The following is a 121,896-nucleotide window of genomic DNA, read 5'->3' as shown; positions in this document are numbered from 1 at the left end:
TACAAGAAGGTATGTGTGCCATCAAATACAAGAATGACAGAGGTTTATCAAAGCTAATTAATTCCTGCAGCTGTCATAGTCATCTTTTTAAAGCTCTAGCAGAAGCCTTGATCGAGTGAGGAATGTGACTATCATACAAAGACTGCAGCACATTTCCTACCTTTTGGGCACCAACAAATGTTCAGAGAAATGCTTCTGCTTTGGCCATCCATAAAAGCAAGGTGTAATCCCAGACTCTAAACCTGATTTTAGTGCAGGATATTTTATTGTGCCTAGGGTAAGGGCACTAAGTCTAAATGAAGTACCTATTTTCCACATGCAGATGAGATTTTAAACAAGGGTTGAATCTTGGTTGCATATCCTTTCATGTTTTGGTTCAAGAGCATCTCTATAGTCCTTGGATTTAAAGTAACTATTCATCAACTTTCATTTCTTTATAATTTCCTAATTAATAAAGGAATTCATTAGAATTTTGTGCAGAAATACTTCCTTATTTTCACTGTAAAGATAATACTTAAATTATACATTTCTGATGTAATTAGACTGCAATCTTCCTGGGTCTTGTGGCACTACTTCCTCTGACAGACGGTGTACAATACCTAAAATGCATTGTGGGTTTGTAATAGATAAAGAGAGCTGTAAACTTGCATTTTACTTTTGGATAGGTTTATTTAACCATTTGTAAATTACACTAAGTAAACAGTAAACTAATGCTTTTATTTCTATGCACATGCAGTTGTTGTCAGGATACATACAGTGTTGTCAAGTCTACAGTGCAGTAACTAAGAATGTTAAGCTAACTATACTGAAACCTTTTGTAAATAGAATGTCTGAGCATTTGTTGATTGCACTGTGAGGTTTCTTTGGCATACATAATTATAAGTAGTGCTTGTTTTTTTCATTAAGTTAAGATGCAGAGTTGCAAGTTGCACCCAACAGAATTCTCAAAAGGAAGTATCCATTTAAAAGACGACAGCAAGAACAGGCAGCCTCTTCAGTGATTTTTTTATGAAAAATGTAGTTTAAAAGCAAGGAAGGCAGAACCTTACCATGTGTAGATACTATGAAAATCAAAACATGTAAACGGAACATGACCTTTCTTTACACCAGTCATGACCCCCTGAACCTTGGCTAACCTTGGTTAAATTCTTACTTCTTATCTATTTTCCAGTTTAAAATACTAGTGAACAAATAACGTGAAGGGAGCCTTGCTGAATTTGGTCCACAGCCTGAGGCAAAACCTCATTGCTATTTAAAACAAAAGATGAAAACTCTTCTTTAAATTGGCTTCACGATCTTCATTGACAAATAGTTCTGTAGGAAGAAAAAAAACAATAGAGACAAAAAGATGTATATGAAATACTGAAGTGTAGTTTTGTAAAAGATATGTAGGATATTAAAATATTAAGATATTAATGGATCAAAATTTATTCAGAGTGTGGTAATTTCATTTAAAATACAATAAAAATGGATATTTCAGACCAAAGTAGACCGAGATCTAGACTCCAGGCTATTTTTAACTGAACTATTTTTAACTGTGAAAGTTATTAACACTTCTAAAGCACTCATTTGCTTGACCTTTACTTACTAGGTTAGTTTTAATGTACATTCTAATAGGTTCTAACTTAAAACCAGTTGAAACTGTGTTACTTAAAAAACCAATGCATCTATAAGGTTATGTTATATATAAATCCTTATCTCCCTGCTAGAACAGAGTGGACGGAATCCCCTGCCTAAGTAAGGAGTGTGTCCTGTTGACTCATACATAAGCTAGCCTTATGCTACAGCTGAAGAATAGTAACATTTATAAATTCTTACCGGCAATGAATAGAGGAGTACAGCTACAAATAAGAATATAATTAGCAAGATGATAAGGCCTATGAAGAGCCACTTAAACCTGCGCCACACAATAAATTTCATTGTCTTGCATGGATTTGGAAACCACAGGAAGGAAGTATCTGGTCGGCTGCATTTTGAGAGAAACAAATATTAATCATACTATTAAAAACAGGGAATACTAAGTGTGAGAATATAACACATTAAAGCACTCTGGTTCTGGAGTTGAAGAAAAGATAGATGTGTAGCGTAAGACAGTGGAATTTCAGTAAATGTGTGCCGTTATACTGAAACCACCTTGCATTTTATCCTAACACATGCAAAAGGAAACAAGGCTGTCTCCTATAAACAAAATTTTGCTAAGGATAGCTGATGTCTAATATATAATTTATTGCATGTAGATTTTTTGAAGAATGTCATGGTAGCTAGGTACTGTATTTGTCAAGCTAGTGAGAGAAAAATATCTTACTTTGGTAGATCTAATTTGGGGTTCATGTTGGGTTCATCTCTTCCTTTACCAGCTGGCCTTTCCTCAGCTTCTTTTTCATTGACAATTTCCAATGTCATTTCAACTTTACCCTTCAGAAAAAGTAGGCATGTTTAACATATGGCATAAGACAAACATCTTACTTGAACAAAGGAAAAGTACTTGTTTGGTACCTATACAGCAGAGTTTTGGATGAACTCCTTACATATATATTTCAATTTCTATCTCAAAATACACTTGTTTCTGCACTAGGACAGTATCACAACTCTGTATCATAGAACCACAAACAAAAAATCACAGCACACAAAATAGTTCTGCTAATTCATTTGCAGTTCTACTTTAAACTATGTATTGTTTTTTCTAATTTAGCAAAACCTATGCATAGTAAGAAAAACAGAATTGTTTTTGTACCAAAAACAACCCATGGCCTGCATCTTTTCCCTAAGCATCTCATTTTTTATACTGTTGCAGAAGATAATGTTTCTGATTATTTTTATTATGAAATTAAATAAATGAGGAAAAAATAAAGTTTAAAGGTAAAAGCATTAGAAAGAAGCAGCAACAGATACGCTTGATAAGGCCTGATATTCTAACTAGTGGTAAATAATTACTTATACTATACATATATTTTAAGTACAAGGTTTAACTGCGTACTTGAATATCTTTAGTTATTTGAGTTCGAATATACTAGTGGTGAGTGAATAACTATTTCCAGATAGATCCTTGGCAATTAAAAAGAAAGCTAGGTTATAAAGCTTTGGGTTTTCTGTTTGCCCTCATCATCAAGAAGCTGGTCTGGCTTTTCCAATATTTAAATTATGTTGCCTGTGTATGAAAACGCTTTCCATTCAAACTCTTTTCTTTAAACACATACAGGATGTGTCATTGTTTCTTTTAAGCCATAATGTGATAAATTCATTCACAAAATAACTCTATTGGCTGCTTTGCTGAGGTAGCATGACTCAACCTAGCTGTAGTCCTACACGTTAAAAAGAGATAAAAACAAAACAAAGAAACTTAAGTACTAAACTCATTTAAAAATACTTAAACATTGCTGATGGAGCAAATTTCTTGAACTTGAGTCTAGAATGATCTTTTTATTCCTTCTCTGTCTTTCTGTTGAAAGCTAACAGCTAAACAGGTGACTTAATTTAAAAAGCAAAGTGAGCACATTTTAGGTACTGTATAAAGAAGTAATAATCATACCGCTAAAATACGGGAACCATCCTTTTCTACGTAACACGGCCACCACCCCTTCATGGATTTCTGCTCAAAGAGAGAGGCAGTCTTGTAAGCCTTCTGAGAATGATCTGTTTTGTAGTCTGGAATCATGTCTATATTGCACTTCTCTGGAACTTTTGCGGGAATGATTGTTTTATGTAAATCTAGCTCGACAAAACCTAGGAGAAAAAACATACACTGCATAACACAGCCATTCAAACGGAACAGTGGTTCAGGGTGAACCTCACTTATTTCTAAATACGTTATACAGGAAGGACCTTACCAAACATGTTACATTGCTGTCTGCCCAAGTGTGTTGTGAAGCAGAGAAGTGGGCTTAAGCACAGCCTGATGCCTCCCACCTTGTTGGTGTTGAAAGCACCGGTGTTGATAAAATTGACTTAACCAGCTCTTCCCTCTTTTTTTTAAGCAAGATCACTTTTGTTTTTTTTAATGGATCCCCCCCAACCCAAAGAGAAAATAACCAAATAAGGCAATATAATGGCTATGTGATTTTTGATAGTTAAACATATGATTTTGCTAACTTAAATGATGGTTATAAATCAGTGACTTGTTTTTAGCTCTTGAGGGCTACATGGTCTGCATGTAACCTAAAGACCTTTGAGCTTTCTTAACACAGGGCAGAGAGCAATCCTCCACAGAGCTCTGAAGTGCTCCACAGAGTACTTGAAAATTACAGAGAAATATTTCTGTGAAAAGTCATTTTTTGTTCTGTGTAAGCTAGGATATTTAATCTCAAAAGTCTGTATCATGCTAAAGCAGGAGTCAGTTTCAGAGCAGAACTGTCAGTGTGTCAGTGTTTGGAGATGCATCTCCTTACAAAGACAAGTAACTATGAAGGACTTTTGTTTTCCTCCGTGAGTTATGCAGTTAAATGATGATACTGTCCAAGAGAAAATATCACCCAGTAAGTAGGCAGTCTCAATCAAATCCCCACTGTTGTTGCTTTTCATTGAATGTGCTGAAGGCCTGCCGCTGAGATACTGAAAGAATCTGAATTAATAAAGGTACAAAGTAGATTGCTTAACCTAATTACAGCCTTATGTAAATACTCTTACTTAGAACAGAAATATTCTTATTTTAACTAATCTTACTTTAGAGGCAAAGTAAGTTTTCATACACATTATCTTCCCATTCACATTTTGTAGTAGAGCTTATATGAATGGAAAAGTAGCACGGTTTACCTGCGAGTAGGCTTTTACTCATTTATACATGAGCATAAGTGACATTGTACAATGTGTGAGAATAGAAATGTACCTGCATGCTCAGTGGCCCACTTTGAAAATGTAGTTCTTATGCAATAATTTTAAACTGCTCATTTTTATCTCTTGGTTTGAGATGGCAATAATTCCTTTTTTAGAAGCCTTACCCAGATAGTCATCCAATGAGAACTTGTCATTATCCCATATCTGAATGATCAGTTTGGGTGGGATTCTGAATTCTGTCTTGTCAAGACTCCAAAAATGCTCCTAGGAGTCAAAAAACAAAACCAAAACAGCTTCTAAGAATTACATATGAAAATTCAAGGCTGTGACCTGCTCCTACTTGTGAATCCTAAGGGAGGGGGGATGAGTAAGGGGTGGGATCGAGAGAATTAAGGATTTTATCTTGCCCTTGCTAACAGGAACCTGTTGTTGCCAAGGTGTTGTTCCTTGTTCAAAGGCAAAATTGAAACTGTACAAAATAGCAGTTTGAGGGATGTATGTAGAATTGAGCCAAACTGCCTCTTCCAATATGTACATACAATAGAAAGAACTATCAGACTGATTACAACCTGAACTCTAAGTACTGAAATCTTTAGAAATACCTACCTTTTTAGAAACTGTGCAGAGTTGCTCTGCTGGAAGATAGTCAAAAGGAAAAACAAATCTCCAGTTAAAGTTTCCTTCACCATCCAAAGATCGGTAGTGAACATCTGTTTTCTGCTTGTTTTCTTCATTACCGGGCATCCATCTGAAAGTAACAGGCACATGTGTCTGGTGTTTGCAGTGGAACTACACTGGCATTTGTTCGTGCCACAACCATGTCATTAAATGGTTGCAAACAAGCCATAAGTACTGTGTCACAGAGGGCTGGGGAGTCTTCTACAGATTTTCTCAGTTTGGTTCCAATGTGGCATTTAAGTTTAAGAGCAATGCTCTGCAAACTTGGCTTGGCAGCTTTACAATCCAGTTGATCTGAGTAAAGCCAGCACGCTATTTCTGTATCCTGTTCCCCAGCACTGTCAGTTCTGGAGTCAGCTTGGCTGACATCAACAAATCATCTTTGGTACCCATGGGCTAGACATTCCCAGGACATTCTGAACCTCGTTCATTTGCAAATGTTACACGATAGGGTGCTCCTACCCCTTCACATAGATGTCGCTCATTTCTTCCCCGGTGATACTCTTTTCATCCAGAAGGACATCTTTGGTGTTCCAGACAATTACCCGCAAGATATACCTAGGAAGGAAGATATTTGGGGAAAGACAATTGAATTGCCTTTGTCAGGGCAGCCAGATGGTATGCAGCATACATACATATACATATATATATATATATATATACTCACTTCTTAGCTTTTCGGGGAGTGATGTTGAAGGGAGGGCCTGGAGGTCCTAAGCTTTTGGGGAAAACATCAACCCACATCTGGAGCTTTCCCTGTATCAGTGGAGAAGTTGGATGAGGGGTTGTTTGTTGCATACATGTTTGTCATGGCAATTCCACGGTACTGCCTATTTCCATCCCTAGTACTGACTTCTAGCCACAGAGCAAAGCTCACTCCTGTTACTAAACCCAAGGTCACATCTTCTACAGACTTCAGATAGGAGCAAACGCAGTTCTTCCTGTTCTGCTAGAGATGTAACTCCTAGTGATTCAGGGCAAGTTAGGTGCCTAAATAGTTCTTACTCTCTAGGTCCAAGTTTTTGTTCTCTCAGAGGTTATAGCACAAGTATCATAAATGTGGCTGGTACTTTCCAGAAAGTGGCCTACCCCAAGTAGCTGATCAGTCCCCTTAACTATGTGAGATTATTCTTCTGAGTGAGGCAACCGCTGCTGATTTTTCCACCCTATTTTTCAACTGCAAGCCTATTTCTTTATTCTTGCAGATGACTTCTCTGCTTGATACAGGACACTTTTTTTTTTTTTTTTAAACAACCACCAATAAACCAGAACAAAAGAAAGCCACAGGTTAATCAAAAATTCTGGAAAACAAATGCTAATATTTATTCCTCTCCAACAGACAGATACAGTATAAGCCAGCCTCTTCAAACTAGCATCTCTGAACCTTGTAGAGAGAACTGACAACTTTGTTTTCATTTTTTGAAAGTAGCTACAAAACTCTTCAGGCAGGCTCCCTCCTTTATTATTGGCATGCTATTAAATACTTATTCCAGTTTTTTTCAGTAATAAAGTAATCAGTCATTCCCAATTCCCACTCTGTCGGTGTCCAAGATCATAATTTGTGGCTCATAGCATTATGTTGTGTTTCTAATCTAACCTGCTTTAGTTTCTCAGCCAGAAAGCTACATCACTATCTCAGTGATACCACCTTACCGACTTGTGTATTTATAGCAACATAGTATGAATCTAGGAATGTTCTATTTCTGCATCTGAGAAACCCAAAGTAAAACCAGTTTTTAGTACCTGTGAGATGTTGGGCTGGAAGGTACTGTACAAGGTCCTTGTCTCCACATGTTCAGGTACCAAGCCCTGGGTTCTGAGGATATGAAGAGCTAACCGCTCTTCACCTGGACCCAGATGCTGATGCAATACTTTGTTAGCTTCTGAAATAAAAAGAATGGAATAGAATGGGCTCACGACCCAGAATTTGCACTTGAAACTTTTTTTTCTTAATTTAAAATCACATATATAAGATTAAGCACCAAGGAGTCAGATTTTTTCTCTTTTTCCATAAATAATTGAGAAGTTTTATATTTACATCAGTGTTAATTTAAGTAAAGAAGCTCACCGATTTCCTCCAAACTATAGTCTCGTCCTCCGTAGTTAATTCTTCTACCGTTTTCAGAGAGGACCGGAGGAGCATAGCCTTTAAACCTGGCTATATTTTGCAACAACTGTGTTGGTTTTAGTTGATCACGCCAGGTATTAACACCTGAGCTTTAGGAAAGAAACAAAAACACATCCTAAAATTCTTTAAAATTTAGGGCATTTCCAAGTTATGTAAAATGTATTAGTTTTATATCAATTCATAGTGGGCAGCACTGCCTGGCTAGATTGACCACTTGATTTTGAGATAATGGTTTGAGACAGTGGTTTAATTCCATACTAGCACAATTAACATTCAAGACATAGTACTTTTTTCTTTATATACTAAAATATCTTATGCTAACAGATGCTTTCATATTTATTCCCATGAGTAGGTCAGAAAATTTTGTTAAGCGCATGTTCTCTGTACAGAAACAACACATATTACTGTATGAAGAGAAGATTAAAATGTTTGAAGTGATGTTTTCTTAGAGTCAAAGCTCTTCTGAAGACTTTGCAGCTTTACTTGGAATTCAGATGATTCAGTGAGCACAACAACCAACCACAGCATTGTTTTTAACCAAATAATTAAGATGAAGAAAGTCCAGGTTTGTTATGGTGACTGGAGGCTACATCTTAGAGATACAACTTTCAGTAGACAAAATGTGACTTACATGCAATACTGTTGTGGGATGCCACAGTGAGATCCATACCGAGAAAGGAATCTGTTCTCAAGATCAATGATGGTTTCACCTACTTTTTCATCACGAGTCAGCGTGTCATAGTCATAGACTGAAATTTTCAGATCCTTTTCTTGAGGTAAGAAGCAGCTGAGTTCATACATTCTAAATATAAACATGTCCAGTTAACACTATTGCTCAAAGTTTATTTTTGAGAAATGACCTTTACAAGATATTAAAGAGGCATTTGCAATACTGATAAAACTAGAAGTAGTTACACAACACTTTACTTTGTATTTGCACCCATTAATAAATCCGTTTGTGCTCCTGTGGATATTACATCCTTGCCTTCTGCAGAATGTATTACTTTGATGTTTTCTATGCAGCAGCTTGAATTGGGACTGAGCTAGTGGGGCTCTGTCAGACACTCTATAAAAAGCATGACTGTTTAATCGACTTTCAGATTTTTTACCACAATACAAACATGTTTGGAGCCTTAAAAAAAAAGTGTTTAGCTTCTGCAACTAGAAGGGATTATCCTATCATCTAGTTTTTCTATACAAAACTGACTGTAGAATTTTTTCAAATTAATTCTCTGAATTTACTTTCAAAATATTCAGCCTCATCGTTTCCAGTGCTGCTGAATGCATTACCCTTGGGGAAAAGTATTCCACTGGTTAATTATTCTCAGTATATTTTTTTGGTTTATTTCCATTCTGACTTTCTAACTTTGACTTCCAGGGTTGTTACTGAAAAAAAAGGTTGGAATTTGGAAGTTACTTTTCACATGTAATCAAAATACCATAATTATCTTTCTCTTTACATATGCTAAACAATTGAACTCCTGGAACACCTCATTATAAAGCATGCGTTCCAAACCCTTCCTAATCCTTATGGCCTCTCTGTGTCAACTTTCTAATTTATCAAATCCTCCAATTCTGGACAATTTCATTGTGAAGTATAAAGAAGATGTAACTTTTACATTTCTAATTAGTATTTTTCTGTTTATGTACTTCAAAGATAGCATTAGCGTTTGAAGCCAGTACCAACATACTGGGAATTCATCTCCAGGTGATTATTCATCATGACAGTCAAGCAGTTTGCAGTTTTACAACTTTTTCATATTCTTCAAGCATGTTTCATTGTTCCTGTACACATAACATACACGACTTTAAGTTGTACATAGTTTACTTTTATCCAATTTGTGCACATGATACACAAAGTCTACAGACTAGCCAAACATTTAAGCTGTCCAATGATTTCAAAGAGAGAGTATGGTAAAACACCATGGGAAGTGCCTTAGGCAATTTCTGTCCCAATAAATTGTTACTATACAACTGTGAATACAGTACTGGATATTTAAAATAATGGTTTATCTTATTTGATGACATTACTGGATAATTATGTGAAAGCATTCTAAAATACAGTAAATCAAAAATACAAAAAAATTGTTACCTGCCAAAAATTGGATTGAGCGTATTGGGCACATAATTATCTCTGTCTTCAATTACTTTTTTATTTAGTGTTATTTTTATATAAGGATCACACTATTTAGAAATAAAAAGAAAAAATTTGGTTAGGACTTAGTTATTATTATGTTAACTTTCTTCTTTAAAATATATTACAGCAGAGTTAGCTCACAAACATAAAAACACAGAGTCTCACCAGCCCATTATTATCCTGAGGCTGAAGTTGCAAAGCTCGAACAATATAAATTCGCACAATACATTCCTGAGGCCCACTGTCTGGTAGCTCACGGAACTGGCGAGGAGGAGCTGGAATAGTAGGATCATCAGGTAATGCATAGATTTTAAAGGACCCCTAAAAATAATATACATTAGAAACTCCGTCAAGATAAATTTAGAAAAGTCACTCTAATACGATTTGTTTTTCTTATTTACCGTATGCACATGTAGTCCATTTTTACATAGCTGTAGCAAAATTATGGCCTAATCCACAGCCCTTTAAAAGTCTTTTCTTCAACTTTAGTGAGCTTTGGATAACATCTACCACAAAGGTAAAGTCAGATCCTTATCTGATTTAAATCAATATAGCTTATTTCATTTCAACAGAATTACTCACTTTGCTCCAGCTGAGAATCCATAACATACTTCATATTCATTTTTCTATTCAACACATCATTTTATGTGAGTTTTTTTAAATATACAATGTTAACATTATTTTCCTCTTTAAAGGCCATAGACAGAGTCTCAGAAATAGTACAAAATGCCTTTCTCAGGGTAATTCTATAAATGCACTGTGCTGAGCATGTCTGCAGTGAAATCTTGGCCCTGTTCAGCAGGGTATCAGGAAAGCTTACAATAGTAGAAATGATGAAATTTCTTCTAAATTAATGCGTGTATCACATTTAGAGTAAGCAATTTGCAGTGGTGTCCTTTCCTTGAACAAAAAGGGGCCTGAACCTAAGCATTTAAGAGCACTTGTTAACCATATTAAAGCAGGCATTCCTGCTTAACTTTGTAAGCTTAAATGCTTGCATGCAGACTTGCTTACTGATAACTACTTACAAAGAAATGACTATATCCAACATTTGGCTGTTTCCCATTATTGAAATTTACCTTAAATTCCCCTACCACTGATGGATCATCATTGTCCTCAGATTTGCCTCTGTACAGCTTAAATGTATCACAGAAGTCTGTTAAGCCATTAAACTCGGGTACCTTTTCCAATTCACAGTCGTACACCTTTAAAAAAAAAGGGGGTGTGGGGGGGGACACCACAACATTTAGAAATTACCATACATATGAGCTCCATCAGTGTGGTATTTCAATAGTGTATGCTTGATGATATATCTCAAGGAACCAAAGCATTTGGGACTTTTTATTTTTGCATCTAAGTGGAACGGAAGATTCGTTTATGTCTTGTTAAAAACAGAATAAATAGCACTTCCCAACCTTATCTTTACTGTCTTCAGTAGGAATATTAGATGAGAATTGAAAGTGGTCTAGCTTCAGCTTTTAACCAGTAGTCAATGAAAGTTACTGCTCTCTGTGTTCTTACTTTTTCAGAGCGTATGTTTTTCAGTTCTGGGATCTGCCTGGCACCCAAACCAGTCAAGAGTAAAATTCTGTTTGACCAAAGGTTATGCTGAGCATTTAATACATCTCTTAAATCAGTGTGGTTAAGCAGAGAAGCAGCAAAGACTTCTGGAAACCTTCATTTCACCACATGAATTAATAATAGAGCTTTATATGGAATCATGTACAGTTAGATTTTGAAAAGAGCATTAAAAAAAAAAAAGGGTGCAGCTCTGATCAGGTTTTAGGCCTGTAAACTTTGACAAATGTTCCTTTGTTTTATTCTGAGCAATACCTTTAAAGTGTCATATCCTTTTTTAATATACTGTCCGCATTTTTCAGGTTCTCCTACGGAAGCATAAAATTTGCTCCACCAATCAACAATTTCTTCCTCCTTAAAAACAAACAACGTTTTTTATTAGGAGATAAGAATGACTCATATATCGTCCATTCCAGCTTCTCCTATATCATGCTGTACAGTAGAAACAGTAATTAAGCACACTAAAACTTACTATCCATCAAGGAATATTAAAGTTGCTCAGAGAGAAAGAAAATTAGAGTGTAAATTGTAAGTCTGAAGAGATGCAGTTTCTCTTACCCAGGTTTAGATGTCTTGTCTATAATCCAGCTGTGTCTATATTCAACAGATAGCCATCTCCAGAGATCAATTAATTACTGGTATCCAGATAGCTATCTCAAAGGACTGATTTCTGGAGGCGTATATATACACATCTGTCCTGAGGTACTCCAGCATAGCCTATGCACTGAATTTTTAGATGGCTAAAGTCAGAGGAAGCGATTCCATTCAAAGTATCTCATTAAACATAGAGAATTTAGGGTACTAGTTCAGGCCTCCTGTCTATCCAGTCTAGTATTATGCCATTAGCAGCAGTTGCTACTTAGCCAGAGCAGTCAATGTTTTGGCTGCTGAGGAGAAACATCATCATACTTAGAATTCATTACAGAAATTCCATTAGTATGAATAGTAACTATAGTGAGCATGCTGAAAAAATTTTTCCTGTGGGATAAATCAGCTAGTCTGTTTTCAGCTGAGATTCTCATTTATTTCAGTAGTGTTGCAATGTAACAACACTGGGACAGATCTGTAACTGCTCTAAACATATACTGTTCTCTGAAAGCCAGCAGAGATCATCTGCACACTGACAGAATCTTGTCCACTGATGTCAGTAGGTCTACCTTAATGCTGATCAAATGCAGTCAGAAAGAGCAGTGAAGTCTTTAATTCTGAAAAATAATACTTAAATGATCTAAGAATCTACACATTCCACTAAGTGTGCATTCCTGTTTTTACGTATTTTTTTATTTTAAGACCAAATACTCACTTCTTTCAACAGATTATTATTTTCTTTATTTATCCACAGGAATTACATAATTATTTCCCCCTGGAAACATACTCCAATTTGTAATACTGTTCATTCACTGTGTAAGTTTGAAAAAAAATCTTAACCAATATTTGGATTTATAAAGATTCTTAAAGTATTACACAGATCATTAAATGTGAGGTTTTTTTGAATATTGGGGGGGTGTTGTTTCAGTTCTGCATAATTTTCCTGTATTTCCTATTGTACAAATTGCTGGTAGATTTTATAACAAACATTTTCAGAAATTACTATTCTCCTCTCCATCCTTTAAAATGTCAGTATTAAAAAAGCAGTATTAATATTCTGATTTGCAATTGTAGGTCTCATTTACAAGAAAGCAAGGTAATGATTGTCAAAAGTAGGATACATTACCTTTTCTGTAAGCTGCTCACAAGAATCAATTCATAAAAAAGAGGAAGACAGAAACAAAGGTTAGGTAGGATTCATAACATTTTATACAATTAAAAAAGGTTTTTAATAAAACTTTGTATGTAAATTAAGTTATTAACACCAGTAATTATAAATACTTTTGAAGACTATTCAGACCACACGTGTTTCTTTTCTTTTTTTTTCTCTTTCAGTACCACCTAGATATTAAACTGGACCACGCAGGTAACAAAGTTTTATGGGACTGTAAGACATTAGAGCCCTGTGCTTTATTCTTTTTTATTCACGTAACAAAGCAAAAAAGAGAGAAACTTGGTTTTCATCTTTAATCACTTCAGTGTTTTAACTTTGGATTCTATTTACTGGTTTCCACACTACCAACTGTGGTTGCAAAGAGCACAGGATCTGACTGATCTATTTCAAATAAAAATGTGTTTACGAGTACTTATAAAACAATTGAATCTATTCCAGAGATTCTTTTCCAAACAAATTTCACACACACAAATTGAACTATTTTTTGCACCTTATGAATATTTACTTCTTTATTAAAAAAAAAATTCCTAATGCTCAACAGCCTTTTCCTTTCTGCTATCATTCTGCAGTTGTTTAAAGGCTGTGAAATTTCAGGAGTCTGAAAAAATTGGAAAAAAATTTAAAGTACAGGAACAAGTATTACGTGTCTACAAATTTATTAGTGTAAGTGCAGTAACAATCTGCACAGTCCAAAATGCTTCACTTGTTAAATCACAGATACCGTAATTATGACCAGATATTCCATTATGAGCAAGCATTATGCATCCCATTTGGAAGCAGTGATTAGCGAGAGTGATTTGTGCTAGTGTTTATGTATTATCCATGTGGTTTAATTTAAAGGCATAATCTTCAAATTTTTGTGCAAAGCAAAAGAAATACGAAAGACAGTTTACAAGTACAAACCAAATGCATCAATAGATCAGGACATCACTCTGGTACATCATACTTATGCTATTCTCCTTTCTATACTGCAAGTAATTATCTTCTTAGGGTGTTCAGGTCTACTGTATTTTAGTAATCTTGTCTAACTTCAAATTAGAAATACAGCATAATTTTTTTTCAGATTTGCACAAGAGTTTGTCAGGTTTTCCAAAGGCAATTTGAGTGATTTATTCTCAGAAACCATGTCATTATCGATTTGCAAAACTTACGAGCAGGTAAGTTCAATACTTTGCCCTATTTGAATTTGACTTCCCTTAAACATTGGTTTATAATGTTGACAACATGAAAGGCAGCCTACATTCGTATACAATAATCATTTTAACTTGCAATGAGTTTGCACAAAAATTCCCAAAGCAAATAACAAGTCTGCCATATTTGGAAACTGTCGTTACTAAAACCAGTAAAAGCAGGATGTGCTCACAGAATGGCAAAACACAGAAAAAAATGCCATATGATAAACTGGAGATTTTGGAGTGAAATATCACATGGCAAAGACCATGTAACCATTGTTGTACATTTTCCTAGTTATCCAGTGACTGAACTGTAGATTGTTTCAAGATACTAAGATTGAACTGCTAATTTTTTGAACAACTTGAAATTATGGAAAAAATGTAAGAGAGATAGTGGATTCCTAGCAAAGTTAGTTTTTGCTTTATTTACTATACATTTATTTTATTCTCCAGAAAGCAGGCCTGTTAACAAACTTTAAATACTAATAGCGAGGTTAAATTGGTCCTGTTGATTTTGGTGCTTCTGGTATGTAGATTCCAAATAAGCTGATACAAAAGAAGATTTTAATAGTTTATTGTGCAGAAGTAGTAGGATTTTTAAGAAGAACTGCAAGGATACCTTGATAACTGTAACTAATCCTATTAGACTTCTTACGAGCATCATCTCCTCCAAAATCTCTCTATGGAATAATTGCCAAGAGAAGTATAGCCTGACAACCACATCACGTAAACACCACCCTGCATCCCCCACGTGCCCCTGCTGTGGTCATCTCCATGCATTAGCTCCGTACGTACATACATACATGCACTGTTGTTGGAGAAGCCATTTTGCTGAGTGCTGTTGACATACTGCTTAAACACTGGAAATTGGAATGTAATTGATGAAATTTTGGTATTTTGTGTCTTTACAGTGTTGTTGCCATATCACTTATGCTTCCCACAGTTGCACTTACTTCAATTTAAATTGTTCTGAATACTTTTTCCTCTCTCATATGGATGTTATCACTGTATATAGTGTTACAGTACATTTGGCTTAAACTCTAAAATCATGCTTCACCTGATGCAGTATTTAAAAACTTCTCTATTATAATTGAAATCAGCTTCAATCAATCAATTTGCTAGGGGATTCAAAGTGCCTTTTTTTTTAATTATTTTTTTGGTTCAGAATTTCTAAAGAAAATATTAATTCTCTGTGCCAGCTAGAAAGCATTTATATTAATCAGAACAGGAAGCCTAATTCAGATAAACATTAGAAAAGTCATTTCTGCTGTTCCAAATCAAATGTCAAGGACAATTTACATGTATGAAGAAAGAAAACATATGAAAATGTTCTGTGAGGTACTCAAATGATTGAGTCTGAATATCATGACATTAAGATATTGAAGAAGAAATAAAAGAACAAGAATGCAATCAATAACATATTAAAATAGCAGCGAGTCCCTAGATTGGGGACTTCAGAGTTTAATTTCAGTGGTGGTATTTACTCTGGGATCTCTACAGCAGTAACATTAAGAAGTCCACACTGCTAAAAAGTAGAAGACAAATGTATTTGTGAACAAATACATATATTTAATAATACCACTAGGTTTAAATTTTTTAAATCAAAATTATGGATTAAAAGCCTGCAAAATTACTATATTGAAGGATATATTCTTAATGCTTTCTTTAAAATAACAAGCCATCAGAAATTTTTGAAAATGCTTTATAGGTAAGGGGAGCATTGTACAACCCTAAAAACTTTGCACATTTTTCCTTCAAAATATACTGGCTGAAATTTGTCTTAACTCAGGTTTAAGTTAAAGTAAAATTCTGCAAATTGAATTATTTGTACCTGTAAGATAAGACTGCACTGTGGTGGTGCTAAAAGACTCAGAGCAATAGTTTAAAGAGATTCACAAGGCACAACAGAATAGGTTAGAAAAGATATGTTAGTGCAAAAAAATTGTTTCAGTGGTACCAGTTTTGGATGACTATATGGTAAGAGAAGCAAAGCCATGACTGTGATAAAATGAACAGCTGAAGGTCTTTGATACCATGGGTTTGATTCTGTACCAAAGCACATCCCTACCTTTATTTAGAACTGCTCAGTCTTTGTGAGATCAGGCTGCTCTAAACATCATCAGTGGATGACTGGGTAATAATGTTCTATCACACACTTTCCGTAGCTATTGAATAAATATATTCCCTATTAAGCTACCATGTAAATTGTACCATGCACAAAAAGCTACAGCTCAGTGTTTACTATATGAGAAAATAGGGTAAAATAATTAACATATTTCCTTTGCTTCCCTGATGCAAAATAACTGTTCCAGCTGGCTTTCCAGAAGGCTGCATGTATTCCTGCCAATTTTACTGTCTAGAAAGTTTCTCAGAAATCCCAGATCCAAAGAAATAAGTATCAAATTTCAAAGATTACCTGAGCTGCTAGCAGGGGTTGTCTGTCTTCTATTTCAATTACAGTATCCCGGTGGGGTGCAGCAGACAGAAGACTAACTGTAAGCCAAAAATTTTATTAAGGCAATATGCTATAAGAAGAACACCTTACTGAGCTTTTTCATCATCAGATTTGAAATCCAAAGGGTAACAGAAGATGTAAAATAATTCACTGGCTCTATGTTTGACATTTTAATGCAAGCAATTAGTTGCCACATTTTGCTAAAAAATGCAGTTACATATACAATAACTATTTGTGCTGTATACACAAATGTTTTTCAAATGTATAGAATTAAAAAAAATTCGGAAAAAATACAGAGGAAGACATCAGCTTTGCATTCAGAGCATTTTTGCTGGAATACTTTCTCTTTACCTTAGTACTAAGAGCAATGGTAATCTGCAGGCAGTTAAGTTCCAGGTTCCCACTAAAGAGGAGCTTCAGAGTACCAGTACACTCTGTCTGACAGCATACTTTGCCTTGCCCTCTCTCCTCTTATACCCTACAGATTATTGCAGTACTTTATTAATACTTACATTTTTTTCTTTCAGATCATATTATCTCTAAGTATACAACCCTAGATGGCTACTCATCAGTACAGTATGCAGATTAAACACCAAGGATAGCTTTTTTCTAGCATCTCATAGGAAAGTAGAAACTGTTTTCATTTTTGCAGCCATCTACCTTTCAGCTGTGGTGCAATGTCTTCTTTAGTAGTGTAGGGGTCACAGCGAAAGCTCTCTAGTAAATCAATAGTACACTGTCCCACGATGGGTTTCCGTCCAAATGGTCTGTGGTCTATTACTTTAATAACAAGAGATGGACTGTATAACTCCTCTTTTGGCAAAAGCTAAAAATGAAAGGTTAGAGTTTTCGTTTATAATGCAAACAGAAGGAAAACCAAGAAGAATAATCAATTTTTTCTCCCCAAATTAGAGCTTTTACTTTATTTGTTTAATATTGAACTACTATGTTCTGTGGCTGTATATTCAATGAAAATTTCTAACCTCATATTATAATGATTCAATAGAAATCAATAAGAAAACTTTTAGTTGCCTCAAATCTTGAATCTTCTTGAATCTTGTACAGCTCCCATCCTTGCAGTATGAAAAGAGCCACACAGATTTACAGGTGAATCAATACCTTCTCAAATAAAGAGAATATATCCTGGACTGGAGCATATAAGACTCTATTTTTTCAGCATGTGTGCAGACATGTTTACATGACCTTTATTACAATTTTCAAGCTCAGTAAATGGCTTACGTTAAGTGAAAAAAGGATATGCAAGTTTTTCTGTTCTATTTTATGTAACAAATCCTTGACCTTTAAAAGCATGGGATAACTAATGCTGCTACAGATAGCTCATATATAGTTTTTTTTTAGCAAAGTACCACTTTCATGAAGAGAACAGAAGATGGAAAATTTGGTGTCTTTTTGAGGTTTTTGATCACCACAGATTCCACCATTTCACCCCCACATTCCACAATAAGACTTGGAGACATAACAGGTGCCAGTTGGTAGTTTTTCATGTTCCGCAATCCCCAAGCCAGAATCTGTAAAATAAATTTTAAAATATATTTTTTATTGAGGCAAATACATGAAGTTATTGTCTGGAGGATGAAATGACTGTACTTTTATTCATTAAGTTTATTCTTAAACTACCTCAACAGCAGTGAGTTGAACTATTGGTCTGATTCCTTGAGGTACCATGTAAAGCTTCGGTGCTCTTTGTGATGGGAGAATTGGAAGGTTCGAGCCACCCTGTTAAGACAAACACATACGTACTAGTTTCCCTCCTCTTCCTTAAACAAAATAGCTTGCAAGTATTAAGACCTATGCAGTATAATTCTTCACATTATTACTCACTGTGGAGGACTATAAAAATGTATATACCTTGTCCCTCAAAATAAGTTCTGCAGCAAAAAGAATGTCTCCACTAGCTTTGCCATTATTTATTACAGGATACCAGAGTAGTTTTGGTGTGATGTCCTCTTCTGGGATTAACTTGACCATGGGGGAGCAAACACTTCTTCCAAGAAATTCATCTTTACCCTGCACAAATTGGCCAATCAAAAAAAGTAATCATAGCGATTAATTTGTTACTCTCAAGAAAAAAAAGAAGCAATCAGGGTATAAAACTTTCACATACCACTTGGTCACTGTCAAAAAGTTCAATTACAACATTAGGTGGGTTTTGGGCTACTGTCTGTGGGTCCCCATAGATCTCAATTTCATTAAATATAAGAGTTTGGTCCCACGTAGGATTTAGAGTTGAATGAATGATCTCAGTTGTTTTGCTTTGATGGAGGAAAGAAACATGAGCATACGGATCTGAAATATCATACAAAGATTAAAAGCATATAGTTACAAACAAACAAAACCCCATCAAGCCACAAGATACACAAACCCAATTTCTGTCAAATTATAGTACATTATTTTTCTTCTTTTCACTCATTACCAGCTCTATAAGCTATTCTACAAAAATAAAAGTCCACACATAAGCATCATTTATATTTAACAGAGCAAATTCCATTTGATTACTAAATAGTTTCCTTTACATAAATCTTGATTAACAGAGCTATATGTGAAAACGATTAGATCATCTCACAAAGCGGAAAGTCAGCCTGAAAACTGACCTGGAACACTGGCTATACTAATCTCTTAAACACTGTCCATACAAGATTTTCTTTTTGTGCCTCCATTGATATACAAATCTACAGGCTCATAAATAACGCAAACAGATCACTGTAGTTCTGATTAGCTACTACACAATAAATTCTCCCAGGCTGCATTGCTCAGATCAAGCTTTGGTGTCAAACATGCTTATTTATAGCAACTTCTTTTTTTTGTGAAACAGCTGAATGATTAAAGTGGTGTAGGCCCACTGTTTGGCAGGTCTTTAAATCATCAGGAGCTCTGTAGAAGGTATGTGATGATGGACATTAACATTTCCTGTACAAATTGCTATTGCTAAGCACCAGGAGCTATTTTAAAGGTTATCTTTAGGCCAGTTTCAATAGCCTCTGGCAAGGTACCTGATCCAAGTTTTACAAAATTTGGCTAACTCTTCAAACTAGACTTGGAGGAAGATAAATTTAAGATGGGCTGGTTTACATGTGACTGCATTTGAGGTACCTATCCTGAATTTTGCACATAAAAATTAAGGGCATTTATTGTTTGTCTTGTTCTTAAATGCTACATACTGAAATGAGACCATAGTAGTGACACATAGGCAGCTATACAAAAAATTCAGAAAAGAGCACTAAGTTATCTGTAGATCTGTATCTTCTGTAACAAATCAAGGTATACACTACACTTGATCATTCGTTAAGAAAGGGGAGAAAAAGAAAGATATGACGAGGGCTGGTGTGGAAAGAAAATTCTAATGAAAATAAATTCCAAGCTCCCCTCTTCATCTTTATCCTTGGCTGAATTTATTTAAAGGAAGTGTAAAGTCATGTTCTTACAGAAACCAATTTCAATTTGGTCTGATGTCCCAGTGGAATTTTCATTTTAACTAGCAAAAATTAAATACTTGTCAACCTGAATATTGAATTAGTCCAACTACAAAGATGCCAAATGGATTCAACATTGGTGGAATACCTGAGTGAAGAATAAAAGGCCAGCAACCACCCTTGTACAAAAAAAATCTATGCTTATTAGTAAGGCACAGTGCAGTTTTCTACAAGTTCATCTTAGTGCTAAATTAATATAAAATAGTAAACCCAGACAGGAAGTTGTTGATAGAACAGCAATTCAGCTTTCTTCATCCTTGCTTTTGTGCAAGTTTCCTGCAGGAAGGTTTAGGAACTCTAAGCTTTTGTTAGAAGGAGAAGCTAAGGCACGGAGAAGAGATTAGTCATGGGAATTTCTGGCCTTGATTGAATTCCCCTTTCCTCACTGAGAATTCAGCTGGCAGCAGCAGGTGTTGCACATTCAGACCACTTCTTTTGGGCAACTTCTGGGACAGTACTAACCAAATCTGGATCATATGTGATGAAGCTGCAACTGCCTTCCTGACATAGTTTCAGTAACTGGGAGCTACATGCAGACTTGACAGTCTATAGCTAAATCAACTTATTAATTCATTGCAGAAGTGCATTTCTGCACCATTAGTAGGATTTTTCCGTACCTGAAAAACTGTCCTTGTCTAAAGCCATCAGATTTCTTGCCTGGTAGACATAACAGCGAAGGTGGTAACTATATACTCCTGTATTAAATAAATAAAAAGAGTTCAAATGCATTGGCCATATACAGGCATCTTTTCTCTAATGAAGCTATTTTCAGTTTATAAAAGTGCCTTAAACTGTTTCTCAACTAAAGCACCAGCACTGCAGAAACATTTCTGCATTTCTTCACTAGTAACACAGGTACTAGTACCAACAAGTTAGCAACTCTGCACATTTGTTGCAACACAACTTAAAACAGGAATGAAAAAACACAGATACTACTTTTTTTTTTTCAAGTGTGTGACCATTTAAGAATCCTTCTATTCAAAAATTCTTGTTTGAAACAGTGCAATAATTAGCTCATACCAAAGCTCAAAGAGGAACAAGAACTAGGCGTTCCTGTGCTTTATTTAAGTATCCATTATAGCACTTCCATGGATCTAGGAGTTTCACATTTTAGCTATTAGCTCTAGAAAATTATTCCAATTGCATCCCTGTCTCTTTGGCTGAAAGATTAAAAAAATCATTGCAGGCAAGGTGGAACAGGTTAAAAGGAAGATGTGAGAGAGGCCCCAACCCAGGGCAGTGTGTGGTTAAGTTAATACAACTTTACTTTGAAAGATGTCAGCTCCAACCCTTTCAAACCTGGAAAAAAATCTGTGCCACTCGCATCAGCCATGAGCTGAAAACTGAACTATGGCAGTAAAAGGGACCAGTCTTGCTGCTATTACGGTCATTATTTGAAAGAAACAGCAAAATCTTCTTCAGCTCCTGAAAGATGGGATTTAGGCATCTCTTTCCAGAAGGGAGCTCAAGTTCTGTCGATTCCAAATAAAGACATGTGCCACTCTGAGACACTCAAAAACTAAAGAGTTTGCATCTTAGGAGTGGGATGGGATTGGCCTCTGTTCCTATTAAGTAACATTGGTGGCTCCCACTTCAGTGTCCTTGCTTTTGTGAATCCTATTCTGGTGATTCCAAGGCATTTTATGCCAATCTGAGCAGGCACTGTTACAGTTTTGCTCACTCTGCCCACTCAACTACATGCTCTTACTGCATCCTCTGGGTCAGGACGGGCATTCATCTGAGCCTACAGAGAGCTGGTTAAGTGAGCTAAACCAGCAGAAGATTAACTGCATGTACATCTTTTCTGCTGGTTTAGTTCCCTGCATAGGCTTGTTATGGAGAGACCACCAGGCTAAAAATTGATCATTTAGAGAGCCTAAAATTCCTGTGTTGCAATAGTTGATGTTAGAATTCCTGTCCCCTACAGGTTTTTAAAAATGTTTGACTGACACTGAACAAATAGAGATTACTTGATCCATACATAGTTATCTATTTTTTCCTCATTTTTATATTAAAATTTAGGTTAATATGAACTGTATATTGACATATCAAAATGATTAATTGTATTCTAATAGCCTAAATATGGTCCAAACATAGGATCACACAGTAATTGTAACAGGAGGTATATAAACCTAGATGTAAAACAAAGAATTGCAATTCTGTTTGGGACCAGAGAGGGACAGCCTCAACTTTTAAGAAAATAATTGTTAAGAACCTACTGTCAAAGTAGCAGGAAACAAGTGGTGTATTGGCACCGAACACCCTTGTAGCAGACTCCTTCGTTTTGTCTGTACTTTTCCCCTCTCCATCATCAATACTAGTGTCTGCTCCCTAAAGTTACATATAGAAAAAAAAAGAAGTCACTGCATGTGACGCAGAAGAAATCTGATACAAATGGGAGTTTATACTGGTTTCAGTCACTCTTCTGGGTCAAGGAGAAATTTACTTTCCTGAATTCACATACTTTAAAAGATGTTTACTCATGTGCAAAAGTCATTCCTTGTCATTGAAGCTGTACAAAAATCAGATCTAGTCATTTCAGCTTATTTGGGAGAATGTCTTATTTCTGAAGATATACTGGCTACCTATCAGTTCTTACTGAAGGAGAGGTTACAGGTTGACATTTGGTGCAAAAAAAGATAAACAAACTAAGGAAAAAAGCAAGCTCTCCTTAATGCTGCACAACGAAACTGAGAGTAAGTAGCTTAGGAAAGCAGAGTAGCCTTCTCACAGCAATCTCTGTCTTACATTATTCTCTCCAATTTGTATCTTGGTAAATAGAGCTTAAATACTTAAGCTCTGTTACCTGAAAACTTGAGGAATAATTACATTCTGATCATCTACTTCTGACTTATGTCATTCTAGCTTCTCAGATGCTTTGCTATTCTTTCCTGTGTTTGGTTGTTTATACATGCAAGTATTAATCAAGGGCAGCTGTTTCAGTGCCCATTGTTTCTAGTGCTACTGTTAATACATCTGAATTATATGCATGAAAAGCTTGAGCTGTCTTTTCAGTTTATTCACAGAAGACTCATGTAGTACTTCAGCCTTTTGCTTTAAATCTCACATAATAATAAAAATAACATGAAGACTCAAGCAATGAAAGTGTTATGCAAGAGTCTGAATAGATACTTTAATAGTCCCTTTCAGGCTTTAAATGATTTAAACAATAAAAACTATACTAGTTCCTCAGTTACATATCAGCCTAACCATTTAGGGACTAAAACAGCTTATTTACTTGACATAAATTAAAAGACTGAAATTTTTAATGACTTGATACTCTGCACCTTACCAAAGCACCTTCAAGTTTAAAGATAGCTGCTGCACCATGTGTCTCTGAGGGAGCCATTTTTCGTCTCCACCGTCTTCGACGGAAAGTATCAGAACTGCGTTGTTTCCAGTGAAATTTCCAGCCAATCAAGGAAGCATATTCCCATCCTTCTTGATCTTCATATGATGACATTCCCTGGCAAACATAAAACCAGGTTATCCACAGTATTGTACAAATGTCATGAAAAAAATCTGCAATTGCTCTGGCAAGGCATAATAATCCCCTCAAAAACAGATGCTGGAAATGTCAATTTACAACAAGACAAAAGGAATATAATCAAAATACAGTTATTTAAAAGTGGGGGGTTTTGGTATTAGATTTCTTTATTCAGGAAATTCATAATATCATGTGGATTAAAAAAAAAAACCTTAAACTCCTACAATGTGTAAGAAATACAATCTGTGACTGTATCTCTCTTCTACTTACCCTTCCTGTTGTTACTGTTTGAGTTGGATCCCTCTTACGCTTTCGCACCAGTCTTCGTCGTCGATGTGTATGATACATTTTCTCTGCAGCAACCCAAGACTTTGGTTTAGTGTCTGGAGGAAGAGTAATTCCATATTCCCATCCTAAAACAGAATCGATTAGTTAGCGTACTTTCAAGAACCCATGTAAGATATAAATAAGAAAAGCACAGGAAATAGTTACTTTAACTGCAAGGGATGAAGCTTTAGTCACAGAACACTATTTAGTATTGTGAACCCTAAATGCCCAATAGCCATGGAATAATTTTCTCAAACTGATAGTGTTTTATGATGAAATTATACATGACAGCAAAAATTTCAACATTATAACATATACATTTTAAGTTATTTTCTTTGCATTCTTCTTCCCCCCCCCCCCCCCAAATTTTAGGTATATTGTTATCACGTTTTCATACTTTATCAGAAGGATAACTCCTTACTTTAAGTAGGAGCGGAATGTCCTGTGTATTCCTGCAACTCCAGCACCTTGTCTTTTAAAGAGGACTAAGTATTTGAACTCAGATCATAAAATCAAAAGAACTGGTAAAACTGTTACTGTATTTTGGTTCTACATGTTAGAAAGCAGTTGCCAGGTATCTAGGGCTCAGACTTTTATTTAGACCGATTTCTTATTAAAATGTTACTGCAGACTCCTACCAGAGGTTCCACTTAAGACTGATATCAGTATTCTGTGGCATTAATAAAATCTCCTTTTTCCTACTTAGCCAGTTATTTCACTTATATTTTAAAGGCAATAACTGAGAGTTTTCAGCTGCTTTAGAGTGCATGCAAATTCATGATAGTTTTGCAGAATCCTGGGATTCACAGATACTCTTCTTCTACAGCCTTCCCCTTTGCTTTTATTATTCATTAGTATTTGAACCATCAAATACACGTCCCATAAATACTTTGCTAATTGGCTGCTTTTTCCAATTCCTTTATACCAATTACAGTCTTAAAAGGCTGTTTATATCAGAATCTCATAAACTTGTCAAGGTTTTAAATTAGGATAAGTAACAAGCATATAAAAGTCAAAACAACTCCAGGTCAGAAAATCCTAAGCACATACAGGGCCACCATTTTCCTGATCAGGCTAGTAGTACCTCTAATCTGGAAAACCCTGTCAGTGGCAGATGCTTCACAGACTTAGAAGTCTTCTTCATCTCAGTATTGCCTAATAAGCAGCTACGCAGTGTTAAGGTTACCATCCTGACCAGTCTTGCATGGCTGTTCTCCCCCACAAATTTAATATGATTACTCTGCTTTCAACAGTATACGGACTCCTCACGGACATGAGTGGTGTGCGACCAACACATATAGGTTCCTGAATTCCTTTGGTCCCCAGACCTCCTGATTCACCTCTTAGCACTGCTCAGTGCCTCCTCCCCTGGCTAGGGGCTCCTTGTTAAATTCCTGGATAGATCCGAGCCTGGCCTTGCCACAGACAGGTACAGTTACAGAGGCCTGATGTCTAACCTCAGCTTCTGACTTGCCTAAAAAACCCAACTACAGCTTCTAATGCACAGCTGACAGGTCTGATTCTAACCATTGGACTGTACTACTACTTGACTTCAGAAAAATGTTTTGGAAACTTCTTTCAAACAAGGAAGGGTTCTATTTCCAAGTACACTGTTTATTTATACAATATTTCCCAACTGGAAATGCTCTTGTTAGTAGCTTATTTACATGAGCCATTTTATTTTTTTTTAATTTGTTGAAGCATTTGGCTCAAAGATGTTGTCCTCTGCTGCAGTCAAGGCCAACATACATCATTTTAGATTATGTGATTGTCTCTGTAGTAGGCACTTCAAATGCATTTATTACATGTACTGTGCAAAATACTGGTCCCTTTTGATCTGAGGAAGGCAAAATGAGAATTGGTGGAACAATGAGTAAAATGGGAATAGAAACAAATGCAGACAGTGAACATTTACTCAGTGTCATTTTATCTGATTCCCTGAGCAACTGCTACCTAAATGTTTCCTAGATGTTCCCCCACAGGGCAACCACGATCATGCTCAGGACACAGCGACAGTCTTGGAAGGCATCCTTCTTCTGTTCAGACTATGAGAGATTGTCCTAAAATAATCAGGACATAAACAATAAATCTTACCATGCTCATCCACTGCTCTATTTAAATCAGATTTCCAAGCATCATCTTCCCACATCCATCCAAGAGGACACGTAAACTCACGTGGAGGTGGAGCTTTTTCTCCATTCTTTTACGTGGGGAAAAAAGGACAGGTCTGTGCATTAACAGATGAAACACATTGTGCAGCAAATCCCAGAGCTCCTTCTCTTAAATCTTTTTTTTTCTCCCCAGTGAAAAATATTAATAATAGTCTCACCACGTCTGTGTAACTCTCTTCAGCTGCTTTCCATTCCCCTCCAGGATAACGACTCTCATTTTCATACACTTCATCAGTAAACTCAGTGTGACCAGCATCGGCTTCAGTCAACAAACTGCAAAGAAAATACAATACTAAACTAAAAGTATTCTAGTAAGCTACAGAGAATATAGAAGCAGTGTTCAGAGTGTGCACACGTGCTGAAGTCTGTACTGTACTGTGGAGTTCCATTTACCCACAGAATACAGCACAGACCTCATCTGTATGAGACATATTTTCCTAGAATGTCTTACAAATGGCAACAAGTCCAATAGTAGTAGCAATAGGAGAAACATTACTGATAAGAATAGTAATTAGCAGGACTGTTTTCACTGCTGGTCTGCTTTGAACACTTTCTCACAGAAAAAGAAAACACATCATATATTCAAATGTAAGAAAAAAAACAGACTGCGCACGACAGAGCTATATGCAGCTCTAATTTTTATATGTCCAGGTATGCACTGAAATTTGGCAACATTGTTAATTTTGTCCCATTTCTGCTATTGACAAGGCAAGTAATAATTTGGCTAATATTTTTCTAACTTGCAAGTAAAATAAATACGATAACAAATTAATTCAGACAAAATAAATTTCACTAGCCTTAATTTCCAGTTTTGATTAACAGAATTTCAGAAAGTACTAAAATATGTTCTAAAATGCCATCTGCTGGTCAAATAAAGCCATGCAGATTATTTTCCGTTAAAACAGGTATGAGTTATAAACATATTCATGCACTTTAACAGCATGTTCTTTCCGTTTTCTGAGAAAATGTCACCATGTATGTCACTGTTTCTCTTCCAATCAGACTATTCATTGAAATGATATGAAAATAAATCCATCCATTCATACTTGCAAATTGACAGATTTTAAAATAGATCATGTAGCATTTTCCTGCACAGCATTTCTATAGCAACAGTCCTGTATTTTTCTTACCATCAGAACATGGGAATTAAAAACATAGACTGTTGGCCTCAGTGAATTCAGTGGAGCTAAGGGTTTTGTCACTGGCGCAAGCCAATGACAGCTGAAAACATACCATTCTGTGAACGTGCACAGTTATTTGGTTACAAAATCTGCATTGGTTCAGACTGAATCTGGAAAATGTTTGCACCTTGTACTTCTAAGCAAGTGAAATCCCAGTAATTTCAGTTCTGAATTCAGACTGTCATTTCTCATTACATTTTCTTCAGCAATAAATCCAAACTGTTCTCTCTCTCCTACCCAACTGCTGCCAGACCAGCTCCCTTGTTTACGCCCATTTGCTCTAAGCCACATTTCTGAAATCTCACGTGCATGTGCACCCCGCCCTCTGCCCCCCCCCCCCCTCAAATTCTGGTTTTCATTTCTTAAACAAATCATTTAGCTGACCTGGTGTAAAGCATGGCACCACAAAGAGCTGAACTGGTACAACTGGGGAGCTGAAACCTCTGACAGAGCAAGACTGAAGCCAGCTGGAGCTGGGGGAGGACTGGGACCTCCTGAACTGCATCTGCCAGGGAAGAGGGAGTCACAGGGAACCACAGCCTTGGGCTCTGAAAACAACCCCCGCCTGAAGTCACCCTGAGAAATAACCTGTGACAGTTGTTTAATGAGGGCCACAGACCTTCTCAACATGTAGAGCAATGAACATAAAAAATAATCCACTGTACCCAAACAACCACGCAAACACTGTAATAGTGTTGATATGATATGAACTGCAGATTTGTACTGGACCTCAGGGATAAGCTTCTATCTGAGGAAGATCTACCTAAGGCTCTTGTCTGAAACCATCACAGCAGAATATGAGACTCTCACACAAGTGATGCTCAAAGTAGCTTTCTAAGAAAGGAAAAATAATACTATTGCTATTTTAGAGATGAGGCACTGAGTCACAGTGAATATAAGCATTATGCCTATCACCACATGGGCAGTTTTAAAACATAACCTGCTTCCTAGAAAATGGATGCATTCCTTCTATCTATGTTGCAATTTTACCTTTTATAGAAAGTTATATTGGAGTTATTAAGTAGCTTGAACTACTGATTGACTTTTGCTGTCCTGTAAAAGTTCACTTTAAAATATTTGTCTTAGCCAAGAAAACAAAGAGAGGAGCTTTCCCTCTACATTCTGAGATTGGATTCATTTATTCTACTTCCATAGAAATAAAAAAAATCCAACCTTCTTTCAGGATCAACCGTCCATTCTCCTTCCCACTCCCAACCCTTTGGAGGCAGAAAGTACTCTCTTTTCAGTTTGATTTTTCCTGTGACGTCAGAAAACTTGTGGCGGCCGACAAGTCCTGAGGTGCCCCACTTCCCAAAAAGAAGAGCCTGATTTTCATACTGTTTGAGAAGGAAGAATAAAACAGTGCTTTAGACCAATTAAAAGCTTGTAGGGGGAAAAATAAGATTTATGTAATTGTTACATTTGAAATACTCTACTATATATTTCCTTTCTCTAAGCTTAAATGTCTTACCATACTCCCTTCCCTTCCCATGTTACTCCACAATGTCATTGTTCCTCAGCTGCTTTCTTTCATCTCCTATGCTGTCTGGTAAACAATGACTCCACTGCTACTCTGCACCGTCTCCTCAGTTTAATGCCTCCCTACTTCTACAGTCAAATTTCCTCCTGATTAAAGCTCTGGTAAATAAAAATCCATTAAACTATTGTAAACAAGAGTTTCTTCTGTTCCCTAAACGCATGATCTTCTTATTCTTGTCTATCTCAAATTGCCTTTTTACAATCTTTTCTTCTGTAGCATGTAAAACGGAACTATAGGCTTAACCTGGAAGCTACCAGGGGCACAATTCTGATGTCAGCCCAGTTTATATCAGTATTATTTCCCCTTATGCTAAGGGGATTATCCCTAGTTTATGATGGTCTTAACTTTTCTTCTCTGTTCTATTCCTTATTCCTATCGAGTTGGACTGTTGTATAAAGAGGGAAAACATGAGATATTCCATAGTCTCTTAAACTGTATACTTAAGAAAAAATGGCTTTGAACATCCGTTGACTATTTTAAATGATTTAAAAATCATTTAAAATAGTCAACGGATGTTCAAAGCACTACTGAATATTTAACCACAGGTGCAATGGCGACACAAGCCCCTGTAAAAATGTCTTGGGTCATTAGCTGTTACACTGATACTGGATTATATGTGCCATTATTATGTGTGCGTTATATGTGCATTTGGTGATGGGGGCATGTAAAAGGTGCCTGCAGTTTTTCATTATCATGAGAATAAAAGGACTCTTGGGATTAGACTAAATCTCTGTTTTAGCATGCTTTTGGACTATTTCAAGTATTTTTAATCAATTTTTGTTAACCCTTATCATATGTTATCGTATAGCTTTTTGTCAGCGGAATCTACTGGTTCTGACCAGTTTTTCTGTGGCAGTTAAGTTTCGGTAAATTTTTCTACTCCTATAAAAGAGCCATTATTAAACAAAACTAGTTGTACCCATGTATCATTGTAGACGAGTGAAGAAGCAATTAAAATAAAACAGTTCTTCACATGCCAAAACATAATGGTCCCAATCTTAATTACAGCAATAAAAATCTAAAGTAAATGCCTTGAAATCACTGGAGTTATCCAGATTTTTACTTGACTAACCAGTTCAGAACCTGGTCTGCCGATGTCCATCTGGTAGGCACAATGGACTTGATCATTAATTGCCTTGAATGTGGTCTACTTGTTTCAACATAGAGTACAGTAAGCACTACCCTACCTTCTGCCAGGCACGCAAAAAATTTCAGAACAGCTCCAATTTCAGTCAATTCCTAAAATGCACATCCAAGCTTAAGGTAAGGAAGTAATAACGGACATACCATTTCTGCAAAAACACTGAATGTTCCCTCTGCAAAGCTATTGAACTTCTTTTCAACTGCACTCAGCCCAAGCCAAATGTTAATTCGCAACTCCACAGGCATTTTGCTATCTCTCGTCTTGTCCTGTGGGTACTGGAACATACAAACAACAGGAATATACAAACAAAAAAGTATTTTGTTATGTTATACACGTATTGTAGCTTCTGGTAAAATACATATAATAACATAGAGATAAGGGAAATAATACATGGCTTATTTATATATTCTTGCATTTTCTCAAAAGCCAGTAACAGCATAGTTCAGGAAGGAAACATTCTTTAAATGGTACCTGCCTGGAACATGTGAAAAACACACACAGTAACAATAGCATTATCCCTCTTCCTGTATATCCTCTCCCAAGTTTTATCCAGTAATGGGTTTGCAACTATGACAAAAACTTAAAATTTCAGTATTGATGTTACTGTATCTTGTCAGGAGAGTCTGAAAATGCATATGTTAGTCAGAATGTGTCACTAAACTAAGAAGCAATGCCTGATAATATATGCCCAATAAAAGGGCCTGCATAAAAATGTTAAGATAACAGCTTATCTGCACGGAGTCATTAATCTTTGTAAGTACTATTATATTGACAAACTGGGTAAATGCTATGTTCTACACTCTGATTGCCTTTTTCTGGTTACCACTTAAAAAAACAATATAAACTTAACTGGAGAAAGGCACTCTCATTCAAGAGTAAAACTCAATGCAGAGAGACATACTAGGGAACTCCTGCATGTAGATGCACCCTGTATTACATGCAGAAAAACATCTAAAACTTTGAATAGGTTTCTGGAACTTCTCTGAATTATTCTAATTCTTCCCTCTTAAAGTTTCCATTCACATCTATCCCCAAAACAGCAATGCCAATAACATTATAAGAGCCAAATTGCAATTCTGAGCTCTTTCAAAAAAGCCTGAAGGTTAGGGATGCTCATTCTAACTCTTACTTATAATGAGACTTACATTATAATTTCTGTGATATTTTGGAGTAACTAGTGCAGTTGGCTTTTATTCTATTCTGAGTTTTGACACCCTGTTCAGACTTTGCTTGCATGCCACATGCTCACGTCAGAAGGCATCTCAGTTTAGGGAGTTACAGTTGCATGATGATATTATTACAGTACCTTTAAAAAGATTGTTTGGGTTTTTCCACAGTATTTACCAGATGATTCAGGGCTTGTGGTGGAATACAGCACTTGGTGTGCAGGAACACGAGCATAAGCCAGCCTCTTCTCCCCTCGGATCATCCATATGATCACATCAGGCATGCTGTTTTGTGGCTGTGGATTTTTAGTGAGACAAAAAAGTTAAAACCAGTAATTAACAGAATGTTAATCTAATCTAATGCTTAGAAAACAGAAACATTAATCAGGAACATTAAAGGACTTATCACTTAGGATTAATAATAAAAATGAATTTTTGATAAATGGAGGAAAATGTTTTACTTTGCAAGTAATACAATATATAGTTCTGAAACAAAAATTACAGATACCATTACACTTGTTGGAAAGTTTTGTAAGTCTTATAAAAAGATCTGGTTCCTACATCTTTGGCAAATTTTCTAGAAATGTTTTGAATCTCATTTCATTTACAGTGACTGTAGTGACTGCACATTATGGGTAAATAATCATAAGGCTTTTAGCAGAAGATAGAAACAGCCTACTAGCTTTTTGTGGATCTGTGCAAGCTGCAAGTCTTCCAACTGAACTGCCATTTTTTTAATCTGTAATTTTTCAAAACAAGAGTAACAAAGGAAAGATAAAAACTTCTACAATGTTGTGAAAACTAACTGCAAGAAAGACTAACCCAGATGAAAAATTAAGACATTGCTGAAAATTAAAAACAAAAACAAAAAAAACCCAGAAAATTATATACATCTAACTCTGTTACAAGTTGATTTCTATGGCTGATTGGGCACAGAAGTACTAGATACATCCTGCATTCCCTGCACCAGGAAGGTGACTTGTAGTTCTGGAAAAAAATAAAGGACAAAATACTGCTGTTCGAACAGATTACAGTACATTCTATGAACCGCAGAGTAATTATCTCCCAATCTAAACTCTCTTTAAAGTCAGCTACAAAATAAAACACTGTATTGATATAAATCCTAAGCATATTTACAGAGAGGAACATGCTTACTTTCACAGCATGTAAAATTACTAAAAAGAGTGGTATTGCTTGATCAGCAGTGGACAGTACACCAATTTGCTAGGCAGGTATTTCTAAACCAGCTGATTCATTGGCATTGAGTAGTACAAACCTCGTCACTCAGTTGCAGTAATTTATCCAACCAATCCTCGATTTCAGTCAGAGTAGCTTTCACATCAGTAGCTTCATTTCTCATCCTTGTTGCTGCTTCACCAATCTGTTTGAGAGACTTGAGGCGCAGTTTTTCTATCTGAGTGTCAAGGACTGTAATATTAGATTTGCCTTCTATGAGGGGAAATGGTTTACTGAAAAGAAAGTATTTACTATGGTTAGAAAACTAAGTGGATATTATTTAGCCACATACTAAATGCTGACACACATACAATGGCAACAGATTAAGTGCTATTATTTGTTGTGATCTAAATCCACCAGAATAGTGCTATAGCATCTATTCCTACATAGATTTCCAACAAAGTGGTTACAATAAGCAAGGGCAAGGCTATGCTTATATAAGAAGCACCAGTATAAAATTGCTTGAGGTGTATGCTAGAATGTAATTGCTACTAACCAAACCAAGCAAAATCCATTTTCCTGTATTCAGATTAGAAAGCTATTGTCTCAGAACGTACACTTCCAGAAGATGAAACTTCTGCTTTCAGGCCAATGTTATGTTCCTTTCTTTCACTGCAAACTAGCTTGTCAGAAACTCACCATACAGAACACAGCTTGTATCTATGACGAGAGCTATCCAACCCTCTGGCATCAAAACATGGAAAAACTCTTAAAGAAATCTGTGACTCACCAGAACTTGGCAAGTCACCAGAGGGCAGAGTAACTATTCAGCAGAACCAAGAAATACAGAAAAGCATTGCAGTAGAGTCCAGGGAAAAATGTGGATTTTTGAGTTGTTAGGGGTTTAAGGAAAAGACAGCTTTTTGGAGACCACTGGCTGTATTCCTTTAACAGAGTTTATTAAGAGGTCCTTAATAAGTTATTGGAAAAAAAATTCAAACATTTTCCAGAGACACTGCCAAGTTCGAAAACCCTGACTCTTCTCTCATTTTTTTCTTTTTCTTTTTAAATCACAAGCCATGTACTTCTGGCAGTTCTGATTTTGCAAAACCTTAATACTCACTGTTGACCATACTCAGTTCTACTAATCTGAATGTAACTGCTGCCCTGGGTACAAGTATTTAGACTTGATTCAAATGTAACAGATCAGAACTTCCAGAAAGTTGTCACATTTTATGTTTAAATGGAGCACTTAAGCCTCTCTTAAACTTCTAGCCATTTAAAATTTTATATAGCAAGGAAAATCATTCAGTGAATTCAATGCAGGGAATTATGTTTTTGACACAGGTGTCATGAGTTTCCTGAAAAGGCCATAGAGAGCATTGTATCCTACAGGACATATTCATACATGTGGTGTAAAATGTCTAGAACAACAGGAAGCTAATCTGGTTGATATATCTAAGTGCTACTGCTCCATAATTGTTAAGTGATAAAATACTTAATAAAATAATGGAACGAATGAAAAAACAGCACAGATGTGTGTCAGAGGATGGCCTGATATAACTGATAGAAAGCCTAAAGTTCCTACACTATATAGATGGTTCCATGTGACAACAATTTGCCCTTCACATTTTCGTGTCCTAACATATGATAGTTCGTTCGTTCTTTTTTTCTTTCTGCTGTGTTCCTGACAGTAACAGATACTTAAGTTACCAGTTTATATTTTGGCATAAGCTTTCTATCATTTAATTTTTTGCTAGTATATACTGATCTGCATTGTGTTCACTTTCCTATTAGCTCTACAACTTGATGAAGTTGTTCTCTCCTTTTATGTTTTGTTATTTCTTCTAATGGATAATAACAGTTTTCTCTTGTTTTTCTCTTACCCTTCCCTTTTCCTGTGTTGTTTCATCATCCACTTCTTTAATGTTTTTCAAGCTTTCAAGCTTCTCCTCCCACCTCAATCTCTCCTTCTGTTACAGCCTCTTTCTTGTCCAGTTCCTTCCTCCCTATTCAGAATTTATTCTCCTTCAGTATCTTGAGTGCTGACTCCTACCGCCTTCTCTGAACACTCCCCTGCATACAGACATGCAGACTAAAGGGTCACTAAAACAAATGTCATCTTTATGGCCCTAGCTCTAAACAGCTTACTGAGGAATTACAGAGAAGCTAAGATGGCGGAAAAGCAGGAGAGATCCAAAAAACTTGAAATTTTCAGAACAGTTCTGTCCCAGATTTTCTCAAAAGAGATGCTGTGTTATTGCTGTCAGTGACTAAAATAAAGCTGAATTATAAAGCCAGACAGATGACTTCATGGTAATTTCCATGCTGTCCTATTGCTTTCAGAGACTTGGAACTCCACTTCTCAGGTCTGCTCATACGGGTAGTCAGTTTTATGGTTCTTAGAATTTGTTTTCTGGCTTAGTTAAGGCAACAGAGAAGATCCTGAGCAGGTCTAGAATGATAAGGTAAGAGATAAAAAAGGCATTTTTACCTTATGTCTTCTGTAAGTTCATCAATCAGCTTCAACCACATCTCGGCTAATCGGTTTTCAGAAATTTTGGCCTGCATTCCTGATTTTAAGGTGGCTATGTTGTATTGCTGAGGAATTTAAAATAAAAGGATTTGTACTTCTAAACTTTCGCTGTGGCATTATGGTCAGTACAAATTTCAAGATTCTACTTAATCTTATTTGTATGTATACATATGTTTATATATACAAAAACCAAATCAACAAAGACTCGGATGTTCATACTTCACTCCTATTTAACTGGGCTCCTCCTAGATTCCGTCTCGCTGTGTTCAGTAATACAATAATTGCACATAACTTCCAAATCAGATACAGTGCTACGAACTTAACAAGCCCCTAGCCAACACGGAGGACTCTTCCTGTGGGAATTCCCTGCAGATTCAAGTATGAACGTGTTGGGCCTTGCCAGAATACACATCTATGATTAGCAGTGCCATTCCTCACACTGATCTGTGTTTATTTTGAATAGAACCAAAGCAAGCATCAGAATCCAGTTCCATTATTTGCTCAAAATGTCACTTTCCATTACACCTCTAAATTAAAAAAAAAAAAGATAACAAGCAAAAGAAGGCTCTAGACAACTTACCAGTCTTTCAGTCATGTTTAGGATTATGTTCACAGGGTCTAGTCTATGACTTATATCCTCCCAAAAGGAAGTCAGTGTTACAACTGGCTTTGTGTTCGCCCACGGCAAGTAGTAATAACAATTACCTGGTGTGAGACATTCCTTATATTAGAGCTAGAATTCACGGCAGGCATACATACTCTATACTGCACAAGTAGGTATATTTACTTCATTTATGTACAACAATTCATGAAGAAGACACAGCTAGCCCAAACTTATCAAAGGATTTGTATTTTTCAGGCACGGTGTCTCTTGGATGGCAAGCTTTTACCTCAAATTGCTTCAAAATCCAATAGCTTTTTTTTTTTAAAAAAAAAATTATGTGTTAACATTTTCATTATTCTCTCGAATAATTTATCGATGTAGATAACACATTAACATAAGCATTTCTGTGAAATAAAATGTTCCAGAGTAAAACCAGATTATTTCATTTAATATACAGAAAAAAAGAGAACTTGAAGTTTGTGTGTGCATAATCAACAGGCTCGATGAATTCTGTGAAAATTGCTTTAATAACCTCGGTAGCCTTTAGAGCATGACTTACATAAATATAACACCGCATCAACAGCTGACAAGAGCCACGTTATTTTCTGTTACATTTCCAGTAATTTTCAGTGGTGTTATGCCTGTCATTCTAAAACAAATATCCTGCACTTCCAAAAGAGAATATTACATGATTTTAGCCCCATAGCAGCAGCATCCTTACCATCAAATACAGCACGACTGTACTGAGTTGTTGAGGCCAAAGGCTTACAGGTGGTATCAAACTTGTTGCCATAGTTACCAATGCTAACTTCAAACTGGATGGGCTCACCAGTGTCTTGCAGCATGGTAGCAGAATGAAACACAGCAGCCAGGCTGAACTTCCGTCTGCGCTGGTATTTCTACAACAAGAACCTTTTCAGTTTATTTAAATACTTGTAACACAGTATCCATAATTTTAGAAAACAGCAGTAATTTCTCAATGGAAATAATAATTTTAATATTTTTACTAATTTCTTTGAGATGCAAGCAAAAAAATATGAGGAATATATATATATTCATGTGTATAATAAATTACTGTATTTGATAATATGAAAGTATCTGTAATATTTCATGCTACCAGGGTATGACATTTTTGCAGCCTCACCACCAATAACTAGATCTTTTAACTGTAAGATTCAACTCAATTATTTCGATTTAGTAAGTCAGGTCATTCTCCAAAAACAACCAAACCAAGCACATCTCCATTACTGACAGTGACAGTAAAGCAGGGATTTACCTCCACAACCAGCACGTCATCACTAGGAATCACCTCTAACTTCTTATTAACAGGCTTGCCTTCAAGTACTGTAGACAGTTCAACCAGAATTCTCCCTCTATAAGCAACTCCTTCTCCCTGAAAAAACAAATCACACATTCAGTCCAATTTAGTATCTTTTGAAGAAAGTAACATACTCTTTCTTTGGCTGCACATGCTTCTGACTCCACTGAAGTCTTCTCAAAACTTCTGTGGAAGCGTGTATCAACATATTTCACCATATTTTGAAATATATTTATGAAGCATATTTCAACAACTGAAAAACAGTGATCGGCGTTAATACTAGAATTCAAAAAATTATATATACTTAAGAAAAAAGGGAAATAGGCAGTCCAAATGCATGCAAAGATGCAAATAGAGAAAGTCACCAAAATATTTCTGCTCATTCAAAAATGCATTTAAAAAGCAAACAGATAAAAGAAAATGTTGTCATGTTTTCTTATTAGTCGTAAGCTATTATTCAAAAAACAGTACCAAAAGCAGTTTAGTATGAAACAAATAAATAGGAAAAATGAATTAATTTGATTAAATTAATTGATTAAAAATAATTGGGTTCACTCTTTTTATTAAAAATAATGAAAAGAGGACACTGACCTTTCCAAGGTTTAATTCATCATATGGGTCTGGGAATCCGGTGTATTCTCTTGGACTTCCATAAAAGTTTAGGTAACATGGCCCAAACGTTGGTAAAAAACCTACTTCCGTTTCCCCTGTGTTTGCTAACAGGAAAACATTCCCATCAGAACCTCATCAATTATCATTCAGAGCCAAAAAAACAAGGAACATTACTAATAGCTAATATCTAACATTTATTCTACTGGGTTTACATGTAAAGTAAGAACACCTTATTCTCTGGGTATGCCACATGAATGAATAAGTAATTATACCAGTGACTATATTTGTTTCTAATCTTCTTCTTCACTGTAAAATACTTACTAGATACTACTTCATGCAGTAAAAAAACCCACAGAATAAACAGAACTTCTACCCCCATCCAAATATCAGACACAACATTTACATGCACTTAAATGCACAGGCTAGTGTTATTCTAGCTAAACAGCTACAATAAAGATGCACACAGTAGCTGGAAAAGCTAGTGTTCAGCCTTGTTAAGCCTGCTGCTTCTAATTTTTAGGTTTTTTTCCTGCAGTTATACTTCGGGATAAAACATGAAGACTACTGCAGACTCTAACTGTAACTGCTACAGTGCGTTGGCAGTTTCTAACAAACTCCTTTTTCAGTAAGCTAAAATTCATGCAAGATTGGAAGTCTGCAAGCTTGGCTAATTCTCAGTTAATTCTGATGAAAATATGATACTATTTTTACTCCACAACTAAAAACTTACAATTTGCCAATGTCTTAACTAGTCCAGCTAAAAAAATTAATAAGAAAGACTTATATTTTTGTCTGTTTTTATATCTGAGCTAGGAAATTGCCTGCCAAACCTACATTTTAGGATATCTAAGAACTTCAAAAGATATTTCCATTTTTGAATGATGTTCTATTTTAAGTACAAACATGCATATATAGAATCCTTAGTTATAGTATTATTTTCTTTTGCTTTTGTATACATGCCTTGCAAGTTTATTAGACTAAATGAGATTCTAATGAAAATGACTAAAAAGAAACAGCTCTTTTAGAGCTAATTAAAATCTAGGCTTAAGGGCAAGTTACTTGTACTTTTAGTAACAATCATACATGCTCTAAAATGATGCCAAGGCTATTGTTTTATAAGCATTATGAGTAGTGCAAAGGGAATCAGAACAAGGTAAGCAACACAAGAAGAAAAAAGGTGGCATAACTGTGAGCCAACAGAAAAGATTCTGAATTCTTTTTCTTGCTGTACCCTAGCTTTCGCCTTTGATCAAATGATCCTGGTGTAAGAGAGATCAGAATCAGGTTCTGTACCTTGCACTCACTGAGGACAATCTGCAGCACAAAGAAGGATGCCTTTACCACAGAAAAGGATGGTTGAGATAGGAAAGTGAAAATACATGGGCAAACCTCGTACGATTTTACCACAGTGACTACCGAGTGATACATATAGATAATAAAAATGAATGTTTTATCTTGATGTAATTTCCTGTCAACACAAATAAAATTGTTTCATATCTGCAAAATATAAAATAAAGATTTGTAGTTCTCTGTCTTAGGCTTTGATCCTTTCTTATCAATTTTTTCTTAAAAATCTGAATTGGAACCAGATCAAAATTTGAATCAAAAGGGATTCAGACTGTTGTTGGGATACCATACACATTTTTTTTTAAATTCTAACACTGAACTGCTCTTATTACATCTAAATACAGACTAGATTTAAGGTACAGATCTGTGTTGAATTAGTATGTTCACTACTTGCTGACAGAAATTAATCAAAAGTGTAAATGTTAAAAAAAAAAATCCTCCCAAAGCTATCATTGAAAGAAGACTGTTCATATTTAAATTGCTTACATTTAAATTTCCATTGTTAGTACTTGAAAAAACACATTGCTATGTATTCAGCAACCACATATTGCTGAAAGTGATTCTGAAAAATTATTTCAGCCTTTAACTTAGTATTACTTTACTAAGAAAGTAAGATAGTAAAAAAGTATTTGGGTGGATGAATAGGTTACCTTTCAACTGCACTCCAATCATATTTATTTCTCACTACATAAATGTTCACCATAAAAATTGTCAAAAACAGATTTCAATCCTGATAGTTTTTTAAAAAGCCACCTCTCCAGGTTTTAACAGAATCAGATTTCATTTTTCAGAATTTATTTATACAGCTAGTTAAGCATAAGCAAAACAGCCACTAATTATGTTAGGCGATTATTTACTTCTACAGAGCTCTGCAGCAGCACACACAGTTGTGATCTCATAGCTAAGTTAAAAATCGCAAGCCACTGTTAGAGCGCTTAACAGCTGAAGCAACTGCATGCTCAATGCTAAGACACAGCCTGAAGCACCAAACAGAAATATTTTCAAAGCAGTTCCAGTGCCAAAACTGTTTTATACAGTCAGTCATGTTTAATACTCCTTAATCATAATGGTACAGTTTTTCAAGCATTTTTTTTAAGGTTTTAAGATAATGGGTTTTCTTAGATAATTTTTCTGTTTGGGCAATGGAAAGCAAAATCAGTAACAAATCAAGATGTAAACCTTCATATGATGAAGCCCCAGCTCCCGAAGATGAAAATTCTATATTATGAAAAGAGAAGACGTTACATGACAAGAAAAAATAGCATTTTAAAAACAAATACATCAAAGAGCAATTTGCTTTAAAAATAAAGTTGAAGGCTTGAGAATATATGAAGTTCACGTGGTCCGGAATTTTGCTTTGTTATTAAAATAGGCCAGTATTACTCTTGTATAAATTCTGAAGAAAAAAAAGCCTAAGGCTGACATAAAAGACACTGTTTTGATGCTGCTGTTACAACTTCTTTGTTGTACATCTCCCTCCAAAATAAAATTTCATTTTTAAAATTAACTATTTTAAAATCTTAAAAACATTTAAGAAAACCACTACACTTCAGAGCGCAGTAAAGTATCTTCATTTACTGAAGGCCAATTAGACTGGTTCAGTTTCCCAATCCTTTAGAAGCTACGACAGGCTTCAAAGCCTGGCATTGACCTCAAGGGAAGGAGATTTGTGATCATAAATAGAAATGGCTATTCCAATGTCAGTATTTCAGTAGTGATAGAAACCTGGTAAGATTATCTCAGTTACTACGAGCCTGAGTTTGAACTATAAATCTTTTTCAGTAACCCTTGCTTTTGCCTCTGGTTGTGTGGGGCTTATATGAGAGGAATGCTCGCCAAAAGTCTTAGTTTCAAGGAATGGTACTTCTAAGAGGACTGGGTTATAAGCTTGAAGTATATGTTGCTTGACTGAGAATATAGTTTGACTGAAAATACAGTTTGAAAATACAGTTTGACTGAAAATCCCACCTGATAACTTACGTACTTGCTCAAGTCATTGCAGGACTGAAGCCAATGTAATTTTGTTCTTAAACTCCTGACATAGCTACCAACTTACAGACAAACTGATCTGTTCTCAGACAACAGTATGTATCATACAGATTTCATAAACACAAAAATAAACAGAAAAATACTTAGAATTCTTATCACGGAAATAGTTTTGAGCCAGTTTCCCTCAAGCTAATGTAGAGAATCAAATGTTAAGCACGCTTAACTAGGAACTGGTATGATTCTTTATGGACAACTGATATGCCATACAATGTTCATAAAAAGATAAAACATGATTTTTCTGGCAAAGCAGCACAGGATCTATGGCACAGAGCTGGTTCAATCATATGAGATATCCTGCTATAAAAAGAAGATGAGATTATAGATGTAGATCACAAACAAATTATCAATAAAACCATTCGCAATATAATATTATAACATAATTATAAGTAGCTGGAAATTAATCTTTATTTTGTATTGCCAGTAATGCTGGAAGAAAAATGCTTTTTATGATATTGTAAAGAAGAGTTTTATTACAAAGATACTTTCTGATAGGGACAATATGTTAGGAAGTTGATATCCTACCTAACTAAATTTGTTTACTTGCAGTTAGAATCGGTTCAGCTCTTCAGTTTTTCCTTAAAAAGATAATTCATTGAAATGATCAAAATAAGTGTTACTGGGTAGTAATTTGGAGCACTCATGCAATGACAAGCAGTGCCCATTCCTTGTAAGCTACTGATCAAAGCAGCAATTGATCCAAGCTTCCCCAGCATCTGAAAGCTGTTTAGTTGTATAGAGGAAATGCCATTTTTTCATAAGCATATTTAGAGAGTATATATGGGAAATGCTGTAGTTCTACTACACAGTTCCTGCCAGCTAACTGCTCAGGAACATTCACCTGCTTTTAGGTTCTCTCTCCAGAGAAAGAACAGACACATTCATAAGGTGGCAAAACAAGTCTTGTCTACTAGTGCTCAAAGAGGTAGTGATTCTGGAACAGTGACCACCAAATTGTTCTAAATTGATGCGTCTTACTAAGAATCTTAATAAATTCACGTATCTTACTCATGATACACTGCAGTATCACATAGTTCTCTGAATTTAGGAAAGAAGTGACTTACAAATTTAACTGATTAACTTTTTAAATACATAACAGAACATTATTTTTAATTAGTTACTGCTAATTCAGTGATAATGTAATTTAAATGTTAATGTTTTAATAATGTGGGACTTCTCAAAGTACCTTATGTTTTCTGTGAGTATCACTTTGAAAACACTGGAAATGATCTTTTTGCCACAGAATTGAGGAAGTATAGCAAAAAATACTTTTTTTAGAACACTGATCCTTGCTATTCCTCATAACACAGCAGAAAACACTAAGTTATATACTGCTGAATCAATTACCTTCAACTTCTCCTCCAGAAGAAGCAATTTTGGAGAGACTTAAGTATGTTGTTCCTACTACATCATTTTTTGTAAGACGATCCCTACAAAAGAAGAAAGATTGCTTTTAAAACAGAATGCTGGCCATCCTACACAGAAACAAGATGCAAATGGCTACCAGTACGCCAAGAAAGTCTGTATTTTCACGTTTTATATCACCTGGAATGTTTTACAATTGCTAACATAGAAGATGATGTCTAGTTACAAAAGTGAAAACTAGTGAAAAACACATGCAAAAGACTGGCAGAATTTCAGTCTTCAACCTAGAAGCTCTGCTGAAGAGCGTCAGATGCATCTCTCAGGAGGAGATGTAGTCAGGGATGTGCAATACAGAACCCTGTGATACATTCTGCCTTCTCCCCAGTACTATGCCTAATAAGAATAATCAGGCCTACAGAACCTGTAGCATGCTAATATTTGAACCATATAAAACAGAATTTTAAATGGACTTCTGTACTGAATAGTTTCCAACATTACATTAATTTAGGAGACACTGCTGGTAAGAGCAAGACAAATATTTGTAGAAGTCGTCATTCAAGTTTTATTTGAAAATACAGTGGAATTCAAATATATTCTTAAATATTAATGAATTAGTGGGCACAAAACTAAGAAAGCAAATTGACAAATACAAGTATTAGGAACATTATTCTACACTGCCACCTGAATAGCTTTAGTGCTCAATGCTAACTGCACAAAATTAACAATACTCCCATGTTACACTAATCAGGCCTCTTGTAAAGAAACCATACCTACTGAAGGGAGATACTTAAACACTTGCTTAAATACTCTCACAGATCAAGACTAAAAATACCTGTGACTTTTGCAGAACCAGACTTTACTCCACTTAATATAATTTTATCTTCTCTAAGTGCTTTGATCAAAAGATATAACTCACCAATCAACAACTGCTAGCTTTATTTTCTCACACATCGAGGGAAACTGGATAAAAGCAATGAAAATAAAATGACCGATTACTTATTTTGCTTCCGTACTGTTAATGTCCTGAGTTCCAAAAGGATAGAGCCCCCCCCCCCCCCCAGAAATGAGAAAAAATCTGACCTTGATTTGAAGATAAATAATTTGATTCCACTCTGGATTAGCATTTTTCTCAATTATATTTGTGCAAACCTGCAAAAAAATGAAACCCATTACATAGCACATCCAAGATCAAACACACAAAAAAAGCAGGTACTAGATACTAGTTTAGGATAAGTTACATTTTGTTCAATCAAATGATATATCGCTGAAGGCAGTAGCTAATGATGAATTTTGAGATTTTTATGCTTCAGTGAACCATTAAATCAGTAATACTGCTAAACTGATTTGCACATGCTACAATAATGACTGGAGGCAAAATGGAGGCAAATGGAGGCAAAAGAAAATTCTGAGACAGTGTTTAAACCTGAGACTGGAATTACCTTACAGGGAAAAAAACTTGTTATTTCCACTAGCTACAAATAAGGACTTTTCATACTAGCAGTAATTGATCTCTTGTATCATAGCAGAGAACAAGACAAAGGAATGACTTCATTCCAGGTTACTGTATGCAGATTTTAGCGTGGATGAAGGATGTCCTCTACGGGAGAGTCTGTATTCTTTGTTTATAATGTGCACTGAAGAGCCCCTATGCTTACAAGCAGCAGTGACCTGACTATATAACATAATAAAGGGACTGATATTTTTCTTATTTAAAAAAAAAATGGCCAGCTATGCATGTAGGATGTGCAGCTGGACTTCTGCTCATATTTGGCATTATTCTGAAGAATGTATTAGTCATAAAATGTACAAACGCTGTTAATCTGTCCAGAAAGATCTGTACTACCAGTTACATAAAGCGATCAGGAACAACCAGTAGGTAAGCAATCTGGCACGCACCATTTCCTAGCCTTTAGTCATAGATTGCTTTTATTAGTCACTAGCCCAAGCTTTACACCCATTCTACTGTACATTATACTTTATCCTCATCTTATTAAATGAGCTTTAGGGCTAATACTTCTATATTTCCATAACTTCAGCAAGCTTAAAAATGAATGTTGGCATATGAATTCTGTTCTTGGGCATATGATCAGAATGCAAAGGTTCAGATATTCACTAAATTACCTTTTTTCCAGCAAAAGAAACTTCCACAAATGGATCTACCAGGTTTTTCTTGTCTGCTTCTCCTCCAAATATTTCCTTCACAGTCTGTGCAAAAGCATCATCCACTGGAGAGAAGTTACAAAGCAGATATTAATGGTTATGCCTTTTCCCCCCAGCCTAAACATGCCATAGCAATCCCACTGAAATCAACCAGTTTATAGATCTAAGTAGGGTAAAGTCTAATCTGAACAAAGTTCTGAAGAGTAAACATTTGCTGGTGAAAACGGAGAACTTAGACTTCGGAGCAATTTAAAGAATATAAATTCTTGAAAAATCATAAGGAGTGCTGATGCAGTCCTCAACTTAGAGGAAAGACTGCATCTGTAAGACAGTATTTGAAAATTGCAAGCAAGCACCAGTAGACATGGTCATTTGTTACCACAGATACAGGTGAGAAACCATGGTGAGAAGGGATAAAAAACCACCTATGTTCTGCTAGCAGAAAATGCACGCGGTATATAATGAAATGAGCAGCTTTTGTCTCAGTAACATGAGGCTGACAGAAGTGAAAACTCACCAAATTAAAGGCAAACAGCTTACAACCTCCCCTGCCCATGAAGGCTGTTTACTTTAAGTCTGTAGTGCTCAATTTAATAGTCCACAAACTGTGTGCAGCTTTCTAGGATACAGCCAGTTCCTGCCCACCATGTTTACTGACAGCCATTCAGGAGCAGGCTGCAGGCGATACAAACTGTCTTGGCCATTGCAGCAGCTCAGTTCTGGCAGTCTCGTCGCCTTTCCCCCCTTGTAAATAGTTGCACCTCTGAAGAAGAACTAACGAATTGCTGGGAAGGGAATGGTCAGGTGCAGGCTGCCATCAGCAGTACTATTTATCTGCTAGTAGCTAAATGGCATTGGAAAAGAGGGCTGCAGGGAACCAGCTGTCTGATAGAAAGGGACACGTGCACTGTATGCTTGAGCTACACACGTACAGCACATCAAGCACATTTGTAGACCAACTCCACTTGAATGCAAATTACATGCACGCAAGTCGTGATTGGAAAAGGGCTAATGAAGAGGGCCCTTCCTAGCTACTAGAAGCTACATGGCCCACTCAGCAAGAAAAGACGAACATTACTAATCTAACTAATGGGTAACACATTAAATTATTCATTACAAGAGTTAAACAGGCTTACTGAGTACTACCCAAGGACTTGAAATGGACTGCTTAAGCCGTCACAGAATTATTGGGTCAAATTACAATGTAAAGCACGCATTGACTCAAGATATTTTATGCTCAAGGAATGTTTCCGAATAGCTAGCACAGATATTTCTAATGGTAATCAAATACGGTAATCTACAAGTAGTAAGAGCCATGTACTTTGAGGAATATCCTCAGCTCTGTAGATTTTGAGAAGGAAAGTGACCCATCGAAGTGTAATTCCAGCTGGTAATAATAGATTGCTTTCCACATCATCGCTTTCATTATCTCTTTCTCTTTTTTCAACCTGTTGGGAGATACATTGGTATATAAAAGAAAGGCAGAGAGTAATATACAAAATTAAGGTAATTAGTTAAACTAGTGCCCACAATACCCTTTATATAGAAGACTGTTGTCACTTTCACTGAAAAGAACTAGATTTGATCACATTATAAAACCATAAAAATTAATTCTCTCTAAACTATTTTATTTACATTTTATCTCTAAAGCAGTTAATTACACGAGCCTATTTTAATCACACTTTTAAAATCATCCGGTGATGATGATTTTGGCACTCATGAACGACAACTTCATGCAATTTCCATCTCAAGATAAGTATTGTGGTAAGGCATATTACTGCAAATAGGAAACACATACCCCTCTGAAATAATTTACCAGAACTTAACTGCTTCCTCCTTTAAAAATACATAGGAAATCAAAAATTACACCACAAATAACCATAAATATCCTTGTGATTTCAAGAATCATGACGGCAGAAGGGAAGAGTTATATAGTACAAGGCAGAGATATTCTCTGTTTCTTTGGACCATACTACATGGAACTAAGGAGCAGCACTATACAAAAACCTCAGGTGGGAAGAAGGGCAGAACTGAAACTAAAGACAATGGTCAAGTGAAAAAAAAAGAAAGTGACAAGAAAAGAGGGCCTATTTTTGCCTTGTCAGGACAGCAGAGAATTAAGTATTGGATTGTTAAAAGTCACTACTACTTTCATATGCACCAAATTATTGGTGCCTAATCTGTAATTTGATGCATATTGATAAATGGGCCTGATTTTCACCAGGCAAGTATTCAGAGCTTTCTGGTAATCAGGCTTCTTTATAGGCTTATCTACATCACACAGTAGTTGAGAGATTCCCGAGTTAGTCTTGGAACCCAAATTAGTATCAATATGTTCCCCAGTGTGATTAACTATGCTAAGGAGAATTACACATTAGCTTGCATGCAGCACCAGGCTAACACATGTCTACTTCTTTCAGGATCTGGAGAAGTATCTACGAGAAGATCAACAAAGATCAACACACCCAGAGCTGGTCCAGAGGTGGTTCACTGCACAAAATAATCCCAATAGGTTTTGGGTTAGTCACTTAGTACCTTGAAACAACTTGTAAATCATGCCTTACTTCCACATGCTGCTCACAGAGTGAATTATACAGTATTTAATAAATGCTGGGGAAGTACATGAATAAATATCCAGGAAAAACAGAAGAAAAAAATATAAATCAAACTTACTGGTGGTTCATCTCCGGTTCCCAGAACAAACATGCTGACTTTCATATAGCCTTTAGCTCCTGAATTTGTATCTTCAGGATCACTCAGCAAAAGCCATTTTCTCATGACTGCATGGCCTAAAATGAAACAAACAAAAACGCCAACAGTAATATCCATTATGAAAAGGAAGAAGTCATAAAATCATAGCCAACTGTTCCAAAAACACTCTATTCTAAAACTAATTATTTTAAAAATTGATCCTGCCCTAGGGAGGTCTCAACAGCTCCATTCAAAACAAGAAATCTAGCAGTGTTAAAACATTAAGTGCTATACTAATTCAGGGACACAATTATCAATCATTTTTGCATTATTTTTCATATTTAATTTCTTTTCTGTGAAGTCTTCCATACCCAAACTAATATCCCAATTTTAGGTGCTTGTACTTCATCTGGGAACCACTGGAAGAAGTTATATACTTGTAGATCTTTATAATGAATACTTGAAGCAGCCACCCCAACTAACTTTCCATGTAACTTTCTTTTCCAGCTTTAGAAATTGTAGTAAAAATGTTTCACCTCAAGTTTCAAGCTAGGAAAGAAGCTCTGAAGTAGCCGTTACTTACCAGGCTCATCATAAACATAGCCAATGTCAATCTGAAATAAAAATCAAAAATATTACCTCTGAAGAAATAGCAAAACAGAAAAACACTAGGCCAATTCCCCTAAAGTTTTTCATGAATATTATCACATTGGTTTGCTCTCACAAACAAGAGAAAGTTAGCAAGGCAAATTCTTGGGACAAGAAAGAGAAAATGGCTTGCATTCAACAATGAGGGATTTTGTATGGTTACAGCAGCTAAGAAGAAAATGGAATAAAATATGCATTCAAACCATCAGCTGTAGTTACTTCTTTTCTGACATCCCCAGCTTTTCAATTTAGCAGAGGCAGAAGATGGTGCCAGCTTACTGCTTCTTGAATTCCGTATGTCCCCCATTATTTTGTGTTCACACAGGCTTTTCAGACGTCTTTTGTTCCTATTTCCTGCTCAACATCTCATCCTTCAGTTGCAGAAATTAAGCTGTTTTTTTTAATGAGTAGTTTCTTTTTTCTTTTATAAAGATGATCAGGGATTTTTTTCTCCAATTGCGTCAAACAACCCCTGCTGGGTATACTCTATCAGATTTCAAACAAGTTCAGGAAGGCAAGTATGTTTGCTCTTGGCAACTGGGGCTAGTGTTCCTTGCAGATAAAGGCTCAAAGGGTCATTTTCTAGAGAGAACTACTTTTGAGGTTTTCACCTGGAATGTGTGCCTGCAGGAATGGAAAACAGCTGACATGCTATCACCTGCCTATCCTGCTTAGTGAATGATCAGTCCTCCACAGAGCAATGTAACATTGTCCGATTCACTAGAAAGGACGTAGAGAGTAAGCAGCAAGGAGGAAAAGCAACCAGATTTGTGGTAGAAACAGCTTCATTTACAGAAGAGCTCTCGCCCACACATACATGATTTTGTGAAAAGCAGGTCCAAAGACCTACTGAATTTACACAGTAAGCAGTAAGCAACACTGATACTGAGAATGATAGGGCATCCCAGAAGCCATTACAGTTGTCATGTCAATGCTCTGTCTGTATACCTTTAGGTACAAATACCTTCAATAGGCAGGTGCTTACCTCCCAGTATTAACATTAACAAATACAAATAAATCATCATATTACTAATATAATCAGAACTACAGAAATACTTTAGCTAGGAAATTTCTCCATAATCTCTTTTACCTAACAAACTTCTGACCAAAGGAACACTTTCCCACATCATTTGAGACTGTATCTTCATTCTGCCATACACATCACTGTTCTGCCTAATAGCAGTCTAATAAAATTCTCTCTTTAAGCGCTGCCTCATACCAAATAAACACCCTGCCACCTTTTGAGTGAGAAATTTTACCTTACGGAATTTTTTTTTCTTGGATCGAAGTTAGAGGACTTGATATATAAAACAGATTTGCATTAACAATAATTTTCTACTCAAATAAGAAAACTGTTTACTACTGGTAATATCAAGTGATCCCTAGCATTACAAGTAATACATGATTAGGTAATTCTTCAGCTCCGTGCTAAAGCAGTACTTTAAATACTTAAAACAAATACTTTAAAATTTTCTCTCATTTTCTTTAATTTAGTCAAGATATGAAAGTCAGTTCACACCCACCTTAAATTCTCCCATTAGGCAGTCTGCTCGTAGAGAATAAGAATCATACACCTAAAATGAAAGAACAGGAATGTTCCTAAACTTCATAGTGAAATGGTCAGACAATGTCATAGGCATTCAGCAGCCTTTTTTAACATGCACCATTTTTTTCTTACCCGAATGCTAACTGTTTCATCGAGCAACTCTAAAGGAGTCATGTGGACATTGTAGAAAAATATCTGTTAAGGTAAAAACAAAAAAAGTCTCCAAATGACAAACTTGCACTCAAACTCATTCTTTCACTGGAAAGAAAATCTGAAAACATTATTTTAAGAGGCTTGTGAGGCATGCCTGCTACAATACTTTTAGTCTCACTTCTTGCTGAAAGCTGGATATGAGTATTTAGCACATAATTAATAACTAAATTTAGTAAAGAAGCTTAGTACAACATAGACAAAAGACAGAACGCCAAAACTTCCCTTTGAACAGATACAGTAAAGATAGTTGTGCTGCAAACTTTCAGCACTGCCCTTGCTCTGCACTCCACGTTTTCCTCAGGGTAACAACTTCTGGATTTGTGAACTGGCTGTTCATTCTACAGGATATTCAGTCCTGGTCTAGCTCTGTTGTAGTTGTTAAAAAGGTCTCGCTTAGTGCCCATGGTAATAGTAATTTTTATGATTTGCCTATTTGAAATCCAAGCCCACAGTAATAAAACTGATATTTTGACAGCATGAACATAGTATTTAGTAATATATTTGCTTTATTTGTAGTGTACACTTCACTAGGTTTGGTCTTTAAGCCCAGCCATACCCCAGTCGCTACTTTATGTGACAAGAAGGAAGGGTACACAGACAGCGTCGGTCCTATTCCCTTGTTAGCCTAGTCTGGATACTGAGACTGACTAGGAACTAATTAAATGCAAGGTACAGCTGGCTTTCTCCATTCCCAGTTTTCAACCACTGCCTACTTATCTTGACTACTAACTACGGCTTAGTTCAAGTCTCATGCTTTCATAACTTCCTTCTTTTTACCTGCATGACTGAAAACACCCTTGCTACCAATTCCAAAATCTTCCGAATTCTCCATGCATGTCCAGGCAACAAGAGTTATCCTTCAGCATTCTCTCCAATAAACTGAGAAACTTAAACTGCTTAAGCTTTGTAACATTAGGTTTAGTCTTCCAGACCTGGGATCGCTTCTGTGCCCCTTACACTGCTTCGAATTGCATTTCAGTTTGTTTGAAGTATAGATCCCAGGCTGGACGAAGTAATCTACCTGTGCTTTCACCAATTATGCGTAATAAGGCAATAGCATTTCCAGATTCTGTGCAGCAGTCTCTTTGACCCAAAGAATTGCACTGAAAGCTAAGCTAGAGACACTGCAGAGGTCCACAGTGATTCCTAACTCATTTTTCTCTGATCTTATAACCTGCACACAATTATTCAAAATCGTTATTATATCACATGGCCAACGGGGTCAAGGTATGTGTTCCGTACATCTCAGCTAAAGTTTAACTTCCTCCTAGACAGTTTTATCTGCTGAGACTGCCAGCAACTTGGGCAACAGTGAAGCTGTGTTCAGTGACGTGAATACATAGAGAAAGGGACCCAACTGGGAAATGTATATTAGCCAGAATTAGCCTTTAACTGTTGGCAAATTTTTATCCATTAACCATAATGAAAGCTGTAATAACCTACTTTTCTTCTTTTGAGAACATTAAAATATCAGCTACATGTGTGCTCTTTCACCACTCACTTCATCAAAGTATGGGTTGTTTCCCCTTTTGATTCTTGTTCTGTGTGTCTGACCACAAATATGAACTTTCACTACTGGTTTTATGTTATTTCCAGGTAACTGACGACCTTCGATGACCCTAACACGAATCTGGAAAAGAAAAAACAAAAACAAAAAACTACAAACATTTGTGTTAACTTATGCCTTATGTTATCTATTATTCTTTTCACAGTTTCTCAGTGTACCACCCAAAAATGTTAGCCAACACCTTGAAGTAGCTGGCAGACTTAGGCTTAGCAGTCATTTCAAACTTAACTATGATAGTAACTACAATTTTACTTGAATTTTACGAGACAAGCTGGGGACAATTCTTTCAGTAAAGTTTTTTACTTGCTTTTATCACTTATTTTTAAAGCTGTTATTGTAGCTTAAAGTCTGTACAGCCATACACTAAATAACATTCATCTAAATTTCTGTCAGATCTGTACAAAACTTTTGGTCCTCAAATTTTGGACATTTCTGTAATGATCAGCAAACTTGAAAAATACTTTTGAAATATAGGCTTTCAATCAATCAAGAGGCTAATTGTCTCTACAGTGTGTTACCTTTGCACTATCTGACATTAAATTATTCTCAAAATACGGGAAGGGAATGATATGCCAAGCAGGAAAAGGCAACATGCAATATCTAACAACTCTGCTACCTGGAAATCTTGCGGTTTATTAGAAAGGATTCTTCGTGTTTTCTTTCCTTTGGTGATGCGCCTTGCTAGCTGGGCCTCCTTTGTGCCAGTTGGAACCGATGCTCCACCAACTGGACCATCCACATCATCCTCATAACCTCCATCCTCTTCTCCATCTGATACAGTAAAAAGTAACACAGTTAATAGCACAGAATAGCACAACTTGATGTCAAAGCTAAGGGAATAAGAGCCTGACATCCAAGAGTTGCACTAAAACTGTATTACTACTTTGTTTTAGCAAATATCTTTGCTAACCCCATGCTTCCAACTCCTTTTGAGCGCTAGCCACTTTAGCGTACTTTGAACAAATTTATATCCTAACCAAAATAACTGTTAGACCTGTCCCTCTCCAGGTGCAGAGTATCTAAGACAATTTGCCTACATTCTCTTGAACCAACCGACTGAAGTTGTAACAAAGTACAATTCAGCTATGATCATCTCTGACTCGCTCGCAATACACCAGAAGTGACTAGTTTTATTCCAGTTGAAGCTAGTTTCTGAGCAGCAGTATTGAGCCCTAGCATCGTAGTGGTTTTTACTTCAGGATCTTTTTCCTAAAAGAACATGAAAACATTTAGGGTTTCTGAAGGCGGGGGGCTACTACTGTTACATCTAAAATAAAATTCTGAATCACATTTAACTGCAAAATTAGGCGAAGTGTCCTAGTAAGCCTCTTGAAAGTCAGTTCTAAAATCACAATACTACCGTAGAAGACTGTTCTAATACCACCTGACACTACAATACTGCATCATACAATGAAATTCGGGTATTGCAAAACAGATCCATAAATATCTAGACCACAGAAGTGTGTCATTCCCTTGCATTTCTAGTTTCATCTCTTAAAGGACAGTAAGTATGGTAAAAACTACAAAAAGAACAAGTTGTCTCTCTAGTGTTTAGCACTAATAAAATCAAAGAATGTTCGTTAATTTTACAAATTAGTTTGCCAATACAGGATGCTGTTCACTTTGTGCAATCAAGTCCTCAGTGATTCTTGCAGAAGATGTATAAAAGCACAGACTGACATACTATATATTAAATACCTCCATATACTATAATTGCAAGTCCCCACCTCTGTAAAATCTTTCAGAATCCACCTGCCCTGACAGATTCATGCAACTGACTGATTACACACCCTGACTTAGCACTTGGTATTTTATGTCTGAAATTGAACTGCAGCAGTCTCAACTGGGGAAGTAATTTCACTTCATTGGAAATACGTATCTAAAATAATTAACTAAGGCGTATTTGCTAATTTGCACTGAAAAATTTTCATGAAGATTTGCTGCATACCAGGTGAAAGCCTGCTATGTTTTGCTTTATCTATATTATCTTATAGTTAAGTATATAGTATAAGTACATTTTTAAAGAGCTACCAAAATAATCTTATATAAATCAATTTGCATTTTTAGTGTTCAAGTTCACATTTCTGTACAATTATTTTGAAGTTTAATAATTTAACACACAGCTTTCGTGTGTGCATTACCTATTCCTCCACTTCCCAATGATGCCTCCCACTGAACTCAAGTGGAATAAAAATTTCACTCCAGGAGACTCTCACTTCAATTTTTTGCTTGCTATGTTATTCTCTATCAGCAAATAACAGCCAAACTGATTTACTCATTACAATGCATCATACCTCAAGGCATGTTACACCTGCAAACAGGAGTAACAGGTTTCTGCAACCTTGAGCAGAGGCTACGCCTTTGTCTTTCGGTACATCTTCTGCATGAAACTCAATTACCAGTGTATTAAATCATTATCACTGCTTCTGAATCAACAGACAATGACACCACGAGGCTACCAGAATATTCTGTACAATGTTAAGGCCTTGAACTGATCCAGAATTAAACTGCAAATTTTGGAGCATGAGGGTTATTTGCCGTTTTTCCCCACACAACTGGTTTAATAACTATGGGAGAGCAATTGTGACAGATTAAATTGAATGATCATGATAACAGTGATTCTTTCCCGCTTCCAAAATCTCATTGAGCTACCACCCCCATCCCTCCAAATCCAGCAGCCATGCACTCGGCAAGACTGTGTGCCTGCTATCTCTCTCCTGCATCCTGCTGTTCCCAGGAGAATCACACCCATATGGATTATATTTCCAAGAAGCTCTGCATACCTGCACTGGCAAGCTAAGATTTTGCCCGACAAATACTAGATTTGATTAATGTGTTCAAATTTCTTTTACCACCTCTAACATTTGGGTTGTTAAAATTTCTAACAAGCCTGGAATTCTAGGGCACCTCAATATGTAGAAATCTTCAATACTGGAGAAACTGTTCTGGCCAGGGCTTTGTTGTTTTGTCTGTGTCCCATGCTATACAACTATTCTCTCTGAACAAAGAATACTTGTCATTTCATAAAATTAAATAAAATACTTGTGATGGACTGCTGAACCCTAAATTTGAATTTAGCTACACAGCTTATACAGTGAGAGTCACACATGTGACCTCCAAACCTTCTTCTGAATGCAGAAGTCATTTACTTCTTCTGTAACTATGAACATTACACCAACCAATACAGGTATTGATTTTCCCATTACAAATACTAGTATATACAATCCTAATAAGATATTGACCCTGAAGGCATTGAGCACAATCTGACTGTGATACCAGAAATTAACAGTTAGGATGGAGAATTATAAAATAATACATTACTGTAATAAGGTTGATTGAGATTAAAAAGGTAGAACTGCCCACATAAAGAGCAAATGCTGAATAAGAGTCATTAAATCAAAAAAGAACATTCATTGCTTTATTGCCAAATGAAAGTCTAAAGCACATCAGATAAATTAATGTGCACTCTTTACAGCATGAGCTCTATATGCTCTGTTTTATTGAAATAAGGTAATCTTTCATTGTCGTTACAAGTACCTCACTTCCTACCGAGGAAATGTGAAAACTCCTTAATTTTACAGTTTTACATTAGTTATAGAGAAAATAGAAAGGTCTTTTTAATGCTAACCATACTGAAACCAAACATAAAGCCTAAAACAGAGTGCAAATCTTCTCAAAACTTGGAGGGATTGTTTTATAGCTGCTACTGTTCTCCCCAAGCATACAACATTTATTAAATTTACTTCTTTCTGCACAAGATTTACCCTGGATATTAGGGTAATAATTTGTCTGTCAACTGCAGAAACCTTCTGTTACTTAACATTTTTCTGATGAGTCTGTAAAAATCTCAAAATCACTCCTGATTCCTGAGAATCTCAAAAACATTCTCAGGAAAAGCCTAGTTAAAATGAAATACAGAGACCAAAGAATATTCCCCACTGATTACAAAAATCATTTGGGTCAGCTAAATGTCAAGCCTAATATAACATACAACACTGTCTTCCAATAACTTCTATTTCTGTGGAAAACAGTTTAATGCTTTAAGAAAAGCTTTTCCTAAAACTCCTTGACATTGAACATTACAGAATTTATTTCCCCCCCCCAAAATGTGATTTCTCAGGATTTTTTGGTTAGCCCTATGTTAACTGCCCTGTAGTTAACTGCTATTTATTTAGGCACTCAAAAAACTTTCTTAAACAAAAGCCCTTTGAAAAGCTTTAAGCAGCATTATTCTTTTGTAAGCTGATTCCACTGAAGACAATGATGTTAAAAAAAAAACTTCATGTCTCGAAATGCAGATTTTCCTAACTGCAGTTCTGAACCATCTGTAATTTTTTTTTTTAATTACCATTTGATGATCTTGACATGATTACTTCTGGTTAATTTTTTTCTACGAACAACTCTGTTTAATCATTTTATTGCCCTATCTTAAATACCTCCGTGATCTTTTAAAAATAACGTTCTGAGAAAAGATTGAAATACCTTCTTGCGTGCTGGTCCCTCCTGGATCATTCGGATTTGCTGGTCCAGCAGGTGGCTCATATCCTACTACCAAATCAATTGTTGCCTATACAGAAATGCATGGTTTTACACAGAGCATACAGTCACTATTCATAACAATTGATTTAAAGCGGTAAGTGGGTCTAACACTATGCAGTAACTATTTATACTCACAGCATATTTTATAATAAAAACTTCAGCCTCTTAGTAAATGAATAAGCTGGTATTAAGCTATATGTATGTACAAACAATAAAGGCTACCCAAATTACAGCTAATGAGGAATAGGCTCTAAAATTATATTTAACAAACTGAATTACTGTATTTATGATATTTAGCAAATCCCATCACAATACAAGTATATACAATGTTCTATAAATTTTAATTTATTTAGTTTCACAATACTCATGGCTGACAAGGTGACTGTTACCATCCTGTACTTACAAATGGAAAAATAAAGGCAGTGAGAGATAATGCTATCTGATCCACATAACAAGTCTGAACCAGAAGTAAAATTTCCTATCTGGCTCTTCTAATTGTTTGTTCATACCTCCACCCTGGAAAAAAAGCACTATGTCATTTTCCATTCTAATTATAAAAATGACATTTTTGCATGTGACTGCAGTTTTGGATTTTTAAATAAACCATTATTATTTTCAGTTGCCACAGTAATGTGAAGAATCAGCAAAAAGATATTTGTGACCATGAACTTAAACTACAGCTGAGGAGATACTAAAATTACCCTTGAAAGCCTCTTATTATTAAGTATACTAAAACACAATGTAAGGTGTCTTAACAGCTATTCTGCACAAACAAGTTAAGGTCCCAGTTCCAGAAACTACTTCTGTCAGACATCAATTACTCTGTTAAACTTAAACACAGACTAAACTAAGTTAAGCAAGTTCTTCTGAATTGAGATGAAACTGAATATGGACATGTTTATGTGCTTCTTAAAATCAGTGCTATGACACAGATGGATGTTACAACTAATACAGCAGAAACTGCATATGGGAACTCCATCTGATACTTAGGAAAATGTCCTTTTTTTCAATATCAGGCTGATTTTCATGAATAGCCTGTGGCCCATAATATCCATAATACATACATACAAATACATAATATATACGTAGAAAACAGCTTATCTAACTTAAAGGATTCTCTTCAATACTAAACAAACTCAGATGGCATAGGCATAATTATGTTTTGTTATAAATTACATCTGCCTGGAGCTTTTACTATAAAATTACAAAGCATTTAATCTATAGAGCAAAAATAACTTCAAAATACATTTTTTCCTATAAGCCCTTTTGTGGGAGCATTTTGATCTAGCATATAGGAAAAGAAAGAAATGGAAGCCACTCACTCCAGTTTCTTGTCCCCTTTCATTTAGCAGAGGTACGAGTTTGAAAGGAAGAGATCTGCTCTGGTTACCTACAAAGTCCTTAAGTGCTATGGATGCACTGCCAATTAATCTGAAATGAAGTAAAAATCATATTAGAATGCAAGTATAAATCAAACAGAAGTTCCCTTTTATCTGTTGCTAGCATCTGTCAACCAAATGACTCCGGTCGTGACTTGGAAACCCAAAACACAACAAAAAGTCACTGCAAACACTATCTAATGATTGAGTACTGCTAATTTGTATTTTTTGTTTCACTGCACTTACACGTGCTGCTTTTCTTTACTGAAGACACAGCTCCAACCTAAAAGAGGTTAAAGACCGAAATTAAATTATTTATTTATTCGAATATATTCTTCTGTATGACCCTCAATAATCGTGCCACTTGTTTCAGCCACAGAGTTCTCATTCATAAACTGGAGGATATAACGCTTCCCTCTCCTTTAGAGCTTTGTAAATTCTTAGATGAGAAGTGCTGTATGAAAGCTAGACATTACACACACGTCTGTAATAAACACAAAGAAACAAAACAAATACAATCAATGCACTTACTACGGTGTTTACAAAATTAATTTTCCTGTCCATACTCTACACTCCGCAGGAGGTTCATCTGCTTGCCTCTAAATTCTCAGAACATTTAAATATGGCTCTGGAGAGGCTCTACCCAATAAACTGCCCAGGAGATTTAACACTATGTGGCAGAATCTCCTGAGTTACTTTCCTCGTTTTGGGACTGCTTGTGCCACCCTGATCCTCTTCAAAAAAAGTGAAAACTACATACACTTTTTACCTGAGAAACTTCTTTTAGGTAGAATTTCTACTAGTGCAGGGTTGGTCTTATAATGTGCTGGCACAGTATTTCACTTCCATAACATGTAGTAACAATTTACTTCTGTACTGAAGAGGATTATTGGAATAACTAAGACTTTTGAAAATGAGAAAACCCCGAGATAATTTCACCATGTAAATATTACAAAGAGCATGCCTTCCAAACAAAATACCAGCATTGCTGCCAAACCACAAGATCTTTAAGTGGAGAACTTAACTGAGATGCCTTTGAATAGATTACATGGCTTTTTCATGCGGAAGCTAAGGATGCCAAGGCATTTTTTACATGAAAAAAAAGCATTATTATAGCTACTCTCAGGTGCTATAATGTCATGAGAACATACTTTACTGTTTGCAAACTATGTTAGAATACAGTAAGTATAAAACATTAATTTTCGGTAAATATATATGCCAGGTATTCCACATGACTATTTCTGTTTCCCTGTTCATAAAAAATAACTATGTTTTCTGTTTGAATGACCTATTAGAATTACTGTGGTGCCGTCACCTCTTCAGTAAACTGCTTTCCCAGGTCACCTCACACCTCCAATCCCAGCTGTCTTTTTGATAGTTTTGACTCACTTGTCAAACTTTTCACTTCTGCCTCCACTTTTTCCTCTGCATTAGGATTATGCTGGGCCCTCTATGCAGCTTGCCCTCTCTCTCCACATCTTCTACAACTCTGTCCATCCCAGCTGCAGAACTTCTCCCCACTTCCCTGTCGACCTCTCTCATGGAGCTTGTGACCTGCAATCAGCCTTGTTCCCAATCTCTTTCATCTCCTTTTCTCCACCCCCCTCTCTACTCTCTTTCCCTTTCTCTGTTCTATCTTAAAAAACATACAGCTCCATTTGCCTCCCCACTGTTGCCACTGTTTTTATCTGTAAGCTCACTGAATACATCATTTACATCTGACCGGGGATGCTCCACTCCAACTCCCGGAACCTCTCCAATCCAGCTTTTGCTCCCTTCACTAAATTGAAAACACTCACTAAAGTCTCTAATGAGATCCTCTCAACTAAATCTCAGGACTGGCAATATCATCCAGACTGAGCTACCAGCTTCTTGATACCATCAGTCACACACTTGTTCTTCAAGCCTCCTCCTCCCTTTGGGTTCAGCGCATCTTTCCTCTCCTGGTTCTCTTCCTCCCTCTCTAACCACTTTGGTTTGTCACAGGACCTTAGGAGTAAAAGGATCTCCTCTGGGCCACTAGGTCCAGTCTCCTGCTTTCATAGGTGTCCACATGATACCAGTCCTTCTCCACCCAATCTTGTCTCTAAATTATCTTACGAAATAATATTCACAACCCTCTCCTGCAGAGCTCTTTACTACCTAAAAGCAATTTAAGTTGCTTTTACTCAGGTAACTTAAGCGATGTGCCACAGAAAACAGTCACTATGTGCCTGTATGTTGACAATCCTCAACTGACAGCCAGCCGGTATATCTCCCTGTATTTCCAGTCCCTATATTTCCGTCCTCCTCCTCCTCCTCAAGAAAAAAAAAAAAAAAAAAAGCCGAAAGAGTTGCCAGAGTATAGCAATGCCTCACATGCCCGTCACACACGGGGGATGGGCTGGATGTGAAACGCAGTTCAAGAGCAGGCAGTACTGCACAGAAACTGCCTGAAGCTATTCTAACTTTAACATGGCCTGAACTGAAACTGCTCTGATAGCAGTTCTGACACCTGCCTTCTTTCTGAATAGAGACCTGGATTCAGTATTGCAGTCTTGATCCAGCGTCCTTTAAAGCAATGGAAATACACCTAGTTATTCCAGTGAGCATCAGACCAATCCTAGGTGCACTTTCACTTTTGACGAACCGTTGCGTGGAGCTAGATGTTAGCTCAAGCTTTGACTCCAGGCATTTCTCAACTTCAGGGAACTTAGGAAGCAATTTCTACTGTTAAGTAATCGACTGCATTCAACCCACAAGACGAACCTAGATTTGGAACCTCACATAGGCATTATTGCAGAGTTCTTATTTATCCCTCCAATTGTAGCATGATTTGACATCGCCTCTGATTTGACATAGCAAATCTTGATACCAAACAGTAACGTAGACCTAGCACAAGAAACTGCAGATGGTCCTTCTTAAACAGAAAGAGGCTTTATTTTTTTTTACTGTGGCTTGAACATTCCTAAAATCGGTGTTATATAGAAGCCAAATAAGTCTGATGTCACACACCAGAGAGAACAACTCCCTGTATATCTGACCAAACTTTTCTATGTAAAGAGCAGGTATCCTACAGGCAGGCACTGATATTATTAGACAGACAAAGAAAAGCAGAAAAGGTTCAATCCATGAGACTGCAAATCCCAGAGATGTTAAGGAGGAGCTTAATGCATTCTTCTCTTTATTGAGTAGCCTTCTAGCATGCTAACATAGCTGTGGAAGAAGGTAATAATATAAGCAAATAGAAAATAATTACTACAGCTGGAAGGGACAAATCCTTGGATTTCATTTATGCATCTGGATACTGAAGGAAACCTACAACTACATCTTCACTCTTTTTTCTTCAATACAAAACGGATCAATAAAAAAATTACCATTCCAAATATTCTTATTTTCCCCAAATCCTTCAACTATGACTATGCCTTCCCATTTGAGAAATGTATGTGTTTTGAGGAATTACAGAAGAGGAAAAAAAGCTAAGCCTACCCAAAACCACATCTGATTCTAAAGAAAGGCAGAGAAAATCTTTTCCTATGTGCATTTGCAGAAAAACTTCACAAATTAGCTAATTTGATTTGGTATGAACTGGAATGACTTATTTATTAACACCGAAAAGAACATCAATTGAGAAGTCACCCAGATTCAAATCATCTAGATGACTGTTTCAGCAACCACACCCTCATATCTGGTGACATTAACTCCAGGACAGCTGTTCAACAGTACTGCTTTCGAAATTTTCCAGTTTAAATTTGCATTTCCTCATACTCGTCTGTCCTGTCCCAATGATAACAGTGCACTCATTTGAATACACTAGTTTTTTTAAACACTGATCACCTCAGGAAGACTGAAGAGAGGGTCAGCCAGACAGACTACCTGCCTACTATTAGTCTCAAGTCCTTTGCTTCCCCCTCCTCTAACAGGTTGGGCAACAAGAGTCTCCATTTCTTTCCCATTATAGCAAAAGTGAGAAATCTAATATTCAGCCTATCTACTTACTTAATTTTAAGCTTTAGGCAGTCAGCCTTTGGCCTTTTCCAAAGCGGTCCTGTTCACTGGACGGAGGATGCTTCACTCCTACCTTATCAGAAGTGAAGAAAGATTTTTTCACCAGGTGCTCTGTCTCCCTAACTTCCTGCTCAGTGCTGTTTTTATCCTTCTGCTTAGGGCATACATATTTGCAGATCCAAAAAGCCTAGAAACCTTTTAACTCCATCTTGTCCTGCAAGCATTCAGCTATAATCTCCATCTCCTACACGTCTCTTTCGCTCAGCCAGGCTGGATCCCTCCACCGGGAAGACAAAGTTACAGTTAATGTTACTTTATAGACTTCTCAACTCCTACAGATACTGGTGGAAGCACAAAGCCAGGACACAGTCAAGATAGTAAGATTCTAAGTGAAGGATCTCAGCGTAAAGCTGTTCAAACGCGCGTGTAACATCTTCTCACTGTCTTATGAAGTTTGCAGCTCAGGTCAAAACATCTACATTAGACAGACAAAGCCTCTCCAAGTATCCATAGTAAACATCCTCCTAAGATGTGGGTTTCCCCAAGGTCTTATCCAGTGGGTCTTCCCACTCACCCACTAGTATCTCCTCCAGTTGACCTCATTATATAACGTATCAGGAGTGGCTTTGTCTTTTCTTTATCTTGTTTGCTCTTTCAGTGGGTGGAAAGCTATTCCAAATACAGTTTAAATTACAGGTTTGGACAAGGATCACTAGAACCTCTTCATGCTACCCCATACGAGTATGACCCAAGAGCTAAGATAGGGTTTCATATCCTCGTGAATATATTTCAAGTCTAAAGTTTCAAGTCTGAATCTTCCCTATCCCAACCATTTGGGATTGTACTGTTTGTCTATAACTGAAAGCATTAAGCATGTACTTGCTTCATTAACTCATACCAGCATTTTTAGTCTTGCTCCCTGCCATTTGTACTGTAACAGTCATACTCCTTCTGTAGGCATTCTCATCCCACGTCATCCACATGAACTTTCCCCATTCTTTCCTGAATTTGTCCTTGGACATACAAATCCTGTTCTGAGAGTAGTAAGACTCCGTCAGTGTGAAGCTGTGGTTATGTCAGACCAGCTCTTCTTGTCTCATGCCTTGGTGTGATTTCAGATTCCCCTAGCTGAGAAAGCAGGAAGAGAATGGTAGGTCATCACCTTCCGTCTCTCACATGATGCCTTTTCTCAAACAGGTCACATATCAGAGCATCCGCTCATGTTATTTTCGTACGTAGGGTGCTCTCTGTTGTGACCTAAGTAGTACTGAACATTATCACAAGTCAGTGCTTGGCCTCATGTAGCACCATGGGTACCACTTGTAAGAACTGCTCATGCAAACGCAGGTTAGCTACCTGAATTCCTGTTTCCTTTTCAACTTCATTCATTTCCAAAAATGGCTGGAGTTCTTGAGTCTACACACAAGGCTATGCTCCTTGCATATTCCAAACCTTCATCTGAAAAGGGCATCAGTGAGTCTGATACCGGGTATCTAGATGATCTAAAATAATCATTTTTAATTTGCCATGATACAATGTGGCTCTGAGGTGCAGCCTTTCATCCATCAAGCTGGACTTGATCAACACAGCACGGTGTTAGAATCGGTGCCCACTCACTGGCTGAACTCACCCTTTCAAAAGTAACAAGGAATTTCTCAAGGTCATCACTAGTCTCATCTTAGTCACTTTTACAGGGCTTGGAGAAGGCCTCGTTCCTGAGATGCTTCTCTCAGGTCTCTAATGTTTGGGCTAAGTCAGGTAAGACCACATCAGCTAAGTCAGACATCAGGTATTGCTGTGACATCAAGTCCCTCAACAATTCATTCCTGGTTGACCCTTTGCTGAAAGCCCTGCTACTGTACTTGCTTCCGACAGGTAACCAGCCCCCCGCAGTTCTCTGCACCAGTCCTGTGGATCCCTGTGGCATCGCTCTGTTCCTCAGAACTCTGAAGACTTTTTACCTTGGAGCAGGCCTGCAATCTCCCTCGGAAATCATGACTGTCAAAGTGACAAGGCGTCCTTTCCTTCCAGCACAGCTGGAAACGCACTGTGTCATCTGTTTATCCTCAAAGGATACTACTCCTGGCTGGAGCTCTGTTAGCCTTATTGTTCTTGCCTAGGCAGACAATATTTGCCCATTTAATGCCAGGTCTCACTGGTGTCTTGCACCCAAGTGGCCCCTATCTAGATATGGGATAGCTTCTGTTTTTGGAATGGCTCAGTAAATCCTCTAATTTGTTTTCCTCAGGTGTTTTGGCTATAGGTGGCAACTGAACATTACTTCTTAACTCTGCTTAAGTACCCTTTGGCCACCCTTAAGACTTGTACAGGTATGGTGACCAGACAGCCCATGAGTCTCTTAAACTTCTCCTGCTTTAAAAAAGTTTAAAAACAAACAAACAAACAAACAAAGCTGTCCTGCCACAAGCAGCTTAAACATTCTGGTATATCTACTGAGCCAGACCTCAAAAGATAAATGCAAATTCCACATACAGAAGCAGATTTTAAACCACTTCAATATACCTTCTATCAGTACTAGGCATAAAATATTTTCTCCTCAGTAATCAAAGAAAAATCAATTTAGAAATTGATTAACTACGAATTGACCAACTGTTAAACACAGTGTTGCATTTGTGCCAGAGTTAATTAATCCGTTAGTGCTGTGGTTAGTACTTCCTGTTAGCTGCCCAAATAACCAAGAGAAGTGAAACTTCACAATCCTGCCTCAATGAGGAAATGCTGATTCACAGTACCAACCATTTTATTTCTCCCTCTCTGTCTGAAGGTAGCAATTTATACTAAGTTCTTTAGCATATCAAGCTGGTTACATGATTGCCTACTGATTGCCATGCATGCATAGTGATTTTAATCAGCTAAGATTCAAGCCTTTAAATTTTTTTGGCATATTTTCTAGGGTTTATTCTGGCAGAAGTTTATATTGATTATTCTCATCATCATCTTTGCTCCCACACTGTAAGTTATAATTGCTACACTCACCCTCTTTTTCAGTGTATGTGTTCCGTTATAGCTTCTATGCTACAGGCCCTAACTCCCACCTTGTGTTATTTGTACTCTGAAAAATGTTATTAGCAGCAAAACAACTATTTTTATCTTCTTTAGTTATTTGATAATGCTTGTTGCAGGAATGAAGCTTGAAAAAGAAGCAAATCATGGATACTATTTCATACAAAGCGGAAAACCCAAAGACTTAAGATCCAGTCTGGGTAAGATTACGTACAATCTACGGAAGCAAAGCCCAGCAACCATGCACAGCCACACTGAAAGACAGAAGGATCTACAGAAATTGATCCAATCGCAGGAGGATTCAAATAATCTGGAAATCATTGTAAATAATATTGTAAATAAAACATGACCAAATAATTTGCTGCACCATTTGTGGCTGCATTTTTCTGCTTGAGAAAAGGGTACGCTCAATCTGTTTTTCCTGTGTCACTAGGTTACTAACTGTGTAAAGATCCTGGAGAAACACACAATCCCAACAACTCCCTCGCCTACAAAAAGACCGACAAATCAATTCATTCAGACAAGATTTTAACTTCCTGTTGACACTTTTTTTTAAAAAAAAACTTCACAGGAAGAACTGAAGTGACTGTTTGGTTTTTTTTTAACTGCATAAAGATGTGTGTTCTTAGCGTCTGAAATATTTCCAACAGTACTAGACATAATAGGGAACAGATGTGTTCTCTTTTCAGACATCTTTACACTGGAAAATCCAGCTAATCATGAATCATGCATGTGAGCCCTTTCTAGCTTATTTCTATGGTGATCTGTCTGTATACATGTGAGAATTGCTGTGGTTTGCTTTATTTACCTTTTCCAATGACCAAGTCATTTTACCATGAAGAGTACTCATTTAATCTATCTGCAAAAGTTTAGTGATCCTGCAAAGGAGCAGCAAATTATATCTCCAGGAAAAGAGAAATGGAAAAATATGCATAACTTTCATTCTGGCTTGATTTACAGAAACATGCCACAGCAATGCGTGTTTTGGCACAGCGTAGAAACAGCAGAACGTCCACTGTGCTCACTCTTCCACGTCAGTGTAAAAATTGACTGGGTGAAAACTATCAATTTTGTAGGAGCTGTGGAGTTGTGGGTTATCCTGCAATCTTGTTCTGTGCTGTTCTAGGGGTGGGAGTATGTGTTCTGCAGTTACTTCTCCGGTGTAGCCTTGTGCACAGCAGTAATACTGCATGAAACAGCAGAGTATTTGTTGTCCAGAAGCTTTGTGAGTGAGCAGCCAGAAAGTGGGGGTAGGGCTGAGAAAAACATTGTTCTGCTTATCCCTTGCAGCAAAGAAAGCTGGCAGAATGTTTGAGCAAGAGTGGAAAGTATATGGCAAACACAGGGTTTCTGAAATAACAGGCTTTTACCTCTGAAGAGGTAGAGTTCAGTTAACATGATGAACATTGAATACTGTGTTCATTTTGATATGTAATGTTGTATTCAATGAATACAAACTTTCTTAACTATTATAAAAGCTTGCGGTAGTCAGGACATTATGCTGGTAGGCATTGTACACCATCTTTGCAATCCTGGTCTAGTCTGCAGATAATTCAAGGCAGCCTAATTTGCACACTCTTCTTCCAAACATCCTTTGGGAATGCTGCAGCACTTTAGGTACGTGCTGGTCTGCCCCGAGATTTATGTAAAAAAACTTTGCACTTGCTTTGGCTATCTACCTTACCAAGCAATAAATTCATAGGAGAATTAGTTGGAGAGGTTCCAGCTCAAATCCTCAGACAAAGGTGGAGAAAACAGGATTGCACAACTGGCAAGGAAACTTCCTTTAGGGACAAGATTTACGCAAATCTTTTAGGGGCTTCTAATAATTCCCTAATTATAAATGTCATGTCAGATCATCAGTTCTTTGAAGTCAGTGGAAGTTGAGCCAGATATTGTGAAAAAGAAAGGCTTAGTTTTGGGAGTAATATCTAAATTCTTCTCCTTAAGATGGAAAAATCTAAGTTCTTCTTTATTATAAATGAACAGATATAATAACCAGAAAACATAAAGGTATAATTTATCCAGTATTTAAGCACTCGAAAGAACAAATCTATATATACCAATACTACTATGTAGGGCTGAGTACAAGATTTTGTCTTTTTTCTTTAATTGTTGCTTTAAGTATGCATTTTTAAAAAGAATTCTTAATTCAAATAACTCTTACAGTCACATTAACTTATAGAGATACTTAGTAATATGTATGCCCTGTAAAATATCTTCTTAGTCTATGACTGAGACCACCTCAGCACAAATAATCTACTGTCAGGCCACATATCACCTATTCTGAAGAATGGATGCATTCCAGCAATGAACTGTTACTTCCTCAAGCACTTACAGTTAAAGTATCACCTGTAAAAGTTCACACAAGTCTGATACACAAGCCAGAACAAACAGCTTGATTAGAAAAAGCAGCAGTAAAACAAAACCCAAACAAAGCAATTCCCTCTATTTTGCCAGCTGTAAACGGAACTGAAGCCATGCAGAAACAGTAAACAGAAAAAAAAGTTATCTACAGCAAACTCTAATAAAACATTGAATATATGTTATAAAATGTGATAAACTTGCTACAAGGCTTACTTATCTGCATAATTATACACTTCTTAAGTATTAAAAGGGGATGCTGTGCAAGAACGGCAGAACTATGATATGATAATCCTAATATATTCCTGAACTCAGTAACAGTAAGAAAAAACAAAAACAAAAACCAGAAACTCAAGAGCAATATGGGTTATGCATGCATGCATGGAAGCACCATAAGAGAAATTTATTCCAGATCCTTCTCTCCCTCTTTCATTTGTTTCTTTTTTCCCTCTAAACGTGAATGTTCATTAATATTAGACCTCTTCTGCTGTTACACTGCTTTGTGTTTTCAAAAAACAAATCTGAGGTAACATTTTCTATTATCTTGTTAAAGTCAGGAATGCCTAATCATATGTATTTCCCACTTCTCATTCCCTCTTCCTGTTTCCTCACCACCAGTAATCGCTCCCAAACACATCTACATGCTACAAATGTGCAAGGGTTATTGAGGATTTATTTTCAACAAGAAGTATTTTTAAGGTGTTGCTCTGTTTTTCATATGGACTATACATATTTTTGCACAGCTCCATATGTGGAAGTTACTGTCCCAAAGTATTATTTGTCCATTTTTTTAATTTGTCCATAGAATATCTAAGTTGTAGACAGCTTCTGGTGCACAAACAAAAACAGGCATAAAATCCGTATTTGCACCAGCTGGGGCTTAAGCTTCACAAATATGAGTCCAGATGATATTTACAATAACAACAAAAAGAGGCCTGCTTAAATTTCAACTCATAAACAGAGTGAATGCTTTTTAGGGACATTTAAGGGGCTTGAGACGAGCACCTTCCCTTATTTGGTGATACTGTCCAAAATCCAGCACAAAACTCGATACAGGAAAGCCTGCCAGGAATCCAAGTTTTGTGCTTTCTGGGATTTCCCTAAGATCAGAAGCATGCAATGCATTCTGCTTTACTGACTGAAAGGAATCTCAAGAATGAGAGCTCTGGAGGCATCAGTTTGCCTAACAATGATTTTATCACAGAGTTGCAATTTAGATATTAGGAGGAGACACAAAGTAGTAAATAAAAATTAACAATGGAAGAGGACTACTATCAATAGATATGAACATATGCATAGTTCAGAGTCATAAAATATCCAAACTTACCACAGAGAAGTTAAGAAAAAGATATGCTATCATATATCCTTTTAAAATGGCAACACTCAACACTAATGGGCATTGACAGAAGAAAGAGTATTTCATACATGTTCTCTGAATGCTTTTCTCCTCAGCTTGTTGAGGAACACAGCCATGTACCTCAGCCATGCTGGAAGAGAAAGACCAGCAATCAGTGAAATGGATACTTGTTTACAATATAGTACTTTACCCAAAGAAATAGGGAGCTGGCATCTGATTTTGAACAAGTTGTTCTTTTTTTCTGTAAAGATTTTAAATGATCCTCCAGGAGTTAGATAGTGGACTACAAAGTGCCATGAGAACTTGGCCTGTTTGTCCAAATGTATATATTTACATTTTTAGAGAAAAACCCTATGGTTTAAGCAGAAACCTGTAGAAGTTCCCAAACACCATGGACTCACTTCATGGGGAGAAAGAAAGCTTTGCATAGCAGGAGACAGTCCCTGCACGACTGCAGTGGCAGCCATGAGGTAAACACTGCATAAAAAAGGTGGAGACAGGCAGTAGAAGAGAGAAGAGATTCCGATTTTTTCACTTCTTCATAAATCCTACCGGAGTCCCATTTACTCAGTGCTACCTGAAGGAACAACATTTGTTCAGCTACAGAAAATCTGTTCCAAGATTTTTTTAATAAGAAGTATAGAACACTAAAGATCGACAATATTTGCTTCATCAACATATAATTAGAAACACAGGAGCAGGATTCAAATGAATATCAAAGACTCGAACTATTAAACATATGGATGAAGCTTTATATGGCTATGAGTTTTAAGAAAGACCTCTCAGCCTTTGCCAGAGATTTCAGTAGAAGCAGGTTTGGACCCAAAATAACACGTCCTATTCCTACTGCAGGTTAAGTAAAAGAAAAGCTTTCTGATTAGCTTCCCCTTGCCCAAGTCTGTAACCTTTCCCTTCAATTGATTTGAGGGACCAAGATTATTCCTGTGTGGTAAATCATAAAACAAACAATATGCAAACTATGAGGGGTTGCTAACATAATTTCACAAAATGTTCACTTTCTGTAATTTGTCTTCTTTATTGGACTAACTGGTGTGCACTGCTTTAAGTTTGGCTGTACACCTCCAATTCTGACATTAAAGCTTAACTCCTACAAAACTCCCAGAAATACTTTTTTTGAATCTCTATCATCTTATGTTCAGAGCCACATAAAACTTGTTAGAGTTCATGTTATTTGTTTGACTCACCACACATAAATAGGAACCTCAAAGTCCCAGTCAAAATAGTAATAAAATACCCTATAACTTCACTGAAGGATATGTATCATGTATTTTTATAGAATGTGATTAATTGCTTTTGAGGATTCCCATGTAAACTATTTTAATATTTCAAAGCAGTATTTTTTCTAGCGGCCACAGCAAAAAGATTCTAGCAACTTAATTTATAGGATCAAATCTATTCTAATAAATAAATAAAAAACAATGAAAACAAACAGATGTAGGTTTGAAAAATACATAGATTACTCTTAAAAGTTAATGGATCAAAACACCTGTACTAAGTAACTGACACATTTACTTACTACATGTTCACGTTTTGTGTAAGCCAACAAAAATGCTTAAATGCCAACACGGGCACTGGACAACATTAAAGTACTCTCAAACTTTTTATAGTGTCCTCTCTTTTCATATTAGGATAACAACCTCAATCAAGATGACTGCTTCCTAAACATCTTCAACAGCAAGATGAAACACAACAATATATAATTTCCAGAAAATCTTACACTCTGTGCATCTTTTCTACTGTAACTATTCCACATACAGAAAAATTGTATGTATTTTTCATTTTTTGGTTAAGGGAAATCTATTTGAGTTTCATGTGATATCTTTCCAGGCACATGTAGCTATAGCTATTGTTTATTTATTTTTAATTCTATAAAATTAATAATAAACACCAATTTTGTCAAAGAAGTTTTTGTCTTAGCACTTAAGACTTTTCATCAAAAGTCCAATGAAAACAACTGCATGAATGAAACTTTCCTTCAGTCTCTCACAAAGGAACAAAAGGACCAAATACAAAAAGATTTGCAGCACCCTAGATCCCATGGTACTTGATTCTTAGATGTCTGACAAATACAGAACCCAATGTTAGGTGCACAGACGTTACAAGTAGTACCCTAGGAGAGTTTAGACATTTAGAAAAAGATTCAAGCCTACCAGCACGCACTAGCAGCACTAACCAAAACAGAAACAGTGCAGTAAGGAAAAAGCCTTAAATTCCTGCACATTAGGGGTCTCATTAAAAAAATCAAAACATGGGCATTTTTATCTGCTTAAATCTAAAGCCAAATCCTTTACTGATATTAGGACCCTCTGCCTTTCTTTTCAAGGAACTGAAAAACAGTAAAGGAGATTCTCAGTGCCACTCCCTCTCCTTTTTTATAGCAGTTTAGAGTCCTCCCCTAATGCGCAAGAAGCTAGATTTCCAACTTAGTCCTCTGCTGAGGTCATTCAGCTGACATCCCCCAGAAGAGGAGGTGGAAACAGCATTGTCAATCCACGTACACAGAGAGACTAAGGTTTATAACGCTCAGCCAAAAGCTGGAGACTTAGATTCAATTTCTTACTCAGTGTGAGCAAATTCAGCCTCACATCTCACATCAAAAAAAGTGCTGCAAGCTGATCTTGGGGGAAGTCACTCTTGTTTTCAGGTTCAAGCTTTGCTACAACCAGGCAGAGAATTCAAGATTCATTGGGCCAGGAAGACTGCAAGTAGGAACATGCCACTTCACAGAGCCCATTATCTAGGGCACTCACCTAAAAAAATGGAAGTCTGGATTCCATTTGCAAGAATGTTTTTGTATTTTATCCAAAATATTTATGATGATGATGAAGGTACTCTCCCAGGAGATGAGACTAGGACTTGAATCCCTTCAGTGAGGGTAGGGAATTGAACTTAGGCTTCCTCACTTCCTAGACAAGACTTCTAATAAGTGAGGTATAATACAGCTCCTCAGAGAGATTTTTAAAGATGACTAAGGGCCTCATTGGATTTTGCAATCCTTTTGTGTTTGTCTTAGCCATGCTCTGAGAATGGCTATTAAGAGTTCCTCGGAGCTACTTTCCGGATGCTAATTAGATATGGTAGCCTTGGGCGCTGCACTGCACCCTTCCATGAGGAGATGGCCTTCCCCAGATATCTAGAATGGCATAAATCTACAACCTGAAGATCTTTAATGTAACAAAGCACCAACTGAATCAAGGCAGCTGTAGTTTTCAATAAACAATAACTGGTGTAGGGATCTAAATGTTACCCAGATTCTGCCTCACATGCCCAAATCCTTCCTTGCATTTAGCTTCAGATAAGTGTGTCTAAAATTATGTATAAAGAGAAAGGTGACGCTTTCCTTCAAAGTAACAATCGAATATGTGAGGGAGGGGAAGCACACGGGCTTGTAGGCTATGGTTTTATCACAAACCATCTAGCTGCATGAATCATTTCTCTCCACTAACAATTGGTCCCATTTTCCCATGGACTTCAGTACTGAAAGTTAAGTGTTTAATGCTAGAGAAAAAGAACATACTTGTTTTGTCCAATTGTTTCAAAATCCTTCACAATAACAGTCAGGGAAGATGAACTATCCAGAGCAATTCCTTTCAAGTCAAATTCAAGAATCTGAACAAAGAAATGGAGCAACAACAAATTACGATTACAAGTTAAATGTAAATAATTAACAGAAGTAGCATGTAACGAAATTGTTCAGAAATAAATTTTGCTTTTACCAAGAGACAGACCAGACTGGCTTACATTTGCAAAAGCACAGTGAACAATCTTGTATCATGCTCATAAAACATTCCTAATTTGGCACTTAGTAGTGGCAATAACAGAAAAAGACCCAAGTTGTTTAATATCCATCCATTACCACAACTGTAGTTGCATTTCCTCATAACATGAGTATTTTATTTTGATTCATAAGATCTGATACTATTCCCACTGCAATATTGGTCAAAAGTCAGTTGCTCTGGAATTCAGACACATATTTTGTAGGTTTCCTTTCTTTGCATAAATAGTAATAAAATGTAACAACAATCTTTGACTTCCATTTCTGGCTGTGAAGAGCAGTACTGAGAAAACTCTCTTAGAAAAATATTACTGAAGATGCGAAATATGACCAGGTCTACCAGTCATTCATGAGGAACTTCAATACATTACTCATCCTGATGTGATGGTTTTATTCTAAGTATATAATAAAGGATCCAATTATGTACCCATAAATGTGACTATACAATACCTGAATATCATTTGGTCCAAAACGAGCAGAGAGAAAAGCCACAGGCCACAAACAAAACACATATCCATCTACTTTTACTTGAAATGTTACATAATGTATTGTGTTACATGGCACAAGATGAATCCACTCAGTGTTTGTTCATGCATTGACAGACACCTTCACTATCATTATCTTCTGTTTCCCATATTCACAACCGCAGCAACTGACTTACCAATTTTATAAGTATTTTGTGTTACAAAAGACCAAGAGTTGGCTAAAAAAAGAAATTACCTCATTCCAAACAGGATTGAGTTCACTGTCAATTTTCTTTGTTTTCTTTTTTTCATCTGCAAATACAAATAAAGCGTGATGATTTGCTTTTAGTAAAGCATTACACAAAATATTGGAATTCTTCATTTATCTTTTCAAAAGAAAGCTGAGCTTTAAACCGAATATTCCAGTCCTTTTTGTCTCTTCCAGTAGTTGCAGATTTTGCAGTCAAAATTTCCTTTGGCCAATTTTAGTAGTTGTTGAGGCTTTTTATTCTGTTTTGTTTAAGAATATCTATATGTATCCCCCAAAAGCAAATTAATTTTTTGTTACCTCAAACCTTTTATGACCTTCTACTGCATCTTCAGTACTGATGAAAAAGAAGAGACTAAAATGCTCGGAGACATTAAACCCAACAGTAACAATGAACTTCAGTAGTAAAGACAATGCATTATATATTTACCATATCCAAGTTACCAAATATTTGTAATTTTTTAACTCTAAAATAACATCACTTAAAAAAAGTAAGAATATAAGAATTAGTGCTTAAATATCAGTATTTTCTGTTTTAAATGAGCAAGTATTAGCAGAAGATACACATGCACAGAAAAGGAAATGCAGTCCTCCTCGAAAAAGTGGTTTCCAGAGATCACATATGAAGATGTATCACTTCACTGACTTTTACTATAGCCTACAAATTACACATCTTCCACCATTTATGGTAAAGTCTGCATTTGGTCAACTTAGAAATCATGGGACGGGGTAAATTACATAAGTTGTGGCATTTGAATCCAAGTTCCTTCTCCTGAAAGGAATAACACAAGAGAGAAATAACAACTTCAGTGTTGCAAAGGCCCTCTGCAGGCTCCCCTCACCCACACATATCCTCAGAGGGAAACAGAATTCCAGAGTTACGACAGGTTTAAAGCAAGTAACATGTGATGACTCTATTTTTAATGTTTAGTTGAACTATACATATACAGCTCCAGCAGAAAACATGTCTTGACACAACACTTAGCAGCACAAAGGAGCACTGGCTAACAAGCAGACCTCTAAACAAATATCATACATCAGAGACAGCAAATGAGTATATCTGAGTAAAGTCAGTAAACTAACTGCTGAGGTATCAAATGCACAGCCAGTACCAGAAGGCTGGGTTTCAGACACATTCCTTGCATTTAAGAAATACAATAAAGATAAGAGCATTGTTATTATTTCCAAGGTATGATTTTACTCTGCCAGGAAAAACTTTGTAGAGGTCCGTGAAGCAACAGTAAAGATATGCCACAGGGGCAAGTCAGTACACACACTATTTAAGCAGTAGACTGTGGTGGCTCTTTCTGTTGGATGAATGGGTTGTACTGAAGAAAAAAAAAAAACAGCCTATACTGCAAATTGCAAGAACTGAGTCACATTTCTGTTACAGGAATTGTCTACAATTTATACAGGATATTGACTCACAGCATACCACAAAGGAAAGAACATTCATAACCTGCCCTGCTGCAGACTCACAATTTGCAGAACAAAGAACTAATCACCATGCTAATAAGATAAGTTCAGCTTCATGTAATATAATAAGAGATAAAGCATTTCTGAATATGAATTTCCTTGAAAATCTGGGGTTTGACATTGTTACTCCACATCCTCCTACAAATAGGAGCTGGGAATCACAGAAAAGATGTTCTTGGTGCTGGTGGAAAGTAGGAACAGTTGCAGCTGTTTGTAAAGGTCATAATGAATCACAGACTTGATCCTAGTGCCCTTGAGGGCACTAATGGATAAAGGGTCTACGACCCCTGCCTAAGCTCAACTGTAACTGTAACATAGGAAAGACATGGCTTAAACAGAGGCCAAGACAATTCTTGACAAGGAGTAAGATTTTCCACTCTAGACTACCAGTTTTCCTAAAAACAAGAGTAAGATTTATGATTCCATTATAATAGGCATATTCTAGATTACAGTAAGAAAAAACTGTGTGTTATGCATTTGTGTGAAAGCTGGATGCTGCTAGAACAGTCCTAACTCTGAGATATAAAGGGGCATCACATTCCCGTTCACTAAGTGCCCACAGAACGTCTCTTAATGAAGAATTAAGATCACACAGCAGTGGCAAATGCAGGATGCAGCAACAGGTAGACCTCTGAAAACCAGGAAATGAAAGTTAGGATAATTTAAACCTCTGCAAAAAATAAAATATGAATTTAGTGAATAAGTACACTCCAGAATTTTTTCTTCCACACACAGGAAGATAAACATTGAATAAAAGATAAGATAAAAGAAGATCAAATCGAATAAAAGATGATAAACTAAAGTCGAATGACACAGTCAAAGGGAATGACCAAAGCACTAAGTGACTTAGTACTGAGAGCACATACCAGCAGTGATAGCAATTTTTACATCCAAAGACAAGAATCTTATGTATTTTTCTCCAGTTTGGTATATCTGACATGCCAAAAGAATTTTACTGACTTAACCATTACCACTTAGTGCCTTTTTCAGCAAATGCCAACACTATTTCTAACTATTTTGACTACTAATTTGTCTCACAAAGTTATGACAAACTCAAAATCCTGCAGTAAGAGCACCTAGCTCCAGACAGCAAAAATAGTTTACTCTGGGGGTGTAGTTCTCTTTGAATAATAAAGTGTTCTTAAAGTAAATAAAAGAAAAGTTCCAACCCACTGGACTGGTAATAAAAGCATAAAAAGTCACACAATGGAAACTGTTGTGCATTTCCTCATAATACGTACTTAACAAAAATTATATTAGTTGTACTAACTGTAGTTAGTCTCTAACTAAGTTACATAAATACCAAAGAACTCTGTTCTATACACAGATAAAATGGTAGTAACACACATATATTAACAGATAGAGTGTTTGCAGGGTCATTTACACACTAATATTTGTAGGATCATGGTCTTTTTTCTTTCACAGTATGTCTATAAAGGTCTAATCCTGAGAGATACTGAGTATTATAACCAAAGTCTTAAATTACTGAACCTGCCAACTGCAAAAACTACATAAGTTAGAGCTTGGAAAAGCTAATGAAGAAAACACTGTCAATGAAATGTGAACTTCCATAACAGTTTTCTGACAAGTGAGGGGAGTCCTGTACTGTAGGACCTCTCCAAGAATACTCTGTAGTGCAAGAATATAAATATGTACTGCTGGGCTAGGGCCAAAGTCCTGCAAATGCCTGTTTATTCTAAGTTTTTCCTAGCCTGTGAAATGAACTCTCAGTTTTGCTTTTATATGTCCTACCAATATACATCCAGTGGGTATGGACAACAGTTAGTAGAAATTGCTGCCCCTTGGCATACATCTTCCTAGAAATGAAAATGGTTTCCCAGCTTCAAAAGCTGACGGGGTGAGGGAGAATAGGCTGCATATAAAACAACCCCGCAAACATAAAAAGCCAGAAGTTAAACACATGCCAGGTATGATCCCCACCCTCTTGCACTTGCAGCCAGGTACTCCAACTACAAATTAAATCAGAGCTCCTCAATAGTTGGCAAGAGCCTGACATTTTCTGGATCCCTTGAACCACTCCAGACAGAAAGGAAAAAATCTAAGCCATTGTATGTAGTATAACCACATAAAAAAAGAAGTGGCAGGTATAATGAGATATTAAATATTCTACTAGAAAACTGTCATAATCATGAAATTGTATTTAAAACAACGGTTAAGCACGTTTCTGAACATCAACAGTCCTAGTTATAATACAAAACAGATAAATATGAATTTGCTCCTTTAAAGTCTGTTGCACGATTCCTGTGTTAGGACAACTGCAGGTCTTGGAAACAAATCTGGCTACGTAAAAGCAAAAAATCCATAAATGTACTAGGTAACTGAATTGCATTAAAGCATGTGATATGAACAAAAGATGAGAGGGAGGAATTAAATTAACCCTGAAATGTAGCAGAAAAGAGCTAAGATCAAAAGACAGTATATTGAATCACCAAAGATTCAACAGAAGAGAAGTCATAAACCAACTCCAGCCCAGAGCAAAATGTCATGATTTCAGATTTGATTTCTGGAGGTGACAAACCCTTGCTATGATTTTTCACATTTTGGAAATACCATCTGCATTTCAGCCTATACTTTTGGAAATTATATCCCCAGGAATTACCATAACTAATTGTCACAGTTCAGATTAATGGATTACATGATCCAAAATTTCTTGGAGGTTTCTGCACCTTAAAGACAAATCAATATGTGAAATCAGTCCCTTTAGTCCAACCAAGTCCCTTTAGTCCAACCAAGGGAGGAAATAATGACAACAAAAATCAGGTAGAGAACACACAGCAGAAAAAAAAATTAAGGTAATCTTTAATACCAAAATTAAAAATGGATTTAACTATGCAGTTTGGTTTGGGCTTTTAAAGCAAATGACTAATCCTCTGCAGAAGCTTATAAAGTGTGGCTCTTGCAATAGTAGCACTGCTGTCCTGAAAAGAAAATTTTCCCTACCAACATCCTCCACACAGTTCAAACTTCATTCAGGTAACTCCAGCCTTTCTTACAAAAGTCTCTCCTAACATTACAACAGATGCAGCTTTATGGAAACACCTCATTACAAATTTTCAAATACTTGCATATGACCCTATCTTAAAGAAAACCTCCTTACTGAGTACATTTATGACAGTTTTCCTTACCTTTAAAAATAACAGAAACAATAGGATCTGGTTTCCCAAACTTGGTTTTAGGGATATTGGTAGCAGATTCCACAATCACCCGAAGCATTGTTTCCAGTCTTGACTAAACTTCTGTTGTTACTAAAGAAATTCAAGGAAGTCTTAAGTTTCAGCCTCTAACTTCTGGACTGAAGCTCTAGCAGGAAGAGGAGGCAGGGAATAGCTGGTTTATAGTAAAGAAGGATTATGGGTGGATCTATGACGGACTAACTATTGAAGGCTTTGTAAAAAACAAAAGAGCTCTGACTAGTGAAATCCAGTAACAGAAATGGCACAGTGCAAAAACGAGTGCAGGATTTTTTTTTTTGTTGCTTTTATTCTTCATCTGCATTATATGGTTCTCATAAGTAACCATGGCAAGGGAAGTATAAACATAAGCAGTATGAATTAAGCGTAACCCCAGCAGTCAAGATACATCACAGCCATCAGTTGGTATACCACGGTATTAAACTTAATGATATCTCCTACTTTTTTCATCTCCATTTTCAGAACTTCATTGTCTGTAAATGTTTTTAGCCTGCCTCCGTGTCTGTCTCGAATCATGAAATACCTACAATTTTCAAAGTAGTTTAAGTGCTCCCCCTTCAGTCGTGATCAGAAACAGCCACGTAATAAATAGTAAATACAGCACATTAAATGCAGAAACTAGTATCTAGTACATCTCTCGAGAAGAAACGATTAAAGTAAATATGCAAAAATAAAAATGTAAAAGAGTTAAGCAAATATGTGCAAAAAATGAGGAGACAAGAGCTTGAGTGTTGCTTAGAGGCCTATAAATATTTTCTCTAAATAATAAATACCAGGATTAAAATCTACTAAAACAAAACATGAAACTTATGTGGTAAGAACACACAAGAACCCACTCTTTGTGCTAAACTACCCCATCTTCAGCTTTACAGCAGCGTTTCCCAACCTGTAATCTGTGGACCAGATGTTAAACACCAAGTGGTGCATGCTACTACTGCAAAATACGTCTTTTTAAGTAGAAGTGTAAGGGGAAAGCAACAAGATGGAGCAAAATGAGTCATACACGGACATTCAGAGTTCGGCCAAATTTTTATTTGGTTACGCATGAAAACTACTTAACTAAGAGTGCTCCACGTGATCCTGACTTACTACCTTTTAAGACAAGATGGGTCTGGCTTCTTTTCTAAAATGATTAGATCTTACATAGTTGAGGAAGAGGACTGCAGAGGAAGAAAAGGCAACCCAAAGCCAAAACACAGGAGCTAGGAAGACGACCCAGAGGCCATTACACAGAGAGGACTCAGCAGACCCGGCAGAGATCGCTGCTCCCTCATCCCTGTCCCGGACAAGTCCCCGGCCACTGCAGCCCCCCGGGAACACCAGTGCCAAAAGCAGAGCTGGCTGCCTCGGTCGGCTGGGAGCTGCTTACCTCCGTGCCGCAATAGCGAGCAAACGGGAGCCTCGCACGAGGCAAGGCAAGACACCGCCCGCGCAGCGACGTGAGGCGGCGCTCACCAGCCACCACCCCTCGCTTTGCAACCGCCATTTAACAGCGAAATGACAACCCCCTTCAAGGAGAAAACTGCTTACGGCCTCCTAAAGGGGAAACGAGCCCTGCGCCACCCCTCAGAAACGCCTCAGCTGCCTGCACTGGGCCGAGGGAGCGCCTCTGCCCCGCCGGGCCGCCGCACGGCGAGAGGAGACTTCGCCTCGCCTCAGCTGCTCGCGAGCGCGAACACGTGCCGCAGCAGAGCGAGGCGGCACATGGGGCGGGGGCTAGAAGGAAAGCCCTAGGCTATTGGCCAGGCAGGGCCGGCGGCCAATGGTCGCGGCGCGCGCCCGGCCACGCCAGCCAATGGGGCGCCTCCTCTCAGTAGCAGCGCCCCGCCAACCGCTAACAGCAGACCAACGGCCGGCAGCTCCTGCTCCTCCCCCTCCCGCCCCGCCCACGCCTCCTTTCGCCGTCGCCGCAGAAGCGTTCTCCCGTGTGCTTTGCTTCCCCCCGCCTTTTTCGACCCATCGGAGACACCGTAGCCATCACCGTGACGGTGAGGTGGCCGGGCGGAAGTGACGGCGCTCGCGCCGCGGGATTCAAACTCCCGGAAGCAGCGCCGGGTAGGGCCGCTCGGCGGGAGCCCTCGGGCCCGCGCGGCATGAGCCCCCTTGGGGCTGCCTCCCCTCTCAGCAGCCCTCGGAGAGGGCCGCCGCGCGGAGCCGCCCCGGGCCCGGCCGCCGCTTCAGCGGGCGCTGCCGCCCGCCCAAGGGGCTGCCGTCGTCCTCCGCCGCCCGCGGGGAACCGCGGCAGCGCTCAGCGGTCAGGAGGAGGCGCTGACCGGCGCAGGGGTGTGAAACTAGCGATGCCGAGAGCCCTCAGCAGGGGCCGGGGGGCCCTGCGCTACCCGTACCTTAACAAAGCCGCGGGAGGCGATATCTCCTGCTTGGGGGAGGGAAGCTGCTTCCATTCGGTAATTCTCGTGTTTATTTCCGTAGATGCTTAAAGATGACTTCGAAGGCCACCAAAGATATAATTATTGGCAAATGGGGTTTGAAGTCTGGCAGCTCCAGACCTGAGAATGAGCTTGAAAAGTGTAAGAAGGAGAACGCAGCCCTGAGAAAATCAATGGAGGAAATCGTTAAAGGAAAAAGCAAAATGACAGATCCAGAAAGAAACAGACTCTTAGAGGTGAGGCAAATGTTTGTACTGTCAGACTAACTTTTGTTAGATGTTTTGATCCTGCATGGATAACATACTTGAGTATGTAAAACTTCATAAACAAGATGTCAGTCTGTATTAAAATTAGGTTTACTTTGATGTAACTCTGTTGTTTTAGTTTAGCATTTCTGTTCTCAGGTATTTTTCAATGATGATCAAACTAATAAGACTATAAAGTCATTCGGCAAGGTTGTTAAACAGAACAACTGAAGGCCAGAGGCCTTAGTTGGTCCATTCAGATCTGTCCTGCTGTTCCAATTGCATCGGGTCCCAGAGACTTACTGTGAGCACTTCCTGCAGAGAACGCTGCAGGCAAGTGACTGACTAGGAGTACACCAGAGTGCTGAGCATCTGCTTGATCTACATTCTCAAGCTCCTGCTCAGCTATAGTTAAATAAAACTGTGATCAGTTCACCATGTTATCATTCCATCGCAACCAGAGAGCAGAAACAAAGCCATTGCAGCTTCCATCCCAGGTAGTCCATTCAAGGTAAACCTGAGGTTTCAGAGAAAGTTCAAGACTTAGTGTGTGGTGCTGTCAAGCTACCTAGAGGGACTGGGAATCTTTAAATGGAGTCTTTCAAAAGACATGATTAAATGAAGCCTAGGCACATCAGTATTTCTAGACTATTTCTTTTGACAATGGATGTTTTGATGCATCTGCGTTGCAGTTGCTTTAGCCGTGCTAGCCCAAGTACCAGCTGTGGTTAGACAGCTCACGTACTGTTCCAGCTAAGCTATTTAGTGTATTTACTGTGTCTGGTGGAGTTTGCTGTTTACTCAGTGTTGATTGCTTGGAGGGTCCATAAAATTCAATTTCTTCCAGTTTCTCTACTTGCTTTTAGTGACTTGATACCGACTTGCAGGTTTTGAACGTCAACCTTTCTGGGCAAAAATGAAATGCTATGATATCAGCAGTTTTGTTAGAGTCCCAAAGTATCACAAATACAATAATTACTAATGCCATTTAATAATTAACTGTACTGGCGGCCTACTGAAAAGGGAGTGCCTATTAAAAATATCTAGAGAAGTATATTTTGAAACGAAAAGACAAGATAGGAGAAAATCCTCATTTTCAAGTTAAATGCTTTACTACACCTCTTCTGTGACCCCACATATTGTCACTTTGTCTGCAAGAAGGGTCTGTAGCTTCTCAAAAGCTACTAAATATGCTAGCTAACATTAAGAAATGTATCAGCAACTCTTTCCCCCCCTCCATGAAATCTGTTTCTCTACATTATTTCTATCATTTATTTCCTATTTTTTTCTCCTGTAGACTGTATTTTTTTCAATTGATCATTGTAGAAGTCTGTTTTGAGTGGAAACTACTGTTTCCAGCTAACTAAAATCTAAGAGAACCTTTCAAAGTGAATATTTTTTCAAACAGTTGCAAACTTTCTAATGCCTTGGCTATATAGACTGACATTTATTCCTTTGTGTCACTCTTTGGGTGTTTCATTTAGAAAATACTTTCACTTGAAACAGCAAAAGAAAAAAACAGCCACCTTCTTGGAGAGAAGGACAAAGAAATCAAAAACCTAAAAGACAAGTTTAAGTCCAAAAACAAAAGCAGTGAAGTATCCTCATTACTTAGTCAACTAGAGGAAAAAACAAAGGAAGCAGAAAGGAGAGAACAGTTACTTAATTCTTTGTCAGAAGAAATGGACCGGTTAAAATGCAACTTAGCTACTGTTACTGCGAGATGTTCGGAGCTTGAAAACAGAGCCAGTACTTTTCAGGCATCCCAGGTAAGTACTGAAGAGATGTCATAATTATTTATGTGTTAGACTTGAAATTTGAAACCACTAAGTACCAAAATCAATTGCAAAATAGCATGCATTGTAAGTCTTCCTTCATGTTTGTTGCATGCTGAAATAGTCTTCTCTGAAGAGAGGCGGTATCCAGTTTGACCACTGTCAAGTGAAGAATGGTTAGGGGGCACAGCCATCTCCTTTCAGAGGCAATATGGCTGGGAAGGAGGATTCTCTGATAGTGTCCCACAAGGTCCCTTTTTCAAGTTCACATGGAAGCAGTTTGACTAGTGGCACTACAGGTAAGGATCCACTGTGGCTGAAGCAGCTATCACACCCTTTTTTGGATCTGTCTGCTCGGAGCATTAATAAAGGGAAACTTAGCGGCTCACCCAGTTCTGCTTCAGTCATAAGAACATCTTTGTCCTCCCTCCTCTTATGAATCCTCATTTACTCCTCAATCAATTTTTAAAACTAGTTGCCTGTACTTTACATGACATCACACATGATAAATGCTTCAATGTGTCAGAAGGTAGGGCATGAATAATGAGTTACTTCTCCCATTTAAAATGGTTAATAATTATGGTGCTAGGTACTTGGCTGTTTTTATAAGTGGATTTAGTCTTCTGCAATGGTTTTTCACCTCAGCCTGTCCTAATGCTCGATGGAAAAATGCAGCAGTACCTCAGCAGCAGCACATGGAAAACAGTGCCTAAAAGGTGTCTATTAAGTCTGCTTTTCCAGCTTTTAACCTGTAGATGGTGCTATTTCCCATGCTACACAACAAAGTTGAGTAACTTCTAGAAATTCTGCTTGAGCCAAATTCTTAAGAAAGTAAGTCATCTTAATCTACTAAATTTCAATGGTATTACATATTTTTATCATTTTGAACAATGTGGTATCTTGGGGAATAATACCACTTTAAATTTAATGTGTAATCTCCAGTATCAAGAGATTCTGAACCTTGTTAGAGAAAAAATTTAAAACTTCAGGTTCATTCAACAGATTTTTATGCTGTTTTTGGACTCATCATTCTAGTAACCACTATAGAAATTTGTCTTCTAAACCACAGCGGTATCAGAATTGTATCTCTGAACAGTCTCAAATGAAATGAAAAACCTCTCGGTTTGCTAGAAAATATGCTCAAGTTTTTCTTTGTTTACTAGACTAGACTCTCCGTATTACATCTAGTGTAGTAAGCTGCAGAAGGTGTTAAATTAGACTTCAGTGGCGATAGCATAGTGTTCTGATTATGCGAAAAAATTCAGCAGCATACCAGGGTGCTAGGTCATAAATAAGTAGAACTATCAAGGCAGAGAATCCTCCTGTAGTCTAAATTCATATTTTTGGTGAAGAAAAGCATGATGCTGAAAGCTGAAGACCATCCTTCGTTATCTATATTAAGTCTTCATCACTGTCTCAGCTGAGTTAAACTGAGCAGTCTGCTACTTGAAGGAGGCATATCCTTCAATTTTAAGTGCCAACTGTCAAGATTAAAGGAACAGTGGAATTATACCCTACTCATTAGACATGGTATCTTCTTTGGTAACATTAGAAACAGGGCTCCTTCCCTGTTTTTAGAGTAGCTTGCTTGCTGTCATAGTTACAAACTAAAACCCCATGAAAACAATGGATGCCAAAAATACTGGACTGTCACACTTTGGATTCTGATTGCTAAAATATCTTTTAGTTTAAAATCAGCTTTTTCTTCTAAATTTTGACCATTTTTTTCGATTGAAGGACAATAAAATTTGACTTTGACTGAAAGTCTTGGAAAGCTTGAAAACAAGTCTAGCAGTGCTTCCTGAAACTGCTAGGTGGCATGCAAGGAGCAGGCATACTCTTGGTTGGAAACAACAGTTGCATGACATAATCCTGCTAGAATTTTTACTGGTGCCATGTTCTAATATTCATAGAAATAGTAACCTGATCAATCATAGTGTCTCTAAATCCCATTTTTATTAGATAGCACTGAAGTTTAATAGTTTCATTCAAAATCTCCTGTATTTCCAGCTGCTAAACTTGCTCTAAATCATGTTCCAAAAATGACAGGAAAAGCTTTCAGTAATGTGGCTTGGAGTTGGGTAGCACTTCACACTTTTTTCTCTTTAAAGTTCCCTCTAGCTTCCCTCTACACAATTTCAAAAAACTTTCTACTATGATTAGTGTACAGTGAAATGTGATGTCTGATTATGAACAAAGTGTTACTATTTAACTGTTTAACTTTAGTTTTAGCTGGGTCTAAAGAACTCTGAAAGCCATACTTTAAATGTGAGAGTTCTACTGTGGATCGTCTCTCAAAAAAACGCAGTTAATATGTCCTTCTGGTTCCAGATAGGCTTGCATGCTTTCTGAAATATTTACAATGCTCTAGTTATCCCAGTGAAGTTGTCAAGGTCTCTAGCTTCCCCCAGCAACTCCTTTAGTATAGGTCTGGTTTATTTTCAAACTGGTATACTGAAGATACAAAACCAGAACAAACAAACATTTACTATTGATTTTCATATTTAAATAAAACCCTAGATATCTTAATTTTCAGATGCTCTCCTGCAGCCTTCATGACTTCCAAGATAGCAGTTCAGCAGAATACATGTCATATTCTTCTAAAATGTTTTGAGGTGCAGAGTTACAGAATAAATTAATTTAAATCTGAGGCACTGTATTTTCCAGGAGGTTTTCTTTTACAGGTATAAGTGGTTTTCTACATAACTTTAGATCCTTTTTTTTAAAAAAAAAAAAAAGAAAAAAAAAAGAAAAAAAAAGGAAGTATAAAGATCTCCAGATACAAAAATCACATGTATGAGTCCATGTTTGCTGTATTTAAAATATTCTTATGCTGACTGCTTATGTGAGATTAATAATCATATAGGACTAGTTTTACTGTTTCAACCATCCGTTTTAAAGAATATTAATGGATTGTTCTTTGCCTGCAGGAAGCTGTAATGGACAGCACTGGATCACCAACAAATCTTAATGAAGTTGAAAAACAACTGAAAGATGTAAGTTTCCTGTATAACATTTCAAGTATACATAATCTGTGACAAGATGCATAAGAATGTAAATTATCACCATGTATGTTTTTGGCTATAATGGGATCTCAGTGTGTGCATTTCCCTCTAAAAGTATCATACCTAAAATTATTTTGTGATAAGGCAATCATTACATAAGGACAGGCAGGGTGGGTAGGTGTGGAAGCGACATAAAAAACCCAACAGAAACAGACAGGGTTTTCCAGCATCCTTGAAAACATTCCTTCTTGCAGTGTTCAAACAGTGTAGTTGCTGATGGAACGGAAGCGGTAATTTAAACTACTTTTTTACTTTTATGCCAAATGCTGTCCTTTGCTCAAAGGTGGACAGAGAGAAGTTAAAACAAAAACACAGAAACCACTAACAGGAGCAAAGGACTGTAGTTTTAGTTTTGTGTTTTATGCAGAAGAAAGAAACTGTTTCTACTACACTTTCATGGGGTCTTGGCTTGTTTTACACTAGTATCTACAATTTTTAGATAATATATTTTCCTGCCAGTAGAATAGAACTAGTGTTTCAAAAGACATTATATATATGTGTATATATATCTCATGACAAAAAGAAACAACCCAAACTGTATAGGGTGAATTTCTGTACTTCAGGGTGGTTTTTAAGTATACTACCTTTTAAATATTGCAGTAATTAAGGTTTCTGGTGAACGACTTAAACAGCTGTCCCTATAGATGATTACACGGATTCTCATTCTGATTTTAAATTATGGGTCTTTTTGTAACCATAACAAGTTTTTACTGTTTAAGCCTAGCTAACTTGATTGTCAGCTGAAGTATATGCCATAATTACTCTCTTCTTTGGTGGAAAGACAAAACTGAATTATGCGACTAAATGACTAAATCTTGAGCAGTAAGCAATGCACATGGAAGCATTTCCACTTCCCCTCTGAGGCTTTAACAGTGTTTCAAATTGGAGCTAATTCTATACTTTTGTATAAAGTGTTTCTCCATGCAAATGAAATGCTTACTATCTACTTGTTCAAAAACAAGTTTTGTGGTTTCGCGTGTGTACACACACGTACTTCCTCTTCTACCCTGCATTTGTTGTTGTATAGGCTAAGAATAATAAACTAGTAAGTGGATATTCTGGACTCTGAGGCACTGAATATAGAAGTACGTATAAAGGTTTTATTAATCTTATTGCAGAAAGCTGAGATAGTGGTTGCTGTCTTAATGAACCATAGCATTGGAACAGAAGGCTGAATATACAATTCACTTGCCACAAAATTATTTCAAGTATAATGACAGTGTGCTGACCTTCAGTTTGCTGTCAATATCTCTTGCATATCCAGAAGTCAAGTATGCTTCAAAAGCAGACTCTGCTGTGGAGCAAGGAAGCGCTGTTTAGGGAATGATCAGATAACACCATCTTTATTTTAAGTGATACCTGCTGAAAGGGATCTAGGGGGTCTTGGCAGACAGCAAGCTGGACATTAGCTAGCAGTGTGCCCTGGGAGCAAAGAAGGCCGATGGTTTCCTGGCCAGTTTTAACAGCAGAATAGCCAGTAGATCAATGGAAGTGATTATTCCCCTCTAGTCAGCATTTGTTAGACCACATCTAGAACACTGTGTCCAGTTTTGGGCCCCCAAATACAAGAAAGACATGAATAAACTGGAGCAATGTTCAGTGGTGAGTCACCAAGGTGGTTGGGGCTGGAGCACTTCTCCTGTGAGAAAAGGCTAAGGGAACTGGGCTGCTTCAGCCTGAGGAACAGATGGCTCTGGGGGGGGATCCAACAGTAGACTTCCTGGGAAAAGCCCTGAGTAACCTGGTCTGCCCTAACTGCTGACCATGCCTTGGACAGCATGATGTTGGACTAGAGACCTCCTGTGGTCTTTTCTAACCTGAATTAATCTGTGATCCAAACAGATATAAAATCCATGTCCTCAAACTTTTAAAAAAGGGGGGGGGGTTGTTTTTTGGGTGTGTTTTTTTTTTTTTTTTTTTTACAAACTTTAAATTGTACAATTAAGTTTTAGCTTATTCCATTTTCAAGATCTGTTATTTTATATTTGAGAAAATAAAAGGTTAATTCTTTATAACCTGGGGGATGACTCATGAAAGCCTTTGTTTTTTCAGTAGCTTTCCCATTTCAGTAAGTCAGCTAAACAGTATCAGTTTCCGTACAGTTATACTGCTATGATGTAAATTTATATGCTCCATAATCTGACTTAGCTTTTCAAATGAAGATGGATTTATTTATCATACAGAAAAGATTTATTAGAATTTACAGAGAAGAAACTAACTAGCTTTTCTTAAACAACTATATAATGTATAGCATTCACTTATTTTTAAGAAACAAGACTAATACTTTTAGAACATGATTAATTACCAGAATGTGGGGGTGGGGTGTGTGTGTGTGTATGTGTGATGTTGTTGTTGTTGGTTTTTTTTCCTCCTGTTCATCTGCATGAAGGCTCTTGAGAAAAACCAGCAGTGGCTACTGTATGACCAGCAACGTGAAGCATATGTCAGGGGACTGCTGGGAAGGATCTTTGAATTTGAACAGAAGTCAGAAGTAGTTAACCAACAGCATGCAACAGAATCCAGTGCAGAAGGTATTGATTTATTTTTTCACAAGTGACCAAAACCATAATTATCTAGAGAACAAGTTTTGTGAAAAAAAATTATAGCACAAAATTAGGAACTTATTCTCTCAACACTTTGGTTCCTTAATGGTAAAAGTTGCATAAGTAAAATTTCTTTGCTTCCTGTTATCTAGCTACATTATTTAATCCAGGGATTTTTCTTGTTCTTATCTCCTTCATTACACATGGTTTTTTAAAAGCCTTGACACTCCATTGGCAATCTTTCTGTTTGTGCAAAGTGTTGAAGCAAATGTACTTATGCCTCCCATCCTTCAAAGTACACTCTCAACCTACGTGAAGGAAGCATTAAAGGTTTATTGGCTAGGTGTGGATCAGGTTTTTCAGATCTTTTTTTTTCTTCAAAATAAATATTATAAAAATTATTAAGGGCTGACACATCCTTTACTCCTCTGAACACCTCTTACCTGGCATGAAAAACTGTGATAGGTTTGGCACTTATCCAAAACAGTGTTTCACAATATGGATCTGATCACCTCTAGCTCACCTCCATGCTATGTGGTTTCTTATCAGTGACGGAGCACCCCTTCACTACTGTGTGTCCAGATTGGTTTGAATGGTGCTTGACTAGCACATGGAATAAAACCAAGATCATGTTGAACAGAAGTCCCAGAAGGAGTTGGCTTGCTTTCCGTATTATCAAATTAATAATTTCATATATGCCACAACTGATCTGTTTAGCAAACTTATCATGCAGAACTAGAATAATCTAGAGTATTGAGTAAGAATATGCCCACAGGTACTTGTCACTGAATAGCTGAATAACTTTTTTTCTTCTCTCTGCTTGGATCCTTATGGAAAACAGCAAAATGTCATCTTAATTTTGTTTTGCTGCTGTTTATAAATCTGGGAAGAACATTTTAGAGGGAGGCAGACTGAAGTAGCTCACCAGGAAAAAGTGCTTCAGAATTACTGGAGTCAAAGTTTTGTCATCAGAGCAGCCAGGAGACTAGGGGTAAGGGGATGAGAAAGTTCCTCTCTTTAAACAGCTAGACAGGAGCAGAGATCCAGGTTTCTAAGAATCTAGTTACACAAATTGAAAGCAGATATGACATAGCTTTACAAGAAGAACTTGGAAAATACAGGAGTATTGCTAATAAAATGTTTAGACTTAAGTTATGAAAAACTTACATTTAAACAAGAAACTTCCCTAGTGAATTATCTTTTGTAGAACACAAGGGAAGCCTTCAATAGAAGAAGGTATCAATCTCAAGAGCTTTACAGTGCCAATAAGCAGCAGAGCCTATATAAGACTGCATTACTTGTTCCACTATTAGGTATATTTTGTTTTACTGCTGAATTTCTAGACTCCCTCTTTTTATTCTGGTTAGTAAACTTTTCTTGGGTAGCAAGCAAGCCAAGAAGCATGCATTTTTTATTAAAACACATATCCCAGTCTCCTTTATTTTCAATTTAGAAGTAAATGATGGCATACAATTTGAAAAAGAGTCTGTAAAAGGCAACAAATGGTCAGGCTTTGGTCAACCCATCAGCTCTCCAGATTGTCTATGGGGAGGGAGGGAGTTCTACCAGACACTTGTCTAAGGAGTTGAAGTCTGAAATTGAGTATTTGTGGTTTTGGGACTCCATTCCCATGTGTCAATAGAACGTACAAGGCTATATAAGAACTGTGTGTGGGACTGTGGAGCCCATGTAGTTAAAGCAGATGTTGTAGCATTGTTGTAAGCGTTAGTGAAGGAAATGGCTGTAGCACAGAGTGCCATAGGGAAGCTGAGTTAATATTTTCCTGCAGCTATCTGGGGAAGAAGTCTACTGTATTAGAAGCATTGAAAGCTGTTTTAACTTAAGCTTGGTGCTAATCTGATCTGTGTAACAGCCCAGAATGTGGAGTCACTATTGATACAATTTAAAATGCTATCAGAAGATCTCACTCTCTGTTTTTAAGTGTGAGGGTTTTTTTTCATGCTACTGTTTCAATATTTCTGGCTTATGAAGGTCCTCTACAAGAAGAAAAGCAAAAATATTATGACCAGCTGTTATTAACTGCTAAAAGTGATCTTGAGACTGAAAGACGTACTATAACCCAGCTGAAATCTGAACTTAATGAATTAAAAAAGAAGTATGAAGAAACACAACAAGAAATAATGAGTTTAAATGCCTTACTGCAGTCGCAACAGGTTGTTGAAATGAAGACTCTAGAAAATGAAAATAAAATCAAAGGCGATAAACTGCAGAGACTGAAACAAGAAAATGAAATTATTAAAGGACAGCTCAGAGAAGAAAAGAAAAAGTCTGACGATCTTTTATCTCAGGTAAGTGGATACACTTGGAAAGTTAAGATCACTAGCAAAGAATCAAGAGAGCTGAAAAGTCATACTTTATCAGAATGGACCATCATTCACTTACTCTGGTAAATGTCTGCTTTTTATATACATGTAGACTTGTCCTTTTTGTATTTAAAATTGAATTCTTTCTTTAACATATTAGTTTAGATCAAAATCCAAAGCTTTACAAAATTTCCTTGCTAAACACATACTAGTTCAGTTATTTCCCTAGTCTTGCAGGGCACAAGAACAAGAAGGGAGAAGTGAGATTGAGGATGGAACCAGATGAGAATCAAGGTTATTAGTAATTGAGAACAAGAAAGTACAGAATTCAAGTCCATAGAAGCTATTTTTATTATGCAGTCCTAGCAATGATTTGCATGTTGTTTAACGCTTTCACTGTTTTGATCTTGCAACACACTAAAGGAACATTAACTGTAGAATATCACAGAATTTTGCTATCAGCTGTTTGCTACAAATGAACATATGGGCCTGTAGTTTCACATTTACTGCATAAGCACCCCTATCCCAGGGTACTGCCCCCAATGAACCACTGCATTGTGGCCACGCAGAGGTTTATTTTTTGTTCAGATGGATTCCAGCATCTGGTTCTCTTTATCATGCTGCAGCTGTTGTAGAAGCCACTGAGTTCTGTAATTCAATAAAAAGCGTAACAACTTTTGTCTCTGGAAAGCTGTTGTGCTTGGTTTATGCTGTGGCAGGAGTAGTTCTGTTGTCATCATCATTGTTTTTTGTTTTTTCCAGGTTCTTACTGTTTGCAGGGCTTGTCTGTCTCCCAAGAGTAATTTGATGATTTAAGTTAAATCTCTTGTTCATATGTGAAATTCTTAATTCTACCTTCCTTTTTGAGACCAATGACTCTTAACCCCTCTGGCTGACCAGAAGGGGAAGACATGCATATACTTCATGTTTGGGACTTCTTTTATGTGTACTTATTGCCTACCTTTTGCTTTATATACTTGTGAGCACTTTGCCATTTCCCCTACACGGAGGGTTACAGTGGTCTCTTGATCAGTGTCTTCCTATCAGCATGGTCATGCTGGCAAAGATTCTGTTGCGTTCTCTTCTTCAGAACATAAAATCGCGACCGTGTTATCTGCTGGAGAGAAACTGGAAAGTCCTTCTTGAAAGACTGGTCCTTGGGGCATCCAGCTAAGATAAACTTGCTCCTTGAAAAAGTTTGTGGTCAATAGTATCAAGCAATGTAAACTCAAGTTCTGGATTATGAGAGTAAAACTTACTGGGTGCCAAATTAGGCTGAAACAAGAACATCAGCTTAGCTTTCTAAACAAAGGCTGGTTCTCACTGGTTGATAATGGGTAAAAGCCGTCAGTTTTTGCAACTGAACAACAGCACTCACTATAAAGGTTGATATGTTCTGATAACCAAAGATATTTTTGTGCATGCATGTATTCAATCCATTATAGCACAACATTTTCTGATTCTTAATCTTGTTCATTTTTTAATTAAAAAAAAAAAAAGTTGCATTGCCCCGCCCCAGTTATCAAGTTCTATCAGGGTAAGCATAGGTTTTCATGTGTACATTTTTGTCTTCAAGGATCCTGACAAATGCCTAGGAAAGCTTAGTTTGTTTTTTTGAACTGTTACATCATCCATCTTGTCTTCCTCCCCCTTCATGTAGTAATAATATTTCCCTGGGTAAAGCAGAGGTATTTGAGCTGGATTTGCTTGCATACTATGCAAGAGGCATGCATTTTCTGCTGGCACTGCAATATCAAAGTTTAGTTCCATCCCTCTTCTATTACATTTATTATTTGTTAAGCTTATTAACTATTGCACATGGAAGTTGTTTTTTAAAGATGTTTTTTCTACCTTGTAGGTACAGCTTCTTCGTAAATCATTGCTGAAGCAGCAGGAGGAACACACTAGGATAGCTTTGTTGGAACAACAGGTATGCAATTATATGGTTAGATGCTGAGCTGACTACTCAAGAATCTGATATTTAATCCTTATTATATGCATGAAAGGCTATCTAGGCTATAACTTTTCCAATGTAAGAATGAATAGTTTATTAAATAATATTATATAGTAATATTCAACTCTGGATGATCTCTTGATGCTTCTAAAGATTTTGACACATCCGTCAGAAAAATCGGTAACGTTTAACAGATAAGAGGTTGTAATTAAAGGTGATGCTGTTAACTACACAATCACCATTTCAAATAAATAGTCTCAGAACATGGGGGAGAAAACGTCCTAAAACCAAACAACTCATTGATAAGATTACACAAATAATTGCATTGTCATCTTCTCTATCTTCTTTATTTTTTACAAATATGTTCCTACAGATCTAATAACATTTTCTTTTCAAGAGCAGCTATTTCACATTTATTTTCTAAACTTGGGTAGCCAGTGTTACATGGAGTTTCTTTCCACATTGTCTTGCTATGAGAAAGATCTTGTAATAGAAACTAGCATTTTTAGTATGAACTTGTACTATATGCTTTTCTGTAAAATGTTTACTTCAGATTGCTAAGATTTTGAAATCTTTCTCTACCAATTCATTAACAGTATGGCATTTAAGGTAAGGCACTACCATTTATGCTAAAATAGTATGGAGTTAAAAACAATAATTCTAAGCCACAGATGAAATAGTTTAAAAAAATACACTCAATAGTACTGTTTTTTTTTTCTTCTTATGAAATCACAGTCCACCGAAAAATCGGTGGAAACTCACTCAATTCAGTTTGGCAGAATTTTGATGCCTGGATTGATGTTCTTGGAACTATGAAGTGATATTTTACACTTGTTTATTAACTACTTTTGGAAGCTTTTTCATTCCAGAAGGATAATGCCAGTTTTCAAATATATTTGAAAAGTATATAATTTAAAATCAGATTAATTAGGGTTTGTTGCTGGGAACATTACATAAGGACCAGCTGTCCCCTCAATCTCTATGCTAACGTTAAAAAGGAACCTTTGTTATATAAATGCTGCTGACCATTGCAAAGTTTTTTTTAGCTTATTGATGCTTATCTATGTACTTATGTTTTGATAAGATTTTGTACAAATCTCCTCAGTGCTTGTTCATGATGCCGTTTCTCAATGTACTGTAACTTCGTATTGTAGTATAAACTTAAAATCCATGGATAAATTTCAGATGATCTTATATTGTATCTTCTTGCAAGACATCTTGAAATACCTTCAAACTGTATTTATACTGATGGAGAAGATTTTTGTAATCAGGCATGTATGAATTTCATTGAAGTTAAGTGAGAGTGACAAGTGGCTTTTTTTCTGCTTTTTAAAAGTATGATTACAAGGGTAAAACTTGTGTTAAATATTTAAAATGGGAACAATTTTTTTTCTTAATTCTTAGTAATTCTGACCTGAAGTCTTTTATTCTTACTTTTTTCTGGGGGGGTGCCAGATCCAGATATGTACAACAGACTTTGAGAACGAAAAGCTTGATCGCCAGAACTTGCAGCATCAGTTGAACAAAGTCCTTAAGGAGCTACGCAAGGCCAGGGAGCAAATAACCCGTCTGGAACCTTTGGTATGTACTGAATAACTTGCATGTGAATTTAGTCAGGGATTTTACATAAATGAACATCTTTTCAGTGTGGGATCTTAGTTTGAATAAAGTGGGCCTTCTGTCAACAAAAATTCACTCTAGGTCCTCATATCCTCTGATATCTGGCCCCAAGATGCAGAACCCTCTATTAGCTAACTAGGTTTTTATCTGCAACACATAAGGAGAGGAAGGCTGCAGAAGGAGATCTGGAAGAGTCAGGTCCCTCAGCAAGGAACATAATTCTGTTTTCTTTCACAATGTGTATTTAGCTTTGTTGCACAATGACAAAGCTGCAGTGTGCTTCTACTTAAACTTACTGCTAGTGATCAGTGTAAATCACTACTACTACTTAAATGTAGAAGTTGAATTACTTTCCCCCACTCACCCTGTCTGATATAGGGTAGATCACTAAAACAGAAGTTTCTTATTTCCAAAAGGTTTTGTCCCCCTATGACTGTGGAAAGAAAAAGGATGTCCATTGTATTGTGAGGACCATAGTCTGTTTGCTACATATCATATAAGAATACCACCTAGATTTGGCCCTCTAAATTCAGCAGAGAAATTTGTAGGGGAGGATTAAGTATTAAGCAAGGCATTGATCTGTTCTGCCCTGTTTATCCAGGATTGCCCTGATCTTGAGTGTAGAAGTATTTTGACTGTTGATGCCACTGGAACTCTAGAATGAGGCATCTTGTGAGGTTAGGTGATAGCCGAATAGGATTGTCAAGACTGCAGCTCTGGACTAACTTAGATGAGATAGATAGACATCTGACTTCTGTTCTGAATGTATGTGTCCTTCATTAGATCAGGTCTGGAGCTGTTGTGCTTATTATCGAAAAGGTAAATGCAAAAGCTCCTAACAAGTTGCAGATGAGAGGAATTCTTCTCCAACTCTACCAGACTGTTCTCCTCCTTAGTTGTATGCAAGTTGGGGAAGTATTTTCTTAAATGAATGAAGAGCTGCACTATCTCAGGATTCATTTACTCCCTTCTTCACGTGTTGTTGCCCCTGTGAGAGCCTTATTTGCTAGAACTGCAGTTGCTGCTGCTGCCAGCTGAGGCCACTGGAAAACCTGCTGGCTGCCAAAAGCAACACCTGCTGAGTAGAAGTTTGCTAGGCAGAGCAGGGAAGTTGAAGTGGTGAATTCCCTTGCGCTAAGAAGCAGGTGAATGTTCTTGTTTTTGAAATAGTTTCTCTCTCCTTCATGGACCACTGAATGAGAAGGTAGTTCCTGCCACTACATAGAATGCTGCCATAATGCAACTGATGTGCTGTGTCTTATCTGTATGTCTAATCACATGTTGTGGGAAACCTGCTTTAAATAGTCTTCAGAAAAAGCTATCTGCAGTCTAGTTTGAATATGGTTTTGGAATTACATAACAGGCCTGTATTGCCCTCTGTTATTAATGTGTGAAGCATAATTGCATTTAGCCATTTTTAAAATTCTTCCCTTAATTCTGTAACACACACCAGGGGTGTGTGTGCGCCATCAAATCTTAATATTCTTTCCTACAGCTACTTGATCAGGGCATGCATGCCCCAATTGCATACAAAAGCTGCTTCTTTTCCAGAAACTCCAGGATTCTGGACATATGGAACCACAGGAAGGTTTGCAAGCAGCATTTGAAGAGAAGATGACAATATATGACAGAAGTCCTTCCCTGAAGCGTTCAAATCTGCTTGATGAAAGTTTTCTTGAGTGTCCCAGATGTAAAATGCAGTATCCAACAAGCCAGCACAGAGAATTACTAGCACATATTGACTTCTGTACAGCCTGAGCTCCAAATGGACTTACCATATTTGCTTTTTAAACACTGCCAATATACTGTTTTACAAAGGGGAAAGGTCCTTTTTAAGCTTTTTTCACGGTTTCATAAAGGACTACTTGTTTTATAATTCACTTTTACAAAAACATTATAATAACTTATTTGGCCTCAAATATTTTACCTGGCATTTCTGTGAAAAATGTCTACTGCATTTTTGGTTGCAAATGGAAGTATTTTTAGAATTAGGAATATCTTCAAATAGTAAACTACTGACTTTTTTTTTTCTTTCTTTTTTTTTCTTTTTTTTCTTTTTTTTTTTTTTTGCACTATTAAAAAGGAGACCAGTAAAAAAAAATACATTGTGTCAGGTTTTATTTCACTGCTTGGCATGTCCAGCTCTACTTAGTCAACTTAGTCTGAGAATTGTGCTTGTACCTTAATTGACAATAATAGCTACAGAAGGGTTTTGGCCCTGGTAGAATTGGTCTCTTCATATACTGTCTCCAACAGGCTAGGCTATTTATATGCATCTCCACACAGTATCACTATATACATATCTCTCCACATAGTGTCACTATACACATGTATATGTACATATATTCATAATTTATATATGTAACATATACATGTATAATGTATTACCATCCTGACCCATTAAAGCTAGGGTAGTAGTGAAAATGTCTCTGCTACTTGCAATTGGTGTCTTCAACATTGATTTTAAGTCACTTGTTCTCCTGAACGACAGTCAGGAGTGACTTACAGCAGGTATGAAAATGCTTATCAATATGTAAGCACTGGAAAAAACAGCTTCTTAGCAAATATGTGCCTCAAGAAAAAAAGTTTACATTTCAGACACCATCAAGGACCATTTTGGAAGTTTGAGTATGTGCTTATGCTGAAGTAAACTCTTATTGCACTTCTGTATTTTACTAGTTAAAGTTGGGAAATCTATGTTACACTCTTCAGGTGTCCCAGTTGAAAAACACAGGTTTTAATAAATTGCTCTGGTGAATCTGCAGTGTCATGATATTTTGGTATTGCTATAGAAAACAAGTTAGCAATAAATTCTTGCAATACTTCAGCAACTGGCAAAACTTTCCCTGAGAACTCATCAATTTGCAATCACGGCATTGTTTTCCTCCAGCACCTCCTGTAAACCTGGGTCTGTTATTAGCATTTTGCTCTTTGCATGTGTAGTGAAATTCAACAAGCAATCCCTTCCACAACAGTGATTAAAGTGAGGATATATTTTTTTAAGAGACAGATACATTAGTTAAGATAAGCTTGTAAAAGAATGTAGTTTATGGTTAGCTGAAGACACAGAAGTACTTCGAGATCTATCTTTCTCTGGTATACTGATGCTGACCAGGATCAGCTTTTTCCATCACACTTTGCTTTACATCTCCATCTGTCAGCCCTATAATCTTCACCTTAACTCTTAAATAGGAGGATGTCTTCCACGTTGTTTCCAATTACTTTAATAATTCTGAATGATAGTGTTATCCATAAATCTAGTCCTTCTGAGCCATAAAGATAATAGCTTTTAGCATTTTATGTTGAGTCCGTAGTCTAGTAAAATAAAATATCTTCACTGAATCTGTTATTTACATAGTATCAGCTACTTCTCTGTTTTACTGTCTCCCAGGCTAATCTTCATGTTTGACTACCCCAAATTGTACCAGCAAGTTTTGTGATCAAAGATATGATGAACTAATGAATATAACAGAAATTATGCTTCCAAATCTTTCGGTTTTGCCATGAGGGAAATGTTCTTCATTTCATGTCCGTCTTTCTAACTAACTACCTCTTAAATTCAGGACAATAACTATGCTTTTCATTCCAGTGTAATAATAGTAATCTTCTCTATTTAACTATTTTTGGAAGTTAAAGTTAGTTGTCTTCTAACACCACACTAATTGGCTACCATTCTGTTCCCAGTTGTCTAACCAACATGGTTTCTACAAAAAAAACCTGTGATCTTTTTATCAATTATAGATTAAATAAATTTGCCTGCTACAGATCAACAATGTTTTCACCAATAACTGAGGCTTTCTTAAATTAGCAAAAAAAAGCCCACTTCCCCTTTGGAGGCTGGTACTGTAGAGGGGATCGAAAAGGTAGCAGCTTGTTAAGTGCTCAGCTATTTAATACTAAAGTGAGTAGATTCAGGTAAAGTTGGTAATTTGATAACCTTTAAAAAGCTTTGTTCATTCCAGTAGCTCTTCTTGGCTTTAACTCTGCATTAACATTTAGTCCTACCTGCTAAATATTAGACCTAGGTAAAAACAAAAAAAAACCCACCCTGATGTATGAATTTATACACTACAGCAGCATGGTGTATGTTGAAAAATATCAAAATGACATTACAGAACAAAAAACGCTGTCATAGAATTGGCAGGGAGAATCATGTCACACATCTCCAATTTTCTTAACTGACCAAGTGTTTGGGATAGGAGAAAAGGAAAAGATGTGTTAAAATGGACCTTTTGTTTCAAATGCCAGTTTCACAGCAATGTAGAGAAATACAATCATTTCCTCTAGTCTATACAATGGGTGCACGACTAGCTGAAAAATTGTATTCCATAATAAGGTATCAATAATTAATAGCCATAAGAACATAAGAGCAGGAACACATAGATCTTTGTTTTAACCTGGTCCTCACCTCGCTCCTCTGCATAAACGTCTAGTCTGAGCAGACAAAGCCATTTTAGCTCAAGATTTGGGCTCATGCATCTTAACTCTGCTGGAAAGCAAGACAAACTATAAAAGTGCAACCTCATATCACTTAATTCTTTAGGGTTGAGAAATGCCTCGTTCCCACAGCACTGTAAGGATTCCCAAAACACTGCACTGAACAGTGCTGTGGCATCTAGTTCTTTGGCACTTCGTCCTGTTGCAACTTTCACAACCCCAAGCTGGGAGCTTAGGCTCCCCTGTGCAGGGTGCCAAAGAATAGGCTATATATAGGAAGCTGCTGGCATATTGAGTGGGGAGCTACCCAAGCTGGCCAGTAAGAAACACCAGCCCTCAAGACATGCTAGGTATCTGCACACAAAGATGGTGCTGTGGAGGATTCACAGATGCAAATTCTCTTCAAGCGTTAGCTGCCTAAGACAAATGAGAGTCATTTCTTGCAAAGAAGCAGACTTCAAACGTGACAGACTACTAGGAAGTGACGCCTGCCCTTACTCCCAATCCCCCCTCAGAACTGGAGCAGGGCTTTCCAGAGGACACTCCCCCACACCAGGAGTCAGGGACCTACATTCATTTGTGTTGCCTCTCTGACCAGTTGATAGTTTAAGTATTTCACACTGAATGAACAGTTTCAAAAAGAAAAGACCAAGATAAAGTGCCTCAAAATATCCTGTAAGAAACAATCTGGGACCTTAGAATGATAACCAGCTTGTTTCTTGACAGAAGTGCAGCCAGGTTTAGTTCCCTGATCTGCTCAAACTGGTGAATAAGCACACTGCCTCAGCAAAAGCACAAGTTGTATCGATGTAAGTGTGATCTGGTCAGTATTATCTCATTCAACTCGACACAAAACTATACAGCATAATCTAAGTATCCATGTGTTCTGGGCCTGGTTTATGAGAAGCTGTAAGTCACACCTCTTTGATCATCTCATATCAAATTATAACGTAACCAGACCCCAAACAGCCAGTGATAATGCAAAACATGAACAGTGTGGGAAATATTATTTAGTATTACACTTGGGAAGATAGAAGATTTTGAATCAGAATTTAAAGAGTGATCTGTACTTTCTCTCATGGGTGTTGCAAGAAGGATTTTTGTGTTTCTCCAGCCCTAGTTTAATGCTAATTAAGCATATGCCTTGTGTTCCTATGAAGATTGATTTTCTTTGTAGCAGACAGGCATTCTGTAGCCCTTATTTCAGAAATACTTCACTTTTAAAAGTAAAGTTTTTACCTTGATTCTGACCTGAAGATCCTCTGTTGCATCCAACAAGTTACTCTTCTAAGATGAGATATGAAGTAGAGAAAGAAAGCCTGTTCTGCTCAGACCCCATGAACAGGAGTATTCTCTAATCACTGGGCTCTTGAATAACAGGGAAGACAGCATCTTCCGTGCACTATGGGCATTCTAGTGGACAGATATGTTCAAAGAATGTCTGTCTAAGTACATCTCATGACTAAGACAGGTTGGTGAAAAGTGTTTAAGATACACACCACGCTATTTGCTTTGATGGCTCTGCATCAAAGCCCAGCAGCAGGAATGTAACTTTAGGCACACCTGAAAATTAGCAACTTAAAGTGGGTTTTTGGGAAGGAGAAGGGCGGGGTTGCTATATCTGCTGGCACTTAAATAGTGGACTAGGTACTTAATTCTCCATATAAGCCTAGCTGAAGGTCTCAATTCCTTTGCAAGGGTGTTCTACCAGATCCTGTAACATCCAAATGAACCATTCTGATATCTTACAGTCACTGATTAACTCCCAAAATACGTGTGTGGGATGTTTAAGTGTAAAACAGTATTTAATACTGTAACAAACAACCTCCTTTAGTCAGAACAGTCTAGCTGGAGCTGAGTCACCCTGATGAAGCTCTGGTTAGTGGTGTCGCATTCCAGAGATTGTGACCTTCCTGGGGAATTTGCTGTTACGTGGATTCTTTGCACTTGGTTTACAGAGAAATGCCTGCCTGATTGCAAGTCATTGCAAGAAACGGTTCAGCATGTCTGTTCACAGAACTTTGTCATGGCCTCGATGACAAAAATCCAGTGCAGCTCTCTTTAGAAAGCACATCTACTGAGAGCATAAACAGAGGACAGCCTTCTGTCTGAGGCACTAGTCAGTAATTTTGCTGCTATAGCTTGAATCTACAGCACTACTGACCTGTATCCCAGGAAGCGTACCAGCTTCTGATGGATCTTGACTGCAGGAAAATGAGACTCCCACAAGAAATCGTGACTAGCTGTTGACATGATCGCATAGACCCATAGACGGATCTGATATTTGCAGCAGACACTGAAGTGGGTAAGCTTGCTACAATACGAAGACAAACAGTTGCATTCGCATTTCTACCACCATTTAAACAGCTGGAGATTATGAGTTCAAGCCGCATGGACAATGGATGGGCTGCTTCAACTCACTGAAATGGAAGCATGCTGTGGGTAAAAACTCCCTAAAAATCAAAACAAATTCAAATGGATTTGTGTTTGAAACAAATTTTATAAAGGCATAACTTCTTCCAAGTGGAGAAATAATAGTCTTTAGAAGCATTAGAGCTGCAGTATGCATTAGAGCTGCAGTATGCAGTATATACAAGAAACGATGGAAACAGAAAGCTAACCCGTACTGCACTTTATGCTAAAGGAAAAAATCCTGTATTATATAGACACAGTTTGAGTCGCCTACCAGCTTGGAACCTCTTTTGTGAAGAAAAGAGTCAACATCTCTAATGCAATGAACTTAAATCATTTAGCAAACACTAAATACACAATGCACCTGCTATAAAAGTCAGTAATATTTACTCATTGTGATACAGGTGCAAGGAAATACCGCCCAAAGACCTAAACAACAAGCTGCATATAAGAGGGTACATAAATAAGGCTTTACTAGGTCATGTCCAAACACAACAAGAATTCTCATCTTCCAGTATCGCCCAGCCAAGAAGGTCCCTCTCTCCAGCACCATTTCTTGTGTCCAAGAAATAAATACACTGAACTCTCCCCATCTGTCCTGACAGTTCATGGTTGTCAGGGGAACAACCTGAAAAACAGAGCTTGGGTTATGGTATCAGGTAACATAGCCCTTATCTGTCATAGAGAAGATGAAGACTCAGACCTTTTATTCTGGGGAAAAAAAACACACAGGGAGAAACAAGATTTTTCTTGTCCCCAGGTTAGCTATCCAGAACCATGTAACTTGAGTTGACTCCAGGTTTCATCACCTCTAAGCAGAAGAAAGCACATAGGCTGAAAAAGTGATATAGGTTAAGCAATCATAACAGGTTTCCAGGCATTAATCGCTTCCTTGTCGCCACCATATGTGGATTATGCACAGCACACAGCATCCACCCATTAAAGTACTGCAAAACTAGCTATGCTGAGGTTACAATTCCTCCCTTCCTCAGATTTCACATTGTGATAGTTGCTATAATTGTAGCTATCCAACAGCAAAAAACAGCTTTTGTACTTCATGGGAGAAAAAAGAAAACTATTTTTTTTAAGTAAATGGATCCATTAGACCCATGAGTAATCAGACTGTGTTTGTTTCAGCAAGGAGCTACAATTCATTTCATAGCATCCCAGTGAAATGAGCATGCCCCTTCACCCCTCTGCAGTCTCCCTGCACAGTATTTGGTACACAGGACACTGGGAAGCGCTCTCATTAATACTGAAAGCAGTATTTTGCTTTGGTTCTCCCAAGCAAACAATAGGCTTATGCCAATAAATAACATTTTCATTCACCGCTAAGGACCAAAGATAAAGGTGATTCTAATTAAAGAAGATCAAGTACGTTTCCAGTACTTCCCCAAATCATTTCAGTTTCAAACATTCTGCTCCTCCATGGCATTCCTTTCCTTCTTGACTGAAAACATCGTCATTCCCCCAGTAAAGATACTTTGGATGCTTCTCTATTTTCTTTCCCCTGTTCTGTTTTCAATATGTTTATTTTACCTTGAACTGATAGGATCAGATTCTGGGTTCATCTTTCAGTACTGCCAAAGGGAGTTTGCTAAAGATTTTACTCATAGTATGATTTGCATTTATCTGCACTACCGTTTGTCAGCTGCCCCCTACCACCTTGTTGATGTCTTCCAAGTGTTTGGGCAGGTACAATCAGACTTGCAAGGATCACCCTTTCCCACAGCCTAGCCTACATTCAGAACTGACAACATCACTGCTACTGCCAGTGCCTACAACTTCGGTGCCAATTTGTTGATTTGCATAAAGACAAGCCTGTGAGGTTATGGCACCTGGAGTGTATTTCAGGATTCTCTAAGCATTTTACAAAATCAGTCCATAGTACAGCCAACATCAGTTGTGGGGGGATATGTCAAGTTTTGATAACAAATACAAATAATCATCATCATCAGGGTTATGAAATTTGCTGAAACTTTTGCAATAAGGGTGCAGAAAAATTTTTATCCTAACAAATCATGTAGAATGAAACACTTGCCAGTCACTTGTACAGCTGGCTGCCAAAAAAACATCTTTACAAGTTTTCCTATTGTCTTGAGTTCATAGCAGCCACCCACTTAACAGAAAATCTGCCTGCATTTCATACAGTCCAAGATAAATCAGCAGGAAGCAGTAGGAGCATGTCATCTGATTTGAGTTGCACTGCAAACTCTGTTTGATGAGACAGAATAGATAGTAAGAGTCATTTCTAGCTCAAGAGAAAACATGCTCATTAAAATCAGTGTAAATTCCACACTGGCAAAGACGTGGGAAGTGGTCCAGTAAAAATCTAACTCCTGTCGTTCTTCGTTAAATGACTCTCTCCTAGAATGACCAAGTTTCTGGAATCCCCACTAATGCCATTATGCAACAGGTTCACTGCAGGGGTCACATCCAGTATACTCTAAAAATAAGATTCATTTACAAAGTCCTATTGCTATCAATTTGGAATCATTCTGGTCTAGGAATAAGCTGATGATGAAAACCAGGAGAAGGAGCTCCATGCATCCAAACCTGTACCTGAAACCTTAAACAGCTGCACTGGCATAGGATCAAACTAATTCATCCAGAGCTGACTAACATTATACAACTGTTTACATACTTTCTGAAAACATATTATCTTCTTTTACGAGGCATTACCTGCTTGCCTATGGTGATTTATGCATCTCGTTCCCAATCCATTTGTAAGTCATCTGGAATGAAAAGCGTAAGAGGAAACATCTGCTTTCCTTACAGTTTTGAGCAACCACTTTCAGGAAGGAATGTCTAGAGAAAAGACACTGGGTATTTTCTAGGTATGTCTCAATTTACAAGACTTCTTTAGCAAGAAGTCATAACACAGACAGGTAAGACGCTGGATCAACTTAGCAAAAGGATCCCCCAAAATCTACGTTGTGACACTTGCTCACTGCGTGGGGCCACTGCTAGCCCAAGCAATGCACAGGACCGCTGCTTCCAAAAGCCACTCTCAAGACACAAGGCAAAAGCTAAATTCCTCTTTTTTTTTTCTTTTTTTAATCTTAAAACACTGCCAGTTACCCTAGGCTCCTAAGCAGACCTCTCAGAGCGGCTCTTTCAGCCACCCCTCCTCAGCAGCCCCTCCTGGAGCTCCCTGTTCAAGCCATAGGCACAGAGGGAGCCGAGCGGCTGGGAGGCCTCCCGGGGCCCAGCCGGGGAGAGGGGCAGGCGGCGGGGTGCCCCGGGAGAGGCGGTCAGCCCGGGGCCGCCCTCGGGCCCCTCCGCGCCTCCCCGCCGGGAGCCGGGGGCGAGCAGCGGCCTCGCCTTTGTGTGAGCCGCGCCGTATTTACCCTCCTACTTCCTTGTTCCACCGCAGCGCCGGGGCCATAAACCGCCCGGCTGGCGCGGCCGAGCCCCAGCAGGAAGGGCAGGAGGCAGAGGCGCCGAGGGCATGGTGGCCGGTCCCCTGCCCCGAGCCGGCAGCGTGCCACGGCTGCCGCCACCGCCATGGCGAGCAGGAGCCTGGCCCCGGGCCTAGGGCTGGCGCCATCACCCACGGCGGCTCTCTCACGCCTGCTGGCCTCCCCCATGCCCAGCACCGGGGTCAACTTGACCTACTTCCCCTTCTTCCCCTTCTTCTCGGACGTGGGGGGCCAGCACAGGCCAGGCCTGCGTGCCGCCGAGTCCGCCACGTTGGCCTCCATCTTCCTGCTGGCGCTGGTGGGCAACGTGTGGGGCATCTGCCTGCTGGCGCGGCGGCGGCACCGGCTCTGCGCCGCCAACTGCCTCGTGCTCAACCTCTTCTGCGCCGACCTGCTCTTCATCAGCACCATCCCCATCATCACCGTGGTGCGCTGGACCGGCTCCTGGGTGCTGGGCGACGCCGTCTGCCACATGCTCTTCTACGTGGTGAGCCTGAGCGGCACCGTCATCATCCTCTCGCTGGGCGCCGTCAGCCTGGAGCGCATGGCCAGCATCGTGCGGCTGCGGCAGCGCGCTGCGTGCCGCCGCAAGGCGCTGGCCGCCGCCCTCCTCCTCCTCTGGGGCTTCTCCGCCCTCGCCACCCTCCCGCTCTGCCTCTTCTTCACCGTGGTGCCGCTGCCCGTCAGCAGCGGCGAGGTAAGGCAAGCCCTGGGCGGGCGGCCGAGGGTGGTGGGGGCAGCGGTGGGCACGTGGGGAGCCGGGACGCCAGCGGGGATGGCCGCCAGATCCTGAAACACAAACGCAGGCTGCGATTTTTGGCTCGCCCCGGGATGGGCTGGGAAACCCCCTCTGCAGCCCGCTTCCCCGCCGCAGACCAAGGGGCTGCCAGGGAGAAAGGCCCTGGGGGCCGTGTGAGCTGGCCTGATGGCATCTCCCCCCTCCCCCGAGCAGAGGGGTTTTGATTTGTTTTCCTTCCTTCCAGCGTTTTGAAATGCATGCAAAAATATGTCCAAGGTGACACTCAAATACACTATTTAGTCTCGAGTTTTAAAGCTGTCATTAGCACTTGATACAATATTTATGGCAATAATTAGATTCGCGACAACACTTGTAAGTATATGGGATTTTTAAAATATTAAGTAATATATTAAATGACTGCTCTGTTCAAGCAGAAACTTCTTGTAGATTCCATTTAGCCTGCAGCCACTTTCTCCACAGGCAGAGAGAGAGAGATAAGGACAACTTTCCAGTAAAAACAACTGTATAATGTTAATTTTCTTCTTCATCCTTTGTAAACAGGAGGTTCAGATTTGCACCTTGCTTTGGCCCAACATTGAAGGAGAGATAGTTTGGGATGTGGCCTTCACAATTGTTGTCTTTTTGATACCAGGATTAATCGTTGTCATCAGTTATTCCAAAATTCTACAGGTACTTTTTTCCTTTAAATTTTCTTATAGAACTAGCAGAAGTAACTAGTAATTCTCTAGGCATTAACATGTTATCATCGAATACAATTGCCCCTAAAGAGTATAGACTTTATTTGCTCAAGGAGAAAAGTACGTGATAAAAAATGAGGCACTTCAACCTCTATGTATCAGCCTGCACATTTCACCTAAGAATATATGCTTGAATAGCACATTATGAAACCGAAGACAGTTTTCATTCAAATCTGTTTATATATTGATCATAATTAAAGCCTGTCAATCTCCTAAATACTTAAAGACTCAAGCATTTGAAATAACTACAAACTAGATTTTGCATTCCTTGAGCCTCTACTCCAAAGAGAGTTGTAAGAAAGCAAAGACAGGCAGGACTGGAAACAACAATCGTTTCCCTTCTAAATCTACTGATTTTCTGCTTTCTGCATGCATTTTTAGTACACAGATCTCATTACCATATTCATTAGAATACACTTATTTTTGCACAACTTTCAGAGCAACTTTGCAAACAAAAGCTGTAAATCAAACATTCTGCTTCCACTTTCTTTCTGAGAGGATGTCATTTAACTGCTTAAATATAGGCCTAGACACCAGGCACTGCAGTTTTACTCTGTGTTCTGGCAAGCATGGTATTACATACCTAAATTTATTATATGAGAGAGTGAGAGAAGAGCTAGAAATCTTCAAACTAACCGCTGCAACACCTATTTTTTAGCACCTGTCCCAAAAGAATTCTTGATGCTGTATTAGTTAATGAAATTTCTCATACAATATAAAAGGAAAATTATGGGCCTTCAAAGGGATCTTGAAATACATGGATTATTGAACAGGGAATTAACTGATGAAATGCTGAGCACCAAGGGGCTGTGGGCTCATGAACCAGAGCTTCATGTAAGTGTCTCCATCAACTTAGACCCTAGAATTTAGGCTTCGCATGTACTTGTCTATGGATCAGGCTCAAACTCATAGTCAAAATCGTCAGTTCTCTACACTCAAGCTCATCACAATCTTGATGTAAATGCATTGGCTAAACTTCATCTAGTGAAATACAACACTTGCCTTTTGCAGCCGCATATTTAGGCAAATTGTATAGGCAAAGAACATACACTAACTCAATGGGGAGTCTGAACCCTTTGAAAGAACTGAAAAAAACTGAAGACCAAGGAATGCCACAGTCCTTGGTCAGAGATCAAGACAAGAATGATGTTCCTTTTGTCCTTGCAGACTCCAGATTACAACAGGTAGATTTAGAAAGCACAACGGCAAGTAGGAAGCTAGAAGACGAGACCAAAAACAGTGTTTTGAAGACTGGATTACAAAACAGATCCATACTGCTGTGCTCACATTTCTTTTCCAACCTGATAATAAAGATGCTCAAATGTGTTAGCATTTCTCTAGAACCAAAAAAGGAACAAGGCCCATAGCTGGATCCCATCTGCTGTAATTGAATCTTCTCTCACACAGCTCTCCATGAAGCAACCAGAACTCAGCTGGAAAATATCTTAATACCTGAGTTATTCCCCAAACCAGATTCATTCTGACTTCATAAGAACACTCCATGGTGCCAGTGTACACTGAGTAAAATGCTAAGCATTACTGGAAACAGTTCAAAGCACTAGCTGTATTCAAATAACAGAGCAACTAGGAAGATGATTCACCACAGATATAAGACGTCCAATCTGATAACATATTCTACAAATGTAGCTCAATTTAATGTGAAATTGACTATTATTTTTACATAACACTGCCCAGAACACTGGCAAAAATGACAGATCAGGAGTGTAATTTGTAATTAGTCATTTGTTTTTTCCACTTTTCCCTCTCTCAGGCAACGTACAACCTATACAGATATAGGAAAAGGCTAGAACCAGTAAAGTTGTTCATCTCCTGGAAGTTATGCACTTGTACATACCTGACTTTTAAGCTTCTGGTCTGGACAGTGTGGTCCAGATGCCTGCTGTAGGTATCAAGATTCCTTATTTCTAGGCAGGTCAGAAAGGAATCCAAAATATATTACTACCACCCCATTTCAGGTGAGCACATTATAAAGACGCCACTGCATCTTATTTACTGCAATACTGGTGATTCTTGAATTCTTAGTTCTACCCTGTGCAGATCCAGCAGGAAAGATGGAGGGTACTTTTAGGAGACTGGTACAAAACCTGCTGGTGAGGATATTTTGGATAAGGTAGATTTTTTTTGAACACTGGAGGCTAAGGGAGTACAGAGCTTGGTTTTCCGACTTTCTGAACAAATGCCGGGCCTAGTCTGTTTTATTTCATCAGACCATACTTTTACAAAACGTGTAGAGATTTTCACAGCAAAGAAAAAGGATCTGTAAGATTTCAGGTTAGTTCATAGAAAGCAATTCTGATTACTGACTGAAAAACTAGGAGTTTAAACTGAAATTTAAATAAAATCTCTCTATTTAAAATGTACCATGACTTTTGTTACTGTAATGAATTCATTCTCCTTTTTACCTGATAATGTCAGCACGGCCATAAGACAGAGAACCGGATTCTGTTCCTTCTTGTACATCAACAGGATTGTTAACTACGTTCCATTTTACATGTGTGAAAAAAATCAATGAGTTTATTTAGACAGAGCAAACACAGTCACAATCTGAAGTTAATGGAATTTCATGAGTAATTAAGGTCCTGTTTGGAACTGAAAAGTATTTATCGCTGGAGAATCATGAGGAGAACAACCAGCTTGACTGATGAAGCTGAGAGGAAAAAAAATCCAGCTAGTAGACTGAGAATATTTGAAAGGGAACCACTGAAAAAAAAATAAAAATGAAACTCTGCAATGCCTTTTCTATACTCACTTTTCAAAATAGAAACATCATGTGCCAAGATTTACTTTTGCACCTGTAAAAATGTGTTAAGAATTCTCCCATGTTTCAACAAAAGTTACTTTCTTCTATTTTACTGCAGATTACAAAAGCTTCAAGAAGGAGTTTAAATGCTGGCTTAGCCTACTCAGAAAATCATCAAATTCGTGTTTCCCAGCAAGATTACAAACTATTTCGAGCCCTCTTTATATTGATGATCTCTTTCTTCATCATGTGGAGCCCAATTATAATCACTATTCTTTTAATTTTAGTCCAGAACTACAAACAAGATTTTCCTATTTTGCCATCAGTGTTTTTCTGGATAACGTCATTCACTTTTGCCAACTCTGCTGTCAATCCAATTTTGTATAATTTTGCCCATTTCAGACGCAAATGTCGGGAAATTCTTCTCCGCTGTACAGGGAGCTCTGTAAGAAATGAAGCTGGCACAGAAACCACTGTGAGAAGAAATAACTGTGAACAACCTAATTTGTCTTTCATTTCCAGGTAATTAGTCTGACCCATGCCACGCTTTGGATGTTAATCTCTATACTATCCCAGTCTGAACAGGTCACTATTTTATAGTATTACATGCTAAAGAAGGCACACAGGAAAACAAAGAAACAAACAAACAAAAAAAAACAGATAAAGCTGTATTTCTAATTCTTGCAGATAAAATTCTCTTGTATTCATTGCTTTGCCTTAGTAAGAGTAATGCAATTTAATCCAATGGATTGAATTCTCCACTTACACTGGAATAAAGAGAAATACAGCAGTGAACTTGGTGAATGTAAAATAGTTGAAATAAGTTCTTACTGGAAGAATTAAATTCTGGTAGGATACATTTTCAGCTGCCATAATTGCCATGAAGTTTAATGAAGTTATAGTAAACTATATCAAAAGGAGATCTGTTCCATTTTTACTCTTTATTTCCCACTGACTAAGAGAGATCAACTTTCTAGTGTAAATGTGCCCCCTCAAAAACATACATGCTCATGTAGGTTGCCAAAAAAAGGCACTTGCATATAAAGCTAGGTAACTGACTGCCTAAATGTAGTTTTGGACAAACTAACTCATGTAGAAAACAATAATGAGATCATAAACATGCATTATCACCACATGAATGATCTTTTCTCGTTGCATATCAAGTTTAAAAAAAAGATCACTTTCTGAATTTCCAAATTAAAAAATAAAGAAAAGTTTACTTATGGTAAGTTTAAAATAGGTTCTTTAAAAAAGATGGATTTTTTTACGTCTTCAATAGTCATATAATAAAATAAATCAGTCATATATATGGCAGTGAAATTCCTTCCTCCTTTCTAAAATGATATCGGAAATGATTTCCAGTATTTTATAGAAAAAAACAACATGATATTTGGAAGGAAAGTGAAAGTTTTACAAAGCAAATGCAAGCATTTTTTTAATTAAAATGCTATTAGTCAGAAGTTTAAACTGATAAAAAAGAAATATTATGTTCTTAATTATTGCCATCTGTCACCAATTTAAAATAGTGCATTAAGATAATGGTTTACTAATAAAACCAACATCTACATATGTACAGATGTGCATACAAACAATTTGCATCCCCCGTAATCGAAGTTTATTAAAACATTTCATTGGTTTATTGACAGGGTGAGCTACACAGCTCAGATAAATATATTCAAGATCTAAATAAAGCCATTTAAAAGCTTTTCAACAGAACACTTAATCAATGTGTTAACATTACATCCATGATGCTGTTACATGATTTCCTTCCATAGTTTTGGATCTCCTTAAGAGCAGAATCCTGAAAAACACAAATATCAAAGTTTTATTTTTCAACTACACTGGAAAAATTAAAATATCCACGCTTTTACCAAGGTTAAAGTGTTTATATTTAAATATATATCTCATATATTATAAATATATATATGTATAATATATTTTAAAAATATATATTATACGTTTTATATATTTTTTATATATATATTTAAACTGCTCTTAAATCCAGAAGTCTGTTACTTGTAATCATATGCAAATAGTTAGCTCTGCAGTATATAATTCCAAAGAATTTTCGATTCAAGACAAAACAGGAATTCATCCGATCTGTTACATTTGTCCTGATCATTTTAATACTTTGACAAATAAGGTATTGGACAGATCAGTGGTAAAGAGTTATTTTATTTAAATTAACATGCTCCAAAGTATTTGTAATTTATGATTTTTTAATATAAGAATGTGTTTCAAAAAGATAAGGACCCTCTACCCTCCAAAATTTCCAATGGCAATAGCAGATTAGATGAATATATATACACCACTGTTTAATTCACAATTTTTGTTTCTACTAAATGCTAACACCAGATTTGTTTTTTAACTCTAGTAACAGTAAAATAGTATCTTACTCCACAAGTAGTCCCACTGTCAATGTAAATATTCATGGTGGCTTTGCTGTCAATGGGAATATTCCTAGAAGGCTAAATAAAGTGTGATATCCACACTCACACTGAGTACCTTGCAGCAACTGAGCTATAACTCTGAGAGAGTAAGTGTATCACAGTCTGATCCATATTTAGGAAGGAGCTGCCATTAGAAATGCAAGATAAATGACAATCAAGAAAATTTTTCCTAGGCTTCTTTCGCCTCAAAGAGCCAGTATACAAAGAACTGCTACTTTAGATGTTTGGTTTTTTTCACCAACATAAGCTTTGTACATCTATTATTTATTTTGGGGACTTAATTTTAGTACAGTATTTATTTTAAAAGCTAGTAACAAGTCTTCGGGAAAAACGGATTTAGCCTCAAGACAGGCTCAGCATGCACAATGAGAACAGATATAAGCCTATTCTTGCAGCATCTTTCAGTTCAATCAGAATTCGACCACAATAACACCTGAATGCAGGTTCATACAGACAAATAAAGTTGGCCTTTTTGATAATAATTCTGCAGCTCTTAATAGTAGAATTACAACATAAAGTAGTGAGGCTTCCAATCACACACATACAGATTTAAATGAATTTTGCAAGTTCCTAATACAAACCTTTCAATAAACCTTTTTCTTCATTTTAGCTCACAATCATTCTCTCTCTCCCAAATGTATTTGCTCTGCAGGAACTTGGGCTTAAGGGTACTAGAGAACTCAGAATCAATTAACACTATGGTAATTACGGGTCCTGATCACAGTAATGGAAGAATGCAAATAGCTGGCTTTAAGTTTCATTTATACGTTGGTGCTGGGCTCATAAAGATAAAATCTGGCATAATCCTCAATAAAAAGCAGACAGCCTTAAGGATCCAGACAACCTTTTTTCATTTACAAACAGTAAAGGACTCAAATAGTCTTATCAGACACTGCACTCAACACCTAATACTTGAATATAAATTAGGATAGCAGACAAGGAATACAGCAGTTAATTCAATTTGGTAGGATTGATATTTCTGTAACAGATTGGAGGTAGCATGATCAGCTTTTAAATTAAGGTTGGGCAGTCAAAGTATATTTGGGACTGAACTTTCAAAAGACATTCTGAGCTTTTATATTTAAATTACACTACCGTTCCCATAATCTGTGAAAGATACAACCTTTCTATTACATAGAAATTCTGAGATATCTGAAGAAGTTGTATCACAAATTATGAATAAATGAATAAAGCTTATTTTTCTTTTGGTTTGTACTTTCTTGCAAAGATTCTCAACAGGTTTATTGCCTTGCAAGCCTTGTATAGTGTAGAAATAGTAGAAACACAGATACTGCCATGCTGAATCAGACCAGTACTCACACTAGTCCAATATCCTGATTTAATAGCAGGATAATACTATCTCTGGGTTTGACAGAGACGCGAGGGACAACCTAACACATAATCTCTCAAAGCCACAGCACAAGAACTGTAATTTAAACTTTATCTTTGCTTTCACCCCCAAAAATGCCTAAACATCTCATTATTTTGTTCTCTCATCTTCAGAAGTTTTTATTCCTGCTGTACTTCATTTGAAGAGCAGTTGTAGTATTGAAAACAAGAAAGTACTGTCAATTTACATAATGACATTAGTTATTTTCTATCCTATTCTTTATGCAATCAAATACATCATTCACTTTCTGATGGCTGCTAAAAATTAAGCGGCATTTTCTTTATACTGCCCACTGCATCATACAGATGTCTTTCCTGAGCATATAATTCAGAACTCAGCAGCATATGAATGGTTAGAGTTTCTCCTTTGAATTTTTATTACTGAGTACTTATCAAAAGCCAATTTCATTTGCATTTATGATGTCTCTTAATCTTGACTGCTTTATATACTTTTGTTGTCTGCAAATTCTCATTCAAGACAAAACTTTTATTTTCATTGTCGCCAGGCACTTTTTCCAGGTTGCTAATCAGTATACTCAACACCAGCTACCTTAGTATGTCTCTCAGACACCATATTATCAGCATACTTACTTTACAATGTGGCAATATATTACATTCTGTTTATAGATCAGATGAATGGACAATAGAGGCACAAAAGCTGACTGTGCTGACTTTCTTTATAATACATGAGAGTTCCCCCAGTCAATCCCAGTTTATTCCAACATGTCATTTAGGAAAGCCTTTAATCTTGATTTACAGATTTCAGTGATGAAGAACATACAACAACTCTTGGTAAACTGTTCCAAAGGTTAACGACCTTTAGAGTTAAACAAATGGCTCTTTCTTTCTGCTCTGAATATGTCCAGCTGCAAGTTCCAGCCATTTTATTTTATTATTTCTATGTTTGCAAAACATTTACTATCCAATTCCCATTGCTTTTGCAGGTAAGCACAGACTTTGCTCAGGTCAGCCTTTAACCTCTTTCTGATGAGAAAAATATCAAGCTCTTTGAAGCTCTCACTAGAAGACACATTCTACAAACTTTTGTCATTTTCTCTGCTCTTCTTTGAAACTTCTAATTTATCCTCAGTGCCCCTTCCAGTTTTCAGGATCATTAAACGTGCCACAGCAAGCAAACCTATGCCAAGCACAACAGTCTAATGAAAGTCTGTAAATTCATCTTTGACATCCTTTGTTTATGCATCCAAGAACCACATTAACTCTTTTGGCCACAGCATTCATTACACTGAGAGCTCACATTCAGCTGATGAGCCACTCGAGTCCTCTGTAGATATCTCATCTTCCAGAAAGTAAGAGGGGAGTTACTGTTTTCTTCACCCTAAATATATTTTTATTTGTGGTTGCATTAAAAAACCCTGTTGTTCTTGCACCACATATACTATATGGCTCTTTCTGATCTGTTCTTCATTTTTTACTGTTCCCCAGTCTGGGTGTAATCTTTATCAATAAGTATTTTATGTTGTCTTCCAGATCATTGATTAAACTAGCATAAGTTATCATTTCGCCTTTTCTAATACACTTTTGAACTTTCTCCCCTCCACTTTACTGTCACAATTTACTGGATGGAATAAAAGGAATCTGACTCTTCCCTCTCCCTGTTCCGACCTTCTCTACCCCTCTGTGGTCTTGAAAATGTATATGTTCCTAATGTAGCCCCATAGCTTCTCTGCAGCTTCTCAGCCCCACACACCCAACGGAAGGAGGTAAAGACAAGCTATAGAGTGAGCCAATTTGTATATAAGATGTAATAGCTCAGCCTGACTATATTTCGCAAGATGAGATCATACCTCCAGTACAAGGGATATGCCCCTCTTCCATAACCCTTTGTGAAGAGGTGGGCATGAGGACCTGTGGGAAAGGGACAACCCCACCAATACAACGCCGGCATCCTTATCTTTTCCAAGACTTCTGTTTTTCCCTAAAAGCTTCTTGTAAGGGATATTTCAAAGAAATTTTTGAAAACGGCAATAATAGTCTATCCCTTTTGGCAACTAGTTTGTTAAGATAAATAAAGAACTATGATAAAGAGACACAATTTCTCTTTACAGTCACTATGAAGTTTATCCTTACTATGTTTATTCATACTACGCTGATTCAATCGTTTTACAGCCTCCTCTAATTATTGTTTCAACCGATGTAATATGCCACATAAAAAGCTATACACCTTAGCTCTCCTTCAGATAAGGGAAGTAAAAGTTGGAGGAAACTTTCTAAGAATTCCAGTTTCAGAAGACAGTATTACAGCCACTAAGTATAAGACTTCAAGCATTTACTATTTAATAAGCAAAAGACTCCCATTAAACCCCAAAATAAAATTCTTCAGAAGGAAACATTCTTACCATTATGAACGATAACTCTGTATTTTCTGTCCAAGCAGAGGTCTACCTGCCTTTGTCTTACAATTTTCTGTGCCTCTGGAGGCAATCCTTTGGGGTCCCGGGAGAACACAAAGGAATAGCTATCAGCACAGGTGCCATCTTCGTTTAGTTGGCGGCAGGAGTAATGAAGAGCATAAGTATCGTAATCTGTGTCCACTACCCAGTGATCATCATCTGGAAGAAACCATAGCAAAGAAGAAAAGGAGTTAGAGACAAATAAAATCCTGTAAATCTAAAGAAATCGCTGTCATAACTCAGTAAAAGAGATAATGCCACAAAGTTTGCTATGAATGATAGCAAATTATCTCCCAATCCTGTATCCAGTATTTAATTTCTTTTTTCTTTTTTTCTTTTTCTTTTTTTTCTTTCTTTTTTTTTTTTAAGAAAATAAGCATATTAGGGACAGAGTCAGCTGTGACAGTGATGGAGAGGTGAACAGGAGATTGTTGGAACCACTGCTTCTCTTCTAGCATGGGCACAGAACAAGAGTGGCATGAAGCCAATAAGCCTCTTGTAAATTTGTGCCTGAACATCATTATAAACTGTGGCAACAACACAAAAATAGAACCATGTATCAGAGTAGCTACCACGAAGTACATAGAAAGTTTTATTTTTTAACCAAAAAAATGGGAAGCGATTGCCACAAAAAAGTTAAACAAATAAACAGAAAATCTAAATATGCTCCTGGTCATGCTGATTATGCTCCAGATTACTCAGAACCTTCCTAACTGAGCAACCATTTTCCTACGAGGGACATCGCATAAACCACATGGGTGTGGAAGAAGATCGTGCAGTTGCCACGTATTTATGTTAGAAAGGTACTTGCAACAAGCTGTATCATAAAACATCTTCTCAATACACATTTACAATTTCAGAGAATTCTATTTAGCTAGATAGTGTGATAAATGTATGGTCATGCAGACACCCTGTGCTAACAGAAATGAACTAGGTGTTTGCAGTAACAAATACCATCTCTAGACCTTACTCTCCTGGAGCAAAAGATCTGCCTCTGCACCATGTCTGTGCTGCTGAAGGCAGCGGTGTGTGTTCTCTTCCCCCTCTCTCCTGTGGGTGAAGACCACAGTTTTTACAAAGGCAGAGCCCGGGGCAGGGGGCAGCCAGCAATCTGGAGTATTCCTGCAAACATGATTCAGCAGCGTGCTGTGAGGAGATTGGGCAACAATCCAAAAACAATTGGCTTCCAGAGCATTCCTTCCTTCCATGTTTTTGGAGAGAATGGAGCTCCAATCATCTCCAAATTCAACCTGCTTCTCCTGGAAACTATCCATGGGAATGTCCTGAACTATGAGCAAATTGCTACTTGTCTCAATAAGCTAATTTTGCTTAGGTGTGTGACAGATGACTGGAAAATATGGATATATAAATATACATATATATACACAAACATATATATATAGACATACACACAGGATCATATTTGTTTCTTAAAACAGGGAAATGTCTATATTTGCACACAAGACTAAGCAAAACAACAGTTGCAAAATCCTCTTCCCTGCTGGCTGCTGAAAACCAAGTCTGATGTTAGGCTTTTCAAAGAAAATGGAAGCATTCAATAACTGAGTTCAGAACTAAAACAAGACTTTAAATATTTTGCCTGCCTTTCATTTTTTTCCAAACAGCAACTTTAGTTTATATTGTTCAGTAACAAACAAAAGAAACACAGAAGTATACAAAGGCCTGGTCTTCACTTGTTTAAAGAAAACCAACCAGTTGTTTCATATAATAGATAGTGACTACCTTGTTCACAATAAGGCTTTACTTTATGATCATTATTACGTGGTTTAAATGTGGTTAAGAAATCCAACACTATTTTTTTCTCCCACAGTATGGGCGCACAACATAACTAGGCTCTCAGGTAGTTCTGCATCTTCCATAGCCAAGTACTCACTTCCTTTCTGCAGAAAAGAAGCAACGCCCCAGTACTTCATCTTGAATTTGGCAGGATCCTCTGTGTCCTTGAAAGAGCCAATCATGTCTGCACAGACATCCCAGTTACTGCAGCCAGGGAGAGAGAAAACAACACATTCAAGCCTAACAGCACAGATGTGGAGTGACTTACCACAGGGATAGCAGGTAGGACTAGAGCAACAGCAAGCAAAGCAGAAGTTTAGTGAAGTGCAGTAAGAGGAGAGGGAAAAGCAGAAACAACTTACTTAAAGAGTCTGACTCTGCCTTTTGCCGTGGCACTCATCTCTCCATTCTCATCTACTGTAAACTGGGCTACCACGTTGTCCTGCAGAAACAGCCCCTCAGGATCTTTCTTTGCCATGGCATACCAGGTGCCACTATACTGCAAGGAAATTAGAAAGGCTGCAGTTAGACCTAAGAAGTATGGGAAACATGCTCGGAGACATTATGAACTAGAGAAGGGTGATGGAGGGGAGGACATTCAGATCTTTGACTCCATACCTCAAAGTTGTATCTAAAAAACAAAGCTAGTTGTTGCAATAGCATAAACCCACCAACGTGTCCTAGTGCAGAAAGGGTTTGTGAAAGAATGGACATTTTTTGGTATGTTATTTGTATCTGCAGTTTTCCACTATTCAGAATACAAAACTTGGTGGACAGGGGATAACAACTGGCAGGATCTTTGCAGATTAACACATAAATACATCCTTTCCTTGCAATATTTTTCTGGAAAAGACTGGAATATTAATTTTTCATAGAAATAACTGAGTTGCTACACTTTTCAGTTTAGACCATACAGTTTGAGACCAGTCCACTGAATGTCAAATTCAGCTGTATTCCTGTGAGGCATCAGGATCCAGCACTGTGGAGGTGCAGGCAACATCACACACACCTCCTGTTTCTCCATGTTGCAAACTGTGACTGAAAATGTAAATACAGTGGTATTCCCGAATGCTGAATTTTGTAGCCTGGGAAGAGGAGCTAGAAAGACCTCGCAGATCCAGGAAAGAGAGATTTACCCTGTTCTTGTCGAAGTTCTCCTTGACTTTGAAGCTGCTCACTCGGCAGTCCCGTTCTGCTGCGCTGCCACCCAGCAAGGCCAGCACCAGTAGCAGCAGCCAGGCCGGGGCTCTCCTCGCGTGGGCCATCTTGTCCCTGCAGCAACAGCAAACAGAGAACAGCGTCAGAAAGGGGCCCTCTCAAGCACCCGGGGAATAGGGGAGGGCAACCCTGATGGGTCCTGGGGCATCCCACAGCTTTCCCTAATGCAGTCACAGGAAAGGGGCCTGGCCACCCCGTCCCGCTATGGCAAGATCCCTTACAGACAGTGCCAGTCCCCGCAGCCTCTCAAGAGCCCAAGTGTTGGTGGCAGCAGCTGGGCCACCCAGCCAGGCAGTGCTTTATGTAGCCCTGGGGCTTTCGCAATCCCTTGGGATACAAAGCCAGGCTGGAGGGGGAGTAGGGAGGTGGGCGGATGGCTTCTGTAGGCCGGGGCCCCTTCACAACAGCCGCTTGCATAATTGCTGCAGGCGGTCTTTGACCCCAGCCTGTAGCCAAGTGGACACTAGAAGCAAATGCCTTTCTCCAGTTTTCCTAACCCAAAGGCAGGGCTCATTTCTGGGGGATGGGTGTTTGTATGTTTGAGGAGGACAAAGAGAAGGAGAGGCACCCCGTCTCCTCCCTGGCAGGAGGGGGAGCAAGGTGCCTCTACCTCTGCTGTCGTTTTCCACGCACCAGTCCAAAGTCCTTCTTGCCCAATGTGCTCAAACCAGTTACAAGGTGCAGACTTGTTTCCTCCACCCCTTCCCCAAATTCCTTCCCTCCCTCCACCTGATAATCGTGGCCAACATCATACCTGAAGGTTTTTGCTAGCATTTCTGGTCATGGAGCACCTCCAGGGCCTCACGGCCTGTACCCTCTTGCTTCCCAAAGGGATGGCTCAGGCACCCAAAAGTTGTCTTGGACCAGCTCCAGCGGACAAGAGCTGGGACCCTGCAAGGGAATGCAAAAGAGCACCTTTGGGTGGTGCTGCACAGGCGGTGGGGTTCACATGCAGCCTGTGAATACTCACGTGCATGTTTGCACCATTCCTGGCCCATTCGGCATGAATCACAAATCAAAGTTTCCAGAATTTCTTTTTCTTTTTGGCAATCTGTTATCAGTTATATAAACCATTATTTTTTCTCCTGTCCAGGCAAGTTTTGCTGCCTCTTGGTCAATATTTGTTCTATAGTTTCAACATCTTTAGGAAGCATTAGAGAAAACCTGTTAATTATTTTCCAGATTTGCAACCAGAGCAAGATAGGAATGATCACTACCAAGAGAACTAGCTCACCTACTTATTTCACCTCCAAATTCTGAAAGAATAAGGGTAGAAGGATTGTGTTTACTACTTTATGAATCAACCAAAAATGTAATTCAAATACAGAGATATCCATGAAGCATGGAAAATACTACAATAGTAGCTTATGTATGGAAACAAAACATTTTATTCAGCATGGCCTTTCCCAGAAACTTGCTTCAACCTTCCCTTCCACCTATATATTCATAAAAATATTAAACTTTTTACTCTTGCTGCCCTTGGCAATCTTTTTCATATCTAATTCAACCAGTGGAATTCTGATTTATTCCTTCTTTTCTGGTTTGTGTTGGAGCCTTTTGCATTGAGAGTGGCATACTTTTACTCACTTTCTCAAATGACAAATGCTCAGGGCTGTTCCAAGTCTGTTCTGAAGCCTTTGATTCCTTGTGTTGGATATCACTAGATATTAAACATTATGTTATATTTAATGTTAAACTCCTATTTGGAGCAAGAAACTATTTAACCTAGGTAACTAGAAAAAGTTGTTGTATATTAATTATCCTAATACTTTCAACAGTAGTCTTTCAATAAGCCAACATTTCCATTTTTAAACAGATTTTTAAGTTTGCCATTTCCCACACAGACTGAGGAGATACAGAAATCTGTATCTCTCTAGCAGCTTTTAAAACCCCACTACAACCTCAGGCAATGGTGATGACAGTTATACACGCACTTCTAAAAAACATGATGGCACAAACTAGTCATATACATGAATTCACCATATTTACAAGGTCAAAATCAATACAGATTTGCTTTGTCCAGTGTCTCACATGACTAACAGCAAGAAGAGGGATTACAGCTTAATTTATAAACTTTGAATCTCTTACTTTTTTTTTAAATACCAAAGGAAGCAATTCTTTATTCTCTGTAAATTTGTGAAATATTATTATTTCTCTTAATTTCAACCTCTTCAAAAATATGTATTCTGCATTATAATCCCAGAGAGGTTCTTTCAGTATCAAGTCTATTCATATAACATTTTGTCAATAAAATAAGTATCCATGAAAATTGCATGATAGAGGTTTTCAAAGTCGTCTAAGGTCACACACCCAAATGAATCTAGATCTGATGATATCTGGCCACCTCTGAAAATCTAGGTCGCCAGCGCTATTACGTTCACTGCATGTTTTACCTCAGCAGTGCTACAGACACAAGACCAATCCACATCTCACTGAAACAAATAAAAATTACTTCTGTAAATAATTTTTAATAAGATCAGCCCTAAATATGTGCAAGAGCTATTATAGTCTTTTAAAATAACCTGATGTCAAATCAGAAATATGTAACTTCTGTTTGGCAACTCATATCTGGGGGAGATGCCTGGCAGCAACTTAGTAATTTTAATTCTTTCAGCTCCTCAAGTCTGGGGTCTCTACAAATTCTGGACAAAGCCTGAGAAAACTCTTCTCTAGAGCTGTTACCATGGTGGATTTGTGGCAGCACGGCTACAATGAAGTCACACCAGTATTTCCAAGTCAGATTTCAACAACTGCAGAAAAGTAAGTTGGTGCAATTTGAAGGTACACTGTAAAAGTTTGGCTCTACACCTTTTCTGCTTTAGCTATACTTCCAGCTCTGCCTAGCTGAGACAATTCACATTATTGAAGTGCTTTTGCTGATATAGCTACAGCACTTCTTTGGTTCAATAGCATAAGTCTTTTAGGCAAAAAGACTCCTCTGCCTAAGTTACATGTAGACAGGGAGCGTTCTGGAGGAGGCATGGAAGGTTGCAGGCAGACTAGAACAGATACGGCAGTTCAAGGGTGAATCTTTTTCTCAGTCTTAACAAATGTAGCTCTGCCAGCACAACTATGTAAACTCATAAACAGTGTAAACTTTGCCTCAGTTAATAATCATTTGCATTGACTTGGGCTATGGGCTTGGCTGAAAAATGATGCCACGGAGAGTGATCCTCATCTGCATCTCTGGAACCTGGATACAGCTCTTGCAGATTTGTACTCCTCGTGCAAACAGAAAGGAGCAGAATTTGGGCCAGGGTGTCAACTGATTCAGAGTAATGTGCATAGACCAAGCCAATGGCAGCAAATGATTACTGGGTCCTGGAAAAGCTTAGACAATTAAATTTAAAAGAATATTTTAAAAGAATATTTAAAATATTGATGGCATATAAACATGGAAATAAATTGTCATGCAAAGCATAAATTTACAAAAAATGTGCTAAGTTCAACACCCAGCTTGATAAATTTCATACATGACTTCCCATTCTGATGTTTGAAACTGGCAGCATACATTGAATCCTATAGAGAATTTTTTAAAAGCCAGTACGTATTTCTTGGAACTGTATTTAACTGAATGGAAAAGTCTTCTAGCTTTGAATTTTTCCAAGAGACCAAAAAAAGGGTGAGTTTCTGGCAGTGATTCTGTGATTAGAATATTTTTTACATGAATAGCCTGCAAAAGTATGCAATATTTTCCATTAGGAATAGTGACACAAAATACACAGAAAAGGTCAGATTTTTTATGGAAATGTCAGAAAAAAGCTTTCATTGTTGGAGCTGTTTTGGCTCCATTTAGGACTTTATAATAAAAAAGGAATGAGAATGAAATTAGTATTTAGAACATTTTTAACACTGCAACATTAAAGCTTTAAATATGTGAAAACTAGAATTTTATTTGTGGTTACAAGAATAAGACTAATTCTTAGGAGAAAGTTGGCTCAAAGACTTGGTAATAGGAAATGGAGCATCCATTTCCAGTCAAACTCTATATAGATTGACTTTTTGTTGTCTTATGGTAATTTATTTATAGAGTGCCATTCACAACCATCAGTGATTAAAATCTTAGAGGCAGATTTTGCCAGGGAATGAATGCTGTGGTCAAAATTCAGCGGATCTAGGCGTAGCCAGCATCTTGCAGAACCAGGCTCATATTAACAGGATGACAAATGGCATGGGGTGAGCCAAGGAGCTCAGTGTGCTTTGTAAGGGACATCCATGTCACGCTGTCACCATCACAGCGGGTCCCCTTGGGGGCAGTCTCAGTACAGAGGTCAAGGACAGAATGAAACTGAGCCGGCCTGTGATACCTGTTTTTGTAGTTTAATGATGTGACATTCTGCTTAAGGAGTGTATGTACACTGAACTCTTTACAAACATTTAAAAAAAAATCTAGGTTTTGGTAAAAAAAAAAAAAAAAGGTAACTTTATTCTTTTCAGCAAACCTTCATGAAGATTGTGATTGTGCACGGAAACATTTTTCTTTTAGATTATTAAAGTCTGCCAGCTATTGAATACTGGCTAAATGGCACTCTTTCCTCCTCACAAGCAGCGTGCTACTTCCAGTTCACACCACCCTGCATCAGGGAGGAAGCAAGCTCAGACTCACTTTTTATGTTCTTTTTGTTAGAAAGCTTCTGATAGCCCACAAAAATTAGCCCACAAAAGCAACTTATTATTCTCAGCCTCATTGCTTTTTGGTCTATGTTCACGAGAAATTGAGTTATGATACATGGTTAGCTTTTTCTCCAGTAAGTCTCTGCTCAGAAGAATTTAAAACAGGTCTGATTACATTCAAATTAGAATTACAGAATCATAGAAGTTCTCCAAAAAATAAGCCCCTATTGCTCTTGGCACTGTTTTGTCGCAGACTAATGAACCCTCCTAGCGCTAAGGGAGCCGGGGCTGCAGGGACGATGGAAACTCGAGCCTTGCTCATGCGTTGTTACAGATCTTGGAGCTGAGCACAGGTCTGAAGATGGGAGGGCAGCGGGGGCGAGGGATTAATCCCCAGTGCTCTGACTATATCCAGCTTGGGGAACTGTGTGCCTGCGGCTGTATTTTCCTTGTCATTTCAATTACTCTTAACTTTCTGCTCCAGATAGTCTACAGAGTAAGTACATGCCCAGTGCAAACAGCAGCTCTATTTAATTCTAGCAGCAGGTGCTTTTTGATGGTAGCAAACTGGGATGATTAATATTTTTTGGCATATAGTTGCAGCCCAGTTATATTTGTGAAAACATTTTGGCACTCTGAGTGACAGCAGAAGTTGTTTCATTCAGAGGGAAAAAAACCCAAAAATATATG

At 37.6% G+C, this 121,896-nt stretch overlaps 4 protein-coding genes across 7 annotated transcripts; 2 read left to right on the top strand and 2 right to left on the bottom strand.

Annotated features, from left to right (window-relative positions):
• Positions 1 to 649: 649 nt before the first annotated feature.
• On the bottom strand, positions 650 to 77,139 carry MYOF (myoferlin). The gene is made up of 54 exons (XM_026094166.2): positions 76,817 to 77,139; positions 72,183 to 72,238; positions 71,205 to 71,296; positions 56,878 to 56,986; positions 55,499 to 55,583; positions 51,633 to 51,787; positions 50,951 to 51,079; positions 49,369 to 49,431; positions 49,214 to 49,264; positions 47,626 to 47,656; positions 47,025 to 47,140; positions 45,673 to 45,799; positions 44,313 to 44,416; positions 43,272 to 43,340; positions 43,108 to 43,151; positions 42,174 to 42,256; positions 39,960 to 39,998; positions 37,413 to 37,537; positions 36,780 to 36,896; positions 36,225 to 36,402; positions 35,480 to 35,604; positions 34,858 to 34,964; positions 32,464 to 32,656; positions 31,328 to 31,483; positions 30,165 to 30,296; positions 28,511 to 28,674; positions 26,315 to 26,429; positions 26,080 to 26,185; positions 23,929 to 24,071; positions 23,464 to 23,637; positions 22,391 to 22,502; positions 20,789 to 20,866; positions 18,806 to 18,987; positions 18,550 to 18,708; positions 18,319 to 18,417; positions 18,048 to 18,209; positions 17,341 to 17,506; positions 16,642 to 16,718; positions 13,006 to 13,017; positions 11,547 to 11,645; positions 10,793 to 10,918; positions 9,879 to 10,034; positions 9,669 to 9,760; positions 8,208 to 8,378; positions 7,517 to 7,665; positions 7,192 to 7,331; positions 6,116 to 6,204; positions 5,911 to 6,006; positions 5,377 to 5,518; positions 4,935 to 5,034; positions 3,530 to 3,723; positions 2,306 to 2,415; positions 1,819 to 1,966; positions 650 to 1,314 (listed from the first exon to the last, which is right to left on the bottom strand). The coding sequence occupies exons 1-54, from the start codon at positions 76,902 to 76,904 to the stop codon at positions 1,279 to 1,281; spliced, it is 6,171 nt and encodes a 2,056-aa protein (XP_025949951.2). The 5' UTR covers positions 76,905 to 77,139; the 3' UTR covers positions 650 to 1,278.
• Positions 77,140 to 78,764: 1,625 nt separating this feature from the next.
• On the top strand, positions 78,765 to 95,553 carry CEP55 (centrosomal protein 55). Of its 4 annotated transcripts, none has more exons than XM_026094172.2 (9): positions 78,765 to 78,870; positions 79,313 to 79,505; positions 80,999 to 81,283; positions 84,220 to 84,285; positions 86,744 to 86,885; positions 88,890 to 89,206; positions 91,080 to 91,151; positions 92,631 to 92,756; positions 94,347 to 95,553. In XM_026094172.2, the coding sequence occupies exons 2-9, from the start codon at positions 79,323 to 79,325 to the stop codon at positions 94,551 to 94,553; spliced, it is 1,398 nt and encodes a 465-aa protein (XP_025949957.2). In that variant the 5' UTR covers positions 78,765 to 78,870; positions 79,313 to 79,322; the 3' UTR covers positions 94,554 to 95,553. The 4 variants fall into 4 exon arrangements, with proteins under 4 accessions (XP_025949957.2, XP_064370115.1, XP_025949956.2 ...); XM_064514045.1 differs by having other exon boundaries at positions 78,795 to 78,937; positions 94,291 to 95,553; XM_026094171.2 differs by having other exon boundaries at positions 78,799 to 78,937.
• A 7,458-nt stretch (positions 95,554 to 103,011) lies between these two features.
• On the top strand, positions 103,012 to 108,004 carry FFAR4 (free fatty acid receptor 4). The gene is made up of 3 exons (XM_026094098.2): positions 103,012 to 103,763; positions 104,367 to 104,495; positions 107,443 to 108,004. Exons 1-3 carry the CDS (start codon positions 103,152 to 103,154, stop codon positions 107,848 to 107,850), a joined length of 1,149 nt encoding a protein of 382 aa, XP_025949883.2. The 5' UTR covers positions 103,012 to 103,151; the 3' UTR covers positions 107,851 to 108,004.
• An 897-nt stretch (positions 108,005 to 108,901) lies between these two features.
• Positions 108,902 to 116,928, bottom strand: RBP4 (retinol binding protein 4). The gene is made up of 6 exons (XM_026094147.2): positions 116,814 to 116,928; positions 116,511 to 116,646; positions 115,737 to 115,873; positions 115,472 to 115,578; positions 113,524 to 113,736; positions 108,902 to 109,125 (listed from the first exon to the last, which is right to left on the bottom strand). Exons 2-6 carry the CDS (start codon positions 116,637 to 116,639, stop codon positions 109,112 to 109,114), a joined length of 600 nt encoding a protein of 199 aa, XP_025949932.2. The 5' UTR covers positions 116,640 to 116,646; positions 116,814 to 116,928; the 3' UTR covers positions 108,902 to 109,111.
• Between the last annotated feature and the right edge of the window lie 4,968 nt (positions 116,929 to 121,896).

The sequence above is a fragment of the Dromaius novaehollandiae genome, chromosome 6, assembly GCF_036370855.1.
Source record: "Dromaius novaehollandiae isolate bDroNov1 chromosome 6, bDroNov1.hap1, whole genome shotgun sequence".
Taxonomy (NCBI): Eukaryota; Metazoa; Chordata; class Aves; order Casuariiformes; family Dromaiidae; genus Dromaius; species Dromaius novaehollandiae.
Note: the sequence above shows the minus strand (reverse complement) of the source record. Positions and strands in the feature narration are given on the sequence as shown.

What these genes read in the sequence shown, in the direction of transcription:
- MYOF (XM_026094166.2), bottom strand. Translation starts at nt 76,904, where the DNA reads ATGCTTCGGGTGATTGTGGAATCTGCTACCAATATCCCTAAAACCAAG. An exon ending in GCCTAATGGGAGAATTTAAG is followed by an intron (nt 47,657 to 49,213) that starts GTGGGTGTGAAC and finishes TTTTTATTTCAG; the next exon opens with ATTGACATTGGCTATGTTTA. An exon ending in TCTGCACAGTTTCTAAAAAG is followed by an intron (nt 5,035 to 5,376) that starts GTAGGTATTTCT and finishes TTTGACTCCTAG; the next exon opens with GAGCATTTTTGGAGTCTTGA.
- FFAR4 (XM_026094098.2), top strand. Translation starts at nt 103,152, where the DNA reads ATGGCGAGCAGGAGCCTGGCCCCGGGCCTAGGGCTGGCGCCATCACCC. An exon ending in TGCCCGTCAGCAGCGGCGAG is followed by an intron (nt 103,764 to 104,366) that starts GTAAGGCAAGCC and finishes CTTTGTAAACAG; the next exon opens with GAGGTTCAGATTTGCACCTT. An exon ending in GTTATTCCAAAATTCTACAG is followed by an intron (nt 104,496 to 107,442) that starts GTACTTTTTTCC and finishes ATTTTACTGCAG; the next exon opens with ATTACAAAAGCTTCAAGAAG.
- RBP4 (XM_026094147.2), bottom strand. Translation starts at nt 116,639, where the DNA reads ATGGCCCACGCGAGGAGAGCCCCGGCCTGGCTGCTGCTACTGGTGCTG. An exon ending in GGCAGAGTCAGACTCTTTAA is followed by an intron (nt 115,579 to 115,736) that starts GTAAGTTGTTTC and finishes CCCTGGCTGCAG; the next exon opens with TAACTGGGATGTCTGTGCAG. An exon ending in TTCTTTTCTGCAGAAAGGAA is followed by an intron (nt 113,737 to 115,471) that starts GTGAGTACTTGG and finishes GGTTTCTTCCAG; the next exon opens with ATGATGATCACTGGGTAGTG.
- CEP55 (XM_026094172.2), top strand. Translation starts at nt 79,323, where the DNA reads ATGACTTCGAAGGCCACCAAAGATATAATTATTGGCAAATGGGGTTTG. An exon ending in AACAGAATCCAGTGCAGAAG is followed by an intron (nt 86,886 to 88,889) that starts GTATTGATTTAT and finishes TGGCTTATGAAG; the next exon opens with GTCCTCTACAAGAAGAAAAG. An exon ending in TAACCCGTCTGGAACCTTTG is followed by an intron (nt 92,757 to 94,346) that starts GTATGTACTGAA and finishes CTTCTTTTCCAG; the next exon opens with AAACTCCAGGATTCTGGACA.